Genomic DNA, 144179 nt, shown 5'->3' with positions numbered 1-144179 from the left:
TTTAAAGACAGAACCAGGAGGACTATAATTGAGCAATGGGAAAGCTTTACACAGCAAATAGAGAAGCTTCATGAAATCACTTCATGTGTATATAAAAAACAAGTGATACAGACTGAAACAACATCAACTAACATCAATCTCCCGTATACGGTGAGAAAAATCAGACGAATCCGTAATAGACTCAGAAAACAGCTAATAAAGTCTCCTTATAATACAGATATATTGGTAAAACTAAAAAATCCTAACTATAATCTGAGGAAATTAATTTGGAATGAAAAAAACAAAGCTAGACAAAAATTGTGGACAAAAATCTTCCACGCGAGCACTCAAACAAACTCAAGGGAGTTTTGGAGATTGATTAATGGACTAGCTAGACCTAATAAATCTGTGGTAGGATCTCCCCTAACTGAAGACGAATGGACTATATTTCTTGTAAAACACCTAAATCCAGAGACTACAGTTAACATTCAAGATAATACACTGAAAAAGATGGTTAAATCTGATTTAGAATGTGATTATGAAATCCACATTACTAAATCACAAGTTATAAAGTTTATAAAGAAACAAAAAGATGGGGCACCCGGTCCCAACGGTATCCCGTTTGCATTCTACAAAGAAGAACCAGAATTTTGGTCCGTATACCTAACTGATGTCTTTAATGAAGTGGTTCAGAGTGGATTAATTCCGAAATCTTGGAGAGGTTCATTAATATCTCCTATTTTTAAGAAAGAAAACTGGCAATTGCCTGAGAACTACCGGCTAATTACCCTTCAAGATACCGATGCAAAACTGTTTGCTGGAATTCTATTAGTAATTCTAACGGATTGGGTAAAGGAAAACAAGTGCTGCCCCCGAATCAAACAGGTTTTATCGAAGGACTTGGAACCTCTACAAATAAATTAATATTATCTGTACTAATGGAAAAGGCAATTTTAGCTAAACAAAAATTATATTTTTGTTTTGTGGATTTCAAATCGGCTTTCGATTGTGTTGATAGACAACTTTTTGGGACAAAACTTAAAAAACAGGGGATTTCTGATACATTGCTAAATATGATTAAGCTTTTGCACTCTGATACTTGGATCAGGGTAAAGATTGGTGAAGGACGAACACTAACAAAAGAAATCCCCACGTCTAGTGGACTAAAACAAGGGTGCGTCTTGGCCCCCCTGCTTTTTAATTTATTTTTAGCTGATCTTTCTATGGTTTTGAATAAAGTTAATGCACATCCTCCAAAGTTAGCAGATAAGCATATATCCAACTTGTTGTATGCAGACGACGTTATACTCTTAAGTCAAACCAAAATTGGATTGCAACGATTAATCAATTGTATTTCAAAGTATGCAAAGGAAAATAGTATGGTAATAAATGATGCAAAGACCAAAGTAATGGTTATTACAAAAAACACGCGACTTAAATACAAATACAAATGGTATTTGGAAGACAATGAATTAGAACAAGTTGTTACCTATAAATATCTTGGTGGAAATTTCCTACCACAAAAAAATGATATCATAAGGAAAGCAAATATCCTGGTTGCAGCAATTAGAATAATACAGAAATCCATATGTGACTTGTCTTATCGTCCCTTTTTAAAGGTGATCGCTGCAAAGGTATTACCAACTTTAACATATGGTAGTGAGGCATTGAATGGGAATGATGCGGAGATCATTAATAGGGTAGTTGCAAAAACTTAAAATTTTTTATTCTCCCTGCCCAAGAATGCCTCCCAAGCGCAGGTGAGGCTGGAATTTAGGTTAGACAACCAGCTATATGCAAGGAAAGGGCAAGCGCTTAAAGTGTGGAACAGAATAAAAAATGATCAAGATAACGAAATGTCTAGGCTGTTGTGGCATGAAGTAAAAGACAATAGGAAATCACATGTTTGGTCCTATCTAAATACAGCGATAGAGGAATTTGGTGTAACACCGATTTGGAATAATACAATTGCACAGGAAAGCTTTAAAAAAACAATCAATAAACTTACTAACCATGTTTCCTTGATAAAGGATAAAGATATACTTGTAAAAAGAAAGCATGCATGGCCATTATAAATGTATTTAAGGGAAAAAGGCACAAGAATATCTTGAAACATCTTGGTCAAAGAAAAACAAACATATCTTTATCAATGCTCGATTTGGTTGTTTGCCAGGATTATGTCACTTACCTCCATGGAAGAAGATAGAAGTGGATAATCCATGCAGGTTATGCAAATCTGGACAAGAGAACATTATACACCTATTGTGTCTTTGCCCGGAATTAGAATGCGAAAGAAAAATCATTCTTAAGAGATTATTCAACAACCGTGGAGTAAGGACATGTAGGCAAGCCTTGATAGCATGTTTAAACTCTGAAGATTTATTAATGAACTCTGCATTTGTAAAAATTTTTATGTGCTTTTAGAAAAAAATTGGAGGTTTTTATCTGAATTTATTAATGGTTTGTGTTAAAATATATCATATACATTTAATCTCTGGATATAAAATTTTATATGATTAATTGTTTTATGCTTTTTAATCTTGGAGATATTTTAGCAACTTTTGTAAGATTTTAATTAATTAAACAAAAAATAAATAAACATAAACCTAAACCAGTGCCCCAATCAGACTGTCACTCTCTGTCCTCTCCTGCTATCAGCCTGACAGAACCATGTCCTTATCTAATCTCTGTGCCAAAACACAAGCACATATAAACTCTACCTACTGTCAAGTACCAGGACTGTAACTATCCAGTCACTATCCATGCACTTCTAGAATGACTCAGGCATTAAGACATGCAGTGCTACAGTCAAATGTGCGCAATCCATGAAGGCCCCTAACCCCCTGCAGACTACTGATTCACTGCTGTCAAAATCCAGGTAGTAGTCATGCAAGTCAGCAATCACATTGTCACTCTCTTTCCAGTCTTGCAATGATCTTAACAGAAACATGCATTTATCTAATCACTGCGCCAAAACCCAAACATTTATAAAATTGCCATTCTCTTTCATTGCAGTACTCTAATGATCCAGTCAGTAGCTATGTACTCATATAATGACCCAGGTTCTTATACATCCAGTATTACAATCATCTTTCCAATATTGATGCAGTTCTCTAAACACGTAAACACAACTTATTCAGTTCTACAATTATCCAGTTAGTATGTGTGTCTTGCAGTAAATTGATAGTGATTTTAAAACAAAGCATTTAAATGGATTTATATACAATGTTTTTGTTTAGTATTATAAAATAGAATAGTATATTTTATACATTTATTTTTAATAATATTATATTTATAATTTTTTTAACAGATATTTTTCATCATCATTTAAAAATACTTATCATGACTAGAATAACACAAAAGAGGAAACAAGAAAAAAAGGACTTTTATTTGAAGAAAAAACAACAGCAAGAATTAGATGAGCAACAACATATGGGAAGAAAGAAAAAGTCTTGCGGTAAGAGAACAAAATAATGTATTAAAAGACTTTCAAAGACTAGAAACAGCTCTCACAATGTAGAAAGTTCAAAGACTACCTCAGCAACAAAGAAGAATGAAAAGAAAAAAAAAAGAAATTAATGGGAAATTACATTGTAAAGAAAAATATATGGTAAAAGGAGAAAGAATCAATTTACTGAAATATGGAAATGAATGCTTTACAATAGAGTTGTCTTTAATTTGTTAAAAGATGTGAAGAAGTATAAAAGAAAATCAGCATTTCATAAAAAGAAGAAACAGATTGAAACAAATATTGAAAAGGCTTTTGGATTAAAAAGGAAATTATTCACTTTAGTATTAAACAGAATTCGATCATTAGATAAGCCAATACGTTTTATGAAGGCCAAAAGTAAAAAGAAGAGAGTAATTAACAGAACTAACTTTTGTGATGTTTTTTAGGGTGAATGGAAACACAGTTCAAGTTCAGAGCCTTTTTTTAATGAAGAGAGCTATTTTCAAACCAATACGTTATTGTACGCAGTTGATACCAGTGGTTGTGCTTATGAGGTTAAAGACGGTTCTCCAATTAAAAAAGAAAAGATAGTTCATAGAAATGTAAAAGAAGTGGTAGCTGATGAAGTTCTAGGGAGACATTCTAAAGCCCCAGTGTATACTTGGAATTGTCGTAGTATTTGCAGTATACGACATGAATCTATTGATGTTTTCCGTAATTTGTAACAAGAGTATAGTAAAAAAAAGTATTAAACAAAATATTAAGATGTTGCAAGGACTAGATCCTTGCAGACTGAGAAAGAATACTGGTTTGCAAGGTCATTCTTTAGCTTGTCTCTCTAGGAAAGTATGTCAAAGTGGTTTTCATCATTTTCGAATGTTAGCAGTACATCATACTCATATGTGAAAGTTAGTCAGAAGATTGTATAATGCAAAAAGATCAGCAATATTTTTAAATGACTTAAACAGTGCTCTTTTGCATGGGTCAGTATTAGATGTAAAAAAAAGTCTGTGATGAAATAGAGTTTTGTTACTTTGGTCCTCAAGAAGAGAGTAGACAAAGTGAGACATTGATAGAAGTAGGCGTTGAAGAAAACATGGAAGATATTAGTACAGAGAAATTTGAAGAAGAAATTACAAAGTTTAAGGTAATTTTGTGTGAAAGGCCAAATTATACTTGTATTTGTTGTCAACGAACTCACTATAAGAATCAGATTAGGACTGTTGATCTGTATTTAAAAGTGAAAAAGAAAATAATGATAAGTGGAAGGAATTTGCAACTTATTTGTTGGTAGAGGAATGCTTTGATTTGGGTACTAATCAACATATTTGTAAATATTGTTATAACAAATTAGAGGATAATAAAATGCCAGGATGAGCTGTCCATAATGATCTGGAGTTGGTAGCTATTCCTCCAGAAATTATAGATTTAAACACGTATGAGTCTATTCTGATTCAATCTGTGCACCCGTTTCAGGCTATTATTCGTATGGAGCCTAAAGCAGGTAAATTGCCACCCACAGATTTACAGAGATGATTAAAAGGAAGTGTTGTATATTTACCTCTAGATTTCAAGAAAAATATTGAAACTATTTGTGTGGAGAAAGAAGAAAGTGAACCACTAATAATTCTAGTTAATGGTGTTCCTACTAAGAGTAAGACAATCTGGCAGGAATTAGAAGATGTCAGGAAAGCGCTAAATGCAACATTGTATCTGATACAAAACAATGATTACTACAAAAATGTGCATGTGGAAGAAGAAGAAATACTTTTAGGAAATGATAGCGAATTGTCAAGTGGCCAAATTGAGAAAGTGAACATGTCCAACACTGAAGAAATGTATGAACATTATAGTGTGCATCCTTTACATTCGAAAGAAGTGATGGGTAATACTATTGAATTGTTCCAAATGAAAAAAGCAAAGGGGACTCCCATGAGTATTTGGGAAAAAAGTTTGGAAGCTCGTTGTTTTCTGCAGCTATTCCCAACTTGAAAAGGTGGACAATATGATGAACGTTCAGTACAGATTACTGCATCAGAATATCGGACAACAAGATTGTATGCAGAAGATCCAAGATTTCGACAGTGTATCCCATATATATTTCATCTTTTGTTTGAGAGTGACTTGTCTGCACTTTCATATGCAGTCAACCATATATTAAAAACAGGAGTACATCTTTGAAATGTTTCTGCAAAGGAATTTATGGATACAGTACATCAGAGAGATGATCATTTAGAATCTCAACTGATTAATTTGATGACATGTCAGCATGGTACTAATGATTATTGGTATCGTCGTCATGGAGAACTTAAATGCATGCTAAGGAACTTAGTAACTCTCACGTGGTTTGTTACTCTAAGGTTTGCTGAATATGCATGGGATGATTTACTCAATTTTTTCGAGAAGCAAATTCAAATATTAAAACATTGAATTCAAGACTCCTGGAGAATTGTGTTCTTTGGATCCTGTAAATGTATGGAGATATTTCAATCATAAATTTGAAGCTATGATGTCTTTCATCTGCAATAAAAAGAATCCTCCACTTGGAGAAGTTATTGATTTCTTTTGGAGAAGGGAGTATCAAGCTAGAGGTGCTCCTCATATACATATGCTTTTATGGATCAAGGATGCACCCAAATTTGGAACTGACTTGGATGAGACTGTTTTATCTTTCATTGAAGATTATGTTACATGTACTATACCAAAAACAAAAGAACAAAACACCTGAAGGCAACAAGTGTTACGGTTTCAAAGTCATCGATGTGGCAAATACTGTCTACGGAAATACAAGTCAAAGGAAAGGTTTTAGACCAAATGTCGCTTTGGATTTCCGCGTCCAGTAATATCCAAAGGAAGAGTAAACAGTTTCATGTCAGCAGTGAGACATACCATCACTGGAAAATCTCCCAAAAATAATTGCAATTTGAAAAGAAGTGAAGAATCAAAGTATATCAATGATTATAATCCAGTTATTCTATCGAAGTGGAATGCTAATATGCATATCCAGTATGTTGCGGATAATTCCATTGTTGTTGCTCGGTATGTAACATCACACATAACAAAATCAGAAAAGACAGAGTTTAAAGAAATGTGAGAAGAAATTTCTCACGAGAAGAGTCTTAGTAAGAAATTGTACAGTTTTAGTTTGAAAATGATATCCCATCGAAAGATTGGAGCATACGAATGCTCGGATCGGTTGTCATCTGCAAGTTTATATTCAAAGTCAAGAGCAATCATTTGGGTGAGTCTAGGTCTTGCTGCAACTCGAAATTGAGTTCTTAAATCTATACAAGAAATCGAATATTTAGCAGTAAATGAACCGAAAAGTATAGATATTGTGAAAACAAACATATTGGATACATACTATCCAAATAGAGTTTGTCATCTTGAAAATATATATCTCTACGAAGTGCTGCAAAATTACAGTTTTAAGAGAAATACTACAGAAAACATAAATGAAGGAAAATATGCAGTGATTGGTTCAGAAGGATGTTTGTTGAAACACAGTAAAGGAAATCTGATTAATCATAGGAAACTGAGTTGTGACACTCCTGATAAAAGAGAATTTTACTATTTAGCTCTTTTGCAGCTGTTCAAGCCTTGGTGTACGGATTTGGAATTACTAGGAGATTTTCAGTTCTATGAAGATTCTTTCAGTGCATGTAAAGATAGCATTGAATGCACAGTTTTTGCAAATTATCCCAAAATGTTGAATGAAGAAATAGATCAGGAAGCTACTATTGCAGCTGATATTGCTAGAGACAGTTCTCAAGATAGTCAAAGTTCTGTACCACTGAGTCAGGATCCACTAGGACAACCAATTCTTGAAAATGAAGCAGCCAGCGCCATGAGTGAAGTGGAAACAGCAATGCATCAAGCTCAAGAAGATATGATGGACTTAAGGATTTTGGAAGAAAAACTAAATATTGAACAGAAAGAAATATATCAGCAAGTGAAACAAAAGATCAACCAAGAATGCACATGCACATCATTTCAACCTATCCGAATGTATGTCAGTGGTCAAGCAAAGAACTCATAGAAAATATGCGACAAGCAAGTGATGAAGATTATGGAACCATTCTTCAAGATATAAGAATTGGAGTATTGACAGAACATGGCAAACAAGCTTTGCAAAGTCGGCTACTTACCCACTTGTTTCCAAATGATAATATAGTTCCTGCAAAAATATACCAAAAAATTGCAGAAAATAAATCTATAATCTGCCTAATGCCAACAGTGCTCTACATTCAATGAAGAACTTTTAAAGCTGGAAAATGAACAAATAATAAAAATGGAAGCCATTCATAAAATAAAGCATGAAGGAATTACTATTATTTTGATGGAAAAATTGGATTCTTTGGAAAAATCTATATCTAAAACTGCTGGTTTAGAAAAGAATTTATATGTATGTGTAAACTGTCGGGTTATTTTATGGTGTAATTTGGATATGGCAAAAGGTTTAGTTAATGGTGCAATGGGAAAAGTTGTTGATTTTGTTAATTATCAAAAAAAAGATGGAATTGAATGTTTGAAAATCAAATTTGATCAGATTGAAGAAGTAAAACAAATTGCTTGTTGTTCTGCTCATTTTTTGCTTGTCAAAGATTTGTATGTTTGTAGAAAACAGTTTCCTCTTTCTTTGGCATACGCGGTGACTATTCATAAATCTCAAGGTATAAGTGTAGACTGTGCTTTGGTAAACATTGGAAGTACTGTATTTAACGAGGGTATGGCATATGTTGCTTTGTCCCGAGTCAGAACTTTATCTGGATTGCATTTGATTGATTTTGATGAGAGAAAGATTAGTGCAGATGCAAATTGTGTAAGAGAGTATAATCGGTTTAGGAGACTGTATGCTCCCAAATTAGGTGACTATCCTGTATATGTAAATTGATACTTGTATAGCGCACTACTCACCCGCAAGTGTCTCAAGGCGCTTGTACGAATACCGCTGTGGAACCCATCCTGGCTTTCCCTGTGAGGTGTCCACTCCTGGGCACCCCCAAGGTGGAGGCCAGGCATCCTTAGCATTGTGGGGGCCGTTGTGGAGATTAAGCAAGCTATTGCCCAGAGTTGCAGAGTGGGACTCCATGATTGGAATAGGCACCGAGGCGAGAATTGTCAGGTCCATGGAGGGGAATTGAACCCTGGTCCCGAGCCAGACCTCTGCATCAGGGTCTGCCACTCTAACCATTGAGCCACACTTCTGTGTAGTGTAGTAGGTCGAAAAAGAAGGTATGGGAATATCTGTAGTGAAGTTAAAGAGAAGAAAAAAAATCAAGATAATGTTGAGATTCCAAGCAAAAAGAAAAATGACACTATTGAAGAGATTGTCGGATATCAGTTAGAAAATAGTTCAGGTATCAACTGCTATGCTAATGTAATGGTAAATGTTGTATTTTTTCTAGAATATCTGCAACAGGAAATTATGGAGCATCAAGAAAAATGGTTTGTTCTTTGTTGCATTCTATTTTTGAAAAATTGAAAATTGATAAAAGTAAAATCCAAAGTGTTTCTGATATTCGGAATCTTCTAGATATATGTTGTGGTACGCCATTCACACATAATGTGCAACAAGATGCTCAGGGATTTCTAATGTATATGCTTGCAGTATTGGAAGATTTAGGAATGCAAATTAAAAATCTATTTGGACTTCGTTATAAATGGGAACATCAATGTGAAAATTGTAGATTTACTTCTACCACTAACATAGACACTGAAAGATTCATATATTTGACAATACCAGACTGTAAAACAGTGTCTTTCAAGAATTTCAACAAATTAGTTAAAGCAGCAAAACATGGAGTGTAGCCAATGCAAATCAGAAATGTTATCAACATTATTTATAGAAAGATTTGGACAATATATAATTTTAATGATCAACGTTGTATAGCTGATGGGAGAAAATTGGAAACTTTAATTAAAAATGTTGTAGCAAGTCAACTATCAATATCAGGAAGAACTTTTGTAGTAGTAGCAATTATTTTCTACGATGGACCTTCTACAACATCTGGACATTACACAGTCTATTTAAAATGCAATACAGGATGGACATATTGTAATGATACTCATTTGGTTTCTAGATATTGTTTGCCTAAGGAATTACCAAATTCATACCTAATATTTTTAAAGCCAAAGTTCTAAGAACATAATTCGGCCTTTTGAGAATATGTTATTATTTATTAATGAGATTACTTTGGACAATTTCAGTGTAAACGATTTCAGGAATATAATTTGGCCTAGAGGAAAGATATTGATATGAATTAAGCAGTTTTTCAGTGATTTTCTGACACCAAATATTTTAAAGAACATCATTTAGAGTACATGCAAGTTAAGAAGAATAGCTGATTGAATTATTGTTTCTGTTCTTTCATATTATAGTGACAAATTTCTCTTACCGCAAAGCATTTTATGTATTTGATATTTGTATTATATGCAATGTTATTGAGGATGTTTTTTACTTAAGTAAACAATCTTATTGGTTGTTTTTTTTTGCCCGCTGTTATGTGATGAGTAACATTGAAATCACTATTAATTGTTAAATTCAATATATTCTGAGAACAGCAAAAAGACAAACTAAATAATTTAGATAATGGTAAAATTATGTTGTGTTGTAAAAATTCTAACAGTTTTTTTTCTTCTCTTTTTCAGATCCTAATTCTAAAGTTCAACAGTTTTAAAATTTTAAAATATAAAAAACAACTGCAAAAAAGTTTTACAATGTTTTGATATCTACTACTGTAACGATAAGATTAAGTACTCCAAACACTACCCATCCACTACTACATTCACCTGTGCACTATCCATACAAACCTCTAACCACCTATTCACTGCTAATTAATGTCTAAAATACCTCAGGTACTAACCATACAGTCCTCCAATCACTCTGTTACTCAAAATACAGTTCTTTACTCATCCACTGGTAGGATGTAGTAATTCAATACCTCTATCAATACTCAGACACTTATGCATTCCCTCAGGTGATCTCCGTGTAATACTCTAATCATTCTGCACAAATATGTCCTTATCTAATCTCTGTGCCAAAACACAAGTACTTATAAACTCTCCCTGCTGTCAACTGCCAGCACTGTAAATATGCAGTCTAGGTATCCTAGGTGTCTTTCCCCTGCACTTATGCAATTACTTATTCAGCGCTATCTACTTATCCTATCACTCCGCCAATACCTAAGCATTTATAAATTCACCATGCACTCTGTTTGCAGCACTGTAATCATTCCAGTTACTAGCCATGTACTTATGGAATGGCCTAGCAATTAACACAAGTACAGGTACAATATTCTGTGCAGTATACATACAGACCTGTAACCACATACATACTATTGATACACTCTTGCAAACACCCAGTTAGTACCCATGCAGGCTAGGAATCCTCCTGTCAGTCCCATGCACTTCTCCAATCACCCATCCAGCACTATCTACTTATTCTATCACTCTGCCAATACCTGGGCACTTATAAATTCACCATGCACTCTGTTTGCACCACTGTAAACATTCCAGTTACTAGTCATGAACTTATGGAATGGCCTAGCCACTAACGCAAGTACAGGTACAATATTCTGTGCAGTATACATACAGAGCTGTAACCATATACATGCTATTGATACACACTTGCAAACACCCAGTTAGTACCTATGCAGGCTAGTAATCCTCCTGTCAGTCCCATGCACTTCTCCAATCACCCATCCAGCACTATCTACTTATCCTATCACTCCGCCAATACCTGAGCACTTATAAATTCACCATGCACTCTGTTTGCACCACTGTAATCATTCCAGTTACTAGACATGTACTTATGGAATGGGCTTGCCACTAACACAAGTACAGGTACAATATTCTGTGCAGTATACATACAGACCTGTAACCACATACATACTATTGATACACTCTTTCAAACACCCAGTTAGTACCCATGCAGTCTAGGAATCCTTCTGTCACTCCCATGCACTTCTCTAATCACCCATCCAGCACTATCTACTTATCCTATCACTTTGCCAATACCTAAGCACTTAAAAATTCACCATGCACTCTGTTTGCAACACTGTAATCATTCCAGTTACTAGTCATGTACTTATGGAATGGCCTAGCCACTAACACAAGTACAGGTGGGGAGAGGAGTTGGCCTCACGGCTAGAGCGCTTGACCTCACACCTGGGGAACTGGGTTCGAGTCTTGGTAATGACGCTGAACATCCTGTGATTGTGGGCAAATCACTTAATCTCCCCGTGCATAACAAAAATGAATGTGTGTCCTTATGTAACGTAACTGGTGCTATGTAAAGCGCTCTGATACCTGATATCGGGTCAAGTTTGCTCTATATAAAATTCTGCAACAAAAAAAAACAGGTACAATATTCTGTGTAGTATACATACAGAGCTATAACTACATACATACTATTGATACACTCTTGCAAACATCCAGTTTGCAGCACTATAATTATTCCAGTTACTAGTCATGTACTTATGGAATGGTCTAGCCAATAACACAAGTACACCTACAATATTCTGTGCACAATGCATGCAGATCTCAAACCAGGTACATATTATTGGTACACTCCGGTAAATACCCAGGTAGTACCCATGCAGCCTAGGAATCCTCTTGTCAGTCCCATGCACTTCTCCAATCACCCATCCAGTACTATCTACTTATCCTATCACTCTGCCAATAGCTAAGCACTTTACTTTAAATTTACTATGCACTCTGTTTGCACCACCGTAATCATTCCAATCACTAGTCATCTACTTATAGAATGGTCTAGTCTCTAACAAAAGTAAACCTACAATATTCTTTGCACTATGCATGCAGACCTCTAACCAGCAACATACTATTGATACACTCCTGCAAATACCCAGGTAGTACTCATGCACTGCCTCGATCACACTGTCACTCTCTGTCCACTCCTGCAATCATCCAGACAGAACCATGTCCTTATCTAATCTCTTTGCCGAAACACAAGCACTTATAAACTCCCAACTACCAGCACTCTAACTACGCAGTCAGTATCCATGCACTTGTACAATGACTCAAGCATTAAAATACGCAGTGATACTGTCAAATGTGCACAATGTATGCAGTTCCCTAACTTCTTCCACACCACTGATTCATTTCTGCAATTACCCACGTAGTAGTCATCCAGTACAGTAATCTTACACTACTGAGATATTATTGGAATACCAGAAGAACTAGTTATATACTAATGCAATCATCCAAGCAATTTTCATGCAGTAATGCAATCACCCATGCGTTACTCATGCAGTTGCGCAATAATGCAGACACTACTAATACACTCATCCAATCACCCAATCACTACTCATACTGTCTTACTATCAACCAAGAACTACCCATATATTAATGTAATCACCCCGGTATTATGCAAGCTCTCATAGAATAATGCAGGCATTGCCCAAGCATTCATGCAATCGTGCAGGCATTACCTCTGCACTCATACAAGCTCCACTGTAGCACTGATGCACTTATGCAATCACAAAGGCATTACTCATGCACTAGTTCAATCAGAGAGGTAGTATCCATGTACTCACACAAGCACATACGTCGTACTGATGCATTCATGCAATCACATTTGTAATATTTATGCAGTCTTTTAATCACTCAAACACTACCTATGAACTCATGGAATAACCCATGCACTACCAATACAGTTGTCCAATCACACAGACACTACTGATGCACTCATGCAATAACTTACAAATTAACAATGCACTTTTTCAATCACTCAAGCTCTGCATATGTGCTCATGAAATGAATCACGCATTACTATACACTTATTGCTCTTTATTTTAACAGATTTTGTGGTTCTGAACAGAACCGTTTTTTTTCTTCTTTCTTGTAGTTTGTAATTTTTTGTATATTTTAACTACTTTGATTTTTTTGGTGTTTTTTTAGAAAAAGGAAAAACAACAAAACAAACTGTAGAACTTTGCAATTAAACCGTCATTGCAAGAATTTTTTTTTTTTTTTTTACAAAAGTGGTGTCTTGTCGCAGCAAAAATAGCATCTATAGACTGTTCACCACAGCATACTAGTTTCTTGCATTTGTTGCAGTGCTGTTCCAAATTTTGGAACTCAGGACGGATGTCAGGTCCACAGTTTTGTCCAAAGGTGCTTGGTCCAGCAGCCTAGTCTAATGGCACTCCAGCTTCCTTGGCACGACAAAGCTCTTCACAGGCCAGATGTCGAGGGTGTATTGTCCTCAGATGTTTCCACATACTGGCAGTTCAGCAAGAATATTTTATATTTTCACTCCCCCCATGACAGCACCCTTGTACATAGAGTGCAGCTCACCTTAGTGGCATTAACCTTTTTCTTCCCTTCTGGAATGGTAAAGAATTTCCAGACAAGGGACTCCTTCTTTTTTTTCACCTCTTCCAGCAACTCTTCTTCTTCTTCTGATTGAATATTCATATCAGGAGCAGATGAAGCCATTTTTGTTTTTGGATGAACACCCAAAAAATATTCAAGGCAGCTAAAAAACAACAGGTGTCTCCTTGGATGATCTTGAAGCAATGAAAAAAATGGAGGGGGTCATTCACATTCTAGAAAGAAAAGTTTCTAAACTAATCAAATGCTTTCTTTTGAAGTCACATGGGTTGCATGCAGCCGGCGCGCACTCAGCGCACACCCGGCGCGAATTCGCGAAAATATGTTTAACAATAATGTAACTTTATTACAAGTAGAAATATGTGATTTTTTAAAATAGTTTAGATTATCTCTTGCTCTTATATACACTTTAAAGTTATATACATATAGTTTTGAGACATTTGCGAGAGTCGCGCACCTAGCGCAATATCATACGCCTAAGACGTCACACGTGACGGCTCCACGCAACGGTCGTATACGTAACGTGCAGCCAGCGCAACTACATATGTATACAACATAACGTGCTTCTTTGTACCTCGCACCCGTCGCATACCAAACGTGCAGCCTGCACAACCCCCATACCTATGACGTCAAGCGTGACCAAGCTTGGTGCAATGGTTGCATACGTAATGCGCATCCAGCGCGACTACATACATATGCAACATAACGCATGTGTTCGTACCGAGCACCCGTCGCATACCAATCGCGCAGCCTGCGCGACCCCATACCTATATGATGTTGCGTGTGATGCTGCACCGCGTACCCGTCACATACCGAACACGCATCCTTCACGACTTTAGCAATATGGTGGATAGGATCCACGCACCAATCGAGCAGACTACACGACCGGTACGCGAATCCAGATTTTTTTCAAAAAATAATAATATATATTCATATTTATTCTAGAAGATACAAAACATTACATAAATATAAAAAATACAAAGAAAAATTAATAAAGGATATTATAGTTATTTTTTTTTAAAGTATAGGGTTTACAAACATTTAAATCTAACATTAACATTTAAAAACCTTTGAAATACACTAAAAAAACATAGGTTTCAGGCACGTTATAGTTAGAAATTAGCATTTAAAAAACCATTGAAATTCACTGAAAAAACCATCGGTTTCAGGCATGTTATAGTTAGAAATTAGCATTTAAAAAACCTTTGAAATTCCCCCAAAAAATTTGAGATGTCATCAGTGATGTCACTGACCATGTCATGAATGATGTAATATGCGACGTCATCAGCAGTGCATTGCGGGGGCGCGAGTTATAGTTAGCTGAACTAACTATAATGGGGGAATTTCTATGGTTTTGTACAAGTGAAATGTCCAACTAACTATAACGCCCCTGAAACCTATGGTTTTTCCAGCAAATTTCTAAGGTGTTTTAAATGCTAATTTCTAACTATAATGTGGCTGAAACCTATGGTTTTTTTCAGTGAATTTCAAAGGTTTTTTAAATGCTAATCCCTAACTATAACGTCTGTAAAACCTATGGTTTTTTCAGTGAATTTCTAAGGTGTTTTAAATGCTAATTTCCAACTTCAATGTGCCTGAAACCTATGGTTTTTCAGTGAATATATATATATATATATATTCACTGAAAAAAACATAGGTTTCAGGGGCATTATAGTTAGGAATTGGCATTTAAAAAACCGTAGAAATTCACTGAGAAAACCATAGGTTTGAGGGGCGTTATAGTACAAAACCCTAGAAATTCCCCCGTTATAATTAGTTCAGCTAACTATAACTCGCGTCCCCGCAATGCACTGCTGATGACATCACATATTACATCACTCTTGACAAGGTCAGTGACATCACTGATGACATCACTGATGACATCTGAAATGACATCACTAATGACATCACTGATGACGTCATCCAGTGAGTGTGTGTTTCAGTAAATTTTAAATATGTTTAATATAAATATAGGGAAAACCTATGGAAGAATGAGTGGGTGTATAAGTGTGTGAAAAGATGATTTAGTAGGTGCGTGACTGACTCTATAAGTGAGTCATTAAACGTATCTTAATGCAGACTAGTGACTAAAATGTGTGAATGTCTGTATCTGTCTGTTGGTGTATAAGTGGCTGCATGGTTTTGTGAATAGCTATATGAGTGTCTCTATGGGTTATTGATTGGTTGTCTGAGTATCTGTTTGGGTGCCTGAGTGTTTGTGTGGGTGGGGTGTGTGTGACTCTGCGCATACATGTGTGAGTGGGTGATTCTATGGGTGCATGGTTTTAAGAGTGCATCTGTGATGGACTGTATGGTTTGGTGAGTGTATGTATGGGTGTGTTAGTGATTGAATGTATATCTCAGTGGTACATGTGTGAGTAACTACATATGTGAAAGGCAGTATATATGTGTGTAAGAGTATATAAGTGGGTATATGTGAGAGTGTGTGATTGTGAGAGTGGCTGTATGGATGAGTGTGTGCTTGTATCAGTGATTGTATAAGAGCATAAGAATGTGGTACTATTTTTATGAGTAAGTGTGTGTATAACTGCATAGGTGAGTAAATGGGAGTGTGATTAATTATTTGCATGACTGACTAGGTGTGAGAGTACCTCTATGGATGATTGGTGGTGTGTGAGTGTTTATGTAGGTGTATAAATGCATATGATAGTCCCGTACTGAGTGACTGTAAGTATGAGTGACTGCACAGGTGAGTGAGTGGATGTGTGTGTAGATCCAAGAGTCAATGAGTTGGTATGTAGTTATTGTTATTGGAGTATCTATGGTTTTGAGAATGGACGTCTGAAATTTTGATTGAGTATATCAAAGGGTGTGAGAAGATGCACTAATTTATCACATGGATGAAGTCATCAGTGATGTCATCAGTGATGTCATTTCAGATGTCATCAGTGATGTCATCAGTGATGTCACTGACCATGTCATGAGTGATGTAATATGTGACGTCATCAGCAGTGCATTGCGGTGGTGCGAGTTATAGTTAGCTGAACTAACTATAACTGGGGAATTTCTAGGGTTTTGTACTATAACACACCTGAAACGTATGTTTTTTTTAAGTGAATTTCTAAGGTTTTTTAAATGCTAATTCTTAACTATATCAGGCCTGAAACCTATGGTTTTTTCAGTGAATTTCAAAGGTTTTGTAAATGACAATTTTGAATGTATTAATTGTTATACTGATTGTTTTGATACTGATTTACTACATTTTTTAAACTATTTTTTTTAGATATATTTTTTTAATTACATTATACATTACAATACAAAATATACTTTCTCAGAATTAATTACTTTAGTTTAAATACTTGGCAAATAGGCAACAGACTTTTAAGTACAGTAGTTACAGTTGTTGCAATGGGCAACACAATTTCAAACACAAAGCAACATTGAGCTCAATGTGAATTTCTAGTTAAATGCAATTAGTTACTTTATGGATTACTTTTCTAACCACAGGACTGGATCCTAGATTCAGTCTTTGGATATCTCCTGTAAACAGTTGAGTAAAATCCCTTTGGTTACAGTAGTGATTTTTAAGGAATATTATCATATTTTAAAAGTTGACACTTAGACATTTTTTCACATAGAATCACCAATGTTATCCTATGGGAGAAAATTCACTTAGCAGGTAAGTAGTGTTATCTTTACTTTTTCTTACTCAGTGGTGGATCCCGGATCCAGCACTGGCCAACCTCCTGTAAACAGTTGAAAGAATGTGTTTAAGTCATACAGACAATTTTTTAGGAATATTTTTAGTTTGTGAAAATAGACACTTAGAAACTTTTCTGGTGAAAACCACACAATGGATTCCTATGGAAGGAAATACAAGTTACTGGTAAGTACGCTTAGAATTACTTTTCAGGGTCACTGCTGGGCTAAAAGATGCAGCCCTGGTTTCTCTCCTGATAACAGGTGAGTAAATCGAAATTCGTAGTTCGGCTGATGTTAGAGGAAAATTTGTACGTTTCAAAAATGGACACTTTGAAAATTTTCTGGTGAAAACCACACAATGGATTCCTATGGAAGGAAATACAAGTTACTGGTAAGTACGCTTAGAATTACTTTTCAGGGTCAGTTCTGGGCTAAATGATGTAGCCCTGGGTTCTCTCCTGATAACAGGTGAGTAAATCGGAATTCGTAGTTCGGCTGATTTTAGAGGAATATTTGTACATTTCAAAAATGGACACTTTGAACATTTTCTTGTGAAAACCACACAATGGATTCCTATGGAAGGAAATACAAGTTACTGGTAAGTACGCTTAGAATTACTTTTCAGGGTCAGTGCTGGGCTAAAAGATGCAGCCCTGGGTTTTCTCCTGATAACAGGTGAGTAAATCGGAATTCGTAGTTCGGCAGATTTTAGAGGAATATTTGTACGTTTCAAAAATGGACACTTTGAAAATTTTCTGGTGAAAACCACACAATGGATTCCTATGGAAGGAAATACAAGTTACTGGTAAGTACGCTTAGAATTACTTTTCAGGGTCAGTGCTGGGCTAAAAGATGCAGCCCTGGGTTCTCTCCTGACAACAGGTGAGTAAATCGGAATTCGAAGTTCGGCTGATTTTAGAGGAATATTTGTACGTTTCAAAAATGGACAATTAGAAACTTTTGTACAATGGTGAAGGAAGGGGGAGGGGCCTGAGGTGACCTGTGCAAACACGCCCTGTGGCGCGTTTTAAGTTGGGGAATTAATTCCTCTTCAATCCTGTGGTCCCCTGGGGGCCAACTACCCCACAAGGTACCTCCAGTATGTGCCAGGGAGCTGCATTGCAGAGAGGTATTCAGAGGCCACGCCCCTTTTTACAACACTCTGCAACACAGCTCCGTGGCACTTACTGGAGCTACCTGGTGGGCTAGTTGGTCCCCAGGGACCCTCAGGATTGAAGAGGAATTAATTCCCCAATTTAAAATGCGCTACAGTGCGTGTTTGCACAGTATGCAGAGAGGTGTAAAAAGGGGCGTGGCCTCATTACACCTCTCTGCAACGCAGCCCCCTGGCGCATACTGGAGGTTCCTGCTGGGCTAGTTGGCCCCCAGGGGCCCCCAGTATTGAAGGGGGCGCGTTTGTAGAGTGATGAAAGGAGGGGGCGCGGACTCCTCCGCGATCCCGTTTTAAAAAAAATATTTATTTTTAAGAAGGGGGGCTGTGTAATTGCTTTTCCACATGGGGAGCAGCTAACATGGTGCTCCCCATGTGGAAAAGCTATCGTCTTTTGTATTTGGAAGAGAGAGCAGGTCTCCTGCTCTCTCTTCCAAATACCAAAGCAGTTTGCTATGGCAGGATGGGAGCCGCGAGGCCCCCACCCTGCCATAGCAAACAGCAGTGTCCCGGGGGTGGGCACCCTGGGACACTGCAAGAGCCGGCCCTGGGGGGTGGCGGTCCGCAGGGCCATCTTTGGCTCCAGGAGGGGGTCCGCGCAGCCCCCTTCCCACTGAATTTAAAGCCCCAGGGGGTGTTGGTCCCTGGGGCTTGGGGGTCCGTAACGGACACCCAATCTTACATAATTAGTGCCCCGGGGACGTGGCGGTCCCCGGGGTATGGGGGGGCTCGAGCCCCCCACACAGGTTTTTTATTTAAAAAAACAAGCCCCCGGGGGGTGGCAGTCCCCGGGGCTGCGTGGGGGCCATGAACCCCCCGCATACAATAAATTAAAGCCCCGGGGGGTGGCGGTCCCCCATTATAATAAAGAAATTGCCCCCGGGGGCTAAATCAAAACGAAGTGCGGGAGCCCGCGCTTCGTTTTTTTTTTCATTAGCGGGATGCACGGAACCTAAGCGCATCCGCAAATTTTTTTTTTTAAAGAACATTTTTTTTTGTGCCTTGGGGGTCCTTGTGGGACCCCCTGAGCAGGCCTAAGGGGTCAGGGTGTTTCTACCCTGCCCCCTTCTCGCGTTTTGCGCCTTTTTTTGTGCTTTCTTGTGCCTCGGTTCTACCGAGGCACAAGATGGCTGCCAACACTTCCTGATTCAGACCGTTGGCAGCCAATTAGCATTCAGCGCGCGATCGGGAGGGTGCGCGCTTGGTTCGGGGAGGGTGCGCTTACGGTGCGTGAGGGTCCCCGGCCATAGATATTTATGTACTTTTAACTCTAATTTTCTCAGGAACTACTGAACGGATTTACACCATTTAAGCAAAAGGCACGAGTCTGAACTGAGGATTACCTCTTTGCCAAATTTGGTGTAATTCCGTTCAGCAGTTCGGGCTGTAGCTGCAACAACAGATCCTATGGGATATTGCATGGGGAAAACACGTTTTGGGACCCCCCTTTTTTCTCGGCCTCCGCTTGATGAATCACCACAAAACTTTCAGGGTAGGAGCGGAGCGGAGCTGGCCAAAAGTTTGGAAAAATTTGCGAAGATTCGTCAATCGGCGCCAACGTTATTCCAAATAGAATGTTGCGGATTTCCTATGGCAAATAGGTCCTAACTATAACTATCTACTGGCGACCACCAGTAGATAATATATATATATATATCTCCAAAGCACATTGTATGCAATACATTTTAGATGTATAGGTTTGAATTAAGCTGTTAATGCAATGTTGAATGGATAAATGTATTTTACACTGTACGTACCTTAAGCTGGAAATGAAAGTTAATAGTATTGATATACAAAACCTAATTTAAAATAACTCCTTCAAGGAGTCCTCCAAATGTTTGAATGTATGTCTGGGGTTTTCTAATTTTGCCAACTCAACAGGCCAATGTCCAAACATTGGACTCCCTCTTGCTGTTCCTTCTCACAATTATTCTAAGATACTTGTCAGGTGTCATCATCCTTGCATACCCTGACAAACAAATGAGGTGTCGATTCCGATCCTGGAGAAACCGGGTACGAACCGTCGGTCGGAGCGTTTTCTCCGTCCGACTTGTACCCGGTAAAAACACCATACAAACATGCAAGTACGATTTGCACGGAAACACCATTTCCATACGAATCGTACAAAACACCGACCGACACAAAAACACATACAAATGTGATCCGGGACGGCGCGTACGCGACATGCGGACGGAGTTAGCCAGCTTTTTACGTACCAGCAAGTACGATTCCGGACGGCTATATTTTTACGGCACACAAAAAGTGCCGGTAAAGCTAAGTACGCCACGAAGCGTGAGGAAAAGGGGGCCCGGTACGTGCCGGACACCCCCCAGCTCCCCCTATGTCCGCGACGTCCCCCCAGCCCCCCGTACGTCTGGTGCGAACCCCCACCCCCCCGTATGTACGGTGCGGACCCCCACCCCTGTATGTACGGTGGGGACCCCCAGCGCGGGGTTCGCACCGTACATACAGGGGGTGGGGTGGGGGTCCGCACCGTACATACGGGGGTGGGGGTCCGCACCGTACATACGGGGGAGGGGTGGGGGTCCGCACCGTACATACGGGGGTGGGGGTCCGCACCGTACATACGGGGGTGGGGGTCCGCACCGTACATACGTGGGTGGGGATCCGCACCGTACACACGGGGGGTGGGGGTCTGCACCATTCATACGGGGGGGCTGGGGGGACGTCGCGGACATACGGGGGGCTGGGGGGACGTCACAGACATACGGGGGGTGTTCAGCGCGTATGCGGATAAAATGTTTGGACGTCTCCATTGTTGCTGTGGAGCTCCGCTCCGCACGGTGTTTTTACCATACGGTTTTGGATTCGGACGGACGGGACGGATCGTACTTGCGCGTTCGGACGTCAGTTTGCCGAGTCGTACGTAAAAACGTCTGGGGATGTGTCGGACACTTTTTCCGACCCGAGGACGTGTCGGGGTATATACCCAATGCGATTCGCATGGTGTTTTTTACATACGAATCGTACTTGCCAGTTTGTACGGGACTTGTACAATTTGTACGTAAAAAAATCCGGATGCGATTCGTACGGGGAATATTTCTCCAGGATCGGAATCGACCCCTATGTGTTTTGTCCCCTTGTCTTGTAAGAATGGTGTGTACGGTAGTTTATCTTAAATTTAATATTTCCTTGACATTGAGCTAGTGCAGTTTTATAAGTGTTGGGGTTAGGGGATATATAAACTCTTTATTACACTCTTACGTTACCTGTCCAGTTTTGAATCATCTGATATTTGAATTTCCATCTACCTTGAACTGCAATCCACTCAGTCCAGCATCATTTGTTTTATTGGATTGCTTATTGGAGAGGAGAAGGAATTTGATATTGCATGTTCTTGGCTATCTTTGAGACTTTTTTAATTATGGAGAGTTCTAATTTGAAATAAATACAATGAACACATTTCCCGTTCAGGCCATGGGAAAAGCACTTAGGGCACGATTCACAAAGGTAAAATGAGACGAAAGTTTAACTTTACGACTTTCAGTGTTCACAAAGGGCATTTACTAATTGTAAATGTCCTTTGTGAATACCAAAAGTCATAAAGTTCAACTTTTGGTATTCACAATGGGCATTAACGAGTAGTAAATATCTTTTCTGAACACCAAAAGTCGTAAAGTTAGACTTTCGTCTCATTTTACTTGTGTGAATTGAACCCTTAGCGCCCACCATCTCTAGTCATTCAAATGATTGTAGCACCTCAGTCATAGAATAATTCAACATGAGTTTACTCTCTCTTATCTATTTGAAGAGGTTGTGAAGCAGTTGTGGCTATACCATGCTCTTCACTTCCACTTCATCATTGCTCTACCATCTGCATTCACCCATGTAAATGCCAGCATTGACGTCTATATGCCTTAATCAGGCATGCATCTGGAATCCTACAATTCAGGTTAGGTGTCCTAACTTTAGGACTCCTAAACTGAGAAAAATCCTAATTTTAAGACTTTCAGTATTCACAGAAGGCATTTAGCAGTCCTAAAGTTAGGACTCCTAACTTCTGTGAATACCGAAGTGAGTAAGTGTCTTCTGTGAATACCAAAATGAGTAAGTGCCTTGAGTGAATACGAAAATGGTAGTAAGTTTAGGATTTTGTCTTAAGTTAGTTCTGTTAATCGGGCCCTACATATTCTTACACCACATTGTTTGTCTATTGCCTTGAAAAACATTCTGTCACAGTAAAAGATGGACAGTAACTTACATCAATTTTAGATGAAACAAGTCATAGCCCTGAGACTTTATAATGCCACAGAATTTTAATAAAAATATTTTTAAATATTTTTGCTAGATTTTGATTTTTATCATAAGCAGTAATTGCACAAATTATCAGACAGGTAAATAACAATGTATCATTAAGGTTACAGGGAAAAAAGTCAAATTATTAATAATGAAACTATGGATTGGGAATAACTCATTATTAAAGTAGACATATGTTTGTCAACATTGGCATGATCTAGAAATATGATTAAGTATCTCAAGTATCTGTTCATATAAGTGGTTTTATACAGGACAGGAAAGAGACATTGAATATCATAGATAAATTACATTTAATTAACTTGATAATCTATCATTTGGGTCTGTGATCTGATTGATAAACAGAGTGGTGCACTCTGATGCTCTGTGTATCATAATATTAGGGTATCAGGTTTCAGTTAATATGTTCTTCAGTCAGATGAGAATTATCCCCAAATATAGTTGAACATGTGTAATTGGTCATTGATTTTTTAGATCAATCTCTCATATGACACTACTGTCACCACTGATTCCAACCATTCCTTTATTGTAGGGGGTATTTTTCTATTCCATTGTTTAGAAAAACAATGGGGCATATAATCAAGCCCATTATCACCGCATTAGCGGCACATTCCGGCTGCTAACACAGTTTTTTAAATCGCCCTACTAGCAAGCTGTCGCTAACAGGTGGTAGCGACAGCTTTCTAGCGATCGCGTCCGGATTTTCCATTACCTTGCATGTCAGCGATATTTATCGCTCATAACATGCAAAGTAGGGGTTCCGTCTCAAAAGTTCTGGAAAACTGTCACTAACACCACATTGCACTATTAGCAATGATGGCCTGGACCCGCGAAGTGATAAAAAAAAGTCGCGCTAAGGCCCTTTAGCTGCAGGAACTTAAGACCAGATAAAAGCTGGTCTAAAAATGGTGATAAAGGGAGGTATATAAGGGAGATTAGCTCAGAGCCCCATCTGAAGACCCACTGACGTCATGGAGGTCCTAATCATTCAGCTTGGAGCACCACGAAGGAAACAACCACCATCGCCACTGCCACACTCCCCAGCCCCATCACTGAGGCAGCGCCGAAGAAGACAGCAGGCCCTGGGCAGACGTCTCAGCCTCGCAGACCTAACGCCCTAGGATTTAATTGCCCACTACAGGCTCAAAAAGGACATCCATCCAACACATCCGGAACCTGAGAGCCCACAGGATGACGCCACCAACACAGCGGAGAACCAACATTCCTCTGCAGGCAAAGCTGCTGGCTGTGCTGCACATGTTGGCTTCTAGGACCTTTCAACCAACAACGGCCAGAGTCGCGGAGTTTCACAGGCGGCCTTTTCAATCTTCCTCCCGAATGTCTTGGATGGCATACTCAGCCTGATACCCCAGCACCTTCACTTCCCCAACACTGTGCAGGAACAGATTGAGACCAAGCAAGGCTTTCGCGCCATAGCCAGATTCCTGCAGGTGTTGGGGGCAATTGATTGTACACCAATGTCATAGCCAAGTTCCCAGGGAGTGTGCATGATACCTACATCTTCCGACAGTCCATCGTAAACCAGCACTTCCAGGATGGCACATGTGGAAATGCAGTTCTTGTTGGTAAGTACTAACTGAACACACCACACCCCTCAACTCCACATTCATGCAACTCACAATTGTGAGTATGTACATGTTACGTTCTCACATAAAACATGTCAATCAACATGCCTACTTACCAGACACAATAACACAAGTAACAGTGGGAACTGTGGCTAGCTGTGTAGACAAACCATCCCCAAAGGCCTAGCCCCTCCGCTACTCATTTGCAAAAAAAAGGTGGGAACCAAGTATGTGCGACTGAGGGACTCGACCCATAAGGAAAGTATGTACACAAGGCCCAGTGTGTCGGTGTTGTGCTGGACAGTTAGGACTAAGCTGAGCGCAGACATGCTCATGTAATCATATAGCGTGTTTCCGTAGTCCAGCCTGATGGCAATGACTGTGTGGGTGACTGTCTTACCTGACAATAGGGGGTTCGATGTGAAGATTGCATGGAGGATGCAGAGGCAGTTGAAGCAGCTGCAGGCCACTCTGTCGACCTGTTAGTTCATGGAGAGGGAGGAGTCAAATACTGTGCCTAGGTACCTAGAGTTGGGGGGGCTGTCAAATGCATTGGGCCACCAGGTGATGCCGCATGCTGATGGGTTGGTTGCGAGGATGAGAACTCATGTCTCCTCTGCATATAGCAACCCCAGCTGTTGATCATCGATGTTGCAACTTACAGCAATCCTTCCTGGAAGTCAAGTTTGGTGTGTGGGCGTATTGTTGAGGTAGATCATGAGCTTGGTGTCCTTTTAGGAGGTGATGTTTAATGGTATCCTCAATGTTGCACCAGTTCTTCTCCATGTGTCAGCAAATTCATCTGCCAACTTTGAGGTTGTTGGTGACTGAGGTGGCATTTATTGCATGCTGTATGTTGGAGTTGCATAGTGGGGCAAATGTGTATGCACAGTTGGAGATACATGTCCGAAACTCCAACTGCGTACTAGCGCTATTGGTGTTGACTGCAGCGTTGTGGGTGTTGCTGTTAATGGTGGATGCAAGTGCTTGCTGCACCAGACAATGACCAGGATGATGATGAAGATGAGGCAGGTGGCGCACACCCCACAGTTAATGCAGCAGAAACTGCCCGAAGGAACCAAATAATAAACAATGTCTTCACCTGAGCACATCACGTTGTGACAGTCCTTATCAAATGTATATCTGTGCAAAATGACCCCAATCACGGTTTGTGCCAATCAAAAACTCAACACACATACCCTGTCTGCATGTTACTCTCCTGCATAAGTACATTTCTCTAAAAAGTGTCCGTTTCACAATAAGTGCAAATAATATCACAATAGTCAATTAATGGTGGGTATGTTTCCTCAGTACAGAGAGGCTTTTAGTGTGTCAATTGTGCAAAAGTAGAGTTTTCATGGTGTAAATTGTGGTACCAAATTCAAATATTTTGCGGGTCATTTTGTGTAAATCATAAATTATACGGTGTCCTCTGTGCTAAATTCATAATTGTAGGGTGTCGTTTGTGGTAAATAATTTATTTGAGTGTGTCTGTTGTGTTAAATAATGAAATGTAGGGTGTGAAATGGGGTAAAAGATGAAAAATGGGTGTGACATGGGGTAAAAGATGAAAAATGGGCGTGAAATGAGGTAAAAGATGTTATTCAGGGTGTCATCTGGGGTGAAATATTATATTTAGGGTGCCATTTGTGTGCTAAACAAGCTTTTCATGTTGTTATTGGGCTCTGAAATGAATTTTGCTCTAAGATTGTACATATGTGTATGAGCATGCTCGTAGCGTGAAGATCTGACTGCTAAATCGATAACGCAATGCTTTTTTCATACGCTCGATGGAAAATACATCGCTAAACCTATTGGAAACTAAAAAATATTACTCATGAGCCTATTTGCGTGCAAATTCTCATCGCTTTGTCAAAAACGGGTCACAAACACACAGGAAGTGATGTCTGCATGCTTCCTGTCTACTGGAAGAGTGTTATGCACTTTCACTTTCTCTTTTGAGCATATTGCTGGTGATTGTGGAGAGTGTTGGAGGTTTTTGGCGGTGTGTGCTGCAGTTTTGAGATTTGGAGAGTGTTGCTGTGTCCTGTGTCCGGTTGATAGTGTCTGTGAAGTGTTGTGTACTGGTTTTTACATGTTTTCTTGTCTCCTGACTTCAATCTTGTTTGGTGTTTGTCTTGGAGTAAGTAACTTTCTTTGATGTTGTTGTTGGGGATATTAATGAGTGTTAATGAGGGTTAATTTTTGCAGTGGGGTCTCAGGTGTACAGGGAGATGCCGACTGTGGGCAGGGAGGGCAGGATGTCTGAGGGGGCATTGGGAGGCTTCCTGTGGATGGTCATATTTTACCTGCCCTTGATGTTGGAGAGGGGAGGCTGTATCCTTGCAGTATACAATGTAAGTGTGCGGAAGCTGAAGTGGAAGCTTGTGCGGGAGCAAATGCTCTGGTTCTTTGGAGTAGACCTAACCGTGCGCCAGTGGAAGCACCACTGGCAGGATCTGCTAGCCCGTGAAACTGACCTCCTGGACTACGTGGGAGTCATGATTGGCCTACAGGGTGGTGAGTACAAACTCCACATTAATCGTGAACACTGAAACAAACAAAAAATATGCCGTGTGTGACACTGGTGTCAAAGTGAAAAAAGGTTGCTGAGTGAGGTGGGAGACATAATGCGTTCACGCCTAATGTTGGCACATTCGAGACACAACGCTGCATCATATTGACAAGCACAGGGTGCTAGTTTGTGTTACCCACTGCACTGGAGCAACACTTAGCACTGTAGTGCCAAAGCTGGCACACTTGCACAAAAGCTGCGTGCAGGATAAAGATTGTTTGTGTACAGGAAGGGTGACTGGACATGAACAATCCAAGGCATTGTTTATGGGTGCTGTGTTCTGGCCAAAAGGTAGTGTAAAAATGCTGCCCTCATAATTTGTGGTACGTTAGCTACGCTGGCCTTATACATAGTTACTGTGTGACAATGTATTTTATAGGAACAAATGCTCAAAGGAAATAGGACATCTCCAGATTGTCATACACCAACAACATCTGTGAAACTGTCTTGTTTGATCTGCAGTGAATCAAGCGTACACAGAGCATGTATAACATCATGTTCCATTTAGAAATGGGGCCTTGGGGATTTGTCAAACAACTATTATGTGCATGTTAGCTGGCATTATTGTCTTGTTTGTCCCGACTCAGCATTCACAGGTCTGGTGTGAATGGCAGTCAAAGTGGACCCAATCATGTAGAGAACATGAAATGCAACACTACAGTTACATAGCCTTTTCAGTTATGGTGATGATTTGTATGAGGAATATGACCCATATGATTTAACCTCTGATACCAACACATATTTATTTTGTTGTCTCACAGATGGTCGGCCACCAATCACACAGGAGAACATCGACAGCTTCGAGGACCCACACACTGGTTCTGATTCGAAATGTCAATGTACCATGACTAGCTCATGTATAGCAATGTACTGCACTATATGTCTGGGATATCCGGGACTGTATGCATTATCATATAGCATAGCCATGGGTTGTTTTTATGTTTATACATGCAAATGGAAGCATATTGTAATGATATGTATGTACGCTGCATTACTAACAATAACATTTTTTTTTTTAAAACACACATTGTATTTGATGCTGCCACCTAGTAACAAGGGCAGCGTTGATAGGTGGCAGCGCACAATTTAACACCAGTGAAATCCTGGTCTTAATTTGGCGAAACGAGGATGAATGCTTTTTTCTTATCATTTTTGCTTTTTCCATGTGTGCTGCCCTGTATATAAATGAACATCTTTTAATATTCCATATTGTAACTTTCCTGTGTGCTGCACAAAGCATCACACATGAAAGTTACAAAATGGTATTCAGGATTGATTAAGTGCAGGAAGGGGCACCTTCCTGTACATAAACAAACCTCCCCTGAACACACACACACGGTGCAAGGGTGCCAGCGTTGGCGCTAAGTTGTGAAACTTAGCACCATCGCAGGGGGAAACGCAAGTCTGCACCATATCCTTGATAATATGGTGCAGCCTTGCGTTTCCAAAGTGACAGAGAGAGGCGTAAAGCCAAAAAGTCTAATGCCTCTCTCAGCCACTTCCTTGCCAATATGCCCCTAGGTCTATGGGTTCTGTCACCACAACACATGCATGTGGATTACAGAGCACACTGATGGGAGAGGAGACATGTAACTCGGGTTGCTGATGACTGTTAGATCACATGGAATGCATGTACATCCTTGACTGAGATGTCTGTGCAAGTGTGCCCGATGATGCTCAAGGAGGCAGTGCTTTGCAGCCCGTAAGTGCTCAGACACAGTTCGGCACTGTGAATTTTTTAGGTATGCTGCATACCAGCTTCACAGAAGTGGCAGTGCGTATCTTTGAGCCAAGCATATCAATGGCACATTCCCCAAACACACAGCAAAGATGGCCCTATGAATCTCATTGGCATGTTTAGCCACTGCAATGGTGTTGTCAAGCTGTCTCCTTGGGGTCATTCCCTGATTGACTCTGGATCAGGTGTACAAACTCCTCTTTCCAAATTGGCAACATTAATCTGCACGCATTTACCACACTTGCTTTAGCTCTGCATTCATTGCTGTGCCATATATTTTACAATGCAGGGCTCTACAACGCTATCTGTGAGAAAGCATTACCCATAACAACACTATAAGCATCATGACTCCAGGGTGCTGTTACAATGGGGTATGCATTGTGACAGTTTGCGTTGTAAAGGCCTGCGTATTTTGATTTACTACGGAGTGAGATTAGCGGATACAAGACATGCATGAGTGACAATTTAGAGGAAACAATGTTTAACCCTCTCAGCGGCAATGCCTCACATATTGTGTTGTAGTGGTGGAGAGCTGGACAGCGCCTCATGTGTAAGTTAGCGTTCAGCCACACTACGGGTTTCCATGTGTGCTGTATGATGCAATATAGTTGAAAGTGTGAGTAGGGCTGTCCCAAGATTGCTCCTGTGCAGGTAAGGTAACCTTCCAAAACATTAACAAGCCCTCCTGCACACAGAAACCCTTGCACTCTTGTGCAAGAGTGCCTGTGTTGGCCCTGACTTGATGAACTGCACACAGTTGCTGGTGGACACACAGGGCTGCACATGAGCACTGTACATATGATGCAGCACTGTTTCACAGGAGAGGATGAGGGTGGTGAGACACATGTAGGGCTAATGCCTCCCTTCTCCAATTCCTTGTACATGTCACCCTTGGTCAGGGTATGTCATGGCACCATCATTTGACACTGTCAGTCTCATTTGGTTGTGACAGTACATGTTCCAAGCCATGCACTGTCATGTCAGTCTCCCCAGCATGTAGTCACTAATCGAGGATTCAACATTTCGTTGTCCAGGTCACTCTCTGACTTCACATAGTTATGCTGGAGTGTAGGCTCCAATGTTGAAGTGAACTTATATTACAGATGTGAATGGAGAACATTGACATGGTCTAAAGGACTCAAAACTCCCATTGTTGAAATTTTACAGACAACATGACGCCAGCCGAACAACATGCGTTCCAGGTGAGGAAGGACCGCTTCAAGCATGTCAAGAAGGTGGCAAAAGGGTACCGCAATATGGCAAAGAGGTACTAGGAGGAACGTAAAGCAAGGAAGGTGGTGCCCAAGCCTGCAACAACTGGCACACAGGCCATCCCAGGCCCCTCTGGCATCAGTGGTGGGTCCCAGCCTGGACAGGTGTCCCATCCTTCTATGGCCACACCCCTCTGCTGATCAGGTGGTGCAATTCAAAGTGAGGGAAAGGAGTATCATGCATGACAACAATGTTTTCCTGGCAGAGATCAGGCGAGAAATGGTGGAGCTGATCAGACATATCACAGACATGAAAAAACACCTTGAACTTTCATGATGCCTGGACATGTTGGACCCCATCCCCCTCTTCTCCCATTCCCCAATATTTTAACTTGTGATATTAGTTAGAGTTAAGTTAGTTCTTTTAATTGTTAGCTAGTGTAGGTTTAGCGTAGGTTATAATTAGTGTTAGATTTCAAGGTAGTTTTTAGATATGTATTATTATGCAGTATTTGGGGATAAGTTTCATTTTCCTTTGGGTGGGGGGTTGATGTATTTGTTGTTAAAAAAATTAAAAAATGATATACAAAAAAATATATCTTTGTGTAGGTTACATGTAGTTTATGTATAGCTTGGAGTCTTTGTCCTGTCTCGTGGTGTGGCTTAAGGTTGGTAGGGGGGTTGATGTTTAAGGTATGTTGTTGCGTGTTTAGGATTAGTTAGGGTAGATAGTTTAGGTAAGTGCGTATTTTCTAGTTAGTCTAGATTTTAGTAGTAGTTCTAGTGATCAGTGTTAGTATAGGGTAGTTCATTCTTTTTACTGTTCTAATAAATGTTTACTATTTTGGATTTTGGCTTGCAGTTATGTCGGGGATGATGTTGGGGAGTGTGACTTATTCCCTTGTATGCGACTTATACCATCACTGAACAATCCATGTAATGTGTAAGTCTGGTCATGACATGTTGCTTAGCAGGATGTATTGTGTCAGGATACCTTAGATGTGAGCACAGTGAACTTGCATGGATGACAGGGTGGCAAGTAGGATTTACGGCCTAGTCTAGGGACAGTCGTTTGTGATGTTCTACATCTTAAGTGTGACTCACGGAGTTGGACAGCACATTGCTGCCCATTTAAAACACAACATAGAGACATGGTATTGAGAGGATATAGAATTTGCTACTGTTATCCATCATGGAGAGGGATGTATGGGCCGGGTACCACAGATTCCAACACACACCTGTATATCAGATACTCCTGGCGCTGTGTCCATCTACATTGCACAGACCTTGGCACACTAGCTGCGTAGTGCCAGTGTGTCAGCTTCCTTAGAATTATATGTTCCTGTGCATGGATGCTCAATCTCCGGGCCATGCATGATTTAGTAAATTTGTGTGTCCATTGTGAACGGCACATGGCACAACAGTTTTCCTGATTCACAAAAGTCATCTGAGAGTGAGTAATGATTTTGCATTTCACGGTATTCACAAATGGCATTTAGGAGTAGTGCTGTTGGGTATTCTGACTTCACGTCTCCTAAAACCCTTTTGTGACTCCTTTAACCCCTTCAGCGCGGCGCGGATTTCCGCGCCGCGCTGAAGATTCCGTGCGCGGGCGGGGCCATGACGGAGCGGTTCCGTCATGCGCACAGCGCAACCGACGCACGTGACGGAACCGCTCCGTCACAAGCGTCGAACGGGTTAATTCGTGAAGTTATGATTTTTTTCCCAGCTAACGTTTTGGTGCAGGCACATTGTTCTGCTGCACACAAGGTGGAAATGTTGCATTGCTTCCTGTAGTGACAGTGTCATAGCCACTTGTCCCAGCTGTTACTTCTGACATTGGCTCATATTGATGCCACTCTTGAAATGTTGGCCTTGCATCTGGCTATATGCTAAGTGCAGTGCACCACACATCCGTAGACACATTGCCCGATACGCTCACAGTGGTCACAGCATGTGAGGGGTCCAAATTTGGTATGCATTTTTTGTCCACAGGAAGGGGCTGACTGACGCCTTGCACTTTGGGGTGAGCCCCTATTGGCAACTCTACTTCACTGAGACAGACATTGTAGTTCTATATGTGTATGGTAGACATATGCCCTTACGTGTTTTTATCAATGTGAATATATGGTGTGTACCACCTGGGGATGTGACATGCAATGCCCACCATCAAAGATATGCCAAGAGATAATTGTTTGCAATTGTTAACGAGGACACTACTTGTGGCCTGTAATAGACTTGGACATTTTAGCACACATGCCTATTTCCTTAATGGATGTGGACTAGGTTGGGATATTGCTAGATTGTTGTTTTGGAGCAATGAGGGCACAGCTAGTTCACACATACCCGGTCATCTCACTGCCTATCTGAGTCAGCTAAAATATGTACATTGCTCGTATTTCCCTTGATGTACCGTCTGGTGGATTCACTGTTCATACACTTTTTACAGACTTCTATACTTGATTGGTCATAGACAACAGACACCTGTGTGAGTTAAAGATTTTTATATACAAGCACACATTGCATAGATGCCTATTAGAGGGCCAGACAGAGTCATTTGGTGGTAACAGGTCCAAAGGAAGAGGCAGAGCTCAGTTCAAAGGCTGATTGCAGTGTCATTGGTAAGAAAAAACAATATGGCAGTCCATGTGGAGGTCCAAGGTGAGTGTCGGGAGACAGTGGAAGACAGTGGAAGGTGACACACGTGCACAATGTTGCAGGTGTGCTGACATTGGTGGTGGCATTCCTCTTCGTGCACATGATCAGTCACATTCACAGTGCATCCTCATTTTGGCGTCAGAGAGAGATGCGTCCTTGTGCAGACAATTTGTATATGCGTGGTGATGAGGCAAGGGGGCCGTTTTGCCACCCTGCCGCATCTCAAGTTAATGTGGCACTTTGCCATTTGATGTAGCACTTATTTTGAGGTCTGATATTGATCTTGGACTATATTGGGCTTACTTTTCAGTGCATATTTCCAAGTCTGTGTGCCCGCCAATATATGTCTTGAAATCTATTGTTTGAGTAGGGTGATATGTGTCTATGCCACCATGGATAAGGGTATCCGGGACATGATCTACATTAATTGTGGGTATGCACTGCAATATATTTAATTGTGCATGAGTGCCATTGAGCCCATCCACCCCCGTCCCCCTAGTCCCTGGTTGTTACTCACCCTGTTGTTATTCTGTCTGGTCACGTTCAGCAGTATCCTGGCCCGCAACTCCGACCACCGTCGCATCACTGATGACTCGGGACACCTGGTCCTCCAACTGATCCAGCTCCTCCTGTGGAGCTGGACTCCCACCTCTAGTCTGCTTTGCTGGTTTCAGGTTGGCTGCTTGTTTCTTCTTGGTCTTGCGCTTAGTATCATGCCAGCGCTTCTTGCAGTCGTACACTGTCCTCCTCCTCTCTCCGACAGCATTCACCTTGGACACAATGTCCTGCCATATTTTTTTTTCTTGCCAATGTCACTGTGGAGGTGACAGACAGTTCTTGTTGGTGTTCAGTCCCCTCCCCAATCCGGACCTGGTTTTCCTGCTGGCTGAACTTGGGATTCCTCTTTCTCTTGGCCTTCACATGGGTCTCTGACTGGTCCTCCTGGGGATTTGTGGGGTTATTTGTGGCCTCTGCATTGGTCCCAGCTTCATCCATGGCTCCTCTGCTATTTTGCTTTTCTTTTTTTTCTGCTTGGCAGGCCTTTTGTAGTGCATTATGTCGCTGAACATGATAAATGCAGGCCTGGTGCCAACTAGCAATCGGATTCTGTTGCTAATTGGTGCATCGCCACTTTTTCACGTTAGCGTGAGGCTTTTTATCACCGTCACGTTAAATCTGTCGACGTCCATTTCCGCCGGAAAGGGAAGCTATCGCCTGTTAGCAGTGTGCTGATACGCCGCTAACACGGCGATAGATTCTGGTGTTCAACGGCGATAAAAAATCTTGCACTAAACGGAGTTAGCAATAAATATTACAATTTGTTGCTAATATCCCCCAAAGCTTTGCAGCTGCCGTATATTTTGGGCATGGAGAAGAATCGTTAGTTCTACTGAGAGCTTAGGATGGAGTTAAGTTCATCGGATAGTGGAGGAGATTACCTACACATAAACAACCTTTATAATGCTGCCTTTACTATATATATATATATCACAATTTACTCACCACCTTCATATTACTACAGTGTGCACCTTTCCCCATGCAGTGCGTATACCCCGTCGGATTACAAACACTTACCAGCATGTTAAATTTTATCATTCCTAACAAGACTCCTGACGTCCAATAAAATAAAATAATTCAAGTGAACACTGTGCATGGTAGAGTGGTGAGTTTCAGTCAATGTAGTGTGGCTAGCGAGGGATACCACTGAGCAAGGAGGTGCACTAGTTATAGTAATTCATAGATGGTGCATATATTATAAATTCATCATTCTTTTTCTTTTTATACAGTGTCTTGGAGCAGTGTAGAGTAGAGTGGCATGCAGCAGAGTAGGGTAGAGTGGGGTAGAGTGAAGTGGGGTAGAGTAAAGCGGGGTAGAGTAAAGTGGGGTAAGAAGAGTGAAGTACAGCAGAGTGGTATAGAGTGAAGTGGCGTACAGTGGAGTGGCATACAGTGTCATGGTGTAGAGTGGAGTTCTGAACAGTATTGTGGTGTAGAGTGCATTGGCATACAGTTCCATGGTGCAGAGTAGAGTGCAGTGGTGTAGAGCAGATTGTAGAGTGCAGTAGAGAGGTGTAGAGTGCAGTGGTGCAGAGTAGAGTGCAGTGGTATAGATTGCTGGGGTGTACAGTAGAGTGGAGTGGCACTTTTACTTTTGTAATGGTAATCATTAGCCAATCAAATTATCCCTTGTCATCAGCCTGTACCATGACATACCACAAAATTAATGCGGTATACTGTGTCCCAATATACCACTACATGGTTATGCCTTTTAGGTTCAGAATTACTTTACCAAATTATATCTAGTCTCAAAAAGGATCCTTGCCACCCCATAATATATATTTCTGCCACTTTTTATGAAAATGCAACTAACCATGTTGACACTACTTCTTTGTAAAAAGTCTATGGAAAATGCTTTGGTGGAAAAATTTGTTATTTCTCTGCACCCTCTTAATGAATCACCACAAAACTATGCATCATCTGCTAATGTAGAAAAGGGAATAGGTCTGCAAAGTTTCGTTGAGATTCATCAAAGGGTGGCAAAGTTATTATCAAGCAAAAAGTTGAGGAATTTCTATCTCTGGGAATCATAACTATAACTATAGTGTGGGTACTGCCATTCTGTAGGCATCTACATGGTAAAGGTTGTGTGGACTAGGCATGTGTGGTAAAGGCATGCATTGTATTTACATCCTCACTAAAAGATTTCATGTTTCCTTTTGAGAGGATGTGCTTGAACAATTGGATTCCTAGACGCTCATTCACTCAAATTAGGTGGGTTATTTTCTATGAGCAGCTCCTTGTTCTTCACATTAAGGGCCACGTTATGAAAGGACCCTTCATGACCCATAGATGAAGTTGCGTGGACAGAAAACCATTTGTGCAGCATTGCTGCCATGATTGGATTTTGTGGGCTTGGCTATGGTTGAGTCCCTTATTTATGACTTGATAATTCTCTTCAACATTTTCACAATGTCGATGACCTCCTAATGTTGTCTTGGCAAATAGTTTTGACATAGGCAGTCTTGGTTTCTTTGGTTCCAAAATGTGCTTTTTCATAAAGCAGTCAATATTTTTCAAAATAGTAGATATTATCAATACAAGTAGCTTCCCAAAGACATAGCTAAATATTGGCAGTATTATAATTTTACCACTTGGACCCTGCCCCACCAGGAGAGTTGTAAGTGTTACCATTTTGAATACATTTCTCCATTTGTTCAATGAAAATTGAAATGTTGTCTTTCACCATTCTGTTTTTAACACTGCTCATCAAGATCTCCAGATATTGGTTCGGTAGTGACTTGCCCGGTTCGCTAATTTTCAATAAACTTTCATCTACATGGAGCATTAGTTTCATTTCTCTTGCTTGTGTATGTTTTCCCGTAATTATTGTAGAGCTTCCGATTGCTATTGCAAGGGGCTCTAGGTCCAGATGTAAATGCAGCGAGGATAGAGGGTAAACTTGTCTGGCACTCCTCAGTCTTATTAGTGTCCGGTATAAACCCACTACAGTTAACCTTCGCTGTGGGATTCATAGCTATACATGTTAGGGCTTCATCAGTGATAATGGAAAAATTGTGTTTACCTTAAACATTTTGTTAAACAAACACCTTCATTTATTGTCTCTTGGGTGCTTGCTTTCAATAGCATTGGGGTAAGGTTATAGTTTCGGCTTCCGAGCTCAGTATGATTTTTACTTAGTCATGCACTGTCTTCATCATCATAACTCTCATAAATGTAATGTAATTTTATTTAATCCATTGTAAAGCGCATGGTTACACCACTGGTGTGTCCCCGCGCTCAAACAGACAACTAAAGGAGGAAAAGACAGGTGAGCTGAAGAGACCTAGGTTCTTTGGGGGGTACTAGTATTCTGAGGAGAACAAACTAGGGGCATATGTATCAAATGATGTTGTATTCGCAAATGCTGCGAATCGCAAAAAAACAGCGTTTGCGAATACAAAATCGCAAAAGGAGATGTATGAGGCATTTCAGCCTCGCAATCTTAAGGAATCGCTAAATTTGTGATTTCTTAAGTTTGCGTAAGCATTTAAGAAATCGCAAAATTTGTGCGATTTTTTAAATACATCCCGTTTTGCAATTCTCAAATAGCGATTCTCAAAAAATCGCAATTTGAGAATCGCAAATGGAGATGTTGATACATATGCCCCCAAGTCTTTAGATATTTGCAAAACCTAGTTACGCAAGGCTCCCTTCTTAGATCTGTTTGAGCAGCGAGGTATGTGAATGAGCGTGCCCCCATTTTTGCTTTGTTTATTTATTTATTTATTTATTAGTTTATATAGCGCTAGAATCGACTCCAATGGAGTATCTCTGCGCTTTTCAGTAATCGGTAAAGCAAGGATAGGATGAAAGAGGGGCTAGATCTCATTCTTAAACAGCACAGTTTTAAGAAGTTTCCTGTAGGTAAGATTTTCCTTGCATTGTCTTAATGATAAAGGAAGTTTATTCCACAATGTGGGGCCTGTAATAGATAAAGCTTTATTCCCATGTCTGGCTTTTTTTGCACGAGGGATCACCAAGAGGAGGTTATTGCTAGATCTTAGTGATCGAAGCGGAATGTAGGGAACAAATTTATTTTGTAGATAAACGGGCCCTTGGCCATTTATGCATTTGTGGATAAGGCAACATATCTTAAATTTTATCCTCTGACGGATCGACAGCCAGTGTAGCTGATCCAGGAGGGGTTTGGAAGCAGTTCTGGGGGGAACATTAAGGACAAGGCGGGCTGCCGTGTTTTGAATGACCTGCAGTTTATTCAAAACACTTTCGTTGGCAGAAAGAAGCAGGCCATTACAGTAGTCAATCCTACTTAAAACCAAGGTCTGGACCAAGGTTCTCTTACAGGAATCTGGCAGGAGGGGAAAGATTTTCCGTAACAAACTAATGGTGTGAAAACAGACTCCTGAAGTGTAATTGACATGTTGTTTAAGAAGCAAGTCTTGATCCAAACGAATCCCAAGGTTCTTCACAACCTGTTTAGGTTCAGGAACTATTCCCAGATCAGGCGGCCACCAGTCAGGGGTCCACAACATTTTTGCCTCACCAAACAACATTACTTCCGTTTTACTGACATTACACTGGAGAAAGTTGGAAGACATCCAGCGAGCCACTGCCTTCATGCCAGCAGAAAAGGAATTTTTCACTTCAGCGGAGAGGGTTTTGAAAGGAAAGAGGAGCTGGGTGTCATCAGCGTACGATACTGGAATGAAACCATATCTTCGCATCACTCTAGCCAATGGTGCCACGTATATATTAAAAAGGGTTGGGCTCAAACAAGAGCCCTGGGGCACCCCCTTAGAGATCTCAATCTCCGCTGAGCGGTAGGAGTCCATGATAACTCTCTGGGAACGATTAAGGAGAAAGCTTTTCAGCCATTCGATGGCCCTATCCTTGATGCCAGCGTTCGATAACCGTTCAATAATAATGGTATGTGAAACGGTATCGAACGCTGCTGAAAGATCTAAGAGCACAAGGATTACTGAAAAGCCCCTGTCCTGATACATCTGTAGGTCATCTGTGACAGACAGAAGAGTAGACTCCGTACTGTGTTTAGGCCTAAACCCTGACTGTTGATTCTCGGTACGGCAACCAGCGCCTTATCTTTGGATCTTAAATTCCGAGACGGAGTATATTGTGTTATTAAAGCACGTAGGTATCCTGGGATTTTTTTTTACCAGTATTCGATGACAGTAACACATGGCTTTGAACACAATTCTTTTCTCGACCAGCAGCTAGTACAGCTCTGCCAGAGCTTTCTTTGTAGTTTTCTTCTTGGGAGGCTCAATACCAGAAGAGCAGCCACATTTTGTACTGACTGAAGTTTGGTTAGCCCCTTCTTTGAAATCCCTAAGTAGAGTACATTGCCATAATCTAGTTGGGAGGTCACTAAGGCATGCACAATAGTTTTGCTGGCTTTCGTCGGCAATAGATCCAAGACTTTTCTAAGTATTTTTAACGTCCCAAAGCATTTCCCTGCTACTTTACGGATTTGACTCTCAAATGATAATTTGGAGTCAAATCACACTCCGAGGTTTTTCACCTCCGTTTTTGGGGTAGGTAGTTGGCCTAGTACCTCAGGCCACCAGGCTGATGCCCATATGTCTGGGGCCTTCCCCACAATTATTACCTCAGTTTTGTTCCCATTCAGCTTTAAGCAGTGATTTGACATCCATGCTGCCACGTCCTCCAAACAACTGGAAAATTGAAGAGAATTCGGTTCACTGCTTTGAGACAGCATCACAATCAGCTGAGTGTCGTCAGCATACGACAAGACTGTGACATTATATTCCTCCACCAGGTCTGCCAATAGGCCCATGTATAGATTGAACAATGTGGGACTCAGTGTTGATCCCTGCGGGACTCCCCGAGGTAGAGGTATACTCTTTGATAGATGTGATTGTTAGGCAACTTTAAAGCTACGTGAGGAAAGAAACTATACCATCCATCGCAGTGCAGTGCTTCTAATACCGCATTCCTCTAATCTATGGAGGAGCAGCCCATGTGAGACTATATCGAATGCTGCACTGAGGTCCAACAGAATCATTGCCACCATCTGTCCTTCATCCACTTACCATCTCATTGTCTCCGTGGCCATAAGTAGTGCTGATTCTGTCGAGTGAGCCGCTCCAAAGCCAGATTGCGATGGGTGCAGTTAATTATTCTTATTAATGTGATCTGTTAACTGCTTGTTCACTACTTTTTCTGCAATCTTAGCAACAAATGGTATTAGCGAGATAGGGCGAAGGTTATATAGTACCTCTTTATCTATGGATGACTTCTTTTTTATAGGACATACTATCGCCTGCTTCCATTTTCGGGGAACTTCTCCTCTCTGAAAGGAGCATGTAATTAGTTCCGAGATGTAAGGCATAATAGAATTACTACCCATCATAAATTGTTCAGGGCAAGCAGGATCTGCGGGGGATCCAGATTTAATTCTCATAGCAATGCCTTTTAGCTCGTCTAACTCTGGTACCAAGAATACATTGAGGGTTTCGTCCACAGATGCAATAACTCTATTACGCTCTGTACTCACCCCCGACGGGCTTCTACAGGGAAGGTATTATAGATTTTCGTTACCTTGTCGGCAAAGTATTCAGCTATTTTCTTGCAATGTTCTAATGAGGACACGCACGCGTTTTTATTACCTTTAGTATGACAAACATTTCTTTAGATGAGTTGCTTGCCCTTTCAATCTTTTCTGTATAGAAATCGCATCTAGTTTTTTTTATTAGAGCATGGTATTTTTTTAATTCCTTTTTATAGCTCTCTTTGTTTTTGCTACCATAGCCCTTCCGCCACGCACGTTCATACTTCTTTCACTCTTTTTTTGCTCTTGCCAACGATTCATTAAACCAGGGTGCTGATGCCTTGTGTCTCTTGGGGCTTCCGGTGCTCCAAGGTGCCATCTCATCCAGAGCAGCCTTTATCCAAGTCTCCAATTGTTCATTGGCTGTGTTTAAATCCTTCTCTAGTTCAAGCTTATTCCTTGAAAATGCCTGAGAGAAGGAACTAGCGTTGAATTTGGTAGCGTTTGAATAAATGCTTTTCCAGCTGCCCATAGGACTTGCAGTGACATTGCTGATGTTTTTTTAGATCCAAACAGTATTTGAACGATTGTCATGGTTTATTTTTGTCTTCCGGCAACATATATTGTAATGTGTTCATGTTCTTGACTCCGGAACTTTTCATCGCAGGTCCTGAGTTATGTATATCGGAGCATGGTGTTCCAAACGACTAATGCATTTCTCACATTTCTCATACACCAGAGAGTGGTGCATTTATTAGAAAGAAGTCTATTCCTAATACTCTGACATGAGTGGATGAGAAAAGTGTATTCTCTTTCTGTAGTGCGAAGCAGGCACCGGGGTCCACTAGTGTGTGATCTTTCTATAAGTTTCTTATGATACCCCTATTTGCAGCATTCTGTGGGTCAGGGGCTGGTGTATCAGTTATTGGGTTCATCAGTATATTCCAAACTCCACCAATTATGATATTGGATCTTTTACATTTTATAAAGTAGTCTGCTTAAGGTTGAGAAAAAAATCTTTTTGAAAATGTTAGGTCTACAGAATGATCCCTCTAAAAAAAGCAATTTTAGTTTTGAGAGACAAAGCGACAAGCTGAATCAGGCTCCCCTCTCAGTTCATGCCCCCCGAACACTTTAAAGTTAATTCACAAGCGGAGGTACCAGCTATTACTATTTAACCTACAACTCTCATTTTCAAGGGACCAGATGGAAGATGTTAGCAGTGGAACCCTTGTGATAAAAATCTTATCTAGATCTCATGTAGCTCAGTAATTCTCATCCACTTTTGCTACTAGCAGCGTTGCAAAACAATAGGGAAAGTTTGTAACTCCAACTTTTGGGAACAGGAACATAAATTAGATGAGAAGCAAGTGGGGTTTTAGACCAGGGCGTCTAAAAAAACACAGCGCTGCTTGCGGTGTTTATTTTGATAAGACTAGAACTGAACAAGGGCAATGAAGGGGAGAGGATGTAGCCTAACAGCTAGTCGACCTCAAATCTGGGGAACCGGGTTTGTGTCTCAGCAACGACACTCAACATCCTGTGATTCTGGGCAAATCACTTACTCTCCCCGTGCCTAACAAAAATGAATATAATGCAACTGGTTCTCATGTAAAGCGCTCTGATACCTGATACCTTCGGTTTAAGTTCGGGCTATATAAAACTTCAAAAAGTTTGATACTGTAACCATGTTTTAAAAAAAATATATAGACAACAAAAATATAGACTGCTATACTTAAACAGGTAAGTACCACAATATTGAATAAAACATATTGATGAAAAAATATAGATGTATGAAATATCGACTTCTATATCAATATAAAATAAAAAATATATAGTAAATATATCAAATACAATTTTAACAAATAAAATAAATCTAATATACATTTTAATAAAATATTACACACAAACGTAATAAATAAATAAACGCACAAACATAATCATGTATACATATACAGTTACTTTAAAACAATGAATAACTATTATTTTTAATTTATATTAAAAGTTTGACATAATATACAAAATAAAAATGTTTGTTAATTATTTAAAATATAAAAAACTAAAATCTATAATAAACTAAACATTAAACTATTAAAACATATTTAAACTTAAATTTCACAATACAATCAGTGCAACAGTAGGGAAAATGTTGGATAGCAAAGGGTAAAAATAACTATTCCCACTCCAGTGACTGCAACAGTAGGGTAACTGTTGGATAGAAGCGACATTAAGGGGCCAATTCCAATCCTGGAAAAAGGCTGTACGAATCGTCGTACGGAGCGTTTTCTCCGTACGACTCGTACCCGGTAAACTGTCCCTACAACCTAGGAAGTACGATTCGTACAGAAAGCCTATTTCCGTACGAATCGTACAAAAGACCGTACGTGTAAAAAAAAACTACGATTCTGATCCGGAACAGCCTGTACGCGACATCTGGACGTATTCAGGCAGCGGTTTCCGGCCCAGCAAGTACGATTCGTCCCTACGTCACTCCATACGGCTCTTTTTTTACGGGAGTCAAACACAGCCGGAAAAGCGGAGTCCGACGCGAACTGCTACGCAACGGAGACCCGGTATGCGACGTACACGCCATGAACCCTGTCGCACATGTCATCCCGGTCCTCTTGGCCTACGACCTGGTGCACCGCACCCGACGCACACGCCGCAGAAGGTGAGAACAACACCCAGGGGCGAGGGTGGGGGTGAGGGGCAGGAAACAAACCCCATACTCAAAGCCAAACCTATAATATGGAGGCCATACATTACCACCAGGGTCTGGTCACTTGGGGGCGTGGCCAGCAACCCCTGCTTACCGCAACAAAGGAAGTGGATGTGTACGGTGCATTGCACACGTACCCCTACGGCACCAGTAGAACAGTGATACGGACCGTACAAATGCAATGAATGCGTGGGTACGGTGCGTACCACACGTACCCCTACGGCACAGTAGAACAGTGATACAGACCGTACACACGCAATGAATGCATGGGTACGGTGCGTACCACACGTACCCCTACGGCACAGTAGAACAGTGATACGGACCGTACACACGCAGTGAATGCGTGGGTACGGTGCATACACCGCCATTGCGTATGTACGGTGCATACACCGACATTGCTATGTACGGTGCGTACACCGACATTTCTATGTACGGTGCGTACACCGCCATTGCTATGTACGGTGCATACACCGCCATTGCATATGTACAAGTCATTCCCCGTGTACGGGACGTTTTCCGTACGAATCGTAAATCAGAAAGCCGGTCCAGCTCGTACTTGTACGCTCGGACTGTATTTTTACGATTCGTACAGAAAAGTGTCTGGGTCCATCTCGTACACCTTTTCCCGCTACGATTCGTACGGATCGGGCCGATCCGTATGTACTTTTTCCCATACGAATCGTACTTCACGGGTCGGACGTGACTTGTACGATTCGTATGGAAAAAAATACGGATACGAGTCGTACGGAAAAAAAAAAATACAGGATCGGAATCGACCCCTAAATGTACTATTCCCACTCCAGTGAGATAGCAGAGGGGTAAAATGTACTCCCCTGAGTGCAGCAGTAGGGAAAGTGTTGGATAGCGGAGGGAAAATAATTACTATTCCAACTCCAGTGAGTGCAACAGTAGGGAAAGTGTTGAATAGCAGAGGGGTACAAATTACTATTCCAACTCCAGTTATTGCAACAGTAGGAAAAGTATTGGATAGTGGAGTGGTAAAAATTACTATTCCCACTCCGGTGAGTGCAAAAGTAGGAAAAGTGATGGATAGCGCAGAGGTAAAAATTACTATTCCCACTCCAGTGAGTGCAAAATTAGGGAAAGTGTTGGAAAGCAGAGAGACAAAAATTATTATTTACACTCAAACAGTTATATCAAAAACATATATCAAAAATGAAAGAAATCATAGAAATGAATAAACAATATTTAAAAAATAAAAAATCGAAAATATTAAATATATAAAAGAAAACATATTATAATTAGGGGTGGGCGGAATTTGCGATATTAACTATCGCAATTTATCGCGAAAATGTTAGAAAGTATCGCAAACACGCCGGAAATATCTCGAAGACGCGGAAGTTTTTTTCCCGCCTGTTCGCGGTATTTTTTGCTTGATCGCGGGTCGCCAACTTACCCATGCGGTTGCTCACGGGCGCGGCCATCATGTTTTCACTTGTCCCGCCCTCTCGTGATGCTTACTTCCTGTTCCGGGTCGCGCAATGCATGTTCGCACCCGTTCGCAGTCGATATTTCCTGTTCGCGACCGCTTTTACTTGATCGCGTTGCTTTTTGCTTGCTCGAGGAGAAAATATCGCGCGAACTTGCGCACGTGGTCGCAATGGGCGCGGCCATCTTGTTTTTCACTCTATTGCATGGTTCTGGGGCCTGATTTTGAATCCTCACAAAAATCTTTTCAATGCTTTGTTTTTGGATCTTTATTACTTATTATTTCTCTAACTATTTTCCTGCTTCTACATTTTTGGTTTTTGTCTACTTTTTTTTGTTTTTTAGCTACTTTTTCTCTTTCTATTGCCTGCTATTTATTTCCTTTATTCCTTTATTTATTTTACCTTTTCTTTCCCGCCCCGTCCCCAGAACCATGTCTAAGGGTAGGGCTGTTTGCCAGCGCAGCCAGAGCCGCGACCGCCTTCCTTGCGGAAGGCGGCGCCCACAAGGGGTGCAGGCACGGGCCTTATTTGGGGAGGTAGAGTTGGCTGCACTAATTTTCGTTATGCACCGCCACCTCCCCTCAACCCTGGCAGCAGGTGGCATGCCTGGGTCCGGGTACGGCCTCCAGGAGCGTCGGCAGCGGTGGGGGAAGGGCAGTGTCACGCTTCTCTGGTGTCCGGCGCACCCAGGCGCAGCTGACGCACCGGTGGTCCGACATCTTGGACCGTGAGCAGGACCTGCTGGACCTGCTAGGAGTGGAGGTCCCGGGGCTTGGTGAGTACCTATTTAATTATTACTACTTAGTGTCTGTTCTTCTGCTCTGTGTTATATAGTGCGAATATCTTTTTTTTCTTCCAACCAGCTTGAATGTTGCTGCTTACATTCCAGGTTAATTACGTTTAAAAGTCTGTGATTTTTTTTGATACAGGTGCTCTTCTGCGCTACTACTAATCTTACTTGTTTGCAGCTTTGCGTTTGCGCTTGCTTAGCGTGATTCTTTACGAGTTTATTTTAGAGAAATTAAGTTACGTAATGCTACAGTGACTCTAGTCCACTCCTTACTTTGTCCTGTCACTAATAGATAGGGGCGGATTGATACTTAGGTTTAGGTACTTTGTATGAGCTTCTAATTTGTTAGTGGTATGCGTGATGCCCCCTCAATCAGTTACGTGACGTGCTGCTAGTACGGCAGTCTTTATTAGAACCTTTTCTAGTTTGTTCAATGAGTGGTGGTAGGCTTAGCAGTTACTTAGCACTAGCAGATCAGCATCAATCAATCAAACCAAAATTTGGTGTATACAAAAAATGTAGTCATGTTCATGTGTCCTCCATGATTTGACCATATGCATTGTTGAGGAATACAGTGGAAATGCATACTTAATGTACAATTGGGATGCCTGGAATAGGTGGGCTAGGTTGGGTGGTACGTTGTACTTAGGCTTAGTTGTAACTAGTATTCTGGAATCAGAATGGAAGACTGGATTACTGTTTATAAACAGTAACTTAAGTAGTCGAACTGCGAATCCCCCGATATTACTTGTTGACCAGATGAGATCGGTCAATTTAGTTATTGCAATTGTTGTTTACATAAGTGTTTTTTGACCGTTGTTGAAAAATATTGTATTTGTTTGACACCATCCATCAATGTTTGTCTCTTATATCTTTCCTGTTCATCAGCACCCAGGGGCAGACCGACAGGGACTGGGCAGTCGGCGGGACAGTCAGAACACCACCAGGAGGACACCGCTGAGGGCTCCTCTGCTGGCCCCAGTAAGTCTTCTTGTTTTTAATAATATTTCTTATTCCATAACTTTTACTGCCCCATATTTTTCACAAACTATTGTTTGTTTCCAAATGCTATTTTTTTACCACCAATTATCCTTCGATCTGTACGGTTTCAAAAATCTTATCCCTGCCTCCGCTATGATGACTCTCAGTACTACTACTTCTACATACTATCAGTCTGTCTGTACTGTAGTAGCTAGTCTTGCCCAGTTGGCCAGTGCCACTCTTTGTGAAAGGTTGTAATATAAAACTCATATTCACCAGTAGCTCGAGCCATTGAGTCCAATCCGTTGGGTCGTCGTCTTGTACTACTTTTACTCTTATTGATCTTGAGGCTTTGAAAATTCACAGCAACAGCCCTACCAGATTTATTACTATTTTGATATGATACCCTATAGGACCTACTACTGTTGTAGGGATCTTGCACATAACAGACATTTGCACCAGAAAATAGGATGTTGGTGATGGTAGGTTGGACCTTCCTCGCACACCTCAATCAGAAATTCCGCACCCACCACAATTCCACTGCTTGACTATAGTACTGTCTTGTCATAACTATTAGGTCTCGGAACCCTCCCCCAAGATACCCAACAAGTAGACAACCCAGAACATAACACACCCAACCTCTCAGTCGTGGAAGCAATGCGCATGCACACCCTTACTTTAATTTGCTCACTCGTGTAAGTTAGTCCACACCAAATACCACCAAGTCTATGTAAGTTCAAAATGTTTATTTCAATTTGAGAAGGTCTGGACACTGTTTTATTATAAAATGCAGCACCAACCGGAAAATCAATAACATTAAAACAATATACATTGTTACACTTATACAGTTGGGAATTAAATCATGATAACTGAACAGTGGTGGAAGGCAGCACCACCATCCCCTAGGAATTTAGTTTATATAAATTTATAAATGAAGATGTAAGTGAAGGGACCCCTCACCTTAAAAGAACCTAGTACTGGTAGTTGTTGCATCATTCAGAAGCTCTGGTTCGTAGAAGGGATTCTTGCGTCTGTAATGCGAAAAATGAAATGGTGTGCGTTAGTATATTGCAACTTGCAAGCATTTCTCAGCCGTCCCAAAAAGTGTAGCATTTATGGATAAGCAATATGGACTAACAGTAACAGTAGTACACCAGTACTTCCTAAAAAAGTGGCTTGTTAATGTTTTTGTTGACCGCTTGTACTCAGCGCGTAGACTAGACAGTAGCAGTGTGAGGCAGGTCATGTGGGCTCAAAGGTGTCTTAAGAAGCTGCAAGGTAACGTCACATGTGCAAAAATAAAAGACACAAAGGTAAAATGGTAGCATAGCTAGGGCTAATTAAGCAAAGGCTACAATGATCATATATAACTATTAGTGTCTACTCTACTACTACCTGATTTGTACTAGTGATGTATGTTAGTATTAACTCATTTTTCAACCTTGCTACTGATCAATAGGGGGGAGGTGTATATGACGCCTAATTAATGTGTAATGTTTTCTAGGCGCACTACCGACCACCATTGCCGGGGCCAGCGAACAAGGCGACGCGGAGGGCGAGGATGCGGCAGTTGCTGCCGATACCGACGATGGTGCGGTAGGGGGAGTGGCAGCACCAGTGGCAGGCGGTGGTAAGTTAGATTCATAATCCTTAACTATTGTTGAACTTGACAGTACACTCACTGAAAGGGTGTACTGTATGTATATGTATACTGTACTAGGGATGGGCGGAATTTGCGAAATCCACTTTTGCAAATTATCGCGAAAATGTTAAAAATTATCGCAAACACGCGGAAATATCGCGAAGATGCAGAAGTTTTTTTCCCGCATGTTCGCGAGATTTTCTGCATGGTTGCGGCTCGCCAACTTACCCATGTGGTTGCTCGCGGGTGCGGCCATCTTGTTTTCAGTTGTCTCGCGGTGCATGATCGCGAGAAGAAAGACATGATCGCGCGACGCATGACGTCACTGCGGGCGCGAACTGTCGCGAGACAGCACAAATTGCTAAAAACAATAAAACATCTCATGGAGAACGCGACCGGATCAAGAAAACTTGTCGATGAACGCAGGGATTCAGGTAAGGCGATCGCGCGCGCGCGAGAATGTATTATTTTACAGCGCGAGCAAGAAACAAATTATCGCCAAGCTGCGGAATGCGGAAATTTTGACATTTTCGCGCTCTCCGCGGAACGCGAAAATTTCAAATTATCGCAATTTCCGCGAACGGAACGAAATTTTCGCCCAGGCCTATACTGTACAGTTGTGACTTAGGGCCCCATTAGGATGGTGGGCATATTTCCCCCGCCGGGCCGGCTGGAATTCACTGCCGACAACGCAGGGGCAAACCTCCCACCATCCCTGTAGAAAATATTCAGACCCCCCACATGTCGACCAGGCGGAAAAGGATTCAATATGGCGGTGGTGTCTCTCTGAACACACCGCCAGCCATATAATCTGCATTTTGGAATGCCTTGCGTGGCGGCATTGCCGTCTGCCACGGAAAGGCATGCAGACTTTGCAGAGTATGCTTGGGGGCCCCCCATGCAGGGTACCTACCTGAATTTCAAAGCAAAACATGACAGGCTCCGTGCGGGGCCCGTCATGTTGTGCTTGGAAAAGCAGCGCAACATTTTAGCATTGCTTTCGGCAACGCCAACCAGAATATAAAAAAAACAGGATGCGCCCGCCACTGTGCCGGGCGCATCATCCTAATTAATTGTCCCCACGGGACCCCCACCCTTTTTAGCATGAGGATGGCGGGCGGACAAAGTCCGCCCACTATCCGATGTCGTGAGTAAGTATGAGTTGTTGGGGACATTTGAAGAGTGAACTAGAAGACTAGAATTCCCTTTAATTGGCATAGGAGCGGGAGTATTGAGTAACCAATGGCCTCATCTATCTGATTTCAACTCCGCTTTGAAAGTTTTATGGAGAAGAGCACCTGGTGCACTGTTCAACTAAAAAGTGAAAGACGGGTGGAAGGAAGAAGGACAGGCGACATTTAAAATGTTATGTACTACTGTGCTTTATTTTATAGTGCTACTCTACCATGCCACTATGTGTATAAATAATTAACTTGTCCTACTGTTTTTCTAAGAGTATATTTTACAATTGTCTTGTTTTTTTCTTTTTGATACACAGCTACTCCGAAACAAAATCGGAAGGAGTTGGCCGCCAAGGCACGGCGCCGGAAGCTGGAGGCAATCCAGCGAGAATACCGGAGGCTGGTGGTCTTAGCCGAGGAGGAGGAGGAGACTGTGGCTGCAATTGTTGAAGCCCCCTCCAGTGTCCCGGCCCCAGCCACCGCCCTCCAGCGGTACGGCGCCACCGTCTGGCGGCTGCCCGCTGCCACCGTGCCATCTCCGGTGCCCCCCCACTGTGGCTGCAACTGCCACGCCCTTAGACGCCGCATCGCCCGTTTAGAGGGCCAGATGTGTGTCCTCCTCTAGTCCCGCCCCACCACTTAGTCCCTGTCATCCTGTTCTGCCCCTTTTTTAATTCTTGTTTGGGTGGGTCGGTGGGAACTTGTTTGGGCGTTACAGACTTTTTTCTCCTATGGACATTGGTTGGGGTTAGGGAGGGGGGTGGGTCAGCTTTTGTGGGTTTAGTTTATTTTTGTTAGGGTAAAATAAATATAGTTTTCTATGTTACATGCAATATTGTTAATGTTTTGTAGGTGGGGTAACTGTTTTACATCACACTGTTTCCTTGCTGGTGCATGGCCGCCCATAGCCTGTGTTTGATTTACATAATTGGCTGACTGTATAAGACACAAACAGATAGATGCGACACACCTCACTCATTGACATGTCCTTCTAGTACTTTCAGTCTGTCCTCTAGTCTATGCATTCTTTGTACTGGTGTGTGAAAATGAAATCATTGACAACATGTCCATTATTAATTCTGCCTCCCCCAAACTTCTCTCTTACCGGTGCTTGATGTTTATGTCCAACTGTGACACAGCACTAGCTGCATTGTGAAGATGGTTTCCTTTTTCATACATGCCATGATTGGGGTGATGGTGGCATAGTAGTAGTAGTAGACACTGGCAGGGCGGCAGCATTTGCAAAAAAAGAAAAGGAGACAGTCAATAGCCTTTGAGAGACTGTTAGAGGAGTAGTAGAATGAAGTACAGTACAGAACTTACCGAGCAACAATAATATGCTCAAATATTTGACAAAAAAACAGAATGGTAGTTGGGATAGCCTACTAGACAGAGTTACAAACTATAGTTGTGTCGAGTCACTTGACTAGGCCTACAGCCTAACAGTTAGTGCTGTATATGAGGAATGACAACAAACAAATCCAATCAATGCCGGCAATTCATGCTGAGGTATATGTTCCTTTGTTAAATAAAATAACCTCTGAAATATCCTACTCATGGGTGGGCAAGCAGAAGAAGATCATCGCTCTGCCTTGAAATTGAAGTAGTGTTGCTTTCACAACATCCGCCCCAGCAAGTGTGTGATTAAGTATTGGTGTACATTTAATTTAGTTACACCTCGACAATAAGTCACACAGCCCGGGGGAAGAGGGTTAGGGTTTGTTGAATGGATGGGAAGGGGGTTTTTGGGAAAGGTTTGACATAGAAAAACAGTATGCATACATAGACAAACAAACGACAATCATTGAAGACTACCATATCCATATGTTAAGGGAGAAAAAGGCAATGCATGCATGATTATGAGAGACCCGGATTACATACACTTCTAGTTCTTGTTCTGTTCCGGCCTTAATACTTTTACAGATAGCAAATAGAAATTTTAAATATTGTTAGGGAAGAATCGTAAACACAGAGCAAACCTAATGATGATAATAACAACTCCAAGAACACACTGTTGTAAAGATTGTATACAAAATATTAATCAAATTATTTAAAAGAAGATAAAAGTGGATACTGTTACTGTGTTATCCTGGTCAAAAATGTGGACTGGATTTGCATCTCTGCATTCCTCTTGCTCCTCTCGTCCATCAATCTTGGGTGTGTTGCCTTGCCACTCGCCACTGCCCGGCTGAATAAAAAAAGGAAATTTATTGGTAAGGTAATTATGCATTGTAATGTTTTACAAAGTTTAGGGCAAGGCCCGGCCTATAATTGTAGATGGAAAACCAAAGGGGATATTGAGAAAGAAAGTTAAAACAAATGCACAAGTTATGGTGTAGTGCAACAAGAACACTTTCCGAGGTGGCATGTATGCATCATCTCTACTACTCTAGTCTGTTTCCAGCATTGACCTTCAACAGTAACAGGAGAGAGCAGGCCCAGAGTGCTTAGCAGTAGCACATCCTACGTTAACAGACACTTTAGAGTCCTTTTTTTTTTCTCAAAGAGTTGGACAAACGCAAAGCACATTATCCATTCCAAACATTGCATTTTACAGTTTCAGTTAGTAAAATCAATGCACTGCAGTCATCCCACCGCTAACTCTATTCCACTTCTACACAGACATTTGTGTCTGCTGTGGTTGTTGTTGACGTGTTTACCTTTATGCTTTTCCGTTTTATGCCACTCATGAAACGTCCTCCTGACTTCATCATCATCTCCAATACTTTTACTGACTGACTGTGAAGATCGGCCTGCAATATAAGTAACATTTTTATGACACAACAAGAGCAGAAATATAAATATTACTGACTTGAGTCATTCTTTATTGTGTACAGAAAGATAGATTACTAGTACACTTTGACTTCACTTTGTGCACAACAAACAAACAACGGAAACACAAAGACCAATCACTCAGAGTCAGGTGTCCAATGCATGCCATTAATTGTCATTACCTGTTCCTTCTCATCTTAAGTTAACGGGCCATCTATTTCTCCATCATCATGATGGACGGGTCTGTTGTGTCAATCATACTCCTTCCTGTATTGAATTAAAAGCAATGTATCACCTAGCTGTAGGAGAAGTACAAATTTAATATTTGCAATAAGGGGACAATTGAATTTACCTTGCGTTAAGTTTAGTGTGTTCTGTAGAAAGTTGATTAGTGGCAGTGCACAATTACATAAATTCATGCACAACAAACACAACAAAATCTAAATCATTCAGTCTGCGACTCTGCGTCCAATGCATGGCATCAATCATTACCTGTTCCATCTTATTTTCAGTTAATGGCCAGTCTCTCTCGGCTCTGAAAGGAGGATAGCTATAGTAGTCATCTGATTCATGCTCCACTTCTTTTGGCAGGACTAGGAAAGTTTGAATTTGTTGTTACCATCATCCAATCATGGAATTGAGCAGGAGATTCAGTATGATGGAGCGGAGGAGCTGGATTCAGAGGACTGTACTGTCAAACAGACACCTGAAACTTGTATATTAAATTAGAAGAGTAGAAGACGGTGGTAATGGATTTGTTGTGATTCACAAGTTTATAACCGGAACGACAGACACATAAACAAAGGGGGAAAAAGGGAGGAAGACAGTAAGTGCGAGCCTAATTGTCAGGGAAGTATAGCTCATCCTCAAACTCTGGGGGTTCAGCCAGTAGTAGGTAATCATCCGTCACAATACTTCCGTCACCTGAGCCGCTGTCCTCATCTTCCTCCATTGCTTCATGTATTGTGTAATTCGGTGGTATGAAGTGCTGATTCATTTTGATCATTGTTAACCTCTCCACGTTTTTTGGCGATAGACTGGTCCTTCTCAATGTTACAATGGAACCAGCAGCACTGAAAACACGTTCGGAAGAGACACTTGCGACAGGGCAAGCCAGATAGCTTATCGCCAGCCTGCTGAGCTGTGGCAATTCAGACCTTTTCCTATACCAATACTGCAATGGGTTTTGATCAATGTACACCTCTGTTGGGTCGTCCAGATAGGCCTGGACCATCCGCTCAATGTTCAGGGTTGCTGCTGGTAAGCTTTTGGGCTGTTTTTTCTGTGCATCAGCACTGTGCTTATTAAAGCCTAACTTTAGATACCAATCCCGTAATGATAATGATTGTACTCGGCCTAAGGATCCAGTTATTGTTTCTGTGGTCGATAGTGATGGTGAGTGTTGTGATTGTGATCCAAACGCACTGCCCTCAGCCGACGAAGTTGCACTTGTTCCTGCATGGCCTGCTTCAGTACTTCTTGTGGGTTGATCTTGCGGGCTTTTAATTAGCTGCCGTTCGTTTTCCAACTTACTGGCTGATTCAGCTATACAACTTTTGTAGCGGGCAACATCAATGTTGGAAAAAGCAAAGAATGTCTTCAGTGCTAATTTTGCACGTGGATCCAGAATTGTGGCACAAATGTAATGTTCTTGTGACAAAATTTTATTTTGTATCCTTACATTTTCAGCTAAGCGCCGGGATAAGCTCTCCACCAAGTCATGGGCTTGCCTTCTGTCCTCTACACCTTTGTATGATTCAGACACATTATTCAGCTCCGCTCTAGCATTTGCAATAATGGGATAGCTTGGCCCATTGTACAGTCCTCCTTGCTGACTTCACGTGTGAAGACCTCAAAAGGAGACAGCATCTCAGTCGGGCATTTAATTAGGGTCCATTGATCCCTCTCAAGGTTCATGCCTTTAACACTAGCATCCCTGCTTCTGTACCAGACATATTCATGGAGTGACCTGTGCTGTTCGTACAGACGATCAAGCATGTAATACGTTGTTGCCACCTCCTGGATGAGTGCCTTGACTGGCATCCTAAGTTCACGTTGGATGATCCTCAGCTGCTTCCGAGCTTTAAAAGAATGGCTGAAATGAGTGCATATTCTTCGGCAGATGGCCAGTAAATTGCTGACTATGGGTTATTTTTTCAGAAAGTCTTGAACTATAATGTTTATGCAGTGTGCCAAACACGGAACCCTGAAATAGGAACCAAGTTCCATGGCCTTAAGTACATTACTGCCATTGTCTGTGGCAACAAAACCAATACCAAGCCCTCTGGGCCGCAGCCATTCCAAAACCTTGCTGCGAAACTCGTGTAAAATGTTTTTAGCCGTATAAGATTTCTCCATGGCGAACATGGCTACAGTTGCATGTTTCCGAGTACCTTCAAAAATCGCAGCTGTGTCAACAACACCTTGTGCAGATAGCTTATCTCTAACCCCTACAAAAGAGATCCAGTGTGCAGTGATGCACATGTAATCTGTGGCTTGGCAACTGCTCCACATGTCTGTTGTCAGGTGGATATTGTGCACAGCACTCTGCTGCAAAGCTTGTCCAACCAATTCCAGCACATCTTGATGTAGTGCCGGAACAGCAATTCTTGAGAAATAGGACCGGCTGGGAACTTTCCATTTCGGGCAGATGGCAGACACAAATTCAAGGAAACCCACCCCTTCCACAAATGAAAAAGGAAGAAGGTCCAGCGCTAACATTTTAGCCAGCTTTGCATTGAACAATCGTGCCATTGGGTGGTTGCGTTGGAACTGCCCCTCCAACCTAAACATGCTCTCAATGGTAGGCTGGCTTACTTTCCTTAGTGGTGCTGTTTTCATTAACCCACTAAGGCTCAACGACACAGATTGTCTCATTGAGGTACTCGGTCGCCTTGGTGTCTCACCCTGACTCTGAGTATGGCTCTTACTGCGGTGCCACTCTGATGTTACTGAGGAGGATGTGGGCGTTACCACTGCACTACTGGGGACAGGGCTAGAAATGCCTCCCTCTTCTTCACCTGCCACCGCAATAATATCGCTCTCTGATTCATCCTGACCAACTTCAATGGGTTGAGTTTTTCTACTTTCTTTTAACTTAAGTAGGTGATCATCCCACACGATAGTGTGGTGTATTCTTAGATGACTTGCTTGTCCTCCGGTACCATAGTTTGTACCAAGCTTACCACGCCGAACACCTTGCCAACAAATTGAGCATTTAGCAATGTTCTCCTCCTTGGCGCTAACAGAAAAGAAGTCCGAAACTGGGGAGGAGAACTTTTTGCCACTGCTGGATGTGCCACTTCCAACACCAGATGAACTGGAGGGGGTGCTTGAAATGTGACCCTGTGCACCTAGACTGTGACTTTTACTACCACTACCTACTGAGATGGTTGAGCTGGATGTAGGTCCATGCCGGGCCTTGGAAAATATGGCAGCTGGAGGTAGTGGTGGTGTAACCTGTGCTGGTGATATCCGTGCTACATCCCGCTCAGTAGCAGCCTTTCTGGATAGGGTGAGAATGTTGGTCTCCAATCCCTTTGGGGTGGGAGTAATGTGCGTGATGACTGGCTCGTCTTCATCAACATCATCACCCCCCTCTTCTACATCTACCTCCATAACTCTAAGTTTTTCTGGGACCTTCCTTTTCAGAAGCATTGTCTTGTGGCGTATATCACTCTCAGACTGAGCTGGTGGGAGCCAAGTGGCATCACGATCATCAGAAGCGGGGCTTGAAGAAGAAGATGATGGACTAAGCCTCCTTTTCCTTGCTGGTGGTCTGGAAGACAATAGATCTTCTGAAACAGTGGTTTCACTTTGCTCCACTTTGTCTGCAGGAAGCTCGATTTCCTGAAATACCCCTACGTCAGGAGCAACAACTACTATGGTGGGCTGCGGCGGCCGCTGCTGTTCTTGCTGCGGTGGCTGCTGCTGTTCTTGTTGCGGCGGCTGCTGCTGCTCTTGTTGCGGTGGCTGCTACTGCTCTTGTTGCGGCGGCTGCTGCTGCTCTTGTTGCGGCGGCTGCTGCTGCTCTTGTTGCGGCGGCTGCTGCTGCTCTTGTTGCGGCGGCTGCTGCTGTTCTTGTTGCGGCGGCTGCTGCTGTTCTTGTTGCGGCTGCACACTGATCTGCTGAGTTTGCGCCTGCGTTGAACTTGATTGTGTACTACTTTGTGGTAATGACATTTCTTCAACATCGCTGCTCGTTAGTAGACTGGCTACCTCTGCAACACTAATGCCCTTGGGCCTAGGTTGGTGTGGTTGGACCGCTGTGCTGCTCCCAGCTTGGTTCCCGGACAACGCTGCTGCAGGCGTAACTTTTTTGGTGCCAAAAAAAACATTGGCCGGCACACCACCAGTCGTGGTTAATGGCACTTCCTTTTTCTGTTCCATCTTCTCACCGGCAACTTTCTTGGTACTGGACCAGGTACCTTTCTTTGGGGCCATCTTCTTCAGATGTAAGGCAGGATGCAGATGCACAACAAGTTCTGGTCACACGTGGACGTGATGCGCAACAGGACTTCTGTCTGGCTGGCAGTACAACGGGTAGCCGGGTGATGCTGATGACACCTCCTACTCTGTCTTTTGTGCACCTAAAAGCAAATAAGCCAGGAGAAGAACATCAGTGAAATGTTGCATTTGTTGTTGTGGTTCAGTTACTTAGTACTGTACTAGTGCAAACAAAAGATAGTCTAGCCATTTATGACTTTTTTTTTAACTAGGGCTATGTTATACTACTGTGTACAGCCACAAACTACACTCTCAGTAAGGATAGGAAAGTTAATAATAACCACCAAAATACAAATGTAATGGAAGTGGGGTGGACCCTATTTGCCATTAAATTATTTGAGCATCTCAGCATCCATGGAGCTGCTGCTGGCAAAGGGGGTGGATGGATGGAATCAGTAAGCCAAATAGCCAATAGGAAAACCATGCAGGCCTATGGGAAAAGCAGGACACTAATATCTCCCAGTCCAAACACAAAAAAAGGCCACCACCCACATGGACACTCACAAATCACAAACAAGCCGGGGGCCTGGAGAACACCAGGAGCTGACAAAAGGCCTATAAAAGCCAGGTAATGGATGCATGCTAAAGCACACTGCTCTGCCTTTTTAATGCAACAAAATGTAAATATGAACATTCACAGGCCCGAAAAAGGTCTGCAGGGTGCATGCATTGCACACCAACAACACACCAGTGACCAGGCACATACAACAAAAGCATGTCTTTAAGACAACCAACATCAGAAAGGCCACCCCGAAAAAGCACACTTCCCCAACTCAATCCAATGCCATCCATGCCCTAAATGAAGTCTAAATTCAACAGACCACACAGAAAACACTTGATTAATAAAGCTGTGGCTACCTGCTCTGATCCTAGTGGATGAAAGCAGGCCTGTTGGCAGACAAGGCCAGGCAAGCTTGCAGGCCTAGGCTTCAAAATGGCCACCAGCCACATGGCCAGGCCCAACATCAGAAAGGCCACCCCCAAAAAGCACACTTCCCCAACTCAATCCAATGCCATCCATGCCCTAAATGAAGTCTAAATTCAACAGACCAAACAGAAAACACTTGATTAATAAAGCTGTGGCTACCTGCTCTGATCCTAGTGGATGAAAGCAGACCTGTTGGCAGACAAGGCCAGGCAAGCTTGCAGGCCTAGCCTTCAAAATGGCCACCAGCCACATGGCCAGGCCCAACAACATCAGAAAGGCCACCCCCAAAAAGCACACTTCCCCAACTCAATCCAATGCCATCCATGCCCTAAATGAAGTCTAAATTCAACAGACCACACAGAAAACACTTGATTAATAAAGCTGTGGCTACCTGCTCTGATCCTAGTGGATGAAAGCAGGCCTGTTGGCAGACAAGGCCAGGCAAGCTTGCAGGCCTAGGCTTCAAAATGGCCACCAGCCACATGGCCAGGCCCAACAACATCAGAAAGGCCACCCCCAAAAAGCACACTTCCCCAACTCAATCCAATGCTATCCATGCCCTAAATGAAGTCTAAATTCAACAGACCACACAGAAAACACTTGATTAATAAAGCTGTGGCTACCTGCTCTGATCCTAGTGGATGAAAGCAGGCCTGTTGGCAGACAAGGCCAGGCAAGCTTGCAGGCCTAGGCTTCAAAATGGCCACCAGCCACATGGCCAGGCCCAACAACATCAGAAAGGCCACCCCCAAAAAGCACACTTCCCCAACTCAATCCAATGCCATCCATGCCCTAAATGAAGTCTAAATTCAACAGACCAAACAGAAAACACTTGATTAATAAAGCTGTGGCTACCTGCTCTGATCCTAGTGGATGAAAGCAGACCTGTTGGCAGACAAGGCCAGGCAAGCTTGCAGGCCTAGCCTTCAAAATGGCCACCAGCCACATGGCCAGGCCCAACAACATCAGAAAGGCCACCCCCAAAAAGCACACTTCCCCAACTCAATCCAATGCCATCCATGCCCTAAATGAAGTCTAAATTCAACAGACCACACAGAAAACACTTGATTAATAAAGCTGTGGCTACCTGCTCTGATCCTAGTGGATGAAAGCAGGCCTGTTGGCAGACAAGGCCAGGCAAGCTTGCAGGCCTAGGCTTCAAAATGGCCACCAGCCACATGGCCAGGCCCAACAACATCAGAAAGGCCACCCCCAAAAAGCACACTTCCCCAACTCAATCCAATGCTATCCATGCCCTAAATGAAGTCTAAATTCAACAGACCACACAGAAAACACTTGATTAATAAAGCTGTGGCTACCTGCTCTGATCCTAGTGGATGAAAGCAGGCCTGTTGGCCGACAAGGCCAGGCAAGCTTGCAGGCCTAGGCTTCAAAATGGCCACCAGCCACATGGCCAGGCCCAACAACATCAGAAAGGCCACCCCCAAAAAGCACACTTCCCCAATTCAATCCAATGCCATCCATGCCCTAAATGAAGTCTAAATTCAACAGACCACACAGAAAACACTTGATTAATAAAGCTGTGGCTACCTGCTCTGATCCTAGTGGACGAAAGCTGGCCTGTTGGCAGACAAGGCCAGGCAAGCTTGCAGGCCTAGGCTTCAAAATGGCCACCAGCCACATGGCCAGGCCCAACAACATCAGAAAGGCCACCCCCAACAAGCACACTTCCCCAACTCAATCCAATGCCATCCATGCCCTAAATGAAGTCTAAATGCAACAGACCACACAGAAAACACTTGATTAATAAAGCTGTGGCTACCTGCTCTGATCCTAGTGGTTGAAAGCAGGCCTGTTGGCAGACAAGGCCAGGCAAGCTTGCAGGTCTAGGCTTCAAAATGGCCACCAGCCACATGGCCAGGCCCAACAACATCAGAAAGGCCACCCCCAAAAAGCACACTTCCCCAACTCAATCCAATGCCATCCATGCCCTAAATGATGCTTGAAAATGAAATACATTCAAAAAACACGAAAAGGAACAGTTGCTTCATCATGCACACACCCATGAGGCCATGGCCATGACTAGCTCGGGCCTACTACTACTATCCACAACATTTTTTAAAAAAAGGAATGATGATAGTTATCAAAAATGAATTGTAGTTACAACAACTGCAATGCCCACAATCAAACAGACACAACAACCACGTACTTGTAAAATATCCTATTCCACAAAATCCTCAAATCCAATTGCAATGATGCAGCAGACAAAAAGAGTGATCTTTCCAGCTCCAAATCCAAAGGCAGAATGAGCAGGAGATGGACAAAGCACTGGGAGGAGCCTGCTTGACAGGAACAGGAAGTTGGAGATTCTGTGTCACTTCCTCCCTCTCCCCACCTTTTTAAAAAAGGACTCCTTGCACAAAAAAGGACAGCCAAATGTCAATGTGAGGATGTGTTTTCATCCAAAATCAGCATTTGCAGAAGGTTTCATGCTGCTAGAGCTGATATTCCTCTCCAAATTGAAAATTTTACATGTTCGAGTTCTCGAGCTTCACGTTACTTCCGCCGGATGTCGATGGCGTGTCGAAAATGACATGATCGCGTTCTCTTGCTCCCTGTCGCGTTGGATATGACATGTTTGGGGTCTCTTTCTCCTTTTCGCGTTCGATTAGACGTGCCCGCGTCCTCACCCTCTCGCTCGCGGTGTAGAATGACGTGTTCGAGATCTCAATCTTCTCATACTCACGCGGTGCATGATCGCGAGAAGAATGACGTGATCGCGCGACAAATTACGTGATCGCGCGACAATGCGATCGCAAACTGTTGAGAGACAGCGCAAAATGGCTACCAACAATCCAACATCTCGTGGAGAACGCGACCGGGTCGGGAAAACTTGTTGGCGAACGCAGGGATTCAGGTAAGGCGATCGTGCGCGCGGAAGAATGTATTAATTTACAGCGCGAGCAAGAAACAAATTATCGCTAAACTGTGGAATGCGGAACTTTTTACATTTTCGCGCTCTCCGCGGAACGTGAAAACGTCAAATTATCGCAATTTCCGAGAGCGGAACGGAAATTTAACCCAGGCCTAATTATAATATTAATTACATATAACAGAAACCTAAAATACTATATAAAATAAAATAATAAATTCATTCAAATAAAATCAAATTTTTAAACTAGAAAATATTGAAAAACAAAGAAATTAATTAATACATACATTTATTTTTATTTCCTAGCCTGTAACACCACACTAAAACCAAAATACCTCAACATTTGAAATTAAATTTACTTCCATTATTAACAAAATTAATGTTATTAATAAAAAAACTAGGAAACCTTAAATTGACTACACACACTTTAACACTATAACATCCACAACACACACCTAAATTAAACTATAACATAATAAAAAACAATTAAAACTTATTTTTAAATGAAAAACTATTACTATTAACAACTAATAATAAAGTAATTAAAATGTGTTTAATACCCATCCTTTACCCATTTAAAAGTAAAAACAACACACACAAAATAAACAATTGCCCAGAATAAATATCAAATAATTAACATTAATTTACAGCTATATATTAATTAATTAAACACAAATTACTTCCTGCCCTTTACTCCTATAAACGTCACAACACACACCTAGGTGCCGATTCCAATCCTGTAAAAAAATGTCCCGTACGGCTCGTATCCGTATTTTTTTACGTACGAATCATACAAGTGCCGTCCCACCGGTGAAGTACGATTCGTACGTGTAAAATACATACGACTCGTATCGGGAAAATGTCTACAAGACGTCGTCGTAATGTTTTACGTACAACTCGTAAAAATGAAGTCCGAGCGCACAAGTACGATCCGTACCGCCCTTCCCAATACACAAGCGTATGTAAAACGTCCCGTACGGAGCGAACTCTGTACCACTCGTATCCCGGGTAAACTTGTGCCCCGGATACGAGTCGTACAGCCTCCCCCTCCCCCCGCGTATGTCCGCATGTCCCCCGTATGTCAGCACCGTACCCCCGTAAGTCTGCACCGTTGCCCCCATGTCCGCACCGTACCCCAGCCCCGTACTTATACGCACTGTACCCCAGCACCATACGCCAGCCCCGTACTTGGATGCACCGTACCCCAGCACCGTACCCCAGCCCCGTACTTGGACGCACCGTACCCCAGCACCATACCCCAGCCCCGTACTTGGATGCACCGTACCCCAGCACCATACTTGTACGTACCGTACCCCAGCACCGTACCCCAGCCCCATACTTGTACGCACCGTACCTCAGCACCGTACCCCAGCCCGTACTTGGACACACCGTATCCCAGCCCTGTACTTGTACGCACCGTACCCCAGCACCATACCCCAGCCCCGTACTTGGACGCACCGTACCCCAGCACCATACCCCAGCCCCGTACTTGGACGTATCGTACCCCAGCACAGTACCCCAGCCCCGTACTTGTACGCACCGTACCCCAGCACCGTACCCCATCCCCGTACTTGTACGCACCGTACCCCAGCACCATACCCCAGCCCCGTACTTGGACGCGCCGTACCCCAGCCCCATACCCCAGCCCCGTACCCCAGCCCCGTACTTGGATGCACTGTTCCCCAGCCCCATACACCAGCCCCGTACTTGTACGTGCTGTACCCCAGCCCCGTACTTGGACGCACCGTACCCCAGCCCCATACTTGGACGCGCCGTACCCCAGCCCCGTACCCCAGCCCCATACTTGGACGCACCGTACCCTAGCCCTGTACACCAGCATCGCATCTGTATGCACCGTACATACGCTAAAACAACTCGTACTGAACTAGTGCACTGTAAAACAGCACAAGGAGGGTCAATTCGACTCGCACAACACCACAAAACACGTCTACAGGAGAAAATACATCAAAATGACTGACCTGGCACATCCAAACAGGCAAACAGAGGCCCAAACTCACAACCACCTCTTATAACACACCCACCAAAATTTCAAACTCAGGCACACCCACAAATGGACCAATAATAAGGGCCCTCACACACAAACCATGAGCCTTACCAACAGACTTACTGCAGATACAGGCCACACCACAACAACTGCACCCATACACCTTTACATATTCACCTTCAAACACACTCCATCACACATACCCCCTCTACATATTCACACACACACCTTCACATTCACACCCACACACCCACAACCATCCACACCCTCACCCCACACCATGCCCACAGACAAGAATCCAAAGTTCACAAGGGAGGAGCTGGACATCCTTGTCAACGAAGTCATCAGAGTCGAGCCACAGCTCTTTGGAACATTGGTCAGACAGACTAGCATAGCCGAAAAAACACGCATGTGGCAGAGGATCGTCAATCGGGTGAATGCTGTTGCGCCCATCAGAAGGACCAGGAATGAATGCCAAGCCAGGTGGTACGATCTGCGGAGGGCAGTCAAGCGCAAAACGAGGACTGCGCCCAGAGCAACATCACTGGAGGTGGGCTGCCCCGCAGACCGGTACATTACCATCCCTGGGAGGAGAAGGTGATGGCCCTGCTTCCGCCGATGGGAGTACACGGAGTCGAAGGAGTTGCCGAGCATGGTGAGTACACAAACAACACCATGCTCAATGCACAGGGACTGGCAAAGTACTGACAAGGTAGCTGACACTTGGCCCTGCTGTAGGCAGCACAAGGCCCTCCTGTGACCACTGCAAACTCAAACACAAACACAACAAGCTCAGATATCTAGGACAGGAACTCACACTCACTGACATGGCAGCATGCTCCATGGGGGGACAGATACATCACCTGGGAGACCCACTGCCAAATCACACTACACCCACCAGCAGGCACCGTCAATCAATCAACAATCGATCAGGGTACTTGTAAGGCACGCTACTTACCCGTGAGGGTCTCAAGGCGCTGGGGGGAGGGGTTCCACTACTGCTCGAAGAGCCAGGTCTTGAGGAGTCTTCCGAATGCAAGTAGGTCTTGGGTCAGTCGTAGGTGGGTTGGGAGGGTGTTCCAGGTCTTGGTGGCGAGGTAGGAGAAGGATCTGCCACAGGCGGTCATACGTTGGATGCGGGGGACAGCTGCGAGGGCAAGGCTGCCGGAGCGGAGCTGGTGGGTGGGGGTGTAGAAGCTGATTCTGATGTTCAGGTAGGCTGGTCCGGCGTTGTGGAGTGCCTTGTGTGCGTGGGTGAGGAGCTTGAAGGTGATCCTCTTGATGATGGGGAGCCAGTGCAGGTCTCTCAGGAGGGGGGTGATGTGGCTGCTGCGGGGGTCATTGACGATCAGTCGTGCGGAGGTGTTTTGGAAGCGTTGTAACTGCCGTTGGTGTTTGGATGGGACTCCTGCGTAGAGTGCGTTGCCGTAGTCCAGTCTGCTGCTGACGAGGGCCTGTGTCACTGTTCTACTTGTTTCGGTCAGGATCCACCTGTAGATCCGGCGAAGCGTGCGTAGGGTGTTGTAGCAGGAGGAGGAGACGGTGTTGACATCCTTGGACATGGAGAGGGAGGATGCGAGGATCAATCCTAGGTTGCGTGCGTGGTCGGTGAGTGTTGGTGCTGTCCCCAGAGCGGTCGGCCACCAGGAGTCGTCCCAGGCTGAGGGTGTGGGTCCGAGGATGAGGACCTCTGTCTTGTCCGAGTTCAGTTTCAGATGGCCGCTCCTCATCCAGTCGGCGATGGCCTTCAGACCCTCGTGGATGTTTGTTTAGGCGGTGTGAGGGTCCTTGGTGAGGGAGAGGATGAGCTGGGTGTCGTCGGCGTAGGAGATGGTGTTGAGGTTGTGGTGGCGGGCCACTTGTGTGAGGGGTGCCATGTAGATGTTGAACAGCGTCGGGCTGAGGGATGATCACACACCCCTTACACAAGCACACACCCCCGTGGCAGCCAATGGAGTTACCCACTCTCACAATGGACATGTGACACAACAAGATCAAGCCACAGCCAAAGAAGCATCCAAGCCCAAATTCGACATGTCAAACACTCTGGAGAACATTTCAATCAGTCCCCTGCAACATACCCATTCACAAGTGAACATTGATGTGAATGCTAGGCACATACAACTACCTGGAGGAACTTTGGCAACTAGAATATGTATGAAACATGGATGTCACATTAAACAGCATTAACATTGTCTCTCTCTCACACACAGGGTGACGTCATGGATCTCCCCCAACAATGGGGGGGAAGTACCACAGTCCCCAGGCTTGGGAGGAACCTGATCCCACCGGCAGCGACACCTCACAACACTCCGCAGATGACCCCAACCCACCTGGCCCCTCTGGTGTCCAAGCCCCTGCAGCACCTGCTTCAGGTACATCTGTGCCAACCACCACCCCCAATACTGCCACATCCCAGGAGACACCCAGGAGCCCTGCCCACACTGAACAACTGAGCCAGTCTGACCTGGAGGGACAAGGTTCGCCGGGCACCCAGGAGGAGGCAGACAACACCGCAACTGCCATCCCTCAGGGGTCCCGTAGACCCGATGTGCCCACAACGGCAGGCCAGGCTCGTGTGGGCAGGGGTGGTGGGAGTGGAGGCAGGTGGAGGCGAGAACCTGACCGGACAGCTAAAGGGACCGGTATGTCGCACGTACGCAACATCATGAAGGCATACCAGCGTGACACCAGGGCCATCAGTCAGGTAGTGGCGACCCTCACAGACATTAAGAATCAGCAGGCCGAGCAACACGCCAGTCAACAACAACACCAAGGACGGATGGAGGCAAGAATGGCTGAGCTCCTGGCGGTTCAAACAGACATAAGCCGTTCACTCCGTCGGATCGCCGACAACATGGGCAACCCTCCCTGTGCCACCAGGCGAAGACCACCACCAGCCACAGGGAGGGAGGAGGAGGAGGAGGATTCGTCCGACGGAGCGTCCCAAGCATCATCAAGGCCTGCATCTGAGGGTCCCCGGAGGAAGGTGGGTCATCCATGGAAAAGACCGTGAGAGGCAGTGGACCATCCACATCTCCCAGGTTACCTGGCCTGGCACCTGGCGTTCATGCGCAACAGCAGCACCTCATTCACTGACATTCTCTTCCACATGGACTTGCTGGTCACAGTCTGACCAATGATGACCAGCACTGTGGTCTGGACTCTGATGACTTCAAATGCCAAGGATCCTATCTCCCTCTGTGATCTTTGGATTCTATGCACCCGGTAGAGCACCTTATTTTTTTCTAACAAAACATGCACCCCGCCGAGAATAAAACTATTTTTTTATTATTAGATGTTGCAGTCATTTTGCATTAGTCCACAACATACGTGTGGGTAAGTGTCAAACTATGCCTGAGTGTTGAACTAACTCCAGCCATCCATACCCTGGGATTTGAGTCCGGTACAGGACACACATGGACTGGGAGCCCAATACTCACCCGTGATGGCCTCAAGCTGCTGAGGGGGGGCTTGCAATACTGTTCGGACAGACCAATCAGGAAGAGGATGATGAAGGCCTAGAGGTCATGGCTCATGTGGAGGTTCCCGGGGAGGGAGTCCCAGGTATGTTTGGCCAGGTGGGAGAACCATCTCCTTCATACTGGAGTTTTGTGGATGTGAAGAATGGTGGCCAGACCAAGTTTGGATGCATAGAGTTGGGCCAACGGGGTCTTGGATGACAGACGTACAAGGTTGATTTTGGGGTCTGGGGCTGTTGACTGCCTCCTGAGTGTGTGTGAGGAGTGTGAAGGTCACCCTGCAGCACACAGTGATCCCTTGCAGCTATATCAGGTGGACGTTAATGTGGCTGGTGCACGGGATGTTGAAGCTGAGGTGTGCAGATGCACCCTGGATGTGGACAAGTTTGCCGGGAGTTTGGCTGTACTTGATCCATAGGGTGCGGGGCTGTAGTTGACACAGCTGGTGTCGTGGACCTTGGGGATGGTCTGTCTTGCCTTGGAGTGGATCTATCTGTGGATCATGTGCATCATGTGGAGGGTGTTGCAGCATGAGGTACAGATGCTGGTGAGTAGCATGGCAATTGTGAGCGTCGAGTACAGGATGCACACCATCTTGTGTGCGTGGTCACTGGGTGCTGGTGCAGTGCCCTGGCGGGTGGGACACAAGGAGTTGACCCAGCTGTAAGGGGACAATCCTCAGATTCTAACCTCAGTCCTGGCCAAGTCCAGCCTCATGTGGCTGATGCTCACACAATCATCAACGGACCTCATGCCTACTTGAAGGTTGGAACCGGCAATGGCTGTGTCTTTGGTGAGGGTGAGGAGCAGCTGGCTTTCAATGGCATACGAGATGATGATCAGGTTGTGTGCGCATGTGATGGTGGAGAGGGGGGTCATGGACACATTGAAGATTGACACGCTGAGAGATGAGCCCTTGGCCATGTTCCAGATGAGGCCACTGTACTACATGCTTAAGGCTTGAATCCCACTCCCATGGCCTTGCTGGTGAGCTACTAGGTGATTTCATCAGGGTCCATACCCGGGATACCAGTGTTGGAGATGTGTGAGCTGACAGTGTGTGAACACATCATGTCTAATGCTGTGGAGTGGTCAAGGGGGGTGGCCTCACCATTGTGGAGCAGGGCAAAGTTGTCGTTGTTGGTGGTAATGATGATGTTTGCAGTGGGGTGATTACAGTGGAAGATGGCCTTGTGCAGGTTGCCTGGAGCTCTTTGCAGTTGCCTGTCTTCCTGATGACATTTGCTGGCTAGGGAAGCACGGTGATGTTCCTTGGGAGCCTGCGTTCCTGCCGTCCGTTGTCTAAGAAGGGCCTGGGTCACTGCATGCATCTATCTACCATGGAATGTGGCTAACTCCAATGATACATACATGACGTGCTGGACGGGGGCTACAAGGATGGGGAGTGATGTGGTTGAGATGTTGTGTCGGAAGAGGCCTGATGGAGATCCCCAGTGGATGTTGCACATGAGCCGGGTGTTGTATCTCCTGATGATGGAAGTGCTAAACCTGAGGGGGGTTGGTCCCGCGTATAATAGTGCGTTCTGCCTCTGTGTGCCATGGGTTGCGTGTATGTCCATTTGCTTGCAGTGGTAGAAAGTAGAAAGGGATTGGCTCAGCCTTGCAAGGGTGGGCTGTCTTGTGGATGGAGAGCTGATGTCAGTGCACTCACAATGCAGAACAGCTCCTTGATGTTGTGCCCTGTGTTTGCCTCTGCACCTTCTGAAGGATCTCTAATTGTCCTTGATGATGACATGGTGATGGCTGTGTGTGCCGTTTGCCCTGCTTGTAAGGCCACTGATGGTTATTTGTGTTGCAAGCTGTGCACAATAGTCCTTCTAGACGTGTATGAGTCCACTAGCTGTGCCTGGTCACAGGTGGCGTAATTCTTGATGTGTGTTACAGGAAAGTCCGTCAACGTAGCTAGATTGTTGGATCAGTTGCTGATCCAGTGTGTGAGGTTGCAGGGTGTGGCGGTGGTGTTGGTTCCAGCGTCCCACACAGCATGTCTGTGTTGACTTACATCAAGCATCTGTGGGGGTTTGGTAGCGGGGTGTGTGGCAGTGTGTTGCTTGTCAGAAACGTGGATGCCAATGTGGATGGACCAATGATGGTTGCTGGTGTGGTTCTCATCCAGCCAGAAGTTCTGGGCCCACAGCCACATGTATCCTGTGGATGTGAGTGCGTGCGTGAAGATGGATGTAGGCTTGGAGATCTGTAGATGAGTGTTACTCTGAGGGTTTGCAGGGGGTTTGTGTCAAACCCGATTAGTGACACTGAGTGCGTACTTGGGAATAGATATCAATTCATCCCCCGGGATTGTTAGTGTTGTCCCTGCGGCTGCTCTTGTAGCCGCCTGAGATGGCAATTAAGAAGTTGTGTGCTGCGGATGCTTTTATCCACGTCACTGTCATGAAGGTGATGTGTGGTCCTGTTGTGTTGAGGAGGTAACAGAGTCCAATGGCGTGCTGTTGGACGGAGCCGGTGTGGAGTAGGAGGAACATGACCTGCTTGGTGTGCCCGGGCCTGGAAGGCGGGGCAGCGCTGTGTAGGCAGTTGGAGTTGCACACTCAGCATGCGAAGGGGTTGTGTGCGCTCAGGGTATGGCTGAGAGCATATGGTTGAATTTTGGTTGCACATTGCTTGGGGGGTGGCTGCAACATGAGCCTGTTGTGTGATGTGGGTCATGCAAGGACATGAGTGTTGTGCAATGTGCACGTTGTATGCGCTGACGGTCCTGTCTCTGGCACCGCGTGGCGGCAACCGTGACACAGACAAGCTGATGGCAGCCAAATGAATGGGTGGAGGGAGGAAGGGAGGAGCATCTTGGAGGTGTGTGGGTTGCAGAATCCTGGGACTTGGTGGGCCCTTGCCGCAGGGCCCGCAGCAGCAGGCAGCATGTACTGGAAACTAGGTCGAAAGTAGCACACAAAGACAAGGAGGTCAGAAAGGACAACAATTGCAACAGGCGTACGTAAAGGAAGGAGTGTCAGGTTAGTCATGGCTCACCCAGAGAAAATGGCTGAACAATCACCAAAGATGACTGACACAGGATCAGGGAATAGAATGCCGATCCGCGCACAGGAGACACACCCTCAGCAGGCGTGTCCGGCCCGTTGGGGTGAGCAACCTGGACAAGAACATACACACCCATGGACCTCATGCATAATAGAGATCATTATCCATGAAGAAATGCATGCATGTTGACGAAATACACATACACTCCTAGGCACAATCTTTGACAACTATGCCAGATATGACGCATGCAAAGTAGCAAGAGACCTGCATTGACAGAGATGAAGCAAAAACCAAAGGAAACCACCCCCTTTTGTACCGCTTTGTTCGCCATAAGTTGGCAGGGTATGCTCAGACGTGAGTCCCTTGCTCACTTTGCCACTGGATTCAAGCAAGCCTGGCTGAAGACGGCTGAAATGCCAGAAACTGGTCCTAGGAAGCTTGTTTCCGGTCCAGGGAAGGCATGGCTTGGCAGTTCGGGCTGGACTGTTCCCATGAGGCACAGGGTCAGACTGATTTGCATATGGCCATGTCTGAACTGGGGTGGCAGAGTGGGCTAAAGAACGGTGATGGATCAAACCCAGATCTGTTGACTGGGTGTGAGTGTTTGATTGGTTCTGATGCTCCGTCCATCACCACCCCCTTTTGTACCGCTTTGTTCGCCATAAGTTGGCAGGGTATGCTCAGACGTGAGTCCCTTGCTCACTTTGCCACTGGATTCAAGCAAGCCTGGCTGAAGACGGCTGAAATGCCAGAAACCGGTCCTAGGAAGCTTGTTTCCGGTCCAGGGAAGACATGGCTTGGCAGTTCGGGCTGGACTGTTCCCATGAGGCACAGGGTCAGACTGATTTGCATATGGCCATGTCGGAACTGGGGTGGCAGAGTGGGCTAAAGAACGGTGATGGATTAAACCCAGATCAGTTGACTGGGGGTGAGTGCTTGCAATGTTCAACACTCCGTCCATCATTTCCTTTGGTTTTGCTTTGTTTGCCATAAGTTGGCAGGGTATGCTCAGACGTGAGTCCCTTGCTCACTTTGCCACTGGATTTAAGCAAGCCTGGCTGAAGACGGCTGAAATGCCAGAAACCGCTCCTAGGAAGCTTGTTTCCGGTCCAGGGAAGACCTGGCTTGGCAGTTCAGGCTGGACTCTTCCCATGAGGCACAGGGTCAGACTGATTTGCATATGGCCATGTCGGAACTGGGGTGGCAGAGTGGGCTAAAGAATGGTGATGGATTAAACCCAGATCAGTTGACTGGGGGTGAGTGCTTGCAATGTTCAACACTCCGTCCATCATTTCCTTTGGTTTTGCTTGGTTTGCCATAAGTTGGCAGGGTATGCTGACGTGAGTCCCTTGCTCACTTTGCCACTGGATTCAAGCAAGCCTGGCTGAAGACGGCTGAAATGCCAGAAACCAGTCCAAAGAAGCTTGTTTTCCGGTCCAGGGAAGACATGGCTTGGCAGTTCGGGCTGGACTGTTCCCATGAGGCACAGGGTCAGACTGATTTGCATATGGCCATGTCGGAACTGGGGTGGCAGAGTGGGCTAAAGAACGGTGATGGATTAAAACCAGATCAGTTGACTGGGGGTGAGTGCTTGCAATGTTCAACACTCCGTCCATCATTTCCTTTGGTTTTGCTTTGTTTGCCATAAGTTGGCAGGGTATGCTCAGACGTGAGTCCCTTGCTCACTTTGCCACTGGATTTAAGCAAGCCTGGCTGAAGACGGCTGAAATGCCAGAAACCGCTCCTAGGAAGCTTGTTTCCGGTCCAGGGAAAACCTGGCTTGGCAGTTCGGGCTGGACTCTTCCCATGAGGCACAGGGTCAGACTGATTTGCATATGGCCATGTCGGAACTGGGGTGGCAGAGTGGGCTAAAGAATGGTGATGGATTAAACCCAGATCAGTTGACTGGGGGTGAGTGCTTGCAATGTTCAACACTCCGTCCATCATTTCCTTTGGTTTTGCGTGGTTTGCCATAAGTTGGCAGGGTATGCTGACGTGAGTCCCTTGCTCACTTTGCCACTGGATTCAAGCAAGCCTGGCTGAAGACGGCTGAAATGCCAGAAACCAGTCCTAAAAAGCTTGTTTTCCGGTCCAGGGAAGACATGGCTTGGCAGTTCGGGCTGGACTCTTCCCATGAGGCACAGGGTCAGACTGATTTGCATATGGCCATGTCGGAACTGGGGTGGCAGAGTGGGCTAAAGAACGGTGATGGATTAAACCCAGATCAGTTGACTGGGGGTGAGTGCTTGCAATGTTCAATACTCCGTCCATCATTTCCTTTGGTTTTGCTTTGTTTGCCATAAGTTGGCAGGGTATGCTCAGACGTGAGTCCCTTGCTCACTTTGCCACTGGATTCAAGCAAGCCTGGCTGAAGACGGCTGAAATGCCAGAAACCGGTCCAAGGAAGCTTGTTTCCGGTCCAGGGAAGACATGGCTTGGCAGTTCGGGCTGGACTCTTCCCATGAGGCACAGGGTCAGACTGATTTGCATATGGCCATGTCAGAACTGGGGTGGCAGAGTGGGCTAAAGAACGGTGATGGATTAAACCCAGATCAGTTGACTGGGGGTGAGTGCTTGCAATGTTCAACACTCCGTCCATCATTTCCTTTGGTTTTGCTTTGTTTGCCATAAGTTGGCAGGGTATGCTCAGACGTGAGTCCCTTGCTCACTTTGCCACTGGATTCAAGGAAGCCTGGCTGAAGACGGCTGAAATGCCAGAAACCGGTCCTAGGAAGCTTGTTTCCGGTCCAGGGAAGACATGGCTTGGCAGTTCGGGCTAGACTGTTCCCATGAGGCACAGGGTCAGACTGATTTGCATATGGCCATGTCGGAACTGGGGTGGCAGAGTGGGCTAAAGAACGGTGATGGATTAAACCCAGATCAGTTGACTGGGGGTGAGTGCTTGCAATGTTCAACACTCCGTCCATCATTTCCTTTGGTATTGCTTTGTTTGCCATAAGTTGGCAGGGTATGCTCAGACGTGAGTCCCTTGCTCACTTTGCCACTGGATTCAAGCAAGCCTGGCTGAAGACGGCTGAAATGCCAGAAACAGGTCCTAGGAAGCGTGTTTCCGGTCCAGGGAAGACATGGCTTGGCAGTTCGGGCTGGACTGTTCCCATGAGGCACAGGGTCAGACTGATTTGCATATGGCCATGTCGGAACTGGGGTGGCAGAGTGGGCTAAAGAACGGTGATGGATTAAACCCAGATCAGTTGACTGGGGGTGAGTGCTTGCAATGTTCAACACTCCGTCCATCATTTCCTTTGGTTTTGCTTTGTTTGCCATAAGTTGGCAGGGTATGCTCAGACGTGAGTCCCTAGCTCACTTTGCCACTGGATTACAGCAAGCCTGGCTGAAGACGGCTGAAATGCCAGAAACCTGTCCTAGGAAGCTTGTTTCCGGTCCAGGGAAGACATGGCTTGGCAGTTCGGGCTGGACTGTTCCCATGAGGCACAGGGACAGACTGATTTGCATATGGCCATGTCGGAACTGGGGTGGCAGAGTGGGCTAAAGAACGGTGATGGATTAAACCCAGATCAGTTGACTGGGGTGAGTGCTTGCAATGTTCAACACTCCGTCCATCATTTCCTTTGGTTTTGCTTTGTTTGCCATAAGTTGGCAGGGTATGCTCAGACGTGAGTCCCTTGCTCACTTTGCCACTGGATTCAAGCAAGCCTGGCTGAAGACGGCTGAAATGCCAGAAACCGGTCCTAGGAAGCTTGTTTCCGGTCCAGGGAAGACATGGCTTGGCAGTTCGGGCTGGACTGTTCCCATGAGGCACAGGGTCAGACTGATTTGCATATGGCCATGTCGGAACTGGGGTGGCAGAGTGGGCTAAAGAACGGTGATGGATTAAACCCAGATCAGTTGACTGGGGGTGAGTGCTTGCAATGTTCAACACTCCGTCCATCATTTCCTTTGGTTTTGCTTTGTTTGCCATAAGTTGGCAGGGTATGCTCAGACGTGAGTCCCTTGCTCACTTTGCCACTGGATTCAAGCAAGCCTGGCTGAAGATGGCTGAAATGCCAGAAACCGGTCCTAGGAAGCTTGTTTCCAGTCCAGGGAAGACATGGCTTGGCAGTTCGGGCTGGACTGTTCCCATGAGGCACAGGGTCAGACTGATTTGCATATGGCCATGTCGGAACTGGGGTGGCAGAGTGGGCTAAAGAACGGTGATGGATTAAACCCAGATCAGTTGACTGGGGGTGAGTGCTTGCAATGTTCATTACTCCGTCCATCATTTCCTTTGGTTTTGCTTTGTTTGCCATAAGATGTCAGGGTATGCTCAGACCTGAGTCCCTTGCTCACTTTGCCACTGGATTCAAGCAAGGCTGGCTGAAGATGGCTGAAATGCCAGAAACTGGTCCTAGGAAGCTTGTTTCCGGTCCAGGGAAGACATGGCTTGGCAGTTCGGGCTGGACTGTTCCCATGAGGCACAGGGTCAGACTGATTTGCATATGGCCATGTCGGAACTGGGGTGGCAGAGTGGGCTAAAGAACGGTGATGGATTAAACCCAGATCAGTTGACTGGGGGTGAGTGCTTGCAATGTTCAACACTCCGTTTATCATTTCCTTTGGTTTTGCTTTGTTTGCCATAAGTTGGCAGGGTATGCTCAGACGTGAGTCCCTTACTCACTTTGCCACTGGATTCAAGCAAGCCTGGCTGAAGACGGCTGAAATGCCAGAAACCGGTCCTAGGAAGCTTGTTTCCGGTCCAGGGAAGACATGGCTTGGCAGTTCGGGCTAGACTGTTCCCATGAGGCACAGGGTCAGACTGATTTGCATATGGCCATGTCGGAACTGGGGTGGCAGAGTGGGCTAAAGAACGGTGATGGATTAAACCCAGATCAGTTGACTGGGGGTGAGTGCTTGCAATGTTCAACACTCCGTCCATCATTTCCTTTGGTATTGCTTTGTTTGCCATAAGTTGGCAGGGTATGCTCAGACGTGAGTCCCTTGCTCACTTTGCCACTGGATTCAAGCAAGCCTGGCTGAAGACGGCTGAAATGCCAGAAACAGGTCCTAGGAAGCGTGTTTCCGGTCCAGGGAAGACATGGCTTGGCAGTTCGGGCTGGACTGTTCCCATGAGGCACAGGGTCAGACTGATTTGCATATGGCCATGTCGGAACTGGGGTGGCAGAGTGGGCTAAAGAACGGTGATGGATTAAACCCAGATCAGTTGACTGGGGGTGAGTGCTTGCAATGTTCAACACTCCGTCCATCATTTCCTTTGGTTTTGCTTTGTTTGCCATAAGTTGGCAGGGTATGCTCAGACGTGAGTCCCTTGCTCACTTTGCCACTGGATTACAGCAAGCCTGGCTGAAGACGGCTGAAATGCCAGAAACCGGTCCTAGGAAGCTTGTTTCCGGTCCAGGGAAGACATGGCTTGGCAGTTCGGGCTGGACTGTTCCCATGAGGCACAGGGACAGACTGATTTGCATATGGCCATGTCGGAACTGGGGTGGCAGAGTGGGCTAAAGAACGGTGATGGATTAAACCCAGATCAGTTGACTGGGGTGAGTGCTTGCAATGTTCAACACTCCGTCCATCATTTCCTTTGGTTTTGCTTTGTTTGCCATAAGTTGGCAGGGTATGCTCAGACGTGAGTCCCTTGCTCACTTTGCCACTGGATTCAAGCAAGCCTGGCTGAAGACGGCTGAAATGCCAGAAACCGGTCCTAGGAAGCTTGTTTCCGGTCCAGGGAAGACATGGCTTGGCAGTTCGGGCTGGACTGTTCCCATGAGGCACAGGGTCAGACTGATTTGCATATGGCCATGTCGGAACTGGGGTGGCAGAGTGGGCTAAAGAACGGTGATGGATTAAACCCAGATCAGTTGACTGGGGGTGAGTGCTTGCAATGTTCAACACTCCGTCCATCATTTCCTTTGGTTTTGCTTTGTTTGCCATAAGTTGGCAGGGTATGCTCAGACGTGAGTCCCTTGCTCACTTTGCCACTGGATTTAAGCAAGCCTGGCTGAAGACGGCTGAAATGCCAGAAACCGCTCCTAGGAAGCTTGTTTCCGGTCCAGGGAAGACCTGGCTTGGCAGTTCAGGCTGGACTCTTCCCATGAGGCACAGGGTCAGACTGATTTGCATATGGCCATGTCGGAACTGGGGTGGCAGAGTGGGCTAAAGAATGGTGATGGATTAAACCCAGATCAGTTGACTGGGGGTGAGTGCTTGCAATGTTCAACACTCCGTCCATCATTTCCTTTGGTTTTGCTTGGTTTGCCATAAGTTGGCAGGGTATGCTGACGTGAGTCCCTTGCTCACTTTGCCACTGGATTCAAGCAAGCCTGGCTGAAGACGGCTGAAATGCCAGAAACCAGTCCAAAGAAGCTTGTTTTCCGGTCCAGGGAAGACATGGCTTGGCAGTTCGGGCTGGACTGTTCCCATGAGGCACAGGGTCAGACTGATTTGCATATGGCCATGTCGGAACTGGGGTGGCAGAGTGGGCTAAAGAACGGTGATGGATTAAAACCAGATCAGTTGACTGGGGGTGAGTGCTTGCAATGTTCAACACTCCGTCCATCATTTCCTTTGGTTTTGCTTTGTTTGCCATAAGTTGGCAGGGTATGCTCAGACGTGAGTCCCTTGCTCACTTTGCCACTGGATTTAAGCAAGCCTGGCTGAAGACGGCTGAAATGCCAGAAACCGCTCCTAGGAAGCTTGTTTCCGGTCCAGGGAAAACCTGGCTTGGCAGTTCGGGCTGGACTCTTCCCATGAGGCACAGGGTCAGACTGATTTGCATATGGCCATGTCGGAACTGGGGTGGCAGAGTGGGCTAAAGAATGGTGATGGATTAAACCCAGATCAGTTGACTGGGGGTGAGTGCTTGCAATGTTCAACACTCCGTCCATCATTTCCTTTGGTTTTGCGTGGTTTGCCATAAGTTGGCAGGGTATGCTGACGTGAGTCCCTTGCTCACTTTGCCACTGGATTCAAGCAAGCCTGGCTGAAGACGGCTGAAATGCCAGAAACCAGTCCTAAAAAGCTTGTTTTCCGGTCCAGGGAAGACATGGCTTGGCAGTTCGGGCTGGACTCTTCCCATGAGGCACAGGGTCAGACTGATTTGCATATGGCCATGTCGGAACTGGGGTGGCAGAGTGGGCTAAAGAACGGTGATGGATTAAACCCAGATCAGTTGACTGGGGGTGAGTGCTTGCAATGTTCAATACTCCGTCCATCATTTCCTTTGGTTTTGCTTTGTTTGCCATAAGTTGGCAGGGTATGCTCAGACGTGAGTCCCTTGCTCACTTTGCCACTGGATTCAAGCAAGCCTGGCTGAAGACGGCTGAAATGCCAGAAACCGGTCCAAGGAAGCTTGTTTCCGGTCCAGGGAAGACATGGCTTGGCAGTTCGGGCTGGACTCTTCCCATGAGGCACAGGGTCAGACTGATTTGCATATGGCCATGTCAGAACTGGGGTGGCAGAGTGGGCTAAAGAACGGTGATGGATTAAACCCAGATCAGTTGACTGGGGGTGAGTGCTTGCAATGTTCAACACTCCGTCCATCATTTCCTTTGGTTTTGCTTTGTTTGCCATAAGTTGGCAGGGTATGCTCAGACGTGAGTCCCTTGCTCACTTTGCCACTGGATTCAAGGAAGCCTGGCTGAAGACGGCTGAAATGCCAGAAACCGGTCCTAGGAAGCTTGTTTCCGGTCCAGGGAAGACATGGCTTGGCAGTTCGGGCTAGACTGTTCCCATGAGGCACAGGGTCAGACTGATTTGCATATGGCCATGTCGGAACTGGGGTGGCAGAGTGGGCTAAAGAACGGTGATGGATTAAACCCAGATCAGTTGACTGGGGGTGAGTGCTTGCAATGTTCAACACTCCGTCCATCATTTCCTTTGGTATTGCTTTGTTTGCCATAAGTTGGCAGGGTATGCTCAGACGTGAGTCCCTTGCTCACTTTGCCACTGGATTCAAGCAAGCCTGGCTGAAGACGGCTGAAATGCCAGAAACAGGTCCTAGGAAGCGTGTTTCCGGTCCAGGGAAGACATGGCTTGGCAGTTCGGGCTGGACTGTTCCCATGAGGCACAGGGTCAGACTGATTTGCATATGGCCATGTCGGAACTGGGGTGGCAGAGTGGGCTAAAGAACGGTGATGGATTAAACCCAGATCAGTTGACTGGGGGTGAGTGCTTGCAATGTTCAACACTCCGTCCATCATTTCCTTTGGTTTTGCTTTGTTTGCCATAAGTTGGCAGGGTATGCTCAGACGTGAGTCCCTAGCTCACTTTGCCACTGGATTACAGCAAGCCTGGCTGAAGACGGCTGAAATGCCAGAAACCTGTCCTAGGAAGCTTGTTTCCGGTCCAGGGAAGACATGGCTTGGCAGTTCGGGCTGGACTGTTCCCATGAGGCACAGGGACAGACTGATTTGCATATGGCCATGTCGGAACTGGGGTGGCAGAGTGGGCTAAAGAACGGTGATGGATTAAACCCAGATCAGTTGACTGGGGTGAGTGCTTGCAATGTTCAACACTCCGTCCATCATTTCCTTTGGTTTTGCTTTGTTTGCCATAAGTTGGCAGGGTATGCTCAGACGTGAGTCCCTTGCTCACTTTGCCACTGGATTCAAGCAAGCCTGGCTGAAGATGGCTGAAATGCCAGAAACCGGTCCTAGGAAGCTTGTTTCCGGTCCAGGGAAGACATGGCTTGGCAGTTCGGGCTGGACTGTTCCCATGAGGCACAGGGTCAGACTGATTTGCATATGGCCATGTCGGAACTGGGGTGGCAGAGTGGGCTAAAGAACGGTGATGGATTAAACCCAGATCAGTTGACTGGGGGTGAGTGCTTGCAATGTTCAACACTCCGTCCATCATTTCCTTTGGTTTTGCTTTGTTTGCCATAAGTTGGCAGGGTATGCTCAGACGTGAGTCCCTTGCTCACTTTGCCACTGGATTCAAGCAAGCCTGGCTGAAGATGGCTGAAATGCCAGAAACCGGTCCTAGGAAGCTTGTTTCCAGTCCAGGGAAGACATGGCTTGGCAGTTCGGGCTGGACTGTTCCCATGAGGCACAGGGTCAGACTGATTTGCATATGGCCATGTCGGAACTGGGGTGGCAGAGTGGGCTAAAGAACGGTGATGGATTAAACCCAGATCAGTTGACTGGGGGTGAGTGCTTGCAATGTTCATTACTCCGTCCATCATTTCCTTTGGTTTTGCTTTGTTTGCCATAAGATGTCAGGGTATGCTCAGACCTGAGTCCCTTGCTCACTTTGCCACTGGATTCAAGCAAGGCTGGCTGAAGATGGCTGAAATGCCAGAAACTGGTCCTAGGAAGCTTGTTTCCGGTCCAGGGAAGACATGGCTTGGCAGTTCGGGCTGGACTGTTCCCATGAGGCACAGGGTCAGACTGATTTGCATATGGCCATGTCGGAACTGGGGTGGCAGAGTGGGCTAAAGAACGGTGATGGATTAAACCCAGATCAGTTGACTGGGGGTGAGTGCTTGCAATGTTCAACACTCCGTTTATCATTTCCTTTGGTTTTGCTTTGTTTGCCATAAGTTGGCAGGGTATGCTCAGACGTGAGTCCCTTACTCACTTTGCCACTGGATTCAAGCAAGCCTGGCTGAAGACGGCTGAAATGCCAGAAACCGGTCCTAGGAAGCTTGTTTCCGGTCCAGGGAAGACATGGCTTGGCAGTTCGGGCTAGACTGTTCCCATGAGGCACAGGGTCAGACTGATTTGCATATGGCCATGTCGGAACTGGGGTGGCAGAGTGGGCTAAAGAACGGTGATGGATTAAACCCAGATCAGTTGACTGGGGGTGAGTGCTTGCAATGTTCAACACTCCGTCCATCATTTCCTTTGGTATTGCTTTGTTTGCCATAAGTTGGCAGGGTATGCTCAGACGTGAGTCCCTTGCTCACTTTGCCACTGGATTCAAGCAAGCCTGGCTGAAGACGGCTGAAATGCCAGAAACAGGTCCTAGGAAGCGTGTTTCCGGTCCAGGGAAGACATGGCTTGGCAGTTCGGGCTGGACTGTTCCCATGAGGCACAGGGTCAGACTGATTTGCATATGGCCATGTCGGAACTGGGGTGGCAGAGTGGGCTAAAGAACGGTGATGGATTAAACCCAGATCAGTTGACTGGGGGTGAGTGCTTGCAATGTTCAACACTCCGTCCATCATTTCCTTTGGTTTTGCTTTGTTTGCCATAAGTTGGCAGGGTATGCTCAGACGTGAGTCCCTTGCTCACTTTGCCACTGGATTACAGCAAGCCTGGCTGAAGACGGCTGAAATGCCAGAAACCGGTCCTAGGAAGCTTGTTTCCGGTCCAGGGAAGACATGGCTTGGCAGTTCGGGCTGGACTGTTCCCATGAGGCACAGGGACAGACTGATTTGCATATGGCCATGTCGGAACTGGGGTGGCAGAGTGGGCTAAAGAACGGTGATGGATTAAACCCAGATCAGTTGACTGGGGTGAGTGCTTGCAATGTTCAACACTCCGTCCATCATTTCCTTTGGTTTTGCTTTGTTTGCCATAAGTTGGCAGGGTATGCTCAGACGTGAGTCCCTTGCTCACTTTGCCACTGGATTCAAGCAAGCCTGGCTGAAGACGGCTGAAATGCCAGAAACCGGTCCTAGGAAGCTTGTTTCCGGTCCAGGGAAGACATGGCTTGGCAGTTCGGGCTGGACTGTTCCCATGAGGCACAGGGTCAGACTGATTTGCATATGGCCATGTCGGAACTGGGGTGGCAGAGTGGGCTAAAGAACGGTGATGGATTAAACCCAGATCAGTTGACTGGGGGTGAGTGCTTGCAATGTTCAACACTCCGTCCATCATTTCCTTTGGTTTTGCTTTGTTTGCCATAAGTTGGCAGGGTATGCTCAGACGTGAGTCCCTTGCTCACTTTGCCACTGGATTCAAGCAAGCCTGGCTGAAGATGGCTGAAATGCCAGAAACCGGTCCTAGGAAGCTTGTTTCCAGTCCAGGGAAGACATGGCTTGGCAGTTCGGGCTGGACTGTTCCCATGAGGCACAGGGTCAGACTGATTTGCATATGGCCATGTCGGAACTGGGGTGGCAGAGTGGGCTAAAGAACGGTGATGGATTAAACCCAGATCAGTTGACTGGGGGTGAGTGCTTGCAATGTTCATTACTCCGTCCATCATTTCCTTTGGTTTTGCTTTGTTTGCCATAAGATGTCAGGGTATGCTCAGACCTGAGTCCCTTGCTCACTTTGCCACTGGATTCAAGCAAGGCTGGCTGAAGATGGCTGAAATGCCAGAAACTGGTCCTAGGAAGCTTGTTTCCGGTCCAGGGAAGACATGGCTTGGCAGTTCGGGCTGGACTGTTCCCATGAGGCACAGGGTCAGACTGATTTGCATATGGCCATGTCGGAACTGGGGTGGCAGAGTGGGCTAAAGAACGGTGATGGATTAAACCCAGATCAGTTGACTGGGGGTGAGTGCTTGCAATGTTCAACACTCCGTTTATCATTTCCTTTGGTTTTGCTTTGTTTGCCATAAGTTGGCAGGGTATGCTCAGACGTGAGTCCCTTACTCACTTTGCCACTGGATTCAAGCAAGCCTGGCTGAAGACGGCTGAAATGCCAGAAACCGGTCCTAGGAAGCTTGTTTCCGGTCCAGGGAAGGCATGGCTTGGCAGTTCGGGCTGGACTGTTCCCATGAGGCACAGGGTCAGACTGATTTGCATATGGCCATGTCTGAACTGGGGTGGCAGAGTGGGCTAAAGAACGGTGATGGATCAAACCCAGATCTGTTGACTGGGTGTGAGTGTTTGATTGGTTCTGATGCTCCGTCCATCACCACCCCCTTTTGTACCGCTTTGTTCGCCATAAGTTGGCAGGGTATGCTCAGACGTGAGTCCCTTGCTCACTTTGCCACTGGATTCAAGCAAGCCTGGCTGAAGACGGCTGAAATGCCAGAAACCAGTCCTAGGAAGCTTATTTCCGGTCCAGGGAAGGCATGGCTTGGCAGTTCGGGCTGGACTGTTCCCATGAGGCACATTGTCAGACTGATTTGCATGTGGCCATGTCTGAACTGGGGTGGCAGAGTGGGCTAACGAACGGTGATGGATCAAACCCAGATCTGTTGAGTGGGTGTGAGTGTTTGATTGGTTCTGATGCTCTGTCCATCACCACCCCCTTTTGTACCACTTTGACAGAGATGAGGCACTTATGAGTGTGAGGAACACCTTTATTACTCAAACTCACACTAAGGGAAATGCATCTATGTGCACAGACTCACAGGTCAATTGACTGAACATGTGGGACCTACGCTGGACACCCCCTTCACAACACGGATGTTGTAAATCCAAATGAACTGGCACACAAGTTAAGGGGATGAGCCAAACACCTCCTGCTGCACACAGAGAGGCTGCAATTCCCCATTGAGCCTGTCATGGGGATGTCCCACACTATGTCCACCCGTAGCATCCCATTTGTTTCAGAGGGAATTTTTACACATATTGATGCCTTCACCAGAATCCTACACCCATTACAGATGACTGTCAGGAAGGGTGACTATCAATTCATGGGAGTCATGCTACATGTTATGTGCCCCATGGTGAGTCGACATGTATGCATGGGAACACAACATGCACAGGAACAGTACCCACCCATCACAAACACGTACCACCCCAAAAATTGCCTTGCTTCAATCCTTACCCAAAATGACCTTTCCCCGTATCCGTGCATGGAACTCTGATTCACCACACGTTGCAATACTCATGAGGAATAGCAGGAGGACAACGATGACACGAGCAGACAACATGCGCAAGTACCTGGGAATGACAGACACACAAGAAGTCAGCGCAAAGAGTTTTCTATGCATATATGGTCATTTACTAAACCTGAACAATGTTGTCCCCATGCTAATTTAAAAGACAGTGTCTCTGGGAAAATGTGTGGAATTACATCCTCACTCGAGTGACACATCAGAACACACATCTAAGTCACTTAGCAGACAGTCAGCTGGACACACACATTGCAACAAATGCCACCCAAGGACACAAGTGTGCACCCTCAGACCCAGTGACTCACCATTATGAGAAGAAGTTGCATATGAGCTGACTCCGGATACCCTCCTCCTCCTCCTTGTCACTTGCCTCGTGACCAAGCCCTTCATCCTCCACGGGTGGAAGTTCCTGCTCATCAGGATCCAGGATGAGTGGCACTGCCTTCTCCACTGCCGTGTTGTGCAGCATGCAGCACATGAGGAAAATATTGTAGACCTTCACCGTTGCATATGGGAGGGACCCGCCTGTCTTGTGAAGGCACCGGAATCGGCTCTTCAGGAGGCCAAAAGTTCTTTCAATCACTCGCCTTGTCTGCCCGTGTGCATTGTTGGAGCGGTGATCCGCAGCTGATCTTGGGTTGCGGAGAGGTGTCATCAGCCATGGCATGTTGGAATATCCTGAGTCACCTACATGGAAACATCATGTAAAAAAGTGGGTCAGGAGATGCAGTAAGCGCAAAAGATACCGCAAAACACAGGCCAAACAGAGTATACCCACCAACAAGACATGCTCGTTCGTTTGTGCAGCCGCAGCATCATTTGTGGCACCCTGCTACGCCTCATGATGTAGGCATTGTGTGCTGACCCTGGAAACCGTGCACAGACATAGGAAATCAGCATGTTAGCAAGACACACCACAAGGGCATTAATAGAGTGGTAATGTTTACGGTTGTGATAGGTTACCTCCTGTGCCTGTGGTGGTACCAAAGCTACATGTGTCCCATCAATGGACCCAATGACATGGGGCATCCCTCCCAGGGCATAGAAATCACCCTTGACATCTGTCAACTCCTCAGGAGTAGGGAAATGGATGAATTCATCAAGGTGCACCAACATGGCTGCCAAAACATCATGCAGGACACGGCTGAACATTGTCTGGGACATGCCACCAACATCAGCTATGGTGAATTGAAATGTACCAGTGGCAAAAAAATGTAGGGCTGCCATCACCTTCATCTTGGGGGTCAGCGCAGTGGGATACCTGTGTCGTGGTTGGAGGTGCGGTTCCAGCTTGGCAGTCAAGTCCTCAATCAACTGTGGTGTGAATCTGTACCGTCGGATGCAGTCACGTTCCCTCATGGCACCCAAGTCTGGCATTGGTCGGGGGACAGGCGGTGCCCTGCAGAAAATTTTATTGAATACCGAAGATTTTGAGCATGACATCATCAATGTCAATGAACAGAGCACAAGCTAGATTGCTACTACACATCAGATGAAAACAGAGTCTGATCTGTGCAATACATTCAGGACACATATGCCAGCTTGGTGAGACTCCTACAAAAACCAAGATACATCCCTTGATTGGCAAGTCGACATGACATGCCCTGAAACGAGCTGGGGGCTAGTCTGAGTGAACAGCCAGAGACATCACAGGAGTGACATACATCAACATAGCTTCATTTATAGGATGTCATCTCATACAGACAGCTGACGGCAAGCTCGACGCACAGGTCACATGGAATGTCAAATGTACAGATCCAACACATTGCAATGAAAGGGTACACGTGAAAACAGAAACCACAGACATTGATATGACGCAGATACGTCCTCATGTGAAAATGTCATGTCCAATGCATACAGAGCATGTTTACATGGGAATCCACATGTGGCACGGTGTGCGCAGATGTGTGCCATGCCCATATCCACACAGACACATGTTGGATGCAGCAACAGCAGATGTAGTTGACGGAATACTAACAGCAAGCTCATGGGAACACATGACACACACATGACATAGTCACATCGGGGCACGCTGATCGTGAAATGTCAGTTGGTAGTGTCCCTGTCCATGGCATCAGGGGACAGTTGCGGGTGGTGATGACTGTGCCATGCCAGTGATGCTGTGCGTGACAGGTGTGGAGTACAGGCACAAATGTGCAAAGTGTGAAGGGGAAGTGTGCCACATAGTGCCCCATCACACATGACATGTGTACACAGGTCATCACACATCAATTGTGCAACTACATGAGGAGACATGTGCAATTTCACTGCCTGACACACCTAGGCCATGCACACGAAAGTCTGCAATGACAATGACTTGATGTACAGCCTTGTACGAGTCTGATACCTCCATTCCTTTCGTGTGCGCATCCTATCACCAGTGTAAGCATGAGAAATGCACTGTACACACGCTCTGAGAGCGTGTGTATGGTCCGTATCACTATAGGAGTAGTGCCGTAGAAGTACGCATGTGTGTACGCTCCGTACACACACGCGTACTCCTACGGCACCACTCCTATAGTGATACGGACCGTACACACACTCTGAGAGCGTGTGTACGGTCCGTATCACTATAGGAGTAGTGCCATAGGAGTACGCGTGGTACGGACCGTACTCACATCTTGGGTACGGTCCATATCACTATAGGAGTAGTGCCGTAGGAGTACGCGTGTGTGTGCGTTCCGTACACACACGCATACTCCTAAGGCACCACTGCTATAGTGATACAACCGTACACACGCTCTCAGAGCGTGTGTACGGTCCGTATCACTATTGTAGTGGTGCCGTACGTGTACGGGTATGTGTGAAACGCACCGTACTTTTGTTTTTGACTCAAAAAATGCATAGTGGAGAGGTATTAGGCACAAAATGCATGCAGGTTGTCATGAATACCGAGATTTCTGTTGCAATGTGCACATCATGTGGGCTGGAAAAGTCAGTTGGGCCAAAAACTAGAATGTTGAAAAGTGGTGTTTGCCTTGCTATGAAGCTAAAATTTAGAACCATGTAAAATCCTGTCATTGGTGTATGTTTAAAGGGATTGGAGGAAACGTAGGATGCAAATGAGTCTGACCAATCACTCTGTACTCCTGTAAATGAAAGCCTCCAGCAAGACAGATATAAGTCAGGCTGAACCCATGAGAGGGCACTTGCCTGAAGAACTTTCCTGTCGACCACTGCTGCTGTGTGTGTTTGCTCTGGCACCATGTCAAGGACTGTGGAGAGGGCACAGCCATTCACCCTGGAGGAGAATGAGGCCCTGCTGGATGTGCTCCTCCCACAGTACCCCAGCCTGTATGGGAGACCAGGGCAACAGGTAAGTGCTGACTCCACTACCTTTGACTGTGCACCTTTTTTGTGACTGTCACTTCTGCCATTGTGTGCAGGTGTGACAGACATGCAATGTTGTTTACAGTGGGTCCCACGGGGGAAAGGCTTATGTCTCTCATGCTGAGCATGATGTAGTTCAGGTGTGCACTCCTCACTAGCATTGTGCTTACTGTGACATTCACTGCATAGTGCATGACACATTCAGCCTGGCAAATCCTTTGTTCCCTATTTTGTCTATTGTCCTGAGGTGATGCAGTGGTCCCCCCGATGTGACAGGTGACTGTACCCACAGATGTGTGTGAGTTGAGTGGAGCTGTGGTGAGAGGGTCCAAGTGATGTGTACGCCCCATGGACATTGATGTGTGTGAATGTTCCTTGTCATGTGGGTGAGTGTGTATGTGAAGTGTTACACCACAGCTGCATGGAGGAGGCAACAGCTCTAACCATCTGATGTGAGAAGTAAGCCATGCTGTGTGTCTGACTTGATGAGGTAGCCCGACAGCTGTGACACCCCACAGGCAAGTGGCACATGTGCAGAGTGATGTATGTATCCGCTGTTGCCAATGGCAGGTGATTGTTCTTCTTTGCCTGTGTGTGTCTGTGTACTCTGCTGAGGTTGCGTCAGTGGCCTAGGGCACGTAACTGCTTAGAGGTGCTGTCCATCAGCCTGGTGTTGCATGTGATGCACAGTGTGTGCCATGATCAGGGAGTGTGTGGCACCCCTCCTGCCACCTGTGTACTTTCAATGGCATGTAGTGCATTGGGGATTCCACAGAGGCCAATGGACATATGAGAAATAATCAATTCATTGGCAGCATCCGATGCCCTGTCCAACATGTCAAAGATGTTCAAATGTGTGTCTCTGTGACATGGAGCATGTGTAGTGATGTTGTCTCACTTTATCATCCTCACAGGTAACTGCCTACGAGAAGGGGGTCATCTGGAAGAGGATCGTCAGGGCCGTGAGGGTGGCGGGGGATCGCTTCCGGAGCCTGGCCCAAGTCCGGAAACGCTGGCAGGACATCCGGGGCTGGACCCGGCGGATCGCCCGGGTCCAACTGAAACTATCACCTCCATGCAAACACGACGGGTGCCGACGCATGACCCCCCACATGCAGCGTGTCCTGGCAGTGGTCTTCCCTGACCTGGATAGGCGGTTTTAGGAGATACAGCAGCAAGGAGGGGTTAGGTACATGTGTGTTTGTTGTGTTGTGTGTCACCAGCCTTTCTAAGTGCTCTGTCGCCTGGATGCACTGCCTGGGTTCATATGTGCAGTGCATATTCTGTTCCCTAAAGTCAAACGGTGCTCTTATTCATCCCTTCCCCTCCTTGACATGTGTATCCTGGTCTGTGTGTAATCACTATTGCACATGGTCATCTGGGCTGCCAGTTAATCCAAGTGCACATTGCTTTATGCATCGTGTGTGAGGGTGGTCTGTGACATTGGTTGGTATCTTGCCTGTGCCCTGTCCTCTTCACTCAGTTGGGGGTCCATATTGGTTTGCACTGATGATGAGTCTCACCATAGGAGTGTGAGGTTTTCAGTGAACACACTTGCAGCATGCATGACCGATGTTGTGGCCTCAGACATGATGTGCATGAGTGGGAGATATGCATGGTGCCAGGACGGTTGTTCATGTTACAGTCAGATCATTCCAGGAACAAGGAGCAGTGTGCCCACTACAGTCCCCTGAGACGCCCTTGCCTCGTAATCAGGTGTGTCATCCAACACTGTGCCCATTCTCTGTGTGTTCAGCATTGGTTTGCCTCTGTGGCATTGTTGCCTGGCATTATTATTATTTATCCGAAGTGTGCTACATGTGTTCACTGGACAGGGAGACCACATTTGGCCTGTGCATACTCACACTGGGCAGTGCCTGTGTGGCTATTCACAACTATCGGTTGATGGTTGTTTGTCACATATATGTGTTGGCAGCCTCACGAAGTGATGTCGAGTACATTTTGGGAAAATTTGGGCAAAGCTTAGAAAACACTGATTAAGAGGTGTCAGTTCTTGATCTGTCTCAATCACATTGTCTCAGGTATGGGGGTTTGTGCGGGCGTGGCCTACATGGCCAAACCTTTTGTCTCCTTGCCAGCTCTGACCTGTGTGCAATAATTGTCTTGACAGAGTCTCAACGTGCAATGACCCAGTCATGTTGTGCGGTGTTTAATGTTTGTGCATTGCAGCATGTGTCAATAGTTTAAATACATGATTCCTGATCATACATTTTTTGCACCAGTGTGTGGTCCAGATGCTACGTAGTTTTGTCTTTGTGTGCTGACATCTGTGTGGACATTCTGGCTTGCCATGAGGGTGTCTGCTCAGTGCAGGTGTGCCTTTTTACTACCCAATTGCAGGCCCCGCAGCTTTTGCATTGTCCTGTGTTTGGACATGTGTGCCACTCCACATGACAGGCAGTGGGTCAGATGTGTTGCCAACTGTGTCATCAGGGAATGGATGGCCATGTGACAACTGGCATAATTAAAGTTGTTAGTCAAAAGAGTCTTGTACCTTGGCACTCACTACACTTGTCACATGTCTTCCAGTTTTCAATTCTTTAGTTTGATGTTTTTGTGTGAAGAATAATAATGTGCATGCATGACAGATGTCTCCCAAGGAAGTGCACAACAAACCTTCTTTACACTTTCATGGAACACGCTGGCACTTTTTAAAAGAAGCCTGTTTAGCAGATTATACATATACTTGTTCCCAGAGTGTTGTGGAATTTGGGTAAGTGCTTGGTTGTTGGTGATACCAACTTACGATTGTCAAGTCATCCGGACCTCTGTGGGCCCATGTATATCTACTTTCTGCAGCACCATTTCTTTTGGACAGTGGGTCCTGTGGATAAGGCTGCCAGCTTCTTCAATGACTGGGTAAATGTAGTTTGGTGTGCACCTCCTTTGGAGACATCTTTTATACAGGCACACGTGTGTTCTGTTCACAAAATGGAACATTCCCACATTATTGACATGTCGATTGTGTGAAGTATTGTTATTCCCAAGGGACTAAAGTTTTTGGAGTTACTGTTTGAAATTACTTACAAGGCTCTGAGTGTGGGGACACCTTTAGTATTGAGGTGTGTTAGTTTGCCTTGGGTGCACCACTCGTGTTTCTTTCAGGGTAAACAAGAGGTGGCATGACTTCATTGTATTGCTGTGCTCACCTGTTCCCAATCACTAGCTTCTCATTATATTTCTCAGTCTAGTTTTGGGATGGTGTGTCCTATTTTTCCTTGTGGCCAAGTGGCATGGTGGGTCAACCAACTGGGGAGTACAGGGCTAACATATGTGCGGAGTAATCTAGCTGTTACTCACTAAGCATTGCCTGATATGCACTGTGACCTATTGTTTTGGTACTCATGTGTCAGATGTATACAGGTGACTGATGTTGTCTGTATGTTCACCTTGCCCACAGCATCATCAACGGTAACCGAGGGAGACACCAGCACGGACCTTGAGGAGGGACCCAGCACCAGTGGCACCAGTGCTGGCGAGTCATCGCGAGCCAGTAGCACGGAGGGCGAGGAAAGTCAGTCAGAGGACCTCTCTGGTGGCGACACCAACTACGATGCAGACGGGTCCGAGGCTGACCTCATCGAGGGGGCGGAGGCTGCCACTACACCTTGCAGCAGCCCAACATCTGGTCCCGCCTCCTCCATTCCCATCACCGCCCTCCCAGTTGCTCCGGTCCCTTCTGTCTGTGCTGACCACCACCATGTCTCCTTCGGTCCAGGCACCGCACCCCCTGCCCCTGTTACCCCTGCTGCCCCCCCAGTCGACGAACCTGAGGGTTCCAGTGTGCAGGCAAGCTAGGGGAAACATGTGCCCCAGTGTCTTCCCAAGGACTTATATGATGGACTCGCCATTGGGCTTTGTATATAGTCTTATTACTTCCTTTTATTTAATGCTGAATAAAGCATTTTATTTTTCCTTTGAACACTATTGCATTTCAGGTATTGATGTTGGTGCTGAGGCTCCAAGAGTTGGGGTTGTGGTAATGTGTTATTGTTCTGAGAAATGTTTGAGTCTGATGGTGATGAGGTTGACCATGGTATGTGCGTGCCATCACAAGGTCTCTGCCAAGTATCATTTGTAGTGTGTGTTATGATGGTTTTGAGACATTGTCCCAAGGAGTGTTCCTTCCTCTGTGGCACCTGACATCTTCCCTGCAAAGAGTTGCCCAATTGTTGTGCTGACCTGTGTCTACATTTCCTTTGTTGGTGACGGATCCCTTCAACTATGGCCATGCCTGCTCAGCAATGTCTCCGGCTGCATGGTCTGTGCCATCCTTGCTAGTCACTGTACTTGTGTATTGAGTATGTTGAAATGCCTTCATGTGGAAATCCTCCCATTTCATTACTATGCATGTGTGTAATCCAGGCCTAGCACACATCTGGTACTTGTTCTTCAGGGTATTTGGGCACGTGACTCACAATTGTGGGCAATGTATCTGTGGAAACTCCAGACTATTCCTTCCATGAGAGACAACATCTTGGTGGCTGGCCCAGCACCTGTACATTCCTATCATTCCTGGGATGTGCGTGACAATGTGTGTTCCCTTTGGCTCTCTTAGTTTAGTAGGCAGTGACATGACTACACAGTCTTGTGGCAGGATCTCAGTGTGTGTATTGTGCTGCATCTGCCAGGGGTGGGTATGCATGTGTCATTTGTCCTCACACCCACATGTGGTGTGTCATGCAGTGTGGGAAAGACAGCCATCCTCCTGGGAGTGGGACACTGCTGTCAGTGATGTGTTGTTATGGCACTATCATCATAGTCAAAACTCAGGGATGCGTACATACACCCATGGAGTCGTGGGCATATGCTAATGATGTACACACCCCCATGTCTATGTCCACTGCTGGGAGTCCTCTGCACACACCCATATATGTCTGTCAACTGCTGGGAGTCCTCTACACCCACCCCTCAAATTGCAGCCCGCTGCCGGGAGTCATATACACCCACCCACATATGTCTGTCCACTGCTGGGAGTCCTCTGCACCCACCCCTCATATTGCAGGCCACTGCTGGGAGTCATATACACCCACCCATATATGTCTGTCCACTGCTGTTAGTGATATGCACCCACCCCCATGTCTCTGTCCACTGCTGGTAGTGCTGTGCACACACCCACATATGTCTGTCCACTGCTGGGAGTCCTCTGCACCCACCCCTCATATTGCAACCCACTGCTGGGAGTCATATGCACCCACCCACATATGTCTGTCCACTGCTGGGAATCCTATGCAGCCACACACCCACCCACCCACCCCTTTGGTGCTGTACACTGCTCTCCTTGACCTCCACACACACCAATATAATGGTGATATGCTGCACCAGGCCATACAACACCATTCGTGGCGTGAGTACGCCTTGTATCCCAAGTGTACTGGTGCCGTAGGGGTACGTGTGATACGGACCATACCCCCGCATTCAGAGGGTGTGTACGGACCGTACCACGCGTACCCCTAATGCCCCAATCCAATAGTGGTACGGGCCGTACACCCGCTCTAAGAGCGAGTGTACGGCCCGTACCACGCGTACTCCTACGTCACCACTACAATAGTGCTACAGACCGTACCCACGCTATGGATGTGTGGGTACGGTGCGTATCACTATTGTAGTGGTGATGTAGGAGTACGTGTGGTGCGGGCCGTACACATGCTCTGAGAGCGTGTGTACGGCCCGTACCATGCGTACTCCTACGTCAACACTACAATAGTGCTACAGACCGTACCCACGCTATGGATGTGTGTGTACGGTGCCTATCACTATTGTAGTGGTGATGTAGGAGTACGCGTGGTACGGGCCGTACACACACTCTGAGAGCGTGTGTACGGCCCATACCATGCGTACTCCTACGTCACCACTACAATAGTGCTATGGACTGTGCCCACGCTATGGATGTGTGGGTACGGTGCGTATCACTATTGCAGTGGTGACGTAGGAGTACGCGTGGTACGGGCCATACACCCACTCTGAGAGCGGGTGTACGGCCCGTACCACTATTGGATTGGGACGCAGGGATTGTTGGACACGCCCCCCGAAGTGACCAGACCCTGGAGGTAATGTATGTACAGAATATAGTAGTTTTTAAATTGGGTAGGGGTTATGTTTCCTGCCCCTCGCCCCCCCTTTGCCCCTGGGTGTTGTTCTGACCTTCTGCGGTGTGCGCGGCGGTTTCAGTGCATCAGGTCGTAGGCTAGGAGGGCCGGGATAACACGTAGGATGGGGTACGTGGCTGTCCGTCGCGTACCGGGGCTCCTTATTCGCGTCGTACTCAATTTCCCGGGAGTTTTTGGCTGCCGTAAAATATAAGCCGTGCGGAGTGACGTAGGCACGAATCGGACTTGCTGGTCCGTAAAACGCTGCCTGGCTCCGTGCGGGCGTCGCGTACGCACTGTCCAGGATCAGGATAGTAGGTATTTTGTAGCCGTACAGTGTTTTTTACGATTCGTACGGAAATGGTATTTGTGTACGAATCGTACTTGCTGGTTTGTAAGGTGGATTTCCTGGGTATGAGTCGTACGGAGAATACGCTCCGTACGACCATTCGTACCCGGGTTTTACAGGATCGGAATCGGCACCCTAATAGTAATTACACAATTACCATAATAAAAGTTTAATTAATATAATTATTATCAATTAATTAAAAAAACTTTTTAAAAAAAACTACTTAACACCCTTTACCCCTATAAATCCCAACATACACACCTAAAATTAGTTGCACAAACACGATACTTAATTACCAATTGATTATTTAACATTAACAACCAATTATTGACTACACTTCCTTCTCTAAATGACAGGGGGATAGGCCCACCCTCAAACATTGAATTTATGACTAATAATAAAAAGTCCCCAAATAGCGAAGACCCCAATTCATATCGACCCATTACGCTTTTAAACTCTGACTACAAAATAACTACCAAACTTTTAGCTAATCATTTCAATGCAATTGCTTCATATTTAATTCATCGGGATCAGAATGGTTTTAGTGCTGGAAGGCGATTTGGTTATCTGGGAATCTCCTTTTTGAATCCTGGGCAAATTTGTCATTCCCTCTAAAATTACGAGGTTGATTGAAAAGCCATATTTGAATGCTGAGGCCAATATTATTATCAATGCAGCTAAGGCCGGCCAAGTAAAAGTCAAAAGAGGAACTAGACAGGCATGTCCGCTAATCCCGGTCCTATTTGCTTTTTTCATTGAACCTCTTGCAATAGCCATTAGGAACAATAGGGATATCTGCCCCCCGCTTCCGAATCTGGACAAAATTAAATTATATGCGGACGACATTATGCTCATTTTAAAACCTGAGAAGGAAGTGCAGGCAACGGCCTTCCAGATTTTCGAACGATATGAGGCCTTTGGAGGGTATAAAATTAATTTTTTTAAAACTGGAGTTTTACTTTGTGGCGGTGGGGCATCCAGGGATCTGCACCCCGACATTTTCTCATGCTTGAATTGAAATCCGAAGAGATACTTAGGGGTTTATTTCTCACCAGTGATATCGGAATTGTGTGACTTAAATTTTGTTCCTTTACTGCGAAAAGTTAAGGATCTGCTTACCCGATGGCATCCTTCCTCTTCCATTATCTATTTTAGGTAGGGGGGCATGGATTAAAATGTCTGTGCTTTCACTGTTTAACTTTCTATTTTCAGCAATTCCTTGTGTTTTAGTTACCTCCTTTTTTATGAAACTAGAGTCCATGTTTACATCATTTCTCAGGGGTAAAAAGGTCTCCAGAATTGCACTCAGCACCTTATATGGGGAACGGGTAAGCGGTTGGTTAGCTCTCTCTAACTTGAAGGATTACTATTATGCATATTTTGCACAATATATGTCTAGATTTAAGCGAGAATTACATTCGGGCTACTTTGTACATTTTTTATGAATTTAATTTGTAAAGAGAATCAGATCCATTGCCCTCTATCAATTTTTAGATCTCCTAAGCTAGTACGGTACAAGTGTTTACATTAGTTTTATCATAAATGGCAGGCTTTTTATAAGAGATATTCTATCCCGGCTATAAACAGCTCAACTCCTACAGTAGGTCCTATTTCCTCTGCAGGAATTAACGATTCATCTACTATCATTCAATATTGGATTATGGCCGGATCTTGGAAACTTTCAGATTTTCTGCGGAATGATAGATGGTTAAATATGGATGAAATGTCTTGTTTAATCCCCAGTAATTTCCTTCTCCTAGGGTCATATAACGCTTTTAGGAAGTTTTTTAGTAATCTGGACTTGGTCCAGATTATTAATCAGAAAAGCTTAGTTTATGACCGGTTGGAAGATACGGCTTTAAAAAAATGGGGGTTTGGAAAGAACGTCTTGCCTCTATCAAGGGGATAGATTTGGAAGCTAAGGATAGAATTAAATGGGAAAAATATGAGGAGTTGGAAATTAATGCAAACGTCTGGTCTACATTAAAATAATAAAATTTCAGTACATTGAGGGGTCCCAATTGGCAAAGGATGCTATTTTTTAGCAAGTGGCTACTGTATAGAACTCCTAGCTTTATAGCTAAGGCCTATCCAAATCAGTCAGGGCAGTGTTTTCGGTGCCACAATCATCCCTCCGCCAATTGGACGCATATAATTTCAGTGTCCCCTGATCCAGAAATTTTGGATCGACATTTTTGATTATTTAGCAGCAAAAAGTATTTTAACAAGTGGTCCCAATGTCTTGTTGACAGTCCTTGGCTACGACCCAGATCTCAGCCTACCTCATAAAATGATCAAACTTCTTTATATCGGAATGGAAGTTGCCAGGTCACTTCTACTTCAAAGGTGGCGATCAGATCTAATACCTTTAAAATATGAATGGATTTGGAAAATGGAACAGGTCAAAAGAAGCGAACGAGCATATGCCTTACGAACGGGTGGGCTGAAGAAGTTTAACAAGATTTGGGCAGAATTTTTTTAATGGGAATGTTTAATTTGACAGATTTGGGGGACTCTTAGGAAAAGGTAATAGCACTATATTCCGCTTAGAAGGGTTTCTGGGATTTAAGTGAACCATTTAGGATCAAGTTATATTTTTGACACGTACCGTCATTAGGTTTTGTTTTTAAGAATGGAAGATCTTAGAATATGTTTAAAGTTGAAGGGTCTATGGGGCAATGGACGACATTCTACTGCAACAGGTTTTCTAAGCGTTTGGACTTGAAATGCTTTTGACTTCTTAACTTGATGAAGTGTTTATGTAAAAAAAAAAAAATATTCCAGCGAATCGGATGATATTGATGAATCTTGATGTATGAATTTCAATATTTCGATGTATGATTATTAAGGTGCTAAATTTTTGTATTATATGGATTTCAATAAAAAAATGTTTTATAAAAACAAAACAACCAATTATTAATTCATCAATTAAAAATAAATTACTTCCCTCCCTTTACACATATAAACACCACAACACACACCAAAAATTAATTACACAATTACCATAATTAATCACCATTTAATTCATTAAAATCAACCAAATATTAATTAATTAATAATAAATTACTTTACACATTTAAAACTATAAAATCTCATTTAAGCAATTATTATTAAATAGAAAATAATCAATTAATTTAATATAATTAAATTACCTTCAACCCTATTTCTCTATAAACCCAAAACCTGCTACGGAACTAAAAACACAAAATTCAAATAAATAAAAAATTAATAACTACTAAAAATGTAACAAATGTATTAAAAATACAAACAATTCTTTTACAAAAAAACATACATCACATAACTATAAAATATCTACTAAAATACATTACATTAATTAAAAAACGATATTTTTAACAAGTATATTTTTGCAAACTATATTAAACACTTAGATATTTTCAAGATAGATATTACATACCTTAAGTCGATAATCTTGAGCACGATATTCTTATTGTTGATACTTCTGAACCACAATATTTATTACTCGATATTTGTGCAACTCAATATTTTTTACTCAATATTCTGTCTGCACACCAAGAATCTACAGCGTATTAGTTGCGCTTAATAATTAATAATCTCACTCACTCAATCACTCACTCAATCATTTCATGACTTCATTATTCTCACTGCCAATTTCTTATGAATGAAGACCGCTACTCCCTTCTTCCGATCGCTCTGAGTATGTTGTGTCGGATTCATATCTCATTGTTTTTTAACCCGATGAGCGATCACTCTCCCTACTACTCCCTTTTCGGCATTCCTGAAAGGGTTTTTGAAAGATAGGTCTTATACGAAAGGGCAATGTTAGGTTTTTACACAGTCTTATAGTTCAATACTTTTTACCATTTGATATAGGTGGAGAAAGCAACTGTAATGCGATAGTGTATTGCAAGGTTTTTTATCTTTGCCAAGTCATTTTGTATGGATAGTCATTGCAGACCTTGGCAAAAAAAAAGAAAAAGGTGCATGCCAATGAGGTGGGTAGTAGTACCGTGCAAAACTCCCTTGAAGTCTTCACGAAGAGGGTGATACACTCCTCTGAGTTTAGTTCCAAGTTTTGATATTCTATTATTGTCTTAGCAATTGATTGGGGGTGAGAACCTACTTACTTTAAAGAACGTGCATCATTTACTCCAACACACCTGTCATTCAGTGAGTTTTGTCAATAGTCTTAGTTTTGAGTGCTCTGGGTGAATGTATATCTTTTCTGGGGTATCCATATGGCAAAATGGCATTTTGGCCTTCATGTCTTCCAAAGGGATCATGATTAGCCCTCCTTTAGTATGCTATCAGTTAACACCTTCGCTGCTAGTCCTTTTCTCCACCTGTGCTAGGCCTTTTTTTGGCTATTTGGGGTAGTTCACGCTTAGGCCCCTGTAACTTTTTGACCACATAAGGTATCCACGCCAAATTTGTATCCTTTTCTTCCAACATTATGGGGATTTTAAAGGTACCTAGGGTTTGTTGATTCCCCTATAGGGGACCCAGAAATTAGCCAAAATACAGCTACATTTCGTTTTTTCGGGGGAGAATGGGGAAAAAGGACTACAGATGAAAGCGTCTGTTTTGGGGTTGGGGTGCTGAAATTAACATCTTCCCAGCTTTCAGGGACAAGCATACTTTTGTTAGAAAACCAAATATTTTTACACAGTTCTGGCATTTTACTAAGACATAACCTATTTTTGCATTTTTTTGTGCTTTCAACCTCCTTCCAGTTAATGGTAAAAATGGGTATGAAAGCCACAATGGGTCCTGGAAAGCTATACATTTCTGAAAAGTAGACTACATTTTGAATTCAGCAAGGGGTCATTTGTGTAGATCCTTCAAGGATTTCTTTTAGAAACTAACAGTTGAAAATAGAAAAAAATTTAAAATTAGTTTTTTTAAAAACCAGCCATTTGTGCCAACGTTTTCACCTGTAACTTCTACTAAGTATGACAAATGTTTGAAAGCAGTATACCATTACATCAGCAGGACCCTTTTGGTTGAGTGGATATATAGGACTTGTAGGTTCACCAAGAACCCAAGGAACCCACACCCTTTCTTTGCAAAGTGCCTGGCTGTAGATTTTGAACTCTAGCTCTGCCGGCACCTAGAGAAACCTAGCAAACCTATACATTTTTGAAAACTAAACACCCAGGGGAATCCAGGATGGGCTGCCTTTAGTGGCTCTAACCGTGTTCTCTTACCCAGAATCCCTTGCAAACCACAAACGTTGTCCAAATAAAACCACATTTTCCTCACATTTCTGTGATGGAAAATTCTGGAATCTGCATGGATCCACAAACCTGCATCCACCCCACATTACCCAAAGTCTTCTGACAAAAAAAGCAAGCAAAGGTGTGATGTGGAAACAGAGGTGTTTTACATGGATTCCTTCAATGTTAAATTAAATCCATTTGCCATCCACACAATTTTAAAATTCTATTTTTATGTATTTCTGCTTCTCATTCCACTCCAAGGAGTCCATCTTCTAATTGTCGTGTCTTCATACAAACTTTAAATACACCTGAGTTTGAGTTGCTAGTCTAAGCTGGGTCCTACATTCGTACCGTGGGTCGGCATGCTCCAGATATGAAATGTATGCTCATGAGTCTGGTTCCGGTTCAGGTGGTGCAGTTGGCAAAGGCATTCACTGCAGGGATCTGTGTTTCTTCTGTGTTTGATCTCAGGGACACAGTTAAGAGCCTCAGCAGATTCACTTTGCCTTTTGTCTTTCCTAGGTGGATAAAAAGAGTTACCAATTAGTGGTTAACAATAAATATTTGTTGCAGTGCCAAGAGGCCCTTTAGGGTATAATGCACTTTACAAATGCACGTAATGAGTGAGCTTACTTTCTTGCACCTGTTTTGGTGAGATTCGTTTGGTTGCCTGTGTGTCAGCATTTTACTTTTTGCAGCATTAATGAAAACATAAGTCACTCAAATGCTCAGGTTTTGTCAGCTGTCATTCTGACTGGCAGCTCTCTCCATTTTTTTTTTTTTAACCAACTACTTCCTGCAAACGTAGGATGACCTGGTGTGCGTCCTGGATTTGTTGGGACAGTTCTGAGTTTTCGTCAGCTGTCCTGGCAGATTTCGCCAAATTTGGCTCATATGTATCCCGAGGGTGGACGGAAAGAAGAGGGGGGTGGGGCACGATCGCGTCTGTTCCTAAGCGGGACTAATGGCCGCAGTTACCAAAAAATCGAATTAATTAAGATGTATGATGTCGGGTTTAAAAATTGCATGTTATTTAATTCTTTAGTGCCTCGTTTGTGTTTCTATTTTGATGAATGCAGTCATTCTGTGCCTCACTGTTGCTGCATAATTGTAATCCCTTTTCTGTTTTTTTTGTGCAATTTCCCAGTCTTACGTTTTCAAAATCTGGTCACCCTATCCAAAGGGATCAAAATCCTCCAACTTTTGCCATTTTAAATTATAGTGCTTAGACAACCTACAATTTTAGGATAACTTTGAAGTTACTTTTAAATAACTAAATCATTCTGTTTTCGTATTTATCAAAGTGGATCAAACCCTATTTCCTATTCCAAATAGTCATTACTGAGTGAAATTGTGTGTTTTATACTTAATTATGTACTGCTTTCCATTCCCTTTGCAAGGTCTAAAGAGCTTCCTGGGTGATTGATCTGCTTTGTTAGCTGAGGGCTTTTTTATGAGCTAATGCTCCAATTACCTGTCTTCACAGGGAGGATGGGGTGTATGAAGGAATGTCATGGTAGGGGAAACGTATATGAAACAGCAAAACTAAAAATGAAGTTGAAATAATTTTACCCTCGACCTAATCCTTGAAATAAACTGACCTCTAGTCATGACCACAATTCTTAACCTATTAGCACTACCTCTAAGATTGAGCCTATACTCCTTACCCTGTAGCTAACCCTATGGTGCGCCAGTTAAAAGCAACATTACAGAGTTTTTTAAGTCCATACTGGAGAAAATGCTGGAATAGTGGTACGCTGTTCCACTTCTTATGGCCTTGTAGAAGGGGATAGCTTCCAAAACTAAGGAAACCAATAGGTCTTGCCTCTGAAAGGCAAATGCCAACCTTACTGGCCTTGCCAGTGCTTATTTGCATAAGCGGAAGACATCAGCAGACAACAGCAGCATGGCGAGGCAAGTTGTTCGCAGGATGCTAAGGCTTCTAATTGAGCTATCGCTTTCATTCAGGGCCGCGGCCAAAGTTGAACATGATTTTCAAAGATCCTTTTCATTGAATTGACCGACCTGCTATCAAAGTAGTGACGGTGTTGGGGGTTTAGAGGTCCAGGGAGACTGTGTCCTTTTGTAAATACTGCGGTTTCCAAATGAACTCTGTGCATCATTGACTCTGACCAACTTGAGAATACACATCTTCAATAGGAGAGGATGACACCCAACCGTTCCCCCTCCCCCTTTCATTACACTCATTTGAAGATACCCCCCTGCACACTGGTTCTAGATGTCCTGTATTTGGTAATCAGTCACAATATCGAATTTTAAATATCAATATTGCAAAATATCGAGTGGACATAATATCGACTTACTAAAATATAGTGGTGCAGAATATCGAAATGCAGGTAAGAAATATCCTTTTTTCTAATATTGATTTTTTTTTGCGTTTTAATTGTTAGTATATGTGTTAAAAGTATGTATTATTTTTGTAATGTATGTTTGAATTTTGTTAAAGTAATGAATTTTATGTTAATTAATTTTTGCGTAATTTAATTCCGTAGTTGGTTGTGGGTTTATAGGAGAATAGGGTGGGAAGTAATTAAATTATAATATATTTTTTTAGAATTATTTAGAATTAATCATTTATATGTTAATTCGTTTTTGCGTAATTTAATTCTGTAGCGGGTTGTGGGTTTATAGGGGAATAGGGTGGGGAGTAATTTAGGTTAAATTAATTAATTAAATATTTAATTAATTGATAATTTAGTATTTAATAATTTATGTTGTTAATTAAGTTAATTAATGTATTATTTGGTCATTATGTTAATTGCGTTATTTTTTATTAATTAGATATTAATTATTAATAATTAATTTGTGAATATGTTAATTTTGTACTTTTTTTAGGAGTGGGTTGAGGGTTGATAGGGGAATAGGGTAGGAAGTACTTTAGTTTTAATGTAATTTGTATTATGTTTTACATTATATTTATTAAAAGTTATTTTATAGTGTTAATTTTGTGTATTAATTTAGATTTGATGGTTATTAATTTTATTGTTAATTGTAATTAGTTAATTAATTAATTGTTCATTAATTATGTTAATTTATTGATATTGTATAGGGGAAAATGGTGGGAGGTAAATGAATTTTGAAAAAATAATTACATGTTAATTAATGTGAAATGTATTGCAGGAGTGGGTATATTAAATTATTCCCCTACGCTATCCAACACTTTCCCTACTGTTACACTTGGTGGAGTGGGAATATTAAATTATCCCCACCCCCTATCCAACACTTTCCCTACTGTTTGATTTGCTGTGGTGGGAATAGTCATTTTTACCCTCCCGCTATCCAACACTTTCCCTACTGTTGCACACACTGGAGTCGGAATAGTAATTTTTACCCACCCGCTATCCAACACTTTCCCTACTGGTGCACTCACTGGAGTGGGAATAGTAATTTTTACCCATCCGCTATCCAACACTTTCCCTACTGTTGCACTCACTGGAGTGGGAATAGTAATTTTTACCCACCCACTATCCAACACTTTCCCTACTGTTGCACTCACTGGAGTGGGAATAGTAATTTTTACCCTCCCGCCGTCCAACACTTTCCTTATTGTTTCACTTGGTGGAGTGGGAATTGTACATTATTCCCACCCACTATCCAACACTTTCCCTACTGTTGCACTCACTACAGTGGGAATTATAATTTTTACCCACCCGCTATCCAACACTTTCCCACTATTGCACTCACTGGAGTGGGAATAATAATTTTTACCCTCCCGCTATCCAACACTTTCTCTACTGTTCCACTCGCTGGAGTGGGAAGAGTAATTTTTATCCACCTGCTATCCAACACTTTCCCTACTGTAGCACTCATTGTAGTGGAAATATTTATTTTATCCCCTACGTTATGCAACTTTTTCAGTATTGTTATATTTGGGTGCCGATTCCAATCCTGTAAAACCCGGGTACGAACCGTCGTACGGAGCGTTTTCTCCGTCCGACTCGTACCCGGGAAAACCACCTTACAAACCCGCAAGTACGATTCGTACAGAAATACCATTTCCGTACGATTCGTACAAAACACCGACAGGCTAAAATATACCCACAATTCCGATCCGGGACACCGCGTACGTGACGTCCGGACGGAGTCAGGCAGCGTTTTACGAACCAGCAAGTACGATTCGTGCCTACGTCACTCCGCACGTAGCATTTTATACGGAAGCCAAAAAGTGCCGGGAAATTGAGGATGACGCGAGGAAGGAGCACCATGGACCCCATCCTACGTGTCATCCCGGCCCTCATAGCCTACGACCTGGTGCACAGGAACCGATGCAGACGCCGCAGAAGGTCAGAACAACACCCAGGGGCAAAGGGGGGGGCAGGGGCAGGAAACATAACCCCCACCCAAGGCAAAATTTACAAATGCCCTGTACATTCCGTACCTCCAGGGACTGGTCACTCGGGGGGGGGGGGCGTGTCCACCAAGGCCACCAAGGCCTGCCTCCCGCCACAACGGAAGTGGACGTGGACGCGTCCCGTCACCACAACAATTGTGGTACGCACCGTACCCACGCCTTAAGAGCGTGGGTACGGGTCGTACCACGCCTACCCCTACGTCACCCCAACAATGGTGGTACGGCCCGTACCCACGCTCTTCAGGCCTGGGTACGGGCGGTACCACCATTGTTGGGTTGACGTAGGGGTACGTGTGGTGCGACCCGTACCCACGCTCTTCAGGCCTGGGTACGGGCCGTACCACCATTGTTGGTGTGACTTAGGGGTACGCGTGGTGCGACCCGTACCCATGCTCCTCAGGCCTGGGTACGGGCCGTACCCCTACGTCACCCCACCGTGCCGGTGTCTCCCTCGGTGTCCCCCGATGATGCTGTGGGCAAGGTGAAGAGACAGGAAATAATCACCTGTATACATATGACACATGACTCCAAACTACATAGGTCACAGTGCATAGCATGAAAAGCATCATGTGTAACATCTACAATACTACGCACATATGTAGGCCATGCACTACACAGTTGGTTGAGCCACCATGCCACTTTGAAACAATGGAGAGCATGACACAACAGCAAAGAACTTGATATCGAATTGTACAGAGAAGCTAGTGTCTGGGGACAGTCGAGCACAGCATCTGGACCACACACTGTTGCCAAAAATGGATGAGCAGGAACCATGTCTTTTAACTTTTGACACATGCTGCAAAGCACAAACATTAAACCCTGCACAACATGACTGGGTCAATACTTGTTGAGTGTCTGTTCCGACTATCATCACACATAGGCCAGACCTGGCAAGGAGACATATGCTTTGGACATGTAGGCCTTGCCCGCACAAACACCCCCCTACCAGAGACAATGTGATTGAGACAGAGGAAGGACTTACACCTCTTAATCAGGGATCACATTAATGGGCTCCATTAAAGCCTAATTGCACTCTAACTACCCCTCGTGGGGCTGACCACACATATTATTGACAAACAACCATCATCAGATAGTTGTACACAGACACACAGGCACTGGCCAGTGTGAGGATGCACAAGCCACATTGGGTTACCCTGTACAGTGTACACATGTAGCACACTTTACGTAAATACAAATGAGGCCAGGGTACAATGTCACAGAGGCCAACCTATGCTGAAGACAAAGAGAATGTCCACAGTGTCGGTTGACACACATGATTCCTAGGAAAAGGTGTCTCAGGGGACTGTAGTGGCCACACTGCTCCATGGTCCTGGATAGATCTGACTGCAACAGGAGCAACCGTCCTCGCACTATGCATATCTCCCCCTCATGCACATCTTGTCTGAGGCCACAACATTGGTCATGCATGCTGCAAGGCAGTTCATTTTAAGCCTCACACTCCTATGTTGAGACTCTGCATCAGTGCCAACAATCATGGACCCCCAAATGACTGAACTGGACAGGGCACAGGCAAGGTCCCAACACATGTCACAGACCACCCCCACACATGATGCTGCAAGCATTGGGCACTTGGATTAACTGCCAGCCTAGATTACCTTGTGCAAGAGTGACTACACACAGACCAGGGAACACATGTCAAGGAGGGGAAGGGAGGAAGAACAGGACCGGTTGACTTTGGGGAACAGGATATGCACTGCACATATAAACCCTGGCAGTGTATTCAGGCGACTGAGCACTTCCAAAAGCTGGTGATAAACAACAAACACACATGTACCTACCCCCTTCCTGCTGCTGCTTCTCATGTAGCCGCCTATCCATGTCAGGGAAGACCAACGCCAGGACACGCTTCATTTGGTGGGTCAGACACCGGCGCCCGCTGTGTTTGCGTGGAGGTGAGTCCTCCAGCAGGACCTGGGCGATCCTCCTGGTCCAGCACCGGATATCCTGCCAGCGTTTCCTCACCTGGGCCAGGCTCCGACTGCGACCCTCCACCGACCTCATGGCCCTGCCGGCCCGCTTCCTAATCTCCCCCTTGGCATAGGTGGCTACCTGTGAGGATGACAAAGTGAGACAACATCAATACACCTGCTCCATGTCACAGAGACACACATTAGAACAATTGGGCTTGTTTGAACAGGGCATAGTATGCAGAAACTCATTGCACCTTTGTCATAGGGACATTATCCTCTGGGGAAGGCCAAGTGCACTACGTGGCATTTAAAGTAGACAGGTGGCATGAGGGGTGCGACAGAATCAATGATAATGGCTCACACTGTGCATCACAAGCAACACCAGGATAATGGACAGCACCTCAAAGCAGTCACATGCCCCAGGCCACTGATGCAACCTCAGCGGAGTACACAGACACACACAGGCACAGGACAATCACCTGCCATTGGCAACTGCGGGTACAAACATCACTCTACACATGTGCCACTTGACTGGGGGGAGTCACAGGTGTGGGCCTAGCTCAGCACGTCAGACACACAGCACGGCTCCCTGCTCACATCAGATGGGTAGGGCATATGCATCCTCCATGCAGCTGGGGTGCAACACTCCACATAGACACTCACCCACATGACAGGGGACTTACACACACACCAATGTCCAGGGGCCATACACATCATTTGGACACTATCACCACAGGTACACTCAACTCACACACATCTGTGGGTACAGTCACCTGTCGCACTGGGGGGACCACAGAATCACATCAGGACTATGGAAACAACATTCCCAAGGGGATTAGCCAGGCTGAATGTGGCATGCACCATGCAGTGATTGTCACAGTAAGCACAATGCAAGTGAGGAGTGCAGATATGAACCACATCAGGCTCTGCATGGGAGACATAAGGCATTCCCCCCCCTGGGACTCCACCATGAACAACATTGCATGTCTGTCACACCTAGACACAATGTCAGAAGTGACAGACACAAAAAGGGGCACAGTCACAGCTAGTGGAGTCAGCACTCACCTGCTCCCCTGGTCTCCCATATAGGCAGGGGTACTGTGGGAGGATGACGTCCAGCAACGCCTCATTCTCCTCTTGGGTGGGCCCTCTCCACAGACCTGGACATGGTGCCAGAGGAATCACGAGCAGCAGCAGTGGTGTGGAATGAAAGGTTATGCAGGCAAGTGCTCTCTCATGGGTCCTGGCTGCCTTATATCTCCCTTGCTGGGCTGTTTCATTTACAGGAGTACAGAGTGATTGGTCAATCTCATTTGCATCCTACGTTTTCTCCAATCCCTTTAAATCTACCCCAGTGAGGGCCTTTGCATGGTTCAAAATTTGAGCATGATGTCAAGTCAACAACCACTTTGCAACATAGTATATTGTCTCCAACCGACTTTTGCTGGCCACCTGATGCAAAATTTTGAACTGGAAACTTGGTCTCCATGACAACCAGCATGCATTTAAGCCCTTATACTTGTCCCTCATGTGTCCCCTATGTAATTTCACTATCCACACACAGGTACCACTACTCCAGTGATACGGTCCGTACCCACGTGTGTAGGGCCCGTATCACTTCGGTATTGTTGCCGTAGGCGTACGCCATAGAGATAGGGCTCGTACCCGCGTATGTACAGCCCGTATCTCTATGGCGTACGCCTACGCCAACACTACCCTAGTGCTACGGGCCGTACCCGCGTGTGTAGGGCCCATAGCACTATGGTAGTGTTGCTGTAGGCGTACGCCATAGAGATACGGTCCGTACCCACGTATGTATGTCCCGTATCACTATGGCGTACGCCTACGGCAACACTACCCTAGTGCTACGGGCCGTACCCATGTGTGTAGGGCCTGTAGCACTATGGTAGTGTTGCCGTAGGCGTACGCCATAGAGATACGGGCCGTACCCGCGTGTGTAGGGCCCGTAGCACTATGGTAGTGTTGCCGTAGGCATACGCCATAGTGCTACGGGCCGTACATACGCAGGTACGAGCCATATCTCTATGGCATATGCCTACGCCAACACTACCCTAGTACTACGGGTCATACCCGCGTGTGTAGGGCCCGTAGCACTAGGGTAGTGTTGCCGTAGGCGTACGCCATAGTGCTACGGAACGTACATATGCGGGTACGAGCCGTATCTCTATGGCGTACGCCTACTCCAACACTACCATGGGGATTGGACCAGTGTGTACACGTACGTGTGTACGGTCCTTGCACACACGCGTACTCCTACCCAAACCCTATATTGTGATACGACCGTACACACGCCCTCAGAGCGTGTGTACGGTGCGTTTCACAGCTTACACTGGTGATAGGAGGCGCACAGGAAAGGAATGGAGGTGTGTGACTCACACAAGGATGGACATCAAGTCATTGTCAGTGCAGTGCATCATGTGTAGGGCCTAGGTGTGTCAGGCAGTGAGCTGGCACATGTCTCCTCATGTTTTAACCCAATAGTTGTGTGATGACCTGTGTACACATGTCATGTGTGATGGGGCACCATGTGGCGCACTTCCCCTTCACACCTTTTACACGTGTGCATGTATTTCAAACTTGTCAAGCACTGCACCACTTGGATGGCACAATCCCCAACACCCGCAAATGTCCCCTGATGCCAGGTACACGGTTGATGACACCTGACATCTCACTACCAGTGTGCCATGATGTGACTATGTCATGTGTGTGTCATGTGTTCCCATGATCTTGCTGTTGGTGTTCCATCAACGGCATCTGCTGTAGCTGCATCCAACATGTGTCTGTGTGTAGATGCCCATGTCACACTATTACACACACCAGGACACATGTGGAATAACACGTAACGTGTGTCTGTATGCATCTAGCAGGGACTTGCGAGCTTAGGACATATCTGCGTAGTCTCAATGTCTGTGTGATCATATTTGACATGTACCCCTTCATGGCAAGGTGTGAGGTCTGTCCTTTTTCCATTACATGTGACCTGTGCGTCTAGCTTGCCGGCAGCTGTCTGTATGAGATGACATCCTTCAAATGCACATATGTGGATGTATGTCACTCCTGTAATGTGTCTGGCTGTTCACTCACACTGGCCCACAGCTACTTTCATGGCATGTCATGTAGACCTTGACAATCCATGTTTCTAGCTGGCTCTTGGTAGGAGTAGCACCTGGCTGGCATACGTGTGCAGGCCGTATTGCACAGACCAGACTCTGTATGTGGCATATGTGTATTAGCTGTTGAACATGTGCTCAGTTCATTGACATTGGTGTAGTAATGTACTCAATCTTCGTTATTCCTTCCAATTTTCTGCAGGGCACCGCCTCTCCCCCGACCAATGCCAGACTTGGCTGCCATGAGGGAACGTGACTGCATACGCCGCTACCGATTCCCCCAACGGTTAATTGTGGACCTGACAAACAGGCTGGCACCACACTTCCAACCGCGACACAGTTATCCGACTGCGCTGACCCCCAAGATGAAGGTGATGGCAGCCCTACATTTCTTTGCCACCGGTACGTTTCAATTGACCATTGCTGATGTTGGTGGCATGTCTCAGACCATGTTCAGCCGTGTCCTGCATGATGTTTTGGAAGCCATGTTGGAGCACCTGGATGAATTCATCCATTTTCCAACTCGTGAACAGTTGACAGGTATCAAGGGTGAGTTCTATGCCCTGGGAGGGATGCCCCATGTAATTGGGTCCATTGATGGGACACATGTGGCTTTGGTACCACCACAGGCACAGGAGGTAGCCTTCCATAACCGTAAACATTACCACTCCATTAATGCCCTTGTGGTGTGTCTTGCTAACATGGTGATTTCCCATGTCTGTGCACGTTTTCCAGGGTCAGCACACGATGCCTACATCATGAGGCATAGCAGGGTGCCAGAAATGATGCTGCAGCTGCACAACGAATGAGCATGTCTTGTTGGTCCAGTATTCAGCGTTATCTTAGTATGTGACGGCATCTCATGATCCACTTCTTTACATGATGTTTCCATGTAGGGGACTCTGGCTATCCCAACATGCCATGGCTGGTGACGCCTCTCCGCAACCCGAGAACAGCTGCAGATCACTGTTTCAACAACGCCCATGGGCAGACCAGGCGAGTGATTGAGAGGACGTTTGGCCTCCTGAAGAGCCGATTCCGGTGCCTCCACAAGACCGGTGGGTCCCTCCCATATGCACCGGTGAAGGTCTGCAAAATCTTCCTCGTGTGCTGCATGCTGCACAACATGGCAGTGGAGAAAGCTGTGCCACTCATCCTGGATCCCGATGAGCAGGAACATCCACCCGTGGAGGATGACGGCCTTGGTCACGAGGCAAGTGAGGAGGAGGAGGAGGCGGACATCCGGAGTCAGCTCATACGCAACTTCTTCTCATAATGGTGAGTCCCTGGGTCTGAGTGTGCACGCTTTGCGCCTTGTGTGGCATGTGTTGCAATGTGTGTGTCCAGCTGACTGTATGCTAAGTGACTTTGAGGTGTGTGCTGATGTGTCACTCGAGTGCTGATGTCATTCCACACATTTTAGCTGACACACTCAATTGACAACTGGCATGGTGTCAACCTTATTCATGTAGAGTACATGACCATGCATGCGGATGACTATGTTTTTCCTGACTTCTTGTGTGTCTCTCATCCCCAGGTATTTGCACATGCTGTCTGCTCGTGGCATTGTTGTGCTCCTGCTATTCCTCATGAGTAATGCAACGTTTGTTGAATCAGCATTACATGCACGGACATGGTGAAAATTCTCCTTTGGGTAAGGATTGCAGCAAGGCTTTTTGGGTGTGGTAGTTGTTTGTAATGTGTGGGCACTGTTCCTGTGCAGGTTATGTTACTATGCATGCATGTCGACTCACCATGGGGCATATGTTATGTGGCATGACTCACATGAATTGATAGTCACACTTCGTGACAGTCATCTGTTATGGGATTGTGGTTTGTGATGAAGGCATCAATGTGTGTACAACTTCCCTCTGAAACATACGGGAGGCTACGGGTGGACATATTGCGGGACATCCCCATATGATGCTCAATGGGGAATTGCAGCCTCCCCGTGTGCAGCAGGGGCTGTTTGGCTCAACCCCTTCACTTGTGTGCCAGTACAATGGATTTTCAGCATCTGTGGTGCGAAGGGGGTGTCCGGTGTAGGTCCCACATGTTAATCCAATAGACCTGTGAGTCTATTAATGTTGATGCTTTTGCATAGGTGTGAGCCTGAGTAATAAAGGTGTTCCTCAGCCTCCAAGGTGCCTCATCTCTGTCAATGCAGGTCTCTTGCCACTGTGCATGGAGCATCTCTGGCATGGTTGTCAAGGATTGTGCATATGAGTCTATGTGTAGATTAGCAACCTGCATGCTGTTCTTCATGTATTTGATTCTCTATTGTGCATGATGTCCATGGCTGTGTATGTGTTTTGGCATGTTAGTCCCCCCCACGGTCCATCAACACCTTCTGGGGTGTGTTTCCTGTGCGCAGCTCGGCCTTCAGTTTCATGATCCGGTGTCAGTCATCTTTGGTGATTGTGCATCCTTTGTCTCTGAGTGTGACATTGCAAACCGGTTACTCTTTCCTTGACATACACCTGTTGCAGTAGTCCTTTCTGACATCCTAGTCTTTGTGTGGATATTGTGGCATAATTCCCAGGACATGCCGCCTGCTGTTGCAGCCACTGCAGCAAGGGCACACGTAGTTTCCAGATTTGGCAACACACACACATCAAAGGTGCTCCTCACATCCTCCCTCAACACATTAATTTGGCTGTCTTCGGCTTGTCTGTGCCACAGTTGCGGCCACGCGGTACCAAAGGCTGGACCATCTGCACATGCAACGTGCACATTGCACGACCCTCATGTCCTTGCATGACTCACATCACACTACAGTGTGATGTTGTAGCCACCCTCCAAGCAAGGTCCATTCACACATCTCCCGCCTGCTCCCAGGCATGCACTGAGCGCACACACAACACCTTTGCATGATGAGTGTGCAACTCCGACTGCCTACACAGCAGCGCTGCCACGCCTTCCAGGACCTGTCACACCCACCAGGTCATGTCCCTCCTACTCCCCACCGGATCTGTACCCCTGCAAGGCCATGGGAGTAGGACTCAAGGCTTCTGCATGTAGTATGCTTTCGTCGTGAGGCACATGGCACAGGTATCATCTTTCAGCGTGTCAATCTACAATGTGTCCAGGACCCCCCTATCCACCATCACATGCGCACACGCCCTCATCATCAACTCGTATGCCATTGACAGCCAGGTGCTCCTCACCCTCACCAAGGACGCAGACATTTCCAGTTCCAATATTCAAGATTGCATGGGATCCATAGATGAATGGCAGAACAGCCGCCACCTGAGGCTGGAATTGTACATGACTGAGGTCAACATCTGAGGATTGTCCCCTTACAGCTGGCTCAACTGCTTGTGTCCCACCCACAGAGGCCCCGCACAGGCACCCAGTGTCCACGCACACAAGATGTTGTGCATCATGGATTGCTTGCTCTAATTTGCCATGGTAATCACCAGCATCTGTACCTCACACTGCAACACCCTCAGCATTATGCACATGATCCCCAGATAGATCCACTCCAAGGTAAGACGGACCATCCCCCAGGTCCACGACAACATCCGTGTCAAATACTGCCCTGCCCTCTACGGAGCAGCCACATCCAAAATCCAGGGACACTTGTCCACATCCAGGCTGCATCTGCACACCTCAGCGTCAAAATCCTGCGCCCCAGCCACATCGCCGTCCAGCAGAGATAGCTGCAATGGATCACTGTGTGCTGCAGGATGACCTTCAGACTCCTCACCCACACTCAGGAGGCAGGCCACAACCCTGACCCCAAACCAACCTTGTACCACTGTCATCTGAGACCCCGTAGTGCCATCTCCGTGCATCCAACCTTGACATGTCCACCATTCTTCTGATCCACCGTACTCCTGCATGCAGGACATAGTTCTCCCACCTGGGTACACATACCTGGGACTCCCTCCCAGGGAACCGCCAAATGAGGCATGACCTCTACGCCTTAATGTTACTCTTCCAAATAGGTGTGTCCTCACAGTTTCCCTAGCATCCCCTAAGCAGCTTGAGGCCATCACAGGTGAGTATTGTGCTCCATGTCTGCACTGAATGATACATTGTGACCCATGTGTGTCCTGTACCAGACTCCGTTCCCAGGGTATGGATGTGTGGAGTTAGTTCAACACTCAGGCATAGTTTGACATTTACACACACATATGTTGGTGAATAATGCCAAATGACAGCAACATCCCATGACAAACTTAAGTATTTATTTTTGGTGGGGTAAGTCTTTTGGTGGATGAAGTAAGGTGCCCCACGGGTGCATAGAATCCAAAGTTCACAGGGGAAGATGGCATCCTTGTCAGTTGGAGTCATCAGAGTCCAGACCACAGTGTTGGTCATCATTGGTCAGACTGTGACCAGCAAGTCCATGTGGCAGAGAATGTCATTGGGTGAGGTGGTGCTGTTGCGCCAGAGGGCCAGGTGCCAGGCCAGGTAACCTGGGAGATGTGGATGGTCCACTGCCTCTCACGGTCTTTTCCGTGGATGACCCACCTTCCTCCGGGGACCCTAAGATGCAGGCCTTGATGATGCTTGGGACTCTCCGTCGGAGGAATCCTCCTCCTCCTCCTCCCTCCCTGTGGCTGGTGCTGGTCTTTGCCTGGTGTCACAGGGAGGGTTGCCCATGTTGTCGGCAATCCGACGGAGTGAACGGCTCATGTCCGTTTGCACCGCCAGGAGCTCAGCCAGTCTTGCCTCCATCTGTCCTTGGTGTTGTTGTTGACTGTCATGTTGCTCGGCCTGCAGGTTCTTAATCTCGTTGAGGGTCGCCACTACCTGGCAGATGCCCCTGGTGTCATGCCGGTATGTGTCCAGGATGTGGCGCATGTGTGCTATACCGGTTCCCTCAGCTGGCTGGTCAGGTTCTCGCCTCCGCCTGCCTCCACTCCCACCACCCCTGCCCACACGAGCCGGGCCTGCCGTTGTGGGCACATCGGGTCTACCGGACCCCTGAGGGATGGCATTAGCATGGTCGTCTGCCTCCTCCTGGGTGCCCGGAGAACCTTGTCCCTCCTGGTCAGACTGGCTGTGTTCAGTGCGAGCAGGATTCCTGGGTGTCTCCTGGGATGTGGCAGGAATGGGGGTGGTGGTAGGCACAGATGTACCTGACGCAGGTGCTGCAGGGGCTTGGGCACCAGAGGGGCCAGGTTGGTCGGGGTCATCAACGAAGTGGTGAGAGTCGTCGCTGCCGGTGGGGTCATCTTCACGTTGAGCCTGGGACTGTGATTGTTCCCCCCCCATTGTTGGGGGGAGGTCGATGACGTTGCCCTGTGTGTGTGAGAGAGACAATGTTAATGCTGTTTCATGCCACATCCATGTTTCATACATATTCAAGTACTCACAGTTCCTCCAGGTGGTTGGATGTGCCTAGCCTTCCTCTCAATGTCCACTTGGGGATGGGTATGTTGCGGGGGACAGATTGGTATGTGCTCCTGAGTGTTTGCCAGTAGTTTTTTTGCTGGGATGCTTATTTGGCTATGGATTGGTCTTGTTGTGTCACATATCAATTGTGAGAGTGGGTAAATCCGTTGCCTGCCCCGGGGGTGTGTGCTTGTGTGAGGGGGGTGTGTGACCAGGCCTGTTGTCGTGTGTAGTGTGATTTGTCATTGGGTCTCCCAGGTGATGTGTCTGTCCCCTCATGGTGCATGCTGGCATGACAGTGTGTGTGAGTTCCTGTGCTGAGTATGTGAGCTAGTGAAGTTGTTGTTTGAGTGTACAGTGGTCACAGGAGGGCCTTGTGCTGCCTACAGCAGGGCCAAGTTTCAGCTACCTTGTCATTACTTTGCCGGTCCCTGTGCATTGGGCATGGTGCATGGGTATGTACCTAGGCCATATGAGCTGTGGGCATTGGTGTCTGGTTCTGAGTTGCACAATGTGTTGTGTGAGCCCCACCCTCCCAGCATCCCGGACATCCAGTCTTGGGTTTGTGGTTGGTGTGGCCTGGGACATGGCATTGCCTTTATTTGTGAATGGGGCATGGAGATGTTAGTGGCATGAGCGTGGTTTTTAGGGTGTGGTTGTGTGCGGTGAGGGCTTGGGGGTAGGTGCGTGCATTTGTTGTAGTTGGGGTGTGGATGCCATTCCCCCCATGTTACGTGAGTTGTTTGTGTACTCACCAGGCTCTGCGACTCCTTCGACTCCGTGTACTCCCACCGGCAGAAGCGTGGCCATCACCTTCTCCTCCCAGGGATGGTAATGTACGGGTCTTCGGGGCAGCCCGCCTCCAGTGATGTTACTCTGGGCGTATTCCTCATTCATCTTCCTCTTGACTGCCCTGCGCAGATCGTACCACCTGGCTTGGCATTCATGCCTGGTCCTTCGGATGGGCGCAACAAGCATTCACCTTATCGACGATCCTATGCCACAGGCTGGTTTTTTGGGCTATGCTTGTCTGTCTGACCAATGTTCCAAACAGCTGTGGCTCGACTCTGATGACTTCGTTGACAAGGAGCTCCAGCTCCACCGTAGTGAACTTTGGATTCTTGTCAATGGGCATGGTGTGGGGTGTGGGTGTGGATGGTTGTGGGTGTGTGGGTGTGAATGTGAGGGTGTGTGTGTGAAGGTGAAGAGGGGGTGTTTGTGAAGGAGGTTGTGTGAAGGTGTGTAACTGAAGGTGTAGTTTAGGTGTGAGTAAGGTGCGAGTAAGGTGCAGTTGTTTGTCTGTGGTGTCTGTGAGCAGTGGGTCTGTTGCAATGGCTCATGGGTTGTGTGTGTGGGCCCTTTTTATTGGTCCAATTTTTGGGTGTGGCTGTGTTTGAATTTGTGGTGGGTGTGTTATAAAAGGTGGTTGTGATTTGGTGCTCTGTTTGGCAGTTTGGATGTGGCAGGTCAGTCATAGAGATGTATTTTGTCATGTTGACGTGTTTTGTGGTGTTGTGCGAGTCAAATTGACCCTCCTTGTGCTGTTTTACTGTGTCCTGGTTCTGTACGAGTCTTTTTCGCGTAGGTACGGTCTGTACATACGCGATGCTGGGTGAGGGTGCTGGGGTACGGTGTTGGGGTGTGGCGCGTACAGGTGCGGGCTGTGCTACGGTGTTGGGGTACGGTGCGTACAGGTGCGGGCTGTGCTACGGTGTTGGGGTACGGTGCGTACAGGTATGGGCTGTGCTAGGGTGTTGGGGTACGGTGCGTACAGGTGCGGGGCTGTGCTACGGTGTTGGGGTGCGCCGCGTACAGGTGCGGGCTGTGCTACGGTGTTGGGGTACGGTGCGTACAGGTGCGGGCTGTGCTACGGTGTTGGGGTATGGAGCGTACAGGTGCGGGCTGTGCTAGGGTGTTGGGGTACGGTGCGTACAGGTGCGGGGCTGTGCTACAGTGTTGGGGTGTGGTGCGTACAGGTGCGGGCTGTGCTATGGTGTTGGGGTGCGGCGCGTACAGGTGCGGGCTGTGCTACGGTGTTGGGGTACGATGCGTACATGTGCGGGGCTGTGCTACGGTGTTGGGGTGCGGCGCGTACAGGTGCGGGCTGTGCTACGGTGTTGGGGTACGGTGCGTACAGGTGCGGGGCTGTGCTACGGTGTTGGGGTGCGGCGCGTACAGGTGCGGGGCTGTGCTACGGTGTTGGGGTGTGGCACGTACTGGTGCGGGCTGGGCTACGGTGTTGGGGTACGTTGCGGAGGGGGGGTACGGTGCTGATATACGGGGGTACGGTGCTGACATGTGCGGGGTGAGGGGGGCTGTACGACTCGTATTCGGGCACAAGTTTCCCCGTGTACATGTAGGCTACAGCGTTCGCTCCGTACGGGGCCTTTTACATGCGGTTGTGTATTCGGACGGGCGGTACGGATCGTACTAGCGCGCTCGGACTTCTGTTTTACGATTTGCACGTAAAAATGTCCGGCTCTCTAACGGACACTTTTCCCGACGCTATTCGGACGTAAAATTTTACGGCTCCCTCTCGGACCATTTTCCCGACGCAATTCATATGTATTTTTTACGTACGAATCGTACTTCGCAGTTTGTACGGTACTTGTACGATTCGTACGTAAAAATATACGAATACGAGTCGGACGGTAAATTTTTTTAACGGATCGGAATCGCCACCTTAATGTAGTGTAAAATATTATTTTTAAAAATGATATTTATTTTAATGTTTCAAATTATTATATATAATGTATTTTTATATATATATTATAGGTTTATGTAATTATATTTTAAATTATGTTTTAAGCATTTTATAATTAGAAATATTATATTTTTTAATAATATTATGTTAATATATATAATAAAAAATAAAAATGCATGTTTATTCTTTTTTTACATTACATTTATTATTTATTAATTTGAACGTTCTTTAATTATTTTTAAGTATGTTTTACTTAATTATATTTATTATTTAATTAATTTTATATTACTTTTAAGACATTTAAAAAAGTCGATATTTTAGCAAACTATATTATTGACAACGATATTTAGGATTCAATATTTTTGTACTTACCTGTTTGTAGTTAGGAAGTCGATATTCTGTCACTCGATATTTTTACCTCGATATTCTGGTAGCTCGATATTCTTCTCCTCCATATTCTGTCAGTGATCCCCTGTATTTGTAGTGAGAAACACTAAGCTTCAGGTCCCAGAATGCCATTAATAAATAAACCAGCACTCCACAAGCTAGTTGAGCTGGTCATGCCTAACCAGGGTAAACTACTGAACTTTGGAAATGTGTGCAACAGTGTACAATTTAATATAAACAATTGCAGAAAGGATTAACTCCGATTCAGCAAGAGTTAATTACACCTTGAAACCTAAGTATGATTGCTTCGTTACAGCATTAGCATCCAATATTGTGTTTGCTCTTGTACCAGTGAACTACTTTAAATGAATGAAAGTTAGTTTAACTGTTTTTGTGACTGGTTACAGAATTTTGCTTGCTAGGTTTCGTTCTCTTCGTTTGTCACTTGTGGGAGTTAAAGTATATGGCAAGATACAGGTTACATCCACCTGATCAGTATTTTTCACTCCTTTTATGTAGTTTAGCACCAGCCGTTGTAATATGGAAGTATACCATGTATAAATATTTGCTTTTGGGTGCAGTTCACAAAAAAGTTAACACATTTAGAAGCATAAAAATACTCCTATACGAAGCGTCCCAAACGTTTAGAACCACATCCCACTTTTTAGTAGAGCAAACTTTTGTGACCCACCTAGCTTTAAAGGACAAGAGGTGGGCTATTTTTCAATGTTTCTAAAGCTTCATGTGATAGCGCACTGTCCTTTTCAGACAGCACATTTATCCATTGAGATTGTCACTATATTGCACAGACATGCAGTATTATGGATAAAAGTATATTGCATACAAATGATAATGTGTGGAAATCGAGTTTCAGTGAATATTTATCTGTTGTGCATCGCCAAGTAAAATTGATTTTATTAAAACTTTGCTTTCTAACACACTTCAAAATTACCCAAAAATGCTTTTCTTTTTTGCTTCCATAACTGCTAAATGTGTTCAGTTTATTTACAGGCATTTTACCTTTCCTTGTGTGTTCTGAAAAAATAATGCCCTACAGCACATCTTTTCACAATTCATGTACCACCAGGGAGATTGTCATATAATTCACGTTACTCTTCTTACTGTGACTGCAAAGTTAGAGAGAGGAGTTTGTAAACACCGGTCTCCATGTTAAACAAGCATTTGCAGTGCAATAGGTCTCGCATTCACTGAAAGTATTGACGTTGCATTTATTTGCAATGCTAATAGCTCAAACTTTCAGTAATGCGAGACCTATTGCATTGCAATCGCTTGTTCAAACAGGCAATAATTGACCGTGGCATGTCTTTTGAGGGCCAATGTTTTACATGAACATTATGCGCTCGTTGAAACTCTATGCAGGGAGTAAATTACATATACAGTATCTTCGGTTTGTATTTCATGAGGAATTTCATGTCAGTCCCTTCCTCTGATTCAGGCACCGCACAAAATTGTCAATTATCTTGCTTGCTCCAGTGAGCAAGTTCTGTCACCTTGTTCTGAAGTTGCAGATTTCAGTTCCCCAGTCCGGATATTCAGGTACAGTGGTTTCTAGGGCATCTACTAGTTTGTCTGATTTAGCCATGTGGGTCGAAAGTTCACCTGTGTTTATTGATGTCGTAATACATTTCATTTTGAACATGACTGATTCTAGAGCCGCTGTGGACATTTTGGATTTTGGGTCTGATAATGGTCCAATTTTATGTGAGCGATCCATTGAGTAACTCCCTGGAGGTTTTAGACCCTGGCATATATGATACTGAACAGGATGACCCTTAGGTTACAATATGTTTATTTGTATTTTATTGTCACTCTAGTCTGTGTGCAACTGCTCATATGTGACAAAGTAGAAGAAAAAAAAGAATGCAGAAAAATATCAGTTAAAGTTATTATTATTCCTAATTACCTCCCTGCTTAGCTTTAGGAATACAGGTTGTTTATTTGCTTGGCACGTGCACCCAAATGCAGTCAAAAAGAGTGAAGCAGAATGAGGTGGTTGTATATTGTCTCCATCATGGTAAGTTCAGTGTTTTTTGAGTATGAGAAACGTATATAGCCGACTCCAATCTGGACTGTGATACCATGCACATGGGCCCATCCAGTTCGAAAATGGCGTCCTCCTGTATAACAATAACATCTTTATCATTCGACCAGTGATTTAGTGCTATTATAATATTGGCCCTAGGTTCAGTGAGTCACCCCTGCAGGCCAGGGTTAATTTGCTCTCCTGACCCAGTAGTGCTGTCCATTGTCACTTACAGGAAGTCTGGTGAGGGAGGCGGCTTGCTGATTTCTACATAATTGGCTGCACCAGCGTCTCCTGCTTTCTCTGCTGGCACCACTTTAAGCACAGATTGGCAGAATGGAGTTTGATGGCCCATTGACCAGGCATAAGGTGCTTTCTTTATCTGTACAGGCCTCAGTTTCAAGGTCTGTGGGGTAGCTCCAATGGGACTCCACTTCTTATAGCAAGGCCATCTTGTTCCTGAGGCCTTCCCCTCCCCAGTTATTAATGATGCGGGTAAAGTAGTTTATACTCTGCTGGAGTCTACTGAGATTGGAGTAATTCACAAATCAGCCAATTTACTCATACCATTGATTTTTAAGACTAGTTCACGCTATTCTATGATGTCCACAACTATCTCATTATCAGAAACAGCAGTATACTTTACGTTCCAGCAGATGTTCAATACATGCAAGAATAAACAATTAATTGAACCTTCAGGCTACATTAATTGCACATTTTGCAATCAACATATTGTAGCTACCCAGAACAAATCAATTTAATACACTTCCCTATTACAGCTGGCTCTAGAAAATTTTAGACAAGCTGTCTGTAATATGGAGTACCTTACTTGATATAAGTGCCAGCATGATTACTAACGTCACCATCTGAATTTGTAGTGCAAGTCATCTCATTGAAAAGGCAGAAAGCACTACAATCAATATAGCCAAATGGGGGTAAAGATGCATCCTGAAGTAAACATTTGAATGAGGAAAAACAAAAACATATAAACATTAATCCCTACCATATTGTTTATGTACAATAACAATAGAACTACATGAAAATGTTGAGATCATTCAATCTGTGTTTTTTCCCATTACTTTCATCTAACTAATCCATGTTTAGGTGGATCACATGGTAAGATATTAGGCAGCTGGAACTTGTTGATCCTCTGTATGAGAAATATCATGTAACCGTATCATTAGATACAATAAACCTATGTTTTTATACTTGATAAAAGATCCGTTTTTGGAGCATTTGATGATCACAATTTGGCTGCTACTGAATAACTATTTCCACGTGTACAGCTGTGTTGGTTACTGTAATCTGTTTTTCACACTCTCCAAAATAGAAGCCTAAGATGTAGTGAGGCAACTTGTATCTTACCTTGGAACAGCTGTTCAGTAAAGGAATGCATTAAAGACACGGAGGATATGCAGATCTCTCTCTCAAATGCATATGTTCAGACTCAAATGCACAGACAGATAATACAGCCAGGTAGAAGAAACACCTCCCAAGAATCTCCAGACTACTGTTGGTGAATGTAACCCTGCAATCCTCCCATGAACCCTCAGCATGACACGTTTCGCACTGTGACAGCCCACTGCATTCTAACATAGAAGTAGGAAAAGAAAAGGGGTAATGATAGAAGCAGTGGTGGAGGACAACATTGACCAGTAAGGATAGACATATAGTAGATTGCCAAGTCATGAGATATTTGATATTGATGAAACTGATTGTGGGTGGAGTTTACCCTGTCTATTCAGTGGTGCACTTGGACTGGAGACACCATTGAGGGGCCTATTCCGATTCCGGCCGCAAAACAAACCGACCGACACAGACCCGGACCGAACATCGACCGACACGGACCAGTGCCGTACGACCTGTGCAGTACGATGCAACACGTGTGAATTACAACCGAAACATACGGAATACAAGCCGTACGACCGTGCCGTAGGGAAAATAGTGATCCGGCCGGAAAACCAACACGAATATCACCAACCGACATGAACCCGGAATGAAGCTGACCCACCCGTACCCGCGATGTACGATTTGCGCAGTACGAAACAATGCGTGTAAAACCAGACTGACTCGCACGGAGAACAAGCTGCACGACCGACACGCACAGACAACCAGGCACACGAACAATAGAGACCGCCGCGAACGACGCGTACCAAACACAGAAGATAGGCAGCGTGAGCGAGGCGGAGAAGCCCGCACGAGACAACAGCAGCGTCCGTTTCCGTCACATGAACGTCTCCTTCATGCCTACAAAACACAAAGGAAAAAAGACAAATAAAGGACCAAACTAGCAATGACAAAGCCAATAAATACCCAAAAAAAAACATGGGACAAAGACACACCCAACACTCCAACTATATAAAGGACTACAATCACAACCATCATCCCTTGCAAACAGGAGACACAGCCAGCAGCAAACACCAGTACACAGCAACCACAGACACACTCACACACCATCAGCACCTCATACAAAAGCACACACACATACACCCAGCAAAACCAACACCAACCCACCATCACTTGCACCCTCACACACACATACCTTACCACCACCACCCATCACCATGCCTCCAAAGTTCACAGATAGTGAGTTAGAAATGCTGGCAGACAAGATCATCAGAGTAGAGCCACATTTGTTTGGTACATTGGTCCAAAGGACCCCCATCTCACAGAAAACCAAGATGTGGGCGAGGATTCTGGACAAGGTGAACGCCCAAGCACCAGCAAGGAGCACAAAGGACGATATCCAGAACAGGTGGTATGTGCAGGAGGGTCAAGAAACTCATCGAAAAAGATCATGCCCTGAGTCAGTGCACCAGCGGTGGCCCTCCTGCCAAACCAGTCTACTTCAGGACCTGGGAGGAGAAGGTGCGGGACATCCTACCACCAGAGAGCTTCCATGGACTAACAGACATCCCAGAGCACACAAACAACATAACCAAGCTTGTGTGGCAAGGGGATAGTGAAACCATGCACCGCAAGCAAAGCTACACTAACCAATAGATAATCAGCCCAAGATGTGTATGCCAGTCAGACAAACACAATACCTGCCATCTCATAGTGACTGGGAACTGTGTCATGACATGCACCAACCCACAAACAAATAGAGCAAGCCAGTGGCACTAAGCCAAATAGACCCTGCCAGACAGTTTGACACCACAAACACACTACCTCACAGTGCAGCTGACTGTCAGGAAGGAATAGTGGGGATGCAGATGAAGTGAGTGTAGTCAAAAGCATGATGGGGCCTGTAGTCACAGATAATGCTCCCCCTCCTGATTGGCCCATCAAGACCTCTCAGAAACATGCCCACACCACAGGGAGTGGAAAATGACTGACAAGATGGCTGACACTGGCTCCTGCTGTGGGGAGCACAAGGCCCTGCTAGGGCTTGTGTGCAAATCAGAAGCAGGACACCACTGACTGACATCCTGAAAGACAACTTGCACGCCCTACAATGGAAGCACGTTTCATGATGGGAAGGAGGACTGACATTGTATTCAAAGGGGAGGGGATTAGGAATCTAGGGTTTTGTTATATTAAGGTCCAGCATACGTACCCCAGTACTTAAGTATAAACAACAAAGTATGCAGTTCCTAACTAAAGAGGCAAAAAATATAAGGACAAAATTCTAACTGTAAACAGGAATACCAGTGAACGACAGGAGAGTGATCTCCTTTTGTTGGAATAAAGCCCTCACACACCTGACAAGAAGGTGTCTTGCTTCATCATCGGGCCCTGCTCCTACTCGGGCCGGCGCTGCAATGCCCGATCAGGCGCCCGTGATGGGGCCTACTTATCGGAGATCTTTTTCCAAAGGCCGTTAGGTGAGATGTAAGTGAAGGTCTTGGTGTAGGTGAATGGGTGAGTATGTGAAGTGATTTAAAATAGGGGAACAAAGCCAATCAAAACTATTTTAATGTACATGGTTCTTCCCCTAGTTAAAAAATGTAAAAACTTGCGCGTATGTTCACACAATGTTGTGTTTTTATACGCTAATTTATGTGGTCAACATGTTTCATGCCTATTTAATCAAGTAGATGGCAATTCATCAGGACCTAACCAGTAATCCTACCTACACACATTTTTTGGTGGTGGACACAAAACACAAGAAGTGAGGAGTGACCACCCTTACAGCACCCTAAAAAAGTGTGAGGGTACCTCTGGTATAATCAAATCTAAATGTAACCTGTGGAAATAAAAAACAGTTAGAATAGTCAGGGATAAAAACCTTATCGTACCTCTTCACACAAACCACCATGATTGATTATGACAAGTGGTAGTGAATCACACGCGTGTAAAGCTCGTAGGCTGTGACATGCTGAATAAAAACCCCTCAACGTATTAGGAGATGATCAGGTGATAGAGGGCATTCAGGCAATCACAATGAGATTGATAAAAGACAAGAGAAAACTTACATAGTTAAAGGTATATTTGAACAAGAGCTGCGTCCTTACCCATGTCTCTAATGATCCGGGCCAAGTCGGTACCGGTCGCTGCGGACACTCAATTCTAGTGCCCTGTTTTAATAAAGGTATGTTAGTGAGAAATATAGACAGCAGAAACAAGGGGGTGCACAAATATGCAGTGAACCCCATGAGGTTAAGGGAACTGACCGAAAACGGTCTTATGGGTCAGAGAAATGAAATAAATTAAACTAAAATGACAGAGGAAGTCATCTAAACGCTTATTAGGATCATATAAGGTGCGGACCATCCAACTTATCTTACAAAGAGATGTGACAAGCACTCCAAAGTATAGGAGATGCTAGTCAAAAAGTGCGTTTCCACAAGAAGCATTACCAAACGAGAACTCCAATAACTAGGCGGAAAAGCGAGTGCTTTAGAAGTAATACGTATTTAAAAACCTCCCGCATGTAAGCCGCCCCGTAAGGGAAAAATTAAGAGGAATCACACTTGATGGCAGTGGGGAGTTTGGGGCCACTGGTATGGCGGGCTGCTGTTAGAGGATAAAACACAATGTTGATGGGTAGTTACTCACGGTTCCCTTGGTGGAAATCAACTGATATCCTACCCGAGCAGCGTCACCGGTCCGTGCGCGCTGTTCGATGGACTCCCACGCCGACAGGAATATAAATAAAGGGCGTCAGGGGAAATGACCAAAAGTGGCCAATGAGATGGTGCGAAACTAGTAAGCACGCTGGAGACACGAGTAACGCGTAGTGAGAGTGGCGGTCACCTGGCAACAAGACGGTCATGTGATCGCTTAGCCAGCCAATCATGGTTGTCCTATTGTGTGGTCGTTGTCAAGGTGAACACGAGACGAACGATCAGCAATACGGCTAGTTACGGGAAAATATAAAAAAGCATATAAAGTATATGAAGCATGAGAGGCAGACCCCCAAGTGCAGTCGATGCTGAAGTAACAAGGAAGGTCAGTGTGGACCAAACCAATCAGGGACGTTTGAGACAAACATAAAAATAAAAAATAAAAATAAATATAAATGCAAATGCCACAGCAAACTCTGTTGATGGTGACAGTGTGTAAAGCTGGTATTAAGATTCATTAATTAAAGCAACTCCATTGGGTAGAGCCTGGTATAGAGGATGTACGAAGCATAAAAATTATGCGTATGTAATCTAGCAAGATGGTGTTGGTGCGCTCGTAGTCTTACCAAGACGGTACTGAATTGTAGCCCATCAAAGTATAGTCCCAATGATGGTCCTGGCGACTTCGATGAAGTAACTATGTCAAGAGATTCCAGGGAATGTCCTCATTCAGGCCTATTTTGTCACATGATAGTCTCAGAACCCATCGCTGTTCTAAGCGAAATAAAGCGTTTTTGGACATACCCGGATGCGCCTCTAAGACGTACCACTCAAAGGACTCAGGGGGATGTTGTCTTTCATAAAAATGTGTCGTCATTCTAGTATTTGTTTTTGCACATCTGAAAGTGCTCCTGTGTTCCATTATGCGTGTTTTTATTTGTCTGGTGGTCATCCCTATATAGTAAAGGTTACAGGTGCACTTAACCAAATAAATACAATTGGTAGTATTGCAGTTAGTGTGTTTCATTAAACGCCAACATGTATCATTAGGAAGGTTCAGAACTTTGGACACCTTTGTCTGCGGGCACGCGGAACAAGATCCGCAGGGGTAGTGGCCTTGTACTGGTGGAAGGTCCCAAAGTGTATTCTGTGGTCGGGGTTGAACTTTTCTGGGTCTGGTATGTATCAATAGATCTTTGATATTGTTGGTACGTTTGAATGCAAAACGGGGTATGGGAAAAATCAATGACCCAGTATTGAGAATGCCCCAGTTTTTTCTGATGATTTTCCTCAATTGATTAGAGTGGGGGGTGTACGTAGTGACACAAGTAATATTGGTGTCCGAATTCCTAATCTTATCCTCAAGAAGGGCCTCTCGGTTATTATTCCTGGCTCTTTTGTAAGCGTCTGCAACCACCTGTTTAGGGTATTCACGTTGGAGCAAATCTTCTTTCAGGATGTTAGCTTCTTTTTTATAGTCACCAATACTACTACAGTTCCTTCTAATACGAAGGAATTGGCCGATTGGTAAATTCTGTCTAAGCGCCTTGGGATGGTGACTGCTAAACAACAGAAGACTGTTTCTATCGGTGGGTTTCCGATATAGGGTGGTAGAAATGGACCCTGTTTCCAATCTAATGAGGAGATCAAGGAAGGGGATCTCACTCGTGGAAATTGTGTTGGTGAATTTCAGGTAAGGGTTAAGGGTATTTATCCAAGTGCAGAATTCACCGCATCTGATGGCATTGCCTTTCCAAAGGATCAGGATATCATCTATAAATCTTCTCCACAATAAGATGTTAGATGAGAATGGATTGTCAGGGTGAAAGATTTTGCGCTCCTCAAAGGCTGACATGTAAAGACATGCCAGACTGGGAGTAAAGGTACTACCCATTGGGTCTGGTGAAAAAGTTGGGTACCGAACTGAAAATAGTTCTCAGTGAGTGCCATGGTCGCGCATTCCATAATGAATGACACCGGGGTTGGCGAAACCCATTCTGAACCATTTAAAATGTCTTCAACGACCTCCAATGTTGCTCTCTGTGGAATATTGGTATAGAGGGCCTCAACATCCAAGGTGACTAAGAGGTTCACCTCATTAGGATGTTGGACCCCCTCCAGAAGACGCAACACATCAGTAGTGTCTCTAACAAAAGACAGAGTCTGTTTCACAAAAGATTGGATAAAATGGTCAGTGAATTTTGAGAGGGGTTCAAGTACAGAACCAATCCCTGAAACGATGGGACATCCAGGTACTGGTGTCACCCCTTTGTGAATTTTGGGGAGACAATAGAAGTAGGGTACCACAGGTTCTTTTGTTGTGAGGAACTCAGCCTCCTTCTTCGTGATCCACCCCATTGATTCAGCCGAGAATGTCATCACTGAAATCATGTTCTGTAATCTCTGTGTGGGGTTATCTCTTATCGGAGTGTAGTATCTATTGTCACTCAGTTGTCTCTCACATTCAGTATTGTAGTCAACTGTGTTCATTATTACAGTTGCTCCCCCTTTGTCAGCTTGCTTGATCGTAATGGATTCATCACTGGCCAAAGCCCTGATGGCATTAGTTTCATCACTCGAGAGATTGAAGAAGGGGGAGGGGACCTCCTTAGTATTGAACTCCTTCAATACAGCTTGCTCGAAAGTAAGGACCTCATTGGGAACCATCGCACACGTAGGGGTAAATGTTGATGGTTTGTGTAGTCCAGAGTCATCAGTGGAATAATTTGGTTGGTCATGGAAAAAGGCATGGAGACGGATTTTGCGAAAAAAGCTTTGTAATTCGCATCGATCCCTAAAGGTGTCGGTCTTGGGAATAGGGACAAAGCCCAATCCCTTCTGTAACACAATTTCCTCAATAGGTGAAATCACTCTGGAGGAAATATTGATAATCAATTTATTTTCCCTTTGGTTTGGCTCCTCGTCTCTACTGGCACTGCCGGTTGGTCCTGCCATTGTACTCTTTTTTGTTGTCCTCTTCTGCGCCCTCTTCCTCTGCCCCAACCTCTGTCTAAAAAAGGAGGTGCAGGTCCAGTTGGGAAGAAGGGAGGTGGACCCTGCGGATATATTGGATATTGCCAAAAGGGAGGTCCCTGGAAGGGGGGAGCGTTATATGAGGGGAACATAGGTTGTTGGTAAGGACGTGTTTTCCTATTGTTCCAATTACCAGAGTTTGAGTCGTTGCTGGAAGAGGAACCTCTTCGGGAGGAGTTTGAGCTATCATCCGAAGAGTATCCGTTGGCGGTGCTTGTGTAATCCGCTTTGAGATATGGGTATACCTTTTCAGTGGAGAATTTCTGTATATCCTTTTGTAATTTGGTGATCTTTTGTCTCATGAGATATTCCCTATTCTCAGCAATCTCTGCATTGATTTCTGACAGTTTGCTTTTAAAGGCTGCTGTCTGAATTGTCACTTTGATAGCGCCTTCTGCTGCTTGAATTCTGATAAAGAGGGCATCTGCTATCCTCTTAGCTGTGTTGATTATAAGAATCAACCAGTCCCTAGTGCACTTCCAGGCAACTAGGGACCATTCCTTCTTGAAAGTGGCATCTTCCAAGAACAGGCGGGGGAAATTATTAACAATGAGACCGTTAGGAGCTATATTGGCTCTTAAATATTCGGTCATCATCGCGCCATGTAAGGTGACCTTGAGCCACTCATGTTTGATGTTGGCTAAAGAGGACCAATCCTCTGTCTGGCTGACCGAGGCAGAACTCCCATCGGACCCTAACAGGGATGGTGCTCGTAGTATCTCTGCTGCCGCTTCATCACCAAAACTTAGTCCCTGGTAGTCCTCCATGAGTTCGAGAAGGACAAAAAAAGGGGGGGGAAAAGAAGACGTGAATCAAGCCGATTTGGCAATGATCTGAGGGAAAAGAAAAGGAAGAAGAAATGGGCCAAAAGGAGTCAATCCGAAACCTATGGTAACCTAAATGGAAATTCCCCACGGGTATACCCGTGCAGATATTGTATTCAAAGGGGAGGGGATTAGGAATCTAGGGTTTTGTTATATTAAGGTCCAGCATACGTACCCCAGTACTTAAGTATAAACAACAAAGTATGCAGTTCCTAACTAAAGAGGCAAAAAATATAAGGACAAAATTCTAACTGTAAACAGGAATACCAGTGAACGACAGGAGAGTGATCTCCTTTTGTTGGAATAAAGCCCTCACACACCTGACAAGAAGGTGTCTTGCTTCATCATCGGGCCCTGCTCCTACTCGGGCCGGCGCTGCAATGCCCGATCAGGCGCCCGTGATGGGGCCTACTTATCGGAGATCTTTTTCCAAAGGCCGTTAGGTGAGATGTAAGTGAAGGTCTTGGTGTAGGTGAATGGGTGAGTATGTGAAGTGATTTAAAATAGGGGAACAAATCCAATCAAAACTATTTTAATGTACATGGTTCTTCCCCTAGTTAAAAAATGTAAAAACTTGCGCGTATGTACACACAATGTTGTGTTTTTATACGCTAATTTATGTGGTCAACATGTTTCATGCCTATTTAATCAAGTAGATGGCAATTCATCAGGACCTAACCAGTAATCCTACCTACACACATTTTTTGGTGGTGGACACAAACACAAGAAGTGAGGAGTGACCACCCTTACAGCACCCTAAAAAAGTGTGAGGGTACCTCTGGTATAATCAAATCTAAATGTAACCTGTGGAAATAAAAAACAGTTAGAATAGTCAGGGATAAAAACCTTATCGTACCTCTTCACACAAACCACCATGATTGATTATGACAAGTGGTAGTGAATCACACGCGTGTAAAGCTCGTAGGCTGTGACATGCTGAATAAAAACCCCTCAACGTATTAGGAGATGATCAGGTGATAGAGGGCAGTCAGGCAATCACAATGAGATTGATAAAAGACAAGAGAAAACTTACATAGTTAAAGGTATATTTGAACAAGAGCTGCGTCCTTACCCATGTCTCTAATGATCCGGGCCAAGTCGGTACCGGTCGCTGCGGACACTCAATTCTAGTGCCCTGTTTTAATAAAGGTATGTTAGTGAGAAATATAGACAGCAGAAACAAGGGGGTGCACAAATATGCAGTGAACCCCATGAGGTTAAAGGAACTGACCGAAAACGGTCTTATGGGTCAGAGAAATGAAATAAATTAAACTAAAATGACAGAGGAAGTCATCTAAACGCTTATTAGGATCATATAAGGTGCGGACCATCCAACTTATCTTACAAAGAGATGTGACAAGCACTCCAAAGTATAGGAGATGCTAGTCAAAAAGTGCGTTTCCACAAGAAGCATTACCAAACGAGAACTCCAATAACTAGGCGGAAAAGCGAGTGCTTTAGAAGTAATACGTATTAAAAAACCTCCCGCATGTAAGCCGCCCCGTAAGGGAAAAATTAAGAGGAATCACACTTGATGGCAGTGGGGAGTTTGGGGCCACTGGTATGGCGGGCTGCTGTTAGAGGATAAAACACAATGTTGATGGGTAGTTACTCACGGTTCCCTTGGTGGAAATTAACTGATATCCTACCCGAGCAGCGTCACCGGTCCGTGCGCGCTGTTCGATGGACTCCCACGCCGACAGGAATATAAATAAAGGGCGTCAGGGGAAATGACCAAAAGTGGCCAATGAGATGGTGCGAAACTAGTAAGCACGCTGGAGACACGAGTAACGCGTAGTGAGAGTGGCGGTCACCTGGCAACAAGACGGTCATGTGATCGCTTAGCCAGCCAATCATGGTTGTCCTATTGTGTGGTCGTTGTCAAGGTGAACACGAGATGAACGATCAGCAATACGGCCAGTTACGGGAAAATATAAAAAAGCATATAAAGTATATGAAGCATGAGAGGCAGACCCCCAAGTGCAGTCGATGCTGAAGTAACAAGGAAGGTCAGTGTGGACCAAACCAATCAGGGACGTTTGAGACAAACATAAAAATAAAAAATAAAAATAAATATAAATGCAAATGCCACAGCAAACTCTGTTGATGGTGACAGTGTGTAAAGCTGGTATTAAGATTCATTAATTAAAGCAACTCCATTGGGTAGAGCCTGGTATAGAGGATGTACGAAGCATAAAAATTATGCGTATGTAATCTAGCAAGATGGTGTTGGTGCGCTCGTAGTCTTACCAAGACGGTACTGAATTGTAGCCCATCAAAGTATAGTCCCAATGATGGTCCTGGCGACTTCGATGAAGTAACTATGTCAAGAGATTCCAGGGAATGTCCTCATTCAGGCCTATTTTGTCACATGATAGTCTCAGAACCCATCGCTGTTCTAAGCGAAATAAAGCGTTTTTGGACATACCCGGATGCGCCTCTAAGACGTACCACTCAAAGGACTCAGGGGGATGTTGTCTTTCATAAAAATGTGTCGTCATTCTAGTATTTGTTTTTGCACATCTGAAAGTGCTCCTGTGTTCCATTATGCGTGTTTTTATTTGTCTGGTGGTCATCCCTATATAGTAAAGGTTACAGGTGCACTTAACCAAATAAATACAATTGGTAGTTTTGCAGTTAGTGTGTTTCATTAAACGCCAACATGTATCATTAGGAAGGTTCAGAACTTTGGACACCTTTGTCTGCGGGCACGCGGAACAAGATCCGCAGGGGTAGTGGCCTTGTACTGGTGGAAGGTCCCAAAGTGTATTCTGTGGTCGGGGTTGAACTTTTCTGGGTCTGGTATGTATCAATAGATCTTTGATATTGTTGGTACGTTTGAATGCAAAACGGGGTATGGGAAAAATCAATGACCCAGTATTGAGAATGCCCCAGTTTTTTCTGATGATTTTCCTCAATTGATTAGAGTGGGGGGTGTACGTAGTGACACAAGTAATATTGGTGTCCGAATTCCTAATCTTATCCTCAAGAAGGGCCTCTCGGTTATTATTCCTGGCTCTTTTGTAAGCGTCTGCAACCACCTGTTTAGGGTATTCACGTTGGAGCAAATCTTCTTTCAGGATGTTAGCTTCTTTTTTATAGTCACCAATACTACTACAGTTCCTTCTAATACGAAGGAATTGGCCGATTGGTAAATTCTGTCTAAGCGCCTTGGGATGGTGACTGCTAAACAACAGAAGACTGTTTCTATCGGTGGGTTTCCGATATAGGGTGGTAGAAATGGACCCTGTTTCCAATCTAATGAGGAGATCAAGGAAGGGGATCTCACTCGTGGAAATTGTGTTGGTGAATTTCAGGTAAGGGTTAAGGGTATTTATCCAAGTGCAGAATTCACCGCATCTGATGGCGTTGCCTTTCCAAAGGATCAGGATATCATCTATAAATCTTCTCCACAATAAGATGTTAGATGAGAATGGATTGTCAGGGTGAAAGATTTTGCGCTCCTCAAAGGCTGACATGTAAAGACATGCCAGACTGGGAGTAAAGGTACTACCCATTGATGTACCTTGGGTCTGGTGAAAAAGTTGGGTACCAAACTGAAAATAGTTCTCAGTGAGTGCCATGGTCGCGCATTCCATAATGAATGACACCGGGGTTGGCGAAACCCATTCTGAACCATTTAAAATGTCTTCAACGACCTCCAATGTTGCTCTCTGTGGAATATTGGTATAGAGGGCCTCAACATCCAAGGTGACTAAGAGGTTCACCTCATTAGGATGTTGGACCCCCTCCAGAAGACGCAACACATCAGTAGTGTCTCTAACAAAAGACGGAGTCTGTTTCACAAAAGGTTGGATAAAATGGTCAGTGAATTTTGAGAGGGGTTCAAGTACAGAACCAATCCCTGAAACGATGGGACGTCCAGGTACTGGTGTCACCCCTTTGTGAATTTTGGGGAGACAATAGAAGTAGGGTACCACAGGTTCTTTTGTTGTGAGGAACTCAGCCTCCTTCTTCGTGATCCACCCCATTGATTCAGCCGAGAATGTCATCACTGAAATCATGTTCTGTAATCTCTGTGTGGGGTTATCTCTTATCGGAGTGTAGTATCTATTGTCACTCAGTTGTCTCTCACATTCAGTATTGTAGTCAACTGTGTTCATTATTACAGTTGCTCCCCCTTTGTCAGCTTGCTTGATCGTAATGGATTCATCACTGGCCAAAGCCCTGATGGCATTAGTTTCATCACTCGAGAGATTGAAGAAGGGGGTGGGGACCTCCTTAGTATTGAACTCCTTCAATACAGCTTGCTCGAAAGTAAGGACCTCATTGGGAACCATCGCACACGTAGGGGTAAATGTTGATGGTTTGTGTAGTCCAGAGTCATCAGTGGAATAAGTTGGTTGGTCATGGAAAAAGGCATGGAGACGGATTTTGCGAAAACTGACAGCCCTGACCATACTAATCAGCATGGGGAGCCCCCCCCTCAACACAAACTCCACACAACTCACCGGGTACAATGCATTGACACGCACCTCATTGAAATATCAGCAAAAGATACCCCATACTGGGTGCTGCTGTGTGAAGCACAGGGGCTCACTTTGGACTTGTAGCCGAACAAACACCAGGATGTCACAGTCAGCCATCTTGCCATTGCTTTCACACCCCCTCACAGGGAAGCAGAGTCAAGAGGGAGGAAGTATGGGCATGCTGGGAAGGGGATGTAGCCAAGAGTATAACCTACACCCACCCACATGGCCCAGCAAGATCAAACTGAACCATACTTGCCTCACAGGGAGTGGGTAGGGACTGACAAGATGTCTGACACGGGGCTCTGTTGTGGGGAGCACAAGGCCATGCTGGGAAATGGCCAACAACAATATCAAACTCTGTCCGTGACAAGCTGGGAAAAAGCAGTGTACAGGCAGGCATCTGTTCAAAAAGTAGAAAATGTCATGTTTGTGAACCAACGATGCACGTAGAAACATAAATCACATTGTGTGTCTCTTCCAAACACAGGTGGTGCTGGGCACCCAGAAACAAATGATGAGGATACCCAGTCCCAGACTCTGGTGGACACTGAGCTCTCTGGTCTGACTCTCTCACTGTCCTCTTCGGATGACGACGACCAACCTGGCCCCTCCGGTGTGAGCCATCATGCAGCACCAGCAGTATCAACATCTGCCCCCCCTGTACTCACACCTCCAGCATCTGGGCACCGACAGGGCACCCCCACCAACACGGACAGACCAAGGCCAATCAACACCCACAGCACAGGGACACAGGACCCCCCGGAAGCTACAGCAAACACCACCAGCAACACCACCCAACGGGTCCCAGTGTCACCTGTGTGTCCCGCCGCTGGTCCTGCCCGTGTGGAGAGGGGTGCTGGGAGGGGTGGGAGGCACAGGGCGCACCTTGCAGAGGGGTCTGGACTGCATGATGACCCCCACCTGGCACGCATCTTAGATGCGTACCAGGATAGCACCAGAGGATTTGGCCAGGTAGTGGGGATCCTCAAGGACATGCAACACGAGCAGGTCGCCCACCATGCCCGCATGGAGGCCAAGTGGGATGACATTACTGCGGTGCATCGTGACATACTACAATGCCTCCGCCAGATCAACACCAACCAGTCCACACCCCCCTGTATGCCCACAACATCTGTCGCAACACCATCTGCCAGCACCACAGGGAGGGAGGAGAACTCTGGCGGAGAGTTCCCTGCACCGCAGAGGCCGCAACATGAGGATCCCCTCCCGGAAGGAGAGGGGTCGTCCAAAGAAGGACATATGAGAGGCAGATGTCCCAGCACATCCCCCAGGGCCTCTAAACCTGTTCTGGACCATGTTCTTTGTGCGCAAAATGTTCACCTAGTCCAATCGCACACAAGTCGCCCACATGACATGGAGGGTTCATGTTGGGCCAATGTATCAGATGACTGTGGCCTTTACTCTGGACATTGACTTTACTCTGGACATTACATCTACCTGCACTTCCAACTCCAATGTGAACTTTGGATTCCCAAACCACTGTACAGCACCCACCATCCTGTGCAATTCCCTCACACATGTTTGTAAATAAACTCACCAGTACACCATACTTGCCTCTGTTGTGATTCCAACTTGTCATGTTCAGGGAGATGTCGATCTGCTACACAACACAGTGCATGCCAAATACTGCAACAGTGTGACCAACGTAAGGTGAGTCATGGGGATGTGACACATGTGAGGGAGATACACCACTATGGCAACACAAAACATACTCACCATGGCCATGTTACTCATCACACACAATGATGTTGACCTGAACACAAGACACAACACCAACCCCAGTCAGTGGTAACAAGTCCACAGGTGAGGTAAGCAGATGTCACTCAGATGTGGGAAGACAGACAATGCACAAAACAAAGTGTATCACAGGTTCATTACACATCAGCAACACGTTTATTTCACACCAGTTGCACGGTAATACTACGTAACAGTGGATACACGCTCTCAAAGTGTTGGAGAATGGAAGTCCAGGGATGTGTGGTACATCAGTTGATGGGAATTGTCAACTTCCACACTCGTGTTGACTTCTGGGTGTTGGGGGTCAGTGTTGACCACACAACAGGCAAAGTATCCTGGGAAGGACAGACAAAATACAGTCAAAAGCACAGAAGAACAGGAGAGAAATCCAACACACATGCACAAAACATGACACCTACACCAACACTAGTCAGCAGTACTACCCTATAGTGGAGTACACACCACCTGAATGGACACATCACAGCACGCATCCAGTCAAGTGGCACACAGACACACTCAGACAGCAACATAGCTGGCACAACACATTCCAGGCAACCTCCATAAATTCACAGAACAACCATGGAAACTCACATTCAGGTGAAGAAGTTGTTGATGAGCTGTGAGCAGACGTCACCATCATCTTCATCATCACTGGCATTTGGCCCAGGCCGGGATCCTCCACAGGAGCTGGACGTTTGTCATTATCATCCTGGATGAGAGGCACCTCCTTCCGCACCGCCATGTTGATGTTGCAAATGACAATTGTCTTATCCTAAACAGTGTTGGCACTTTGAGCTGTGTTCAGCTGATGATGCCAGGGCTTGCCCTGTGATGTGATGTACTCACTGTGGTGTGTGCAGTCGGTGCAGGTGACTGATGTTGTTCTCTTACTTCCTATTCCTATCCAGATACATCCACAGCCACAGGAGGGGACAGCTCCATGGACCAGGAGGAGCCACAGAGCCTTACAGGGACAGAAGGAAAGGAGTCGGGTGGACCCAGAGGCACGGAGGGTGAGTGGAGCCACACAGAGGAGTCGTCAGCACCATCACCCCCAGCTGAGGGCCACAGCAGCTCTGAGGATGACTCCCTTGTGGAGGCGGGTGTCAGCAGCCACCAAACCCCAGCTAGTGAGGCTCTCCCCGCCACCGCCACCACCACCAACACCCCCCTCCCATCGGCTCCCATCCCAGAGGTCCCTGTGGGCTCCCGTGTTTGTGAGCATGTCTCCTTTGTGCCAGGCACTGCACCCCCTACCCCTTTGTACCCTGCTGCCCTGAATGAGGAGTCTGTGGACTTACTTCGACAGATCCATGTAGGGCAGACGTCGATGCTGAAGGTGCTCCATGCACACACGGGTCTGTTGACACAACTGGTGTCATTCATGGAGGGCATTTCCTCGGGCATGTCTGCCCTACAGAGGACCAATCAGTCCGTGGCCTCCTCCCTGACGGCAGCAGTGTCCCTCCTCCAACAGTCCCACACCCCTCCTACCCCTGCACCCCCCACGATTCTTATCACCCTACCTGACCCAAGCACAGAAACCCCCAAACCAAGGTCTAGACGTGCACACAAGCAAGCGCAGGGGACTGATTCCACACTCACAGGGGCTGGTTTGCAGACACACACACAGTCATCCACAACCACTCCGCAGTCCTCCCTGACCTCTCCCTCCCAGCCCCCTTCCCTTGCCTCACCTGCAACCCCATCCCCCCAGAACCTCTTCCTCTGTGACCTTGGCCTCTTCCCCATCGACCCTGCAGATCCTGATTACAAGGGGAAGAGGAAGTCCCCACACACAGGGGGAGTGCTCCTCACACCCGGACACCCTCCCCCAGGTGCAGTCAGACAGAGACCCCCACCCGCAAGTCCCCCTGGCACCAGAAGAGCAAGACCCCCCGCGACCACGCAGCTCTTAGGCAAAGTCTCTGTCCTCCATCCCCCAGGCCACCACTCCAGAGGTTCCCCCGCCACTCCCTGCCCCGGGTTCCCCCACCCACAGATACACCATCCCCAAATGCTAAGGCCATCCCCCCCTAGCACTTGCTCCTCCACACCTGGTCAGATAGTTAGTGCCACTGATGTGGGAACTGTGTCCCCCCTGCCCTGCTGACCTCACCTGTCCCCCATTCTGCTCCCATGGATGTAGGCACTGCTTTGGAGTCCACGACCACCCCATCTGACTTGGGCACTGCAGTGGTGAGCCAATCCACTCCATCTGACCTGCCCACTGGAGTTGTGCCGGCTCCCACCCCATCTGACTTGTTCCCCACAGTTGTGACAGCACCCACCACTTCAGTCAGCTCCACTGCAGTTGCAAGTGTCTCGCCTGCATCCCCCACCTCTTCACTGCCTCCTTCTGCTGCGCCCTGATCCTGTCCCTGTGGTGCCTGGCCTGTCCCCATGTATGCCCCTCCGAGGGGATGACCCCAGTCCTTAGCAGTGCAGGCAAGCAAGGTGTGACAGTTGTCACTCTAATTCACTCCTTGGCATTTGGACATGGACTGCCATTGGCCTTTTGTTTACACAGACGTTTAACTTTTAAAATGCTGAATAAAGCTTTTTTCTTTCTCCCTGTGAACTAGATTTAACTGTACATTATGTTGATGATGTTTAACATGCCCTTGCACCTGTGATGCTTTGTTTACAATGTTGAATACTGATGTGTTGCTGTGAGGTACTCCCTGTGGTCCATGAGATATGTATCCTAATCTGGTGGGTATCCATGTCATCCTTTGCAGCTACCTGGGTGTGTCAGGATCAACTATTTGTGGACATCTCTCTGTGAGCATTTCATGTGCATGGTCACATCTCTGGCGTGCACCCATGCACATATGATGTGCTACCCATGGTCCAATTTGTCACTTCCACATACTTTGTGCTCATCAACACTGGACCTACAGGTGTGGGCATCATTGTAATAGGAGCAACTGGGTCCTCTGTGCTGCATGCTAGACATATGTTTTGAGTATGTGCAGACGACATAGGGGAGACTCACGTACCCAGGCTGTTGTGACCAGAGCCTTCATTGTGTGGTAACTGACGGCTGACTGACCAAGTGTTCTGCAGACATGAGTGTGACTTGCGGTGAATATGTTTGGAACAGCTGGGCTTCCACAGGAGTTGGGTCCCCTCAAGTAAGTGTGTTGTCCAGTGACATGGCCTGGGCCCATGGTGTGTGTTGTATGAGCATGTGTGTATGTCCACATCCCTGTTCATACAGACAGACAGTGTTCCCTTGATATGTTCCTGTTGTTGATGCTTGCTGAGTGGTACTGGGTTCATACCACTACTTTTCCAATGGGATACCAGATGTGTGGGTGCATGACACACTACTGTTAATTGGTGTATCATCATTGGGATTTGTCAGTTCTGAGTGGTGATGATGTTGTCAGACACAGAAGGGGCACAATCAGGGTTCCTCAAGGCACCTGTTTATTTGCTAAATCATGCAGTTGTCCCTAGGTGGTAGTTTTCAGTGATTGAGACATTTGTATGTGTGTGTGACTGCTCCCACTTGTCAGGTTCATGGCTGCGATGCTGGCAGGTGTCAGCATGTGTGCCTTGTGGGTCTCCTTGGCTTCTGCATTGTCCTGGGACTGTGGCAGGGATTCTGGAGGTTACGTGAGCTTTGAGGTCATGGCCATGTACCGCATACTGTGCAGTATGTCTGTCATTCCCCAGGGTTGTAAACTGTCCTTGTGTGATGTATCTGTGCACCTTAGTTCCTCCCAACATTCCTCTGTTTGCCATGGGTGCATGTGCAATGTCAACTGTCAATGTGGGCTTCACAGATCACATTGTTCCAGTTCAGGGTGTGTGGTGTTGAGGGTGGACTGATGTGAATGTTTGCATAGATGGTCCCCTAGCTCCCATTTGTTCATGGATGAGGGGCCATGCTGAGGGATTTGTGTTTGTGTATGTGTGATGTACGTTTGTGGAACAGGACACATGTCTGGGTTTCCCAGTTTGTACGACATCTCCCTTTGTCATCACAGTGGAGGTGTCATGCATGCTTGCTTCACCCCAATGTCTGGTCCCTGGGGGTAGTGCTGTTGTGTGTCAGTCTCTTGCTGTGTTAGTTGGTGTTCATTCCAGCTTGTGTCACATGTGTCTGTTGTGCTCCCTCTCATCTCCCAATGCCGAATTGCCCACTGAGGGTGTCCCAATGATGGTTTACTTTTGTATGGCATCTGTGTCACTGTAGTTCTGCCCCCCTCATGTGTTGTGTAGTTGCCTGTGGATACTGTGAAACACACACACACATGCTGTGTCCGATGTAAAGTGTGAGTTTGCCGGTTTGTGTTTGTGCATCTGCACCAGTGCTTTGGTATTGCTGTTGTGGGCCTTTGTCTGGATGCTGTTTCTGTGATTTTACCTGCTGTCCCTGTGAGTAATAATATCACATCATTGTGCACATTCATCCTGGTTGTTAGGTGCCATTGCTGGCATGGAATGTGAGTTTGGGAGCTGACACCTACAGTCTACACATATTTTTTTGATTGGTGTGTCTATTTTCGAGATGTGTGCATGCTTGTTGATGGTCACTTCTGCTCTTGTGTCATTGTACACTGTATGAATTGTCAGCCCCCATGTGTGTTGCTTGTCTGCACATGGCCGGGAGTGTGTTATGTTTTCACAGCACTGTTAGCCTCACCACATCTCTGTGTGTATTGGACACAACCACTAGTTTGCCCCAGAAGTGTTTAATGTGTTGGGAGCAGGGATCATACATGCTGTTTGTTATTTGCAGCTTTGACCACGATGCCACTTACCTTTTGGTCACTGTGATGAGGGGGGTTTAGTCCCCATCACCACAATGCTCAACATCAGACGCATTTTGGATGCCCACACTTAACTTCTGTTCTACACAGTGAGGGGGTGTTCTTTTTACATTGCCACAATGCTATGGTGATGGTTGCCTTGTGTATGTCACACTCATGTGTTGGTCACACATGTGCTGTTACTTACATTGTATGTTCGTGGCCATAATCACTGTTGTGGGCATTTGTCACAGACTACACACTGTTGACATGATGGTAGGGGGATGTATTTTGCGGACATACCTGATGTTGGAGTATGCTGGATGTGTTGTGCATCACCCATCCTATGGGTGGGGGTGGCAGAGGTGATGGGCAACGGGTCCCCTATGGGTGGGGATGGCAGTAGTGATGGGCAACATAGTCCCTATGGCTGGGGGTGGCAGTAGTGATGGGCAACAGGTCCCCTGTGAGTGGGAGTCGCAGGGGTGATGGGCAACATAGGCCCCATGGGTGGGGGTGGCAGGGGTGATGGGCAACAGGTCCCCTATGGGTGGGGGTGGCAGTAGTGATGGGCAACTAGTCCCCTATGGGTGGGGATGGCAGTAGTGATGGGCAACATAGTCCCTATGGCTGGGGGTGGCAGTAGTGATGGGCAACAGGTCCCCTGTGAGTGGGAGTCGCAGGGGTGATGGGCAACATAGGCCCCATGGGTGGGGGTGACAGGGGTGATGGGCAACAGGTCCCCTGTGAGTGGGGGTGGCAGGGGTGATGGGCAACATAGGCCCTATGGGTGGGGGTGGCCGGGGTGATGGGCAACAGGTCCCCTGTGATTGGGGGTGGCAGTAGTGCTGGGCAACATAAGCCCTATGGCTGGGGGTGGCAGTAGTGCTGGGCAACATAAGCCCTATGGCTGGGGGTGGCAGTAGAACATAAGCCCTATGGCTGGGGGTGGCAGGGGTGATGGGCAACATGTCCCCTATGGCTGGGGGTGGCAGTAGTGATGGCCAAAAAAGGCCCATGGGTGGGGGTGGCAGTAGTGATGAGCAACTGGTCCTCTATGGCTGGGGGTGGCAGTTATGATGGGCAACATAGTCCCTATGGCTGGGGGTGGCAGTAGTGATGGACAACAGGTCCCCTGTGAGTGGGGGTGGCAGGGGTGATGGGCAACATAGTCCCTATGGGTGGGGGTGGCAGAGGTGATGGGCAACAGGTCCCCTGTGAGTGGGGGTGGCAGGGGTGAAGAGCAACAGGTCCCCTGTGAGTGGGGGTGGCAGTAGTGATGGGCAACATAAGCCCTATGGGTGGGGGTGGCAGGGGTGATTGGCAACATAAGCCCTATGGCTGGGGTGGCAGTAGTGATGGGCAACATAAGCCCTATGGCTGGGGGTGCCAGTGGTGATGGGCAACATGAGCACTATGAGTGGAGGTGTTAGTGGTGCTGGCCATGCAACCCCTATGGTGGGCTGTTGTTAGCGGCCAGGATGTGGATCCCCTGTGTGTGTGTGCCATTTTGCGGGTACGGGTCGTTTGTTTATGTCGTTTGTTTATGTGGTAGGTGTCTGACTTACCGCCTGCGCCGTCGGCGGCAGTTCCTGAGCCGGTCATAGATGTAGAGTATGACCTGCACGATGGGATACATGATGTGTTTGTGTTGTACACACTGCTTGTTGCTCTGTCTCGTACCCGCTGCAAGCTGGTCCGTCTCGTAGCCGTGTATTGATTTGTGGCACAAATCATAGCTGATATGCTTGTTTTCCGGATGCTGTGACGTCCCGTACGTGGCGACCCGTCCGGCGCGTAGGAAGTACGCATCGTACTTGTCATGCCGGAAACTGCTATGGATACTGCTTCCGGGCGACTCGGTTCAGCGTTGGGAGTTACGGCTCGGACGGAGAATGGAGCTTGAATCACAGCCTACGTGTCGGCCGTGTTTTTGGCAGGTATGCGCATCGTACTTACTCTACAGGACGGACTGGCTCCGGGTACATGTCGGTCGCACGGTACGGCTACGGACATCTGTCCGACTGGCTATCGGAATCGGCCCCTGAGTGTTACTGTATTTCAGTTGGGCTTACCACTTCATTCCCAGGGAGCATGTGTGTTTTGAATCCCCTATGCTCAGAGAAGGCTGTCGAATGCCATTAAGCTTGGAAGTGCCATTCCTGGGAACCTCTAGCCAGTCAGGTCACCCAAGAGACTACCAGGACCAGCAGTGTAATCACAGAGATTTAGAGGTGTGAGAACCCAGAACCTGCTTTTAGCTTTGGGGCATTTGGACATGTCCTGCAACTGGAGGGACGTGGTTGGAGGTGTGCCTCTTTTTCTCTCCTGTGCTGCCTGGTGTCAGGATTTGTGGGTAATGAGTGGATGGATGAATAACTTGCTGTAGGTGCATTTTGTGGTGGGTGCTTGGGTGCTTGTGTAGGTGGTTGAGTGTGTTTACATAGCTGGATGGATGCAGGTCTGGCCTGATTCAGGAATTTTTGTTTGTGGGATGATGACCGAATGTTGAAGTGTGTTTGAATTGATAGTGCTAGGGTGAGGGTGGATCATGAACACAGGGATATTGGTAGATGGATGGAAGCAGTAGTACATAGGAGTAGGAGTAACATGAGTAATGCTAGAACAAAATCAGAATTGATTGAAGAAAGAGGCGAAGGAAAAAAAAGTAGGAAGGGGCTGACAAGAAGCGGGAGCAGAAGTCAATAGGCATAACAGTAGAAATAAGTTGGAGCACATGGGAACACATAGTGGAATCAGCTATAAGTAGCAATAAGCAGGAGTATCCAGGAGTAAGTAGAAGTAAGAGTAAGAGCAGGCATAGTTAGGAGTACTTCAAAATAGGAGACGTCATTCATAGGAATAGGAAGGAGTAAGAATAAGTAGGGATAATAGTAGGTGGATGAGTAGGAGTAAATGTAGTAGTAATAAGAGTAGTAGCAATTAGAAGTAAGTGTAAGAGTAGGAGTAAGAGTAGGCATACAAGTAAGTGTAGCAGTTGGTAAGAGTTGGAGAACACAGGAACATTTATGTGACTAGGATAATAGAACTAAGTAGGAGAAAGTGTAGGACTAAAAGTAGTGATAAGAGAAGTAGTGAGTATGAGTAGGTGTAATAGGGTAAGTGTAGGAATAAGTAGGGTAAGTAGACAAAAGAGCAGAAATATGTGTAAGAAGGAGTAATAACTGGTGTAAATAGGAGTGCATAGGAATAAGTAGAAACATGAGGAGTAAGGATGAAATGTATGAGTATGTAGGAGCAATATTAGATATACATAGATTAATGTGGGAGTGTATGAGTAAATAGTGAGAGTAAGAGTTAGAGGGAGAGAGAAAATGAATATGAACTTCTGAGTAGGAGCAAGCATAAATGGAAAAGGGGCTAATAGGAGTAAATAGGTGTACGTAGAAGTCAAATTATTTAGAAACAGCACACATTCAGATTTTGCATGGCTGCTCTTTGAGTGCAATACTGATGACATTTCAAAGGACAGTGGAGCTGAATTTTATGTTTGCAAAAGAAGCACACTGCCTAAATGTGTTTACTACTCCTAACAAAGCCAACAATATTCAGGATAATTAATACTGAAAGCAAAATAAAAGAATAGTATATATAAAAGAGTCTGCATCCCCTTCGCCTACTCATGATTCAAGAGAGCTGATACATTGTTCTTGTTCTTCTTACTTCCTATTTAAACAGCATTTAACATTTTATTGAGACAATAAAATGCTGTGTTTGTCATCAGTCATTTTCTTTTCCAATATATTTTTCGTAAAAATGAAGTGGATTGAAAAACAAACATAGCACCCAGGATACTTAATGCATTCGATTCCCGACACAAAGGTGACATTATTCATGATGCTTGTAGCTGAAAGAAAATAGCGATGTCTTGAAGACAGTATTTCTGCATCTCATTCGCGGTACTCACCGATGGTAATAATTCATAACAGTCAGCTGCACTGTGCATGCAGAGCATTTGTAGATAGGTAGGTTCATTATAGGTGCTCTTCTCATCCCATTTCAAATGCGAGCACAAGCGAAGTATATGAAGGCGTTAACAAGAATAATGCATGGTCTAGAATGTTTTAACACTTGTCAAACTTACAATCATTCCTTCTACCTAATATAAAAATAAAGAGCTGTCTTGAAACATTATATCTGCATCTTGCTCGGGGCACTCTCAAATCTGAAGCAGAAACAAGAGAACAATATTTTGAACATAGCGTGTCTGCATTGCGTTAATAAGTTCAAAATATTTTTTAATTTGAGATAAGTGTATAAAAGAAGACCATATATTAAAGAGCAACAAAAAAGGTAAATACAAAATGAGCATTAATATAATAACTGAGTTTATAAATCTTTAAAGTGTAACATAATATTTTGTACAAATAATTATGGGGCATATTATCAAGGCAGGTGATAATATTATCGTCGCATTGGCGGCAGACAACTGCCGCTTAAACGTCGATAAAGGGCTTGATAATATGCTCTATGGAATTCCAATTGAAGCCCATGTTAGATGTGAAGGACATCTAACCTGAGCTTCAATTGGAATTCCATAGAGCATATTATCAAGCCCATTATCGCCGTTTTAGCGGCAGTTTTCTGCCGCTAAAGCAGCGATAATTTTATCACCTGTCTTGATAATATGCCCCAACATATGTTTAAGGTAACAATTATAATCATGCAAAAAAAAAGGAAATAACAAAGGGAGTAAATAGAATTAAAAATGCACATAATTCTTAATAGAGGTACTACATTTAACCAATATACTAATCATTATTAGTAGAACCAATTAAAAGATATACAGCAATAGACTCATCATTTAGTTTCCAGAATAGATGATATTTAGTAGCATTGTGAACAACGCCTGATAAAGTCAAATTTGCTCCTCTTCTGGTAAAAATTATCCAATCCCACTAGGCATGACTTGATAGTAAAGAGTCATTTTTTCAATTGGTAGTAATTGATTTTAAAGTTACTGTAATTAAACAATATAAAAGTTTGCTACTAATAACACTTTAGTGGAAAATTAAGTTGACTTACAAATTAATATATTGTATGATAAATTGTGTGTGATATTCAATGTTTTAGTAACAATTTTCCAAACCTCGTTCCAAAACCTACTAACAATATGACACTCGTAAAGCATATGTTGCAACGATCTTGTTTTTAAAGAACAATTCCACCAATTAGGTGAATTCAAAGGTTTTTGCATTAAACAACCTTAACGGAGTCCATAGGCAAATGAATAATATAAAGCAACTAGTTTGGTATAGAGAAACATGCAGCCATCCAGAGATAATATTAATACAAGCTAATATTGTCCCATGCATAATTATTAATTTGTTTTAGAAAGCAGTGACACAGCAAGGGATGGTAAAGCAATTGTTCGAATAGACAATTCTAAATCAGATGCAGCATTATGAGGATAATTATTTGGAAATGAATGAAAGACTGAATCACAGAAGAGTTCATATTTATAAATATCTTACTGCTTTAACTTAAATTTGTGCTGTAATTCATTAAAAGTTCAATAGGCATTGTTATGATGCATATATTTTAAATAAAAAAAATAGCTTTCATCTAAGATGGCCAAATTTTTGAGCGATGAGCTAGCTTTAACATAGGATTATACCATAACAATAAATTTAATGTTAGTGACATAGGAAATTGGAAAATAGAATCTAAGGGCGCCATTCACAGAATTAACTTAAGACAAAATCCTAAACTTACTACTTTTGGTATTCACAGAATGCACTTACTACTTTTGGTATTCACAGAATGGATTTACGACTACTAACTTTATGTCCGCACTCGGGCCGCAAATTCCGGGCCAGAGGCGGAGCTTCCGGGCCGGAGGCGGAGCTTCCAGCCCGGAGGCGGGGCTTCCGGGCCGGAGGCTGAGCTTCCGGGCCGGAGGTGGGGATTCCGGCCAGTGGCGGAGATTTAGCCATGGCCAAAATCTCCACCTCTGGGCCAGAAGCTCCACCTCCGGCCCGGAAGCCCCACAAAGCCCCGCCTCCGGGCCGGAAGCTCCGCCTCCAGGCCGGAATTTCCGGCCCGAGTGCGGACGTAAAGTTAGTAGTCGTAAATCCATTCTGTGAATACCAAAAGTAGTAAGTGCATTCTGTGAATACCAAAAGCAGTAAGTGCATTCTGTGAATACCAAAATGGTAGTAAGTTTAGGATTTTGTCTTAAGTTAGTTCTGTGAATCGGGCCCATAATACTGTAATATTAATTTAGTAGACTTCAGTATTACTCACCTTTTTAGCAAAGCAGTAGAGGTAGCCACGGTAAGCTATGTAGGGAAAGGAAATCGTGATGCCATAATTTGTTTCATACAAAGCCATGAAGATTAATTAGTCAACTCTGTATGCTGGAACCATAAGGTATTTTGTATTACAATAAATGCTTTCTGATAATTTAGGAAATATGGTAAACCAAAACCACTGATTCTCCTACCCATTTATAATTTTTTATAAACTAAACAATGAGCTTTATTATTCCCCCAAAAATTTTGAAAGAAGTGAGTCCATATTTTTATAAAATTTATGCTGATTTGAATAGGTATAGTAGAAAGTAGATAAAATGTTTTGGAGCAAAAACTATTTTGATAGTGTCAAGGTTCCCCCTTACATGGACCATTTTAGAAATGTGTTCTTTATATGATCAAGAATACAATCATAATTTATGGATATCAATTGTTTAATGGTGTGGGAAAAAGTATACCAAGATATTTTAGTTTATCTTTTTTGTCAAATTATTTCTTTGTTTGGGAGCATATCAGGAGAACAATGAACATTTAAAGAAAAAATGCAGGTTTTTTTTTAGTGTTTAGTGTACATCCTGAAATCTGAGAGTAAGGTCCTAATTACAATGTCTGGTGGATCGCTTGTGACAGGCCGTCAGTGGCAGTCCATCCAAAATCTGAGGCAGCAGTCCGACCTGCGGATTAGGATACCAGCGGTCAGAGTGCATCGGGCGGTGGGAAAGACCGCTGATTCTGACAGGCATAAGGATCCCATTGATGTGGCAGTTGGAGCATAATTTTCTACAATGGAGGAGGTGCCTGCGGAGGCGCTGCTGTAGGGATTAGGATGTCAGTTTTTTAACCATGAATTTGATATTATTGTCTTTGATCTGTATTCCTTTTTGCTGAATTTATTTACTGAATAATGATTTATATTGATTGATTGATTGATTGAGGAAGTCGGTTTCCAACATCCTTTTCATGGCAGTCCAACTGCCATGAAAAGACTGTCGGAAAGTAACTTGAGGGCCCACAGCTTGGGCCCACATCACCCGTGGGCCTCTTCTATGTGGCCCAGGGGGCACATGTGGTGCCCCTCAAACATCCATGCACCGTGTGCCCGGCATTACATGGTGCCTAGCACACGGTGCATGGATATTTAAAAACATGCCGTTTCCAATTGCATCTTGTGCTATGGCCCTTTTCTGGGCTTCAGCACATGCCGCAATTGGAAAAGGCATGTTTGTGGCTGCCTTCATGGCGGTTGGATCGTAATATAGCAGGTGGAGCCGCCGACTACCATCCGACCACCATCGTAATGAGCCCCTAACTGTTGAATAAACTTAAAAATGAAGGAATAGAAGATTCAAGATTTCTAATATCTAGAAGAACATCACCAGCATGAACTGATGTTTTAATAGGAACATTATTTATAGTGAGACCCTTAATTACCATACAACTTCTAATGGCAATTAGTAAAGGATTAAATAGCAAGAAGAAAAAGCTAAGGAGATTGGAGGCAACCTTGTTTAGTACCCCTAAAAAGGAAAACAGTATTGTAAATTTGACCATGAAAAGTTGGGCAAATAGAACAGATTATAGAGCTCAAATCATGCAAATAAACGAAGTGCCAAAATTAAATGCATGCAAGATACGGAAAAGCTACTGTCAATGGACGTCATCAAAAGCCTTTTCCGCATCTAATGCCATATGCCCTGGTATAGCAGAGTCTCCTCGCATGGTTGATTTGTGACCCCAAACACCCCCATCCAGACAGGGATGCCGGGATGTTGGTTGAAACCCCCCCTTTTACTCCCAAGATATCGATAACTCATCCAACAAAGAACTTGGATTAGGGAGTCAGATAACCCCGGCCGTATTTTTATTAAAATTATGAAATCATAATTAAAAATTCATATCACAATTTTTATATGCAGAAAACCCCAACATATTCAATAACAATCAAATACACATATTTACACATCTTTTTATGGCTAACCTTAACATGAGTCTAATACATAGCCATACCTAACCAAAAACTGGAATATGTACACTTTGTTTTCTGCGTATCCCGGATGAGCCTACGTGTAAGGTCATGACTGTTCCCAACTACTTGCCAGGTCCCCCTTTACCAGAGTGACCTTGCGCAGGAGGCCCGTTTGCCCATCAGATTCCTTTCCATGGGCACCCCCTACGCCCTACCATCCTACCTCCCAGGGATTGATGTTATGCCATGTTGGAACCCATGCGCCTGCGCAGGGGTTGGTCCATGGGACCTGCCAGAAGCGGACCTTCCTACCCCCCAGACCCTTCAGCCTACCGGCCATAAGCGCCCCTGCGGTGTGATGAG

This window comes from Triturus cristatus, chromosome 2_2 (assembly GCF_964204655.1).
Source record: "Triturus cristatus chromosome 2_2, aTriCri1.1, whole genome shotgun sequence".
Taxonomy (NCBI): domain Eukaryota; kingdom Metazoa; phylum Chordata; class Amphibia; order Caudata; family Salamandridae; genus Triturus; species Triturus cristatus.
Note: the sequence above shows the minus strand (reverse complement) of the source record.